The following is a 144,179-nucleotide window of genomic DNA, read 5'->3' as shown; positions in this document are numbered from 1 at the left end:
ATGTGTATTTTCCCTGCTGAAGATGGCCTTTATGTTCAAAACCTACTGTATATCCAATGAAATAGCCAGGAATCCATAATACAGGGAATGAAAAAGGCAGAGTACTATAACCTTTTTTTCGAAGGTCAAGTCAAACCATGTGCACAAAAAGTTTATTTCAACAAAGAAAACTCAAACAAGCCAAACATGGTACATTGCATTGGAATTGGATAAATAACAAAGTTATTTATTGCATGTGTAGCACGGGACCGTTTTGGGTGGGGGAGGATCTTTTACTTATACAATAACAGAACAGTGCAGCGGAAGGGTTTTTAAACGAAGAGTCCCCACCCTGTCCGTCTACAGAGGTAGAACTTAAATAAAACACTATTAGGTTGTAATTATTATTAATATGTAATAATCACACATCACATAATCAAACACCATCAATCAACAACATTCACACTATGCTATTAATTAATGTAAATCATAATACTCGATAAAATAAACTAACATACTCATTATATAAAGGATATATGTTCCTTTAATTCTAAGCTAAATTAACATTATATACATGATATTTACAGTTATAAAAATGGTGTAACTCCTAGTTACATAATTACTTGAACAAGTATGAACATATAGTTCAAATTATACTTCATAACTTAATTTACTGGACATAACTTTAAAACAGTTGTCAAACAACTACTGATGGATTAAGACTAACATAATGACATTGAGGGTCTCAGTGCAGAAATACATAGAATGTAGAAGCTGTTCATGGTCAGACGACCAGTGACCTGAGAATCAGGAAAATACGGAAATTATTGAAAAGTGATGTCTGGAGGAAGATGCTCTCTCTCCATCTCAAAAGTTGTGTATGATTTAATCAAAACTTGATTAAATATTTCTAATATTAAATATCAAACTTCATCTCAAACATTTTTATATCAACTAGGATTAGTAAATGGTTTTACAATAACATAATATCAAAACAATAAAATAGAATGGTTTAGCACAATGATATTCAGGAAAGTCTTTAATCAGATACATTAGAGTCCGCACGGTATTAACGCGGCAAGATAGGGAACTCAGCCTATCCGCTTGACCAGAATAATACCGTTTAGTTGTTTTGGATTCGCGACTTGCTTAAAATTTCTAATTCGCAAAGTTCAAAAGGCTCAACTATAAAACTCGCACCATGCTCGTGCTGCTAGACAATCATAAATAACAAGTGCTTTACCATGAACAATAATCATAGATGGTTAGTAACAATTATAAGAAATTCAAACATTCAATAAGATGTAGATCATAGAATAGTATCTATCATCACATATGTCAAACTAAACTTTAAAATATTATTCAATCGAAGATTGATAATAAGCCAAATGTGTAGAAGACCATTTTGGAAAAGTAACATTCAAAAATAAATCTATAAGATCAGTTATTAAATAATCTTATAAACTGAGATATGGAAGGATGACTTCGGATCTTACCTGAGAATCAGGAAAAAAGAGAAGTTACATGATAGTAACTTTATGGTGGATGTTTCCTCTCCATCTCGAAAGTTGTGAAGAGGATGTCTCCAGAACTTCTATATAAAGGTATTTTCGATGATACCATTATTTTGGGGAAGGGGTGTGTATATTTATGACTGATAATACTTTTTGATCCTAAGTCATCTCTTTTAACACAAAAAAAACAGTAAACAATAATTGCTGACCCCTTTAGGGTAGCAGAGATGGAACAGCCCATCAACTTTTCCCCAAAATACTACTACGTCATTCATGACATTCACGTCATTATTTTCTGGGAATAAGGACCACCTGACCCTTACTCACGCTAGCCAGAACTGACCATTGGCTCTCTCTTTCGCTCACTCTCTCCCAGTATGTACAAAAGGTCATGCAAGTCATCTCACTCTCTCCTCTCTCACTCTGACCATCTCGTTCAATATCCCTACCATGCCTACAAAAAGGGGGGGGGGGTATTACAAGGGTTTTATCCTTTTCACTACATATAATATATGTAGCACCAAAAGGGTGCTACAACTCTTCCCTACTTAAAAAAAATGTTCTTCCACAAAAGAACATAAACAAATCATTCCATAGATCATATACAAAAGATAAACAAGATCATTCAATATTAGTTTGCTCAAAAAATAAAGGATCCAATTCCGACCGACGACCACTTGCAACTGAAGAGTACGGATTCCCAGAATCCAGTTGTTGCAGAAAAGTTATGTGTGGCATCTTGCCTGATGCACTCGGTGAATTACGATGCTGTAGTTCATGCAAAGGGTCCTGACATAGCAGTGTAGACCAACTCGAAGCATTTGAAGAATTGTCCTTGGGCTCCGGACCATTGTCCTTACAGTCACAAAGTATATCATCGTATGCTAAGTGTTTCAGCTCACCAATCTCAATATTGATAGCGTCTCTGTATTACCCATGACGATAATCAATGTTCAAGTTCAAAAGATGCATTCTCTAACAGCAGCTAACCGAAAACTGTCTTGTAGTGGTGTCTTCTTGACTTGTCCCTGAGTTCAAAACGAGGAACTGTATCTCAATGGGGTAGGCCTCTGACAGGATCCAGGTCTCATCCAGGATGCTAGCAGATGGACTTCTACCTCTCAACTCCTCTGAGAACCCTCATGCCCTAACTTAAAATTCTTAGATTAAGTTATGACAATTCTAACAAACTATAACTTAAACAATGATAAGATCATTAACTAAATGCCTAACAAAACAGAATAAGAACTAAAAAACAATGCAATGAAATAACAAACATCCTACCAAGTGACCTAATCTGTCAACAGAACTTACAACTCAAACACAGTATGCATATTGATTAAATAAAACTTAAAAGTCATTCTCAAACACAAATACACACACATACCAGTGCCTGTTCAACTCATGACAGGTCTTTTCCTAAACAGACTTGCATTTCAAGTACAAGTATGATTTAAAAAGATTCACCAGGGTGGGTGAAAAATTATCTATTCATACTTAATCAATTATACTGACTTTCTGAATCTTACTTCAATTTCTGAGGTTGCATTCAATGCTAAATCCTCATGCTCTATAACCTGGAATAGTATTGGTAAGTCTGGAATTTATTTAATTCAATCTTTCAAAATCATCACTGTTTCCAACAACTTTGCTGTTCATCCTATCTTACTCCCTATACCAATTTTCTCAGTAGCAAACTTATTTTCGCTAATCCCAAATGAAATACCTCAATCAAAAGGGTTATTCTTTAGACGATACAAGTTATATCCCCTACTGAATGGCTCGAATGGAAAACAATTCGATATATCACTCATACCGACAATGTTTAACTTCAGGAGAAGAATTTACTAGATCGGAACAAACAAAAGTTCATCAGCGTAACTCTCAACAATTAATTGACATTTGTGCATATCCAGTAGGTGAATCGTACCATTCGCCTCTATTCTGATATAATTGTTTCATTCCAATTGACAACAATAATTTATGATGGAGGACCTTTTGCGCAACATCTCTTGATTTGCAATGCAGGGAAGGTCATTTTCAATCTTTTCACTAAGATGAGTCTTCCATCTTCACAGAATTTAATACACATTATCATCATAAAATTGCGTCCTGAGTCAATATATGAACTCTCAAAAACAAAGACCAAATCAAAAGACTAAAAAATGTTCACCAGACCATACCATTACTAATTCCATTTAAAAAAGGTTAACTTACAGAATTACAACTAACAACGACATAGCCACAATCATGTGAATAACAAGAAGTGGAATCAAAACAAATGTTCTATCAAACTTTTTAGATGAGTGATTGATAGTACCAGGATCTGAACAGGAATAGTCTCGAACCTAGACCCTATAATGAATGAACCATAAGTGAGCGCACATATGCTGCAAAAGTATAATGCAAAAGATTTTCCAAATAACCTCTTATGCATCCTCCTATCCATGTAATATCTTCTTACTCAAACAACAGAGCTAAATGGTGTAGAGATAGGATTTTCAAAACAAACAATATAATGGAACAAAATGAACTTCAGTCATATACAAGTTCCTAAAGGTATTTTCACATAATACCTATACTTACACCTTCTCTCCCTTAATACCATTTATTCAAAAGATAAACAAAAGGAATATACTAACACTTTGGTCATACAAATCAGAAACCTAACAAGTACAAAGACATATCAATGCTATCTTCTACCAACAAAAATATAAACCTCGCTCTGCTACCAATTGTAGCACGGGACCGTTTTGGGTGGGGGAGGATCTTTTACTTATACAATAACAGAACAGTGCAGCGGAAGGGTTTTTAAACGAAAGAATCCCCACCCTGTCCGTCTACAGAGGTAGAACTTAAATAAAACACTATTAGGTTGTAATTATTATTAATATGTAATAATCACACATCACATAATCAAACACCATCAATCAACAACATTCACACTATGCTATTAATTAATGTAAATCATAATACTCGATAAAATAAACTAACATACTCATTATATAAAGGATATATGTTCCTTTAATTCTAAACTAAATTAACATTATATACATGATATTTACAATTATAAAAATGTTGTAACTCCTAGTTACATAATTACTTGAACAAGTATGAACATATAGTTCAAATTATACTTCATAACTTAATTTACTGGACATAACTTTAAAACAGTTGTCAAACAACTACTGATAGATTAAGACTAACATAATGACATTGAGGGTCTCAGTGCAGAAATAAATAGAATGTAGAAGCTGTTCATGGTCAGACGACCAGTGACCTGAGAATCAGGAAAATACGGAAATTATTGAAAAGTGATGTCTGGAGGAAGATGCTCTCTCTCCATCTCAAAAGTTGTGTATGATTTAATCAAAACTTGATTAAATATTTCTAATACTAAATATCAAACTTCATCTCAATTATTTTATATCAACTAGGATTAGTAAATGGTTTTACAGTAACATGATATAAAAACAATAAAATAGAATGGTTTAGCACAATGATATTCAGGAAAGTCTTTAATCAGATACATTAGAGTCCGCACGGTATTAACGCGGCAAGATAGGGAACTCAGCCTATCCGCTTGACCAGAATAATACCATTCAGTGGTTTTGGATTTGCGACTTGCTTAATATTTCTAATTCGCAAAGTTCAAAAGGCTCAACTATAAAACTCGCACCATGCTCGTGCTGCTAGACAATCATAAATAACAAGTGCTCCACCATGAACAATAATCATAGATGGTTAGTAACAATTATAAGAAATTCAAACATTCAATAAGATGTAGATCATAGAATAGTATCTATCATCACATATGTCAAACTAAACTTTAAAATATTATTCAATCGAAGATTGATAATAAGCCAAATGTGTAGAAGACCATTTTGGAAAAGTAACATTCAAAAATAAATCTATAAGATCAGTTATTAAATAATCTTATAAACTGAGATATGGAAGGATGACTTCGGATCTTACCTGAGAATCAGGAAAAAAAAAGAGAAGTTACATGATAGTAACTTTATGGTGGATGTTTCCTCTCCATCTCGAAAGTTGTGAAGAGGATGTCTCCAGAACTTCTATATAAAGGTATTTTCGATGATACCATTATTTTGGGGAAGGGGTGTGTATATTTATGACTGATAATACTTTTTGATCCTAAGTCATCTCTTTTAACACAAAAAAACCAGTAAACAATAATTGCTGACCCCTTTAGGGTAGCAGAGATGGAACAGCCCATCAACTTTTCCCCAAAATACTACTACGTCATTCATGACATTCACGTCATTATTTTCTGGGAATAAGGACCACCTGACCCTTACTCACGCTAGCCAGAACTGACCATTGGCTCTCTCTTTCGCTCACTCTCTCCCAGTATGTACAAAAGGTCATGCAAGTCATCTCACTCTCTCCTCTCTCACTCTGACCATCTCGTTCAATATCCCTACCATGCCTACAAAAGGGGGGGGGGGGTATTACAAGGGTTTTATCCTTTTCACTACATATAATATATGTAGCACCAAAAGGGTGCTACACATGGTAAAGGCAATACACAAATGAGATAGCCAATGAAGAGTGAACATGTATCTCAAATTCACTATTTCTTTTGTAGTTCATGGTATGAATTGTTTAATTTTTCATGGAAAATGTAAATCATTTAATCAAATTGTGACTGTAATTATGATTTGATCAGGATTTTCTCTATCAACAAATTAATAAAATTTAAAAGGTAGGCCTATACTTTTTTACATATTCTATATGATAAAATCTAGAACTCAGAAACAGTGACTGTATGACATCCCTCATCCGCATACTGACCTGGATAGTTGTCTATTTATTGGAAATAAAAAAAATTAGGAATGCCTCAATTTTTTTCTTTTAAATCTGATTTCGATGAAATTTTCAGCGCTGGGATTGTCTGAATTTGCTCTTTTTTTTTTTAAATCACCTTGTTATTGGGATGGTGTTGGCATTTGTAGAACAGGTCAGCTACAGTCCTTAACTTACAACATTCTCAGGGGGTGTGGATGGGAATGGAGGGGGGGCAAATGTCTCATCCATCCTCAGCTAAGCCACTGCCTCCCGCCCTATCCATTGAAGAGATAGCGTGCGATTGTTCCGTACCAAAACAAGATAGTGTATCAAACAACCAGTGCAATGTTCGTCAAAACAGGACTTGAATGGGACACTGTACTGAGAAAGGGGCGTGACCACACAGTTGCTTCAATAGTAGATTACAGTTACATGTACAACAATAACACCAGACAAATAGATGCCTCTGAGGTTCAATGACCTTCAGACCTGTTCACACTGAAGGGTTTTGGGAGTGAGTCACAATGTAGTAGTCCATGCTACAGTATCTTGGGTGCAAACAGGGCCGTATTTGGAATATGAGTTCTGGTGTTGGAATTTGGGGGACTCCATATCTGACTCACTGGAGACAGAGAGGTGTACGAAAACCATAAAAATAAACTAAAAATGTTTGTTTTTGTTTATTGTTCTACTCATAAAGATATGATACATGATGACAGAAACTAACAAGGTTGCATGAATTGACTATTGGGCTACCCACATTCATTCAATAATAATTTGTTTTATAAATATACATATTTACATAAAGCGTGCCTCATTTTTTTCTCTCTCCTGCTCTCTCTTATACACGAGTCATAGTTCAATAGTATACTGAAAGGCAGCTAATTTTTTACTTCAATTAAAAACTCACAGAGTAAGAACAATAATTATATAATATTGGATGGCCTTGAGGTTAATACAAGGAAATATTGGACGAGCTTTGCATAAATATTGGACGAGTCGAAGACGAGTCCAATATTTTGCAAAGCGAGTCCTATATTTCCTTGTATTGACCGAAAAATGGGACATCCAGTATTATGATTATTATTCATACAGAGAATTTTAGCAAATAATTTTTAACTTACCCTCCCGCCCTGAGACTCTGACTCTGCTGTATGATGGGGGGACCTAAAGCTACGCACTTTGTTTTCAAACAATAAAAACTGTCCCAATTTTAATATTTCAACAAATTATATTTCACTAATTTGTGGCAAACATTCTAAAGATCATTAACCAAGTAGAAAATATCACAAAACTCACTAATACGAAAATCCCGTCGTGTTTTTCGAAAACCTCTTAATTTCGCCGCCCGATGTAGAAGGGGTCCTAAAGCTACGCACTCGATTTATCATGCAAAAAATAGTATTTCCTGTGCCTCAATTTCTAAAATATATTCAAATTATTATAGGATAAAATGAAATTAAAGCGAATATAACTCCAAACTTCCTAACAGTTGTTGGTTTTCTCTGCATTTAGAGATTTACTGCAGCCTCTGTAGAAAAAATTTAATAGGAATTGTTCATCACTGCACTCTGCAGTCACAGTTCCACACACAGTGCGCATTTGCCATTGAAAACTGCATGCGCGCGCGATGAGTGGTGCGTACACTTCGGGAATTCCCCTTCTAGTCGTCCAATATTTTCAATATTGTGTCACCTCGGAAAAAATATTAGGCGAGTTCAACAAACTTTTTAAGTGGGTCGAGTGCACCAACAAAATATCACTTGTATTTGGGCTCTAAAATTGTCTGTATGAATAATAATAAAAAAGAACGATATCCCTCTGCTTTTTATGGAGGAGAGGGTTTGCAATTCCACCTTGTTTTCTTTGAGACTCTAGAAATTATTGTGATAAATACTCCCAAACAGACTTATTCATGTGATGTCACATTCAAACATGTTTTTTTCAACCTCTATTTGAGTCTTTCTGAGAATCAAGTTTCTTTTGAATATTTACTTGAGCAAAGAGCAAGGTGAAGTTGTTTCATTGTTCGGTTTAATATTTCACTTTAAAATGCATTTATTATTTATCTATCTCACCTCCAATGAAGATGATTAAAAAACATGACAAAGACAATAGAAGAAAATCAGAAAATAGCATAGAATTGAGAACCAGACAATGCCTGGGGGTCACATAAACAAATTGAAAATTCTGTCCAGAAGTTCTCCACATTGGCTGGTGTCTAAAGAGAAATAAACAGCAACGTAAACATGAAATTATAAATCAAACTTAGATTACAAACCTTCATTGTAACACAAGACAAACAATGGGTTTCAAATTGAAAACAAGATAGTATGCAAATTGAATAAAACCAGCAATTTCTTTATCAAATTTGAAAAAGAGTGGAAAGTCAGTTGAATTTTGAGAGTGTGAAGGGGAATTGTAATAGTATGCAGGTTTAACAGAAAAATGACCGTATAATAAGAAAATCATATAATCAAGATTCATGCGAAAAGTATATTCTGTGAAAAGGCTTCTTAGATATGGATTGAATTCTAACTAAGCTTCTGCATGGAATTGGGGATGGTAATTAGTTACATTTATGTAGATGTAACAGACATGAATAACAACAAAAGACAGGAGTAATTAAGAATGAAACAGCATAGACCTCTCTTCTTTGTGTTTTCTATTCTTTTTTTCCTTATTTCCCCTTTTTCCTTCTTGAAAAATCACAGAAAGCAGTGGGCAACACCTTCCCACCTCCCCTCCCCCTTCACCCATTGAAGCCCCTCCCCCATTCAATCCCCTCCCCCCCCCTAATCACCCCTATGTTAAAATAATTTCTCTGAGAACCATGAGCAGTCTTCAGAGGTTCAAGTTTACCCCGGATGACAATGAGAAATAAAATCATGAAAGGGGGGATCGACATACCAGGTTAATAACATTTCGAGGTTCTTCACATCCAATGCACCCACCATGTGCAACATTCAGTCCAGGTCCCAGGTACCCCAGCGGGCCAGCCACTTCTCTATTTTTATCCCAATTCACTTGCTTGAAAGCCGCAAGTGCAACTCATGTGTTAGTGATTGATACTGATATTCTTGTTTGCCTGGCTGAAGTAGCAGTCAATGTAGCATTTAACATCAGCCAGCGTGATTGGTTAGGCTTGTAACTCTTATCCGATGGTTAACCAATTCCGGTTATCAGTTTACTTTACCGCTCATCATCCTATTTTGCCTTGGTTATATAAAAACAGCATAAAGTGCGAACTAGGGACTTCATTCATATTGGTATTTTCAACCAGTCCTGTACTATTTAAAGAGCTCACAGACGTCTCATTAGCCCGACAACTGATAGAACTGCATAGACAGTCCTCCACAAACTTCCTGTAAATCCTGCCGGCCCTCGACTTATTTTTGCAAGTCTAGCCCTGCCAATAGTTATATGAGCTGGCCCTGCAAAATAGCAGGGCTATAGATCCTCATTATTCTCATGCTCAGCCCAAAAGAATCCAGCTAGTTAGAAGTTTAAATAAAGCGATATAGTCTTGGATTAAGGATAGTCAAGGTGTAGTGTAAAGAGCGTACTAGATTAGCTCCCGCAAAACAAAATGTAAAATTACTTCCAAATGAAGCGCCAAGTAGGTCCATCTCCGGAAAATTTGATCCAGATGACTGAATCAACCAATCCTCAAATGACAGCCTCTACAGTGCAAGGGGGGGATTGGGCAACTGAAGAGTTACTCTGTCCATGGACCTACTCTGCTCTGTCTGAGCTGTGCTTCTTCTACAAATGTGCCTTTGAAATATTACCTCTTTAAAGAGAAATTCCAGTAGTTGCAGTAAACACTGATTTCATGAGAAAGTCTGTAAAACCAGGCTTAATTGTCAGTATATCACCGAGGATCTAGATCTCGTACAGTTACATAAACTGAACTTTGTGAAATCTTGAAATCTATGCTGAAAAATGTTCACACTGAAGATCACCAACACAGATAGGCACACGTGGGACAATGTATTATTCTTGCTGGAATAAAGACCCGACGGAAGTGACCGAATCCGCACTTATTTTGCTGATTTCTCAGCAATTACACAATTTCTTCCAGAATCCTTTGGTACATATTTTTTTATTCATACAAACAGACACTTGGGTGGTCATTATATTAGATTCTGTAAAAAGTCATTTTGAGATCGTTACCAAAACTGGAATTTATCTTTAAGACCATTAAAACATCTCAGAACCAGCAACAAGATAAATGTTGCTATTGCAGTTAACAAAGCATGGTTCTTAGAAAATCATTCAACTGTCCAAACACTGTGCAACAGCCAAAGTAATAAAATACATTCAAGTATACACACCTGTCATTCAGTTTGCTTTCCCCCCCCATCTACAGTTTTTCATCTTGCCCCCCACCCCTCCCCAGAGATGCCAAGTTAAAAAAAATGTTATGCGTGAGATTTTCACGACTCGACGTCTCTGTGCGCGCGCGGCCAGTACTTACATTCGTACGTTGCGAAAAAGCGAGCGCACATTGCGCGCACGCATGAGATATGGGCTTCAAAACCATGCAATGCACGCACGCGATTCATCGTATCACGTACTAGCTGTGCGCTGACTGCACTCTCGATTCGTCTCGCATGCCGGGCTAGACGCAAAGGCGGTCGGCCAGTCGTATAATCTGGCGAATAATGCTACTTTTTCTCTTTTTTTTCTGTCGGGTCCCGATGCGTGAGAAAAATGGGTGCCATGCGTGAGATCGTGAGACGGACCCTGAATGCGTGAGTCTCACGCACAATGCGTGAGACTTGGTAGCTCTGCCTCCCTGCATGTCAGTGTGGCACTGTCCATCTTTCACCATCCATCCTGAACATTAATGTCTGCTCTCTTCATCAAGGTCATAATGAATGTTTGCTTAACATTAATACATCATTCCATCCAACTGTCACGTGCTGATATATTTTCAATGTGTTCACATGTGTCCTTTGCATCATGTGGGGGGTCACAGAGTGTATATAACCACATGAACTTGTCTGGAATAGATCAAACTCCATTAGGTTTTAATGTGAAGCTACATGAATGGCACTTTTGTTCGTCTCTAAAAGAATTTAATCTTGACCTTTGACGAATGAAGTGTTCAAAGAAACTTGCAATCACAAATCAATTTGGGGGAAAAAACATCAATTATAAGTCTTTCAATTAATTTAAAATTTGCGTTATATGGCTGATCTGCTTCCTACCACAAATATCTATTGGTTATTGTTTGAATTGACAAATGTAAATTGGCATCAGAAATGGGCAATTTTTGCACAATTTTCTTCCAACACCCCCTAAGCCTGAACAGTCAGATAGATTTCTGGTTCCATGTTAACAATTCCAACCCCCCCCCCCCCTCCGCCTGCATTAAGCCCGCACACTAGTGATAAAGACCACACAAATCTCCACTTGATTTTTGTATTTCTTGCATCTCTAGAAAGCAAACTTGTTCATTAAACTTTTGCAAGCTTTTTTCCAAACCCCTTCCCATCATGAACAATATTTTGACAATGCACTTTGTGGTTTTCATAAAAGGATCAATTCTTCACATAAACATCATATGATTAGCTCATATAGGGCACTTCACACTTTTATTGTCACCACACCAACACAATAAATAAGCGATGAAATTTTTATCATCTACCCACTCCTGTCTCAACTCTGGTGCCAAGATATTACTCAATGAACATAAGTGAAGTTCACACAGGATTGTGCAACATGTCCAAGTGGAGCGTTGTGGCCCAGTGGATTAGTCTTCGGACTTTGAAACAGAGAGTCGTGGGTTCGAATCCCAGCCATTGCATAATTTCCTTCAGCAAGAAACTGATCCACACTGTGCTGCACTCAACCCAGGTGAGGTAAATGGGTACCGGTAGGAAGTAATTCCTTAAAAGCTGTGTGCGCTATGAATGCCTAGCTTAGCCGGGTAATATAGGAGTGCCTTGAGCACCTAACAAGGTGGATATGTGCGCAATATAAATACTCTACATTATTATGTCAGTTTCCAAGAGAATAAAAAGCTATTTTGAATAAAAAATTGTCTACTAATTATCAGTGATAAACACACATGTAAAATTGAGAAGACCCCCATTTTATCAATGATTACACATTCAAAGATATATGCATTGGGATCACACATTACATAAACTTTTACTCAAACCATCCCCCCCCCTAGAATGATATGTGCTTAAAAGTCAGTAAAATCAATTCTGTTACAAACCCACTTTAGTTTGGAGTTCAAACCACAACTTAAACTTAATCTGACATGGTTGTCATGTGAACATGACTATAATATATCTTTATAACCACTGAGGGGTCTCCTCTGACAAGAAATTCTGGGAAATCTTGTGAATATGGCACCCATCCACAGGAAATTCACTTCCATAACTATTTGCTTACTTTGACGTTGGATTATTCAGACAATGTAGTTGTAGTCTGGGAAAACAGACATTTTGATAATTTACAAGCTAAAGAAGCATTGAAGCAAGATTAAATCATGGAGCTACTTAAATTCTGGTAAAGTTTATGACCATGAAGAAGAATCCTAAAAAAAAGTTTTCCTTCAGCAGATATTGGAAAACTCATATAGCTACTGAAAGACATAACCATGTAAAGTAATTACCAATATTTCCAAGACTGGTTCATTTCATTGTATGGGGTAGGTAATGCCTGTAGAATATCTGCTTTGTTTCATATTATTTTGAGACCATTTCACGTCATCTCACAATGACAGAACTACAGGCACTCCTTTTGATGATATTCAAACGTTTTAGACTTAGTTCTGGGCTCCCTCCATTCTGTGTTTTATGCTACTACATATATCATACTTCCATGGTTTCATAATTTCTTATTCACATAAAGACATTCCTGGGCCCGTCTAACAAAGAGTTGCGATTGATCCAATCAATCACAACTATGGAAAGCCAGCAAAGTCATCATATAAAATGCATGCTAATTTTTTTTTAATCTAGATATGTATGTATATCCATATATTCAGTGATTTCTTGACAATTTGGTGTGATCTCCTTTGTTTACAAAGGACATTTTGCAAACTTCCTGTAGAAAAAAATCTGACACTGGTGGATTTCCATAGAGTTAACTGATTGGATCAATCGTAACTCCTTGTAAGACGGGGCCCTGGCTTTACAGATTTGCAGATGAATCAACACCTGAATAAGAAAGACTAATAATTCACCCATTAACACCATACAGACTTTTGATTGGTCAGTTCTCCGTTGCAACAAACAGAAGTCACATACTTTTTGCAGTTCTGTGGAAAAGTTTGTTGAACTTGAAACTGCCGGGACAGCAAACCTCTAAAAAAAAGAAATTGCAGAATGCACAAAAGGGGACAAAACTATGTTTAGGAATGATGATAAAGAGAAAATATTTGTTTTCCTGTTAAAAGTGTGATTTTTCTATTACCTTGGAGGTCTTTCTTGCTTCCAAAGACAATTGTGACTCATCTACAGAGGACTTTTTTTCTTGATCAAGATTTGTTTAAACAATAGAATTAATTGGGAGGTGTGATGGGACATTAAATAGGTCATCCTGCATGCATCTACACATAACTGATACCCTTTTCATAAACCTATCCTCCAATTAGCCGCCTAAGAGTAATGCGGATAATTCAATAAAAATTGCGTTCACAAACTCCGAAAATAAGCCGCATTATTTTTACGAGCGTCCGTCCTGAAAAAGGCGGATAATCGTCATGACAACTGGACACGCCCCCTCCGATGCGGTTGTGTTGGAAAAGGGTGACCTTGTGACCGCACCATGGCAATTATCCGCATTATTTGGAAATGCGTTCATAAACTCAAAATCTTGTCCCGATGCTGCTATTATGCGGATAATAGCAGCATCAAAATAATGCGGATAACTCTGGTCCTCTTCCAATTTTACGACAAATTATGCTGCTATTAGCCGCATAATTGGGTTTATGAAAGGGGTATTAGAATTTATAGGTACATACAAGCCTACATATTGTAACTATATATATGTGCTACACTCAACCCAGGTGAGGTAAATGGGTACCTGGCAGGAATTTATTCCTTGAAACGCAGTGCCCGTAACAGCTGCACTGCTAAAGCCAGGGTTATTATGCTGCATGTACTGTAGAGCGCTTAGAGAATTCCGCAAGTATAATTTTTAGTATAGTTATATATGTACCATAAAGTGCATTGAGTATTAACATGATAACTTGGACATGACACTCAAGTTGAAAAATTCAAGTAGGCATGACAACATGAATGACAATCTACATTGTGTACATATTAATACACACACACACACAATACTAATTTGCCTGACCTAGCAACCAATATTCGTGTAAAATTTGCACACATCTGCTTGTGACAGGTAAAAGCACACAAATGCCATTTTTGCAAACGGGTGCTCGAGAAAGTGAAGCACTCCAGCATTTAACTGTTATACTCAAGAACTTGTGAAAAAACACTCTTGATCATCTCGAGTTTTTTTTTTTATTGGTATTCAAAATCACATATAATCACAATATTTACAGGTGATTGGAAATGATTTGAAACAGTTCAAAAGCAGTAAAATCACAAAACAAAGATGAAATAAAAAAATAAGTGGAAAAAAAAATAAAAAGGGTGACATAAATCAAAATAAGACATTGGACGATACAGGTTTTAAAAGATGAGGTAACTTATCATCTACAGGTTCTTGACCTTGACGAAGATTTGTTTAAACAATAGAATTAATTGGGAGGTGTGAAGGAACATTAAATAGGTCATCCTGCATGCATCTTCATCAGGTATAAGCGTTTAGGCCAAGGGCTAAAGTCACGCTCAGAGACAAACAAATATAGAGGTCCTGTGGATTGGTTCCCAGACAATGAACAATCAGGTCTGGGGTTCAATCTCCCATTGCGCTAATGTCATTTGGCAAGACATGAATCGACAATTGCCACTTTCAATCCAAAGTGTACATGGGTACTTTCAGGAAGATATTCTATGTTGAATGCTGTGACCACTTAAATGCCCATCTTGATTTATTATTAGTACCTGAGAATATGCAGAGATAGTACTGGAGTGGTGCAAGCAACTTGTTCGGTGGATCTTGTAACTACCTGTACACAAGGACATGGAAAATTATTAATTTCAACAATTATATCAACTTGTATCCCAGAAGAACCCTTTGGCATTAAAAAAAAGCCATACAGAAGATCAAGAAGAAACACCGGGCAAACATACAGGTTGGAAAAGGTTAATCAAAAGTCAAATACACCAGGAAGCTGTATTCAGGTGGATGCAATGCAGAGGCACATCTGCATGATCATACATGTAGAAATAGAAAAAATTCTGATTATTTAAAACTTAAGAGAAAACAAAAAAAGGCCAGAAAGTACAACATCAAAGGTGACACATGGATCTATTACCCTGTCACCTGTCCTATTAACACAAAGAAATTCCTTTTATTTGAGACATCAAAGTAGCTCCAAAATAGCTTGATGACTCACCTGAGCTCTCTACATGTGTCTTCATGCACCTACTAATGTAGGACAGATGACCCATTGTGCCTGGAAGAACCGAGCTCTGGGGGACAGTTATACTTCACAGTTATGCTGCTAATCACATTTGTTAATCCTATATCCAGTCTTGTCCTTTGGGTGACCATTATAATCCCCTTGTTCCACTGATAATCACTTCTGTTAATCCAATTGGGAGGGGTTGTTTGTAGCTCTTCAAGGGTTGGTGTTTTAGCAAGGGGAACAGTGATCTCAACGATGTAAAGCAAGCAACCACTTAGCAGTCATTACTCACAGATTATTTTAAAATACTACTAGTTTATTTTTTTTGCATCCACAAAATGGGCTTTGTCTTAAAGAGAGACAGTCATTTAAAAGTTCAGAATTATGTGTTCGTAAGTCTCTATAGAGCAAGAAAATAAGAAGTTTGCTGTATTACTTTTAGCAAAGCAAAAAATTACCAAAATGTCAACTATACAAAAAATCAGTCAAAATTAAGTTAAAAGCAGGAGTCTGACCAGTAAAGGATGCTGAGCCAACCGGATAACTTTTCTTTCTTTTTAGCCGAAAGCAAAATTTTGCTGTGACTTTTGAAAATAAGCCTCAATGATTGTAATAGGATATTAAAATAAGTAATATAATACAGTGGTTTATTTTCAGTTGGTCTAATGTCAATTTGTCCAATTACCAACACGTCAGTCTACTATCATTTGGTCTACCATCGGTTTGTCCACTATCCACATAGTCTAATTGCAATTTCGTCCACTCACCATTTCATCTAATAACCAGTTGGTCCAATAGCCATTTAATAGTCCATATACCAATTGATCTAATTGGTCTAAGTGTTAGTTGGGCGAAGAGAATAAAATGGAAAGGATAATAAACCAACTGTTAATGAGACGAAACGGTCATAGACCAACTGGTGATTAATCGAAGTGAAGATTGGACCAAATGGTTGTTAGACAAAACATTGATAAACGGAATGGCATTAGACTAAATGAAGGTAGACCATGTGATGAGTAGACAAGTTGGCAATAGACCAATTGGCAATTTACGAATACAGTACAATGTCATGCAATATTGCTTTCATGATTCATCAAATTTTAAAATACATTTTTTTCTTTAAAATGCACAAATCTTATTGGACCTGGACATGAATATTAATGTTTATGGAATTGAAACTGTAAAGTTTTCACACTGTCTATTTATTCTGATTTTCAAAAATCTCACTCGATGGTGGAATCCTTCACAATAAAAAGATAAGAGAATTCTCTGAACAACCAAGGTTTGGGCAACATTCCATACATGAATCAAGGACAACGAATGCTATGCTCTGCATTTAAAGAATTTCAATCAATTTTCTTTTTTCTCCTTGTGTGTTTAAATGGGCTAATTCATTAACCCCCTTTTGGACAGATCAATACAAAAGAATGTCAAGATTTATGATCCATTAAACTGTGAAAAGTAAATGGCATTCCATAGCAAGTGTCCTTGACCATGGCATTCCATACCATTCTTTCTCATTTCTTTTCATTGCATGAATAGTTAGTTCTGAATCTGAATCATTTCAAGGATTAAAGAAGTAGAGCACAGCCTACACAGTCCCCATTACCATGTTACCTAGCATAGAACACTATCATTGGATAAAATATACAATATGTCCGACAGGTATGCTTGACGACACATGTTTACCCAACAGCGACCCTACATGATACAATCGACAGGTTTTGAAAGTCATGTCAGGGAAAATCTTTTTAAAAAACCCACTATCAATATATTCATGTAATTTCACAAAATGCATTTAGTTTTTTCATGGGGGTGGAACAAAGAAACTAATCATTACATAGGTACATACAAGCCTACATATTGTAACTATATATCTACAATAAAGTGCATTGAGCAACATGAAAACTTGGACATCACACTGAAGTTGAAAATTCAATTAAGCATAACTACACGTATGATAATCTACACTATCATCACCATGGAGCTGATCATCACTTTGTACACAATTTAGTTTGCCTGACCTAGCAACCAATATTGGTATAAAATTTGCACACACCTGTTAGTGGCAGGTAAAAACACACAAATGCCATTTTTACACATGGGTGCTCGAGAAAGTGAAGCACTAGAGCATATAACTGTTATTCTCAAGAAGTAGTGAAAAAACACTCTTTGATCTTCTCTAAAGATTTACAGATGAGGTAACTCATCATCTACAGGTTCTTGACCTTAAGTTCCGAACCATTAACCTCCCTAACCCCGGCTTTACACACATTGTGTCAATAAGTTGCTATTTAGGGGACTCTTTATACCACCCCGGTGTAAATCCTACCCCTATTCAAGTATTGATTCTTCTAAACCACAGTCCAACGTTCTGAGAATCTGTGCGATTATCTTCACATTCGATTGTGAGGAAGTTTACGGGAGGAAGGACCTGTCTACACCAATTCAATCAGTAATCTTCGGCAAAAGATCATTTTGATCGGGCGGCGGCACGTTCCCAAAGGATATTTAGAGTAAAAGGAAATAAGGGGCTTTTGACATGAAAATCAACAATTGCATTAGTAGCATTCCAATGCCACTAATATTCACTTCTTAGAAACTGTCATTACATTGTTGAATGTAAAGAGAAATAGAGACAAGGAGAGTGGTGCTAATTTGGTAAGAATGGACTCTCTTTCTCCCCAAACAACAATTGAATTATGATTGTTTCCCTTCAAGGCATATACTTCTCACGGAACATCTATTCATCTTAACTATGGTGCCAAATATGTCATTGATATTACCCCCCACAAGGACTTACAAAGGAAGTTGTTTATTCATTGTAATGAATTAGTTACAATATGAAAATGAAAACAAATCTCTCATAACTTCATAATTATTTCACTCTTGATATAATTACATATACAGTCCAGGTGGGTGTTTCATAAAGCTGTTCGTAAGTTAAGAGTGACTTTAAGAACGACTGGTGATCCTTTCTTGTGGTGAATGGTATTACATTGGCGATGGTTGAGCGTGTAAGAAAGGTTCACCAGTCGTTTTTAAAGTCGCTCTTATCTTACGAACAGCTTTATGAAACGGCCCCCAGACGTGTTCCAGAAGGGAGTACAAGTAATTTAAATTTACATTCATAAATACAATAAAATAGGTAAATATCAATTATATTGGAACTGATAATGGCAAAGTCAAATATATTCCTACAGCCTAGCCAACAAGACTTAGACAACTTGTTGTGGGACTTGTAACGTTTTCATTATCTTGGGGAATGACAGACCAACTTTAATTTCCTGCTAAATATACATGTAATACGTAGCATCCATATTCAGAATTTGAATTCCACCTGATATGTGTAACTTGTAGTCTTGTACAAAAAATTCTCAAACCATAATGAAACAAGGTACAAGTGCATGTATTAGAACTAATAAACACTGAAAACAACCATTATTGAGAATGAAAAGCTAAAACTACAAGGCAAACCCTGATTTTGGTTATAGGCGTCTTAGTACACATAAGTGTATGGGATGAAATTAAGATGGTGTTTCCGGTCACTTTATATTTCAATTTTTGAAGCACTAAATAATTATTTTCGAACACAATTTTTTCTGGGCTTCATTTTTGTAACATACATGTATGACACAGGTGACAAGTGTGACCTGCTAGCTCAGATTTTTTAAAAGTCAAACCAATGTTAACCAATCACTTTAACAGATAAAAAGCAAAAATGGATAGTTCATACCTTCAGTATGACAAATGCATACAAGTCACATAAAACTTGTAAAGCAAAATACAAAATGTACAGTATCAGCCTGTGATTAAACAAAGATATATTTTCACAAATCAACATTGATACAGATTTAATATACATGTACATTTTACAGGTGTCTCAATAGAGTACATGATATAATTCAGATACTGAAGACATTAAAGTATTAACTCAATGGGATTTTTTTTCTTTTCTCTTCTTTTTTTTTCTTTTTTTCTCTTTTTTTCTTTTTTTCTTCTTTTTTTTCTTTTTTTCCTTTTTTTTGTTTTCGTTTTTCTCTTTTCTTTTCTTTATTTTTTCTCCTCTTTCTTTTCTCTTTTCTTCGATTTCGTTTTTTTCCTCTCACTTTTTTTTTCATTTTTTGTTTTTTTCTTTTTTTTCTCCTTTTCTCCTTTTTTTCTTTATATTTTTTTTCTCATATCAATTGTTTCTCTTTCATCTTCTTTTTTTTCATGTTCTTTTCTTTTTTTACCCATTGTTTATCATTGATCTTCCATTTAACAATGCATTTGATACAATGTAAATTCTAGAATGCACATACATGTATCTACTTTGATCACTAACATCAAGGGCAGAGATATCCAATGCTCGTCTGTTAATGGGCCACGGTCTGTCTCAATCCTCAATTGGAGTAGGCTTCTCGGCAAAGAATATACTGTTACAGCTGCTGAATCATTGGAGCTATACCTGCAGACCAATTCGTTTAACAGTTAATCTAGGAGAGTGTTACATTAGCATTTCATTGTCCACCATGTTGTCAAACCTGACGATTTTCCTTGATGTTGAGATTTTGCTTTGCTGAGAAGAATAGTTCCTCATATCTGACAAGTCCATCAAGAAATGTTCCCCTGCAGAAGAATATCCTCATGCAGCCTTCGTCTCGGATGGAACAGCATCCGCTCTTGTCGTATCCTAACCACGCAATGTTCCTTTTTTTCATCAGATACACCACCAACTGGTCGGTGTACGTACGTACCTTTGCCAGGTCTTTTTTTACATTAAAGAGCTGCAATTTATGTGTATTTGCTTTCAAGAATCTGATGCTGTTTCACCAAACATACAGTAAGCGATAGGTCTGATGCGGCAACACTACAAACGGTCGTTGTGGAGAGAACAACTAGCAAGAGGGTAGGCGGTGGTTGTTTAGCACTCACTGTAGTTCTGCTGTATCAGACAGATCACTGCTCAGCATAGATAAAGCTGGAGCCTCAACCTAGACTATAGCCAGGGCTCGACATTCGCAGAGGCCGGTGACCCAGAGCAACAAAAAATGGAAGTCAGGCCACCAATATTCTGTAAAAGCCCACACTTGGTAGCCCAGTAGGGCTACCTAACTACCTAAGTTCGATATCATGTATGCAAAATAAAATACAGATAACTGATTAAAAATCAATTTGTGGTGATAAAAAAAGAATCATCAGAATTCTACAATCACTGATCACTGGGATCAACTCATATTTTTAAGAGAAACAAATGGAATACTAGATCGAGGCATCAATTTGCCTTCTTTTACTCGAACTTGGGCATAGATCTATTTTTAATTCCATTTATTTGAGCTAAAAATAACAAATCACTCAATTATGATCACTGATTTGATTTTCTGGTATTTCATTTAAATCACCACAAAACAATTTGTCATCAGTTATTAGTAATTAAAACAAAACAAGAAGATAAATATGCCCTAATGTAAAATAAAGGAAAACATTACTTACAAAATGGCATAGAAAAGGGCAGAGAAAATGACAATGTACAAGCACAGTCCATTCAAGAACCTGGCTGCATGTAGTGCAACACTGATATCATATACAGTAGAATACAAATAATTGATTAAAAATCATTCTGTGGTGATAAAAAAGAAGCATCAGAATTCTACAATCACTGATCACTGGGGGAAACTCATATTTTTAAGAGAAACAAATGGAAAACTAGATCAAGGTATTGATTTGTCGTCTTATACTCGAACTTGGGCATAGATAGATCTAATTTACATTCCATTTATTTGACCTAAAAATGACAAATCACTCAATTATGATCATTGATTTGATTTTCTGGTATTTCTTTAAAATCACCACAAAACAATTTGTCATCAGTTATTTGCATTAAAAAGGATAAATTGGCCCTGAATTAAAACAAAACTTTATTCAATAATACTATCTAGATGTCAATTATACCATAAACCTAATTAAATATTTAATCATTCCAAATACACCATACTATAGGTGGGTCAAAGAGACTGCATTCTACATGTACTTCTTCAATTCACAACACTACAATAATACAATGTACATACTGTACAAACAATGATGTACTGGTTTTATTCTGAGAAGTCCAAAAGAGTGAACAGACTATATTGTTTCATCAATTATTTGTAATTCGGTAAGAAACCTTAGAAATGTACTCCAAATATTCTCATTTCCGACAGGGAAATTGCACATGGACAACAGCTGAAAACAAAATGAGTAAAACAAACACTGGCGGATTTCTGAAAACGAGCACAAACCACAATCACATAGTGATCATCTACATTTTAACACAATTGATCGGGTATAAAAAGATGAACATGAAATTTAATCCCGTAGTACGTTGACTGCTGCATACTGCATAGCCACTGTCTACTCGTAGCATGACGTTAGCCTCATTCAAGCCAATATTTGTATTACTTTAAATAGTAATTATATGAAACCGCACACACAACACATCTAAATAATGACTTGTACATACCTGTATATTCAAACCAATCTTACAATAAAATCTTCATTTCTTAAATGGCAATATCAAGTCATCTTTAATGACATCAAACATAAGATTTGTTGTTCTTGTTTCACATATTAGTTATTTATGCAGTAACATATTTCAATTACTGTGATTCTTAATCTTTACAAAGAAATTATTTATTGCCAGTTTTGCTTTTCTTTATTTCTTTTCTTTTTAGGAGTGTATAATCTCTGATTCATTGAACCAAGTAGTAAGGCCCAGAGAGCTTCTTGTCAGACAGGCACTGAATGTTGCGCACTCTGTCGATTTAGCCAATAATTTTACCGAGACAACACTGGTATCAGATAAACCAGTTTACTAGAGGGGTGAATCTGGAGACTCTCCACCATTCAGGTAAGCTATCATATAGAAAAAAAATTAATGAAAAGGCAACATTTATGAGCAAATTCTAACATGCAGTGCAAAAAAGTGTCTGAGAAGCTAGACTATTTGAATGAAAGTGAATGTCAATGCCCATTAGGTCATTCACCTCATTTCTTGAGTAGCTTGACTCTGACTGTGATGCATGATTAATGAAAGAAGGCGGCTGTATTACATGGTTCTTCTAAGAGATGATAAGCTATCTTCTCATCCCTTATGAATGACCAGCTCAGGGGGTAACTACAAGGTGCCTCAAAAAAAGTTGTGCTTGACCACTAAAACACAACTTTCACTTGTGTGCACAGGGGAGCGTTTCCTATAAAAAAGGATTACAAAGGTGGTTTCAAACTGCCTCAATTGCAAGAATCCCTGTTAAATAGCAAAAACTTTTTCAGTCTAAGAAATACCTGTTAATTATTTTTTCTGCATTCATATTGCCCCGAAAATTTGCTTTCACACTGCCAAAATACCTGCGACCTTGGAAAAAACATCTCGCGAAAGTTCTCATAATTTTGACAAGTACCTCCATTTAGCGGGTATTTTCTTAACAGGGGAGATTATGAGTAATTTGCTTGCACACTACCAAACTACCTTGAACTGACGAACTTCGAGGCGGTCTGATTTTATCCTACAGACCAACTTTAACCATATAGTAATAGTCAAAAGTCATACAGATCTATTTTCATCCAATTAAAATCAAGGAGAGTATGATCTGAAAACTTTTCACATAATTTTTTTTTATGAAACCCTCTCTGGGGCAACCATGAATTTTAGCAAAAAGGGATGAATGTAAATGACTTTAATCAAATCATTCCTTATTACTTTGTCAATATTAATGATTTTGTATGCAGGTGCATTGCATAGTTGGCCTTCATGTACAAAGCCTAATGAATATATAGGGATATCCTACAGCTGTACATGTACTGTATGAATACCTCAAGGATCACTCTTATAATAAAAAAAAGTACATATCCACGTATGGGAAATTATTCCTAAAAATTCCTAAATCTCCCTATTAATGATTTTTTATTGTTAAAGCAATTATAAATAATTTTTAGTCATTTTGGCCATGACTGTATAAACAAGCAGATAGATTTATCAATTGACATATTATGACTTCTGAGCAAATAACATAAAAACTGCACGTATTAATAATTGAAACTTGTTTTGACCGATAAGACTTTAGGGAAGTACCCTGTGAAGAAAATGACGTCAACAATAATGACATCATCTCTCTCTCAAATAAACAAAACACATACTTGTACATTTGTATAAACTGCACATAAAGACTCGTACAAGGTTTTCCATAAAAAAAACTATGCAATTCAACATGTTCAACCAATTTGGCACTGTCATTACAACAAACAAAATGGCATAATCAAAATGTCTAAATCTTGATTTCTTCTAAAGCATCCTTTAATACAGAAAACCATCCCTTGTCAGATGGCTTGTTCAAAAGACATTGACAAAAATATTCTTCTAATACATGTATTTCAATATAAAAACTTGACAATTGCTGTCACCTTCATATCTGTACAGGTAAGAGTAGAATACTTGAAATTCATTTTTCTTGTGTTTCTACATCATGACCTTGATAGTGACCTTGATGTGCTGCTATGAAGTGCTTAATTCATCTTCTGGTTCTAATGAAAAAAAAAACTTATTATCAAGTGCAATTTCGCATTGTGATATAGATTCCTTCAACGAAAATCTAGGCCTATATTTAAAGAGTGTAATTCTACCAATGGTTCATAAATTTCTTTCTAAATGTAACAGACCAGACCAATGGCTGTTTCTGTTTTACTATACCGGTACTAAAAAAAAAATAATACTTTCGTATTGGGACACTGTGTAGTGAAGACATTATTGAATGCAGACCCAAGTTCATACTCGTAATCATTAGTATAAATCAGTCTAGACAAGATGGAGGGGTTTCTCTGATCACTATCCTTTGAGACTGATACACATTTCATGAAGCATCTTATCAGTGGTTTTCACTGGAAACTGTTAAGAAGCTACTGAAATACTTGCATTGGATTGGCTGAGATGGGATTGTCTGTGAAAAATCACTGACGATGACATTTTGTGAAACTGTCCACTTGAGACGTTCTCGTCCTCCCATCTACCTATTCTCCAGGCAACTATGATTGTCATCCAACCAAAACGTAATACCACATTCATAATGAAGGTTTCATGTGTGGGTCGGGTTGTACATCCTGACTGGGAACAAGTCAGAGAGATGCCCAGGTTCTAAAAACTGGTACAATGAACCTGTGTTTAAAGACCACTCAAGGAGATGAGGAAAGTGGTCTTTAAGTTGGTGACCTCATTCATAATGAATACTTCATGTGGGTCATGTCATCTATTCTGATTGGGGATGAGTCTGACAGATAGTCAGGTTCAAGACCAAGACCAATCAAGGGGATGAGTGGTCTTTGAGCTAGTGGCCTCATATATAATGAAGGTGTTGTGTTGGTCTGGTTGAAGATGTACATTCTAACTGGGATAGAGTCTGAGAGACAGAAAGGTTCTAAAAATGGGTACATGTACAATGATCCTGTCTTCAAAAGGCCAGTCAAGGTCATGAGGAAAGTGATCTTTGAGCTGATGACATCATTCTTCAGGTTTCATATATAGGCCTTGTGACAGAGAGCAGGTCTGAAAGACAGTCAGGCTCTAAAACTGGTACTAGGGGATGGGGAAAGGGGTATTTGAGCTGGTTGCATCATTCATACACATCGGCGGTTTCATATGAGTCAGGTTATAAAAATGTACATTCTGAGGCTGTTCTCATTAAGCTTTCTAAAACTAGTTTACTGGAAACCAATTCAGGAAACCAGTTTGGAAGATCGATTTGCTAGCATTCCCACTTGATCACACGAAAGTGGTTTTCAAAATCACTTCACGTAAAGCGATCTTGTTGCTATGGAAACGCTCTCAGTAGGGTGACACATTTCACATGAAATTCAAAACCACAGCATAGGCATTCTACACCTGTCGTGTGGAGTAGTGTGCTCAACATGTGCGAAGATCGCTTCACGAAGAACGGTTGTGTCCTCACCTGCGCTAAAACCAGTTTACCGAGGAGAAGCGATCTTGAAAACTACATCGAGAGGTGGTTTGGAAGATCGCTTCCAAGACCGTTTCGACCGTTCTCACTACGTATTAAACTAGTTTCCAGTAAACTAGTTTTAGGAATGTAGTGAGAACGGTGTCTCTGACTAGGAGATTCTAGTCTGACAGACAGATAGGTTACAAAGAACCTGTCTTTAGAGATAATTCAAGGGGATGATGCATAGTGGTCTTTGAGCCAGTAGCTTTCAGGTCGGTCAGGTTGTACATACATATTCTAACAAGCAGAAAGTCTGGGAGGTAGCTAAGTTCTGAATACATAGTTACAATGTTCCTGTGTTTAAAGGCCAATCAAGAAAAGGCCATGGGTAAATGGGCTTCGAGCCTACGTCATGCTTACTTCAAAATGGTTTCTTTTAGAAGGTGCTCCAAATGAGAACCACGTTCCAAGAAATCAGACAACTGTGATTCTACATATGTTGGGTTATTAAAGGAGAATGAAACTTTTGGAACAAGATAGCTTGTTTGAAAACAGAAATATCAAAGAAACAGTTCAACAAAAGTTTTAGAAAAATCGGACAAATAATGAGAAAGTTATGAGCATTTGAATATTGCAATCACTAATGCTATGGAGATCCTCAAATTGGCAATGCGACAAAGATGTGTGATGTCACTTGTGAACAACTCTCCCCATTACTTTAGTATACATTTCACTTAAATTGCCTCTTTTATCACATCTTTCAGTAGACCATACATGCATTCTTAAGGCATGTAATACCAATTTTTTAAAGAATACATCATGGATAGAGAGTTTGTATCACCAAAAGAAAAAGCAGAAAGAGACATTTTGAGGGTATTTCATAGTCCATCAAAGGGAAAGTTGTTTATTTATATATTTATTTCTGCATGTCATGATAATGTACACATGTGACATCACACAACCTTGTCGCATTGCCAATGGGATGATCTCCATAATAGTGATTGCAATATTTAAATGCTCATAACTTTCTCATTATTTTTCTGATTTTTCTCAAACTTTCTTTATTCTTATTCTTTGATTTTTATGTTTTGACACAAGCCTACTTATTCCAAAGGTTTCATTTCCCTTTAAAAGCAGCTCAGAATGGAATCTGAAGAACATTCATGGTTTGAATATATGTAAGAAGAAACATGAAAACCTGCTTGATTTGAATACTGGAGCAAAAGAACGTCAGCATGAAACTACTAGTAGGAATCTTCAACCCTCGTAAATATATAAATGCTAAAACATTCACTCAGGCAAAGGGCAATTTCTGAAAAGAATGTCTGAAACAGTCATGTATAACTGCTATGGTCACAAATACCTTTACGAACAGGGATCGTAAAGCTATTTGTTTCCATAGCACGGACGGACAATAGTCTTATAAATTGCCCCTAGATCAAGTGATACAGAATGTCCATTGGCACAAATAAAGGGAACTGGTTATTCAGAAAGTAGTGCAGCAAACAATTATTTCATGGGGAAAGTCTTTTAAATAAAGGTTAATTATCACCATAAACCTACACCTGGTATGTACATAAATGTTAACTTTATCTTTGTGAAATCATGAAATCTTGGCTCAAAACCGATAAATCTGATGATCACTATTACACGCAGAAAAGCGTTAGACAATGTACTGTTTCAACATTCTTTGGGAAAATTCTTCCAAAGCCATTTGACAGTGACACATGTTTTTTTATCTATTCATGTACATTGGTTCTAATTTCATTCATGGATTCTGTTTGAACTCATTTTGAGATCATTACCACAACTGGTATATTTCTTTAAGAAAATATTACCCCCCCCTCACATGACCAGTTACATCAATGCTTTTGTATATAAATTTGGACAATAAACTTGAGGTTATATACAAAACATACATTGTACCTAAATCCTAAAAGTTAATTATGCAGACAATATAAAGTAGACTTGAGTATGGCACTTGTGAAATTCTTAGAAAATGTTTTATTGACCATAAATGTGTTAATGATAATAATAATATCAATGTATTTTGAGCCAGATTCTAAAAGAGCCATGACTTTTACTGGTACTACTAAGATAAGGGAAAAGGATGAGTCTTTTCTCCAAGTAGTTATATCCTGAAATTGTATACAGGTGTATATTATGTTTAATGAATGCTTCATATTAATTTTAAGAAAACCATGCGTGTAGCTTGATAGGGAATAAAAAAATAAAATAAAACATGACAGAAATTGGTTTGAAACCCAAACTAATTGAAGCTTTGTTTTCCATCCTCAATTAAGATAAAAAAAATATTAAAATTTTGAATTCGTATTGTTTTATTGACCAACATATTGTAAATCATTAGAATTTGAAATTATTTTGAATTTATTCTATCATGACTTCATGTTGAAGCAAAAAGAACCGCTCATTTAGAAGTCACTTTAATGTTACTAATACGTGTAACTATCAACCTCGGTATCATCCACCTACAATTTGGGTCTGATTTTATTAGATTTCTTTATCGACAGGAAGCTAATTCCCAAGCATAGCAGCACACGTATCAACTAGATTCAATGTTTCTCCATTCATATACCAATGGAACAGTTGCCATGACAACCAAACAAGTTTGTTGCACACACATGATACATCACATCACTGGCAGACAAGATTACAGCTTTCTGAGGAAGATGTAACACATGTGAAATGAGTGTGTCTAAAGTCTCCCTAAACTGTAATAGTAACTCATCAAACATACTTTGTGTAAATGTTGTGCAGTGAATCCGCAGTGCGATGTCTATAAAAAAAATAGGTCTTAACATGTAGCAATTCCAGCTACAAACTGCAACAGTTGGTCCTGTTTTTAGAAAACTTGTTATCATAACAAAATTACAATCACAGAAAGCGACTGAAACTATGTCATTTGATCGGCTGATGATAAATTCGTCATCGAAATTTGGTATTTGTTACTATGAAATTCTTTATGAAATGGGGCCAAGTGTTTGCTGAGGAAGGTATCAGAGGACTCCATTAAAGATACCTCAGAGGCGAACAAACTTTGAAAGCAAACAAAAACACAAAATATTACCAAGTCATAGAAAGTTCACTTCTGAATGAAAGGTGAAAACTTCTCAGCACACAAATATTTCCTCCCATTTGTCATCGAGCGACACACAGGGTGACTCAAGGGTCTGACTATGTCACGAACTCCAGTGTAGATTTCTTAGAATTGTTCTGTATTTTCTTCTTTATCTCCATTCGTTTGCTTTCGCACAAACAGAGCACCTATGTTATTGAAAATGAATTGCATATTTGTGAGACGCAAAGGTAGTAAATTGTTGTCTGACCGCAAGGAGCTTTGGGATCAGCCTGGGTAAAGGTTACGGGATGGAGAGAGCTTTAGGACCTGGAGGAGCCAATGGTGGCTCCGAATCCCTCCACCTTCCCCCCCCCAAAGAAAAAAAAGAAGGGCTGACCGAACGGGGATAAAGTAAGCCACTCCAGTGCTCCCTCCTTCAAAAGCCCCAGTGCCCCCTCAAAGAATCAAATATATGAAATATAAAAGGGATCATCATCGTGGAAGTTGAAGAGATGTAGCCTACATGTACATTGTAGGATGGTTGACTGCAGTAAGGCTATCAATGAACTACCCTATCCCTGAAAAGCACTACTCCACCCCCCAACCAGAAGAAAATGAAAAAAAGGAAGGGATCATGGATATTTCAATTAAAAGGATGGAGAATTGATTACAGCAGGGCTATTAAAAGCAAACTGCTCCCTCCAATAAAAACCTTACCCCCCCCCCTCAAAAAAAATTAATAAAAAATTGAAAGAAAAATGAATAAGAATGAAAAGGAAACAATCATGGACGGTAGCTCCAGTTGAAGGGATGAGGGATAATTGACTGCAGAAAGGCTGTGTTAGCCACTATCCCTTTCAACAACCCCCCCCCCCCCACGAAAAAACATAAATCTTGTACATGTAGGCCTCAATATATGAACATGGACATTACAGTGTATAAAATATGGTTATACTGCTAGCTAGCACTAGCTCTGAGAGTGAATTGCTTGAATGAGTTCATCGTGAAACTACGTGTATGTCTAATGTGCAGCCTCTACCCTTTGGAATCAATATTAACATGAACAACTTGTTTAACAACTTGTTTCTGCTAGTTACTAGTAGACTATGACTTGGTTCGCCATACATGTACTTCACACAACTCCAGCATCTCATCATAGCTACAGGTATTAATGGTTTTCTACTTCACATTCAATAAAAATTCTGCATTCACCTCTCAACAAGAAGCCATGAAAAGTCAGAAGAAAATGAAGTGACAATAAATTTGTATAAGAGTAAATGGCAATGATAATATAGATAAAGGGGCATAGAATCATTAAGAAAGAAGGAACAGACAGATAGAAATTGAAAATATGTACAGATATTTGTACTTTGTTTAACAATACAAAATAACTGCATTCAGACTTAACTTTTGACGATGATGTCTTATCTCACAATTTAAGAAAGGTGTTACTGTTTCAAGCTAGCCATACAGACAATGTGACTTTATCAAAAAGAAATGATTTACAGAGAACCTGTAAATGTTATGGTACAAATGAAAGAGAGAGAGGTGCAAAAGATTTATTTTTTTAAATGACGTTCTGACTACAATTTACATCCTACAAGTTATGATTAGCTTAAAGATACTTCTGGACTCTTTATTTTTACAGATAAGATTACAGACTTGCAGGAAAACATGAGAAAAGCCTCAAACACCCTTGAACTTGAAATGACAAATTTAGATCCAGGCAGCGACAAACCAATATCAAAGATATTAGATACAATACCAGGTAAACCACACTACAACACCATACCACCACAATCTCAGATCAGACACATAATACCCCTATCTTGCTGACCACGACTATGACAACATTCCACTTGCCACACATACCACAAGTCCACTCATGAATACTAAAGAGATTTGCTCTTTGTGGATACCTTCTGGACAAACGAAGAAGAAAAAGAACCGTCTGGTATAGTTGATCATCAGTCATCACACTTCAACTTCAAGACGGGATAAAACATGCTGTCTGACAGAGCAAAATTTGTAAATTTTATACTTTGAAGAACTGCTCTGGTGAGTCTAACTTCGAACATGATGTGCATTTAAATAGATTCTTTTATCAAAAATAACAATTGCTTCTACATATTAAAGGTTACTGTACAAAAAAAAGCTTCATAATGTAGTTTAACAGCAATCTTCATGAAACTGCTACAAACCTTCTAAATCTTATGTCCTCTGTCCTTTTTTCTATTCCCATTTTAATTTCATTTTTATCTTCTCCTCTATACTGTATATCTCCCCCTCCTCATCCTCATCCCCCTACTCCCCCCCCCCCATCCCCTCCTTTTCCCCTCCCCTTCTCATCCTTCCCCCTCTCTTTCTCTCTCTATCTTCTACCATCTAAGAAGCGTTGTGACCCAGTGGATTAGTCTTCGAACTTTGAAACAGAGGGTCGTGGGTTCGAATCCCAGCCATGGCGCAATTTCCTTCAGCAAGAAATTTATCCACATTGTGCTGCACTAAACCCAGGTGAGTAGAATGGGTACCCGGTAGGAAGAAATTCCTCGAATGCTCGAGCGCCAAATCAAGGTAGCCGTGCTAAAGCCTGGGTAATAATAGCAGGGCCCGCTGGGAGAACAGTTTTCGGAACTGAAGTGGCTACCCTAGGTAAATATGCCGCTATTATTATTATCATTATTACTATCTCACTTCCATCCTTACAGGACATGTAAGTTTGGTATTTCTCTTTCCTTATGAGTTGTAAACGACCTTTTTAACATTTTTTCTTTTTGTACCAGCTACATATGGGTGGTTTTAATAGAATGAAATAAAACGGCTGTATTCAATATGACTGCAGAATAAAGGACAGTTTGTCTGTTTGCTTTTTCTGCACAATGTAATTGTAAATTGTCTTAATATTACACACACACATACACAAAAAAAACACCAGCTGAAAAAAAAAAACTTAAGAAAGTGAAACTTGTACAATAAACTTCATAACTTACATCATGCTCTGTATTTCTGGAATGAAGCTGACTCTATTGGCTGCTTTAGCTGGATGAGCTGGGGGAGACATGGTGTTGGAATCAGCAGGGCTCATCACCTGCGATGAAGTACTCTGTAAAGAACAAAGAGACAACATTTTTCTTCACAGGAGAGCTATGTGCAAAGTAATATACCCCTTTCATAAACCCAATTATGCGGATATTATCCGCATAATTTGGTCGTAAAATCGGAGCAGGACCAGAGTTATCCGCATTATTTTGATGCTGCAATTATCCACATAAAAGCAGCATCAGGACCAGATTTTGACTTTATGAACGCATTTCGAAAGTAATGCGGATAATTGCCAAGGTGCGGTCACAAGGTCACCCTTTTCCAATGCAACCTTGCTCTCTGTTACTCCTCAGTCCTCCCTGTGTCGTGAAATAAGGTTGGCAATGTTTGGCTTATTTTCTCTTTTTCTATGTGACAAATGTTAGATATTCTTACACTTTCAGTTTTCATTACAGCTATTCATCATATAACTTGGCTCTTATGTAAATTTGATTCTTTAAATTATTTTTTCTTAATTGAAAATAGAGATTGAATAACGAAAATTTTCTTGCCATATTACCTTCCACCAATAGAAGGCGTACACAAATATGTGCCCAAAATTCAAGTTTTTGAGCGCTCTGGTGTATACAAAAATTATTCCAAAGTTACTAATGAAAAATAAAATTCAATTGTATGGAAATTAGTAATTTGGGTCACAAAAGTGATATTTTAATGATTTTTTAAGGTGTGTGCTATGTACAGCATTGGCATACCATAGACATAGTCCTACCCACTCAAGGGTTCATTTCTATTCTGCCTGTGGGGAATGTACAGGTAGGACTATGGTATGCCAATGATGTACACAGCACACAATTTAAAAAATCATTAAAATATCACTTTTGTGAACAAAAATACTAATTTCCGTACAGTTGCAATTTATTTTTCATTAGTAACTTGGGAATAATTTTTGTATTCACCAGAGCGCTCAAAAACTTGAATTTTGGGCATATTTTTGTGTATGCCCTCTATTGGTGGAAAGTAATATGGCAAGAAAATTTTCTTTTTTTGATCTCTGTTTTTAATTAAGAAAAAAATGATTTAAAGAATCAAATTTAAATAAGAGTCAAGTTGTATCAATAATAAGTGTATTGGGAACTGACAGTGTCAAAAAATTAAGCATTTGTCCCAAAGAAAAAGAGAAAATAAGTCAAACATTGCCAACCTTATTTCACCACACAGGGAGGACTGGAGGAGTAACAGAGAACAAGGTTATATCATAACCTTGTTCATAGAATGAGTGAGTCCTACCTGTAGATTCACCACAGGCAGGGTGGTAGCAGTGAATAAGTGGGTTGCGGAGTGACACAAAAATTGACATATTTGAGGAGAAAACATATTGCTCAAACTCTGCGAATTTTGAATTGCTCTAATAATTTTGATTTATTGATTGGATTCTATGTTGTTCTAGCTTTAATATGCTGCATTACATTAAAAAATTGGTGTATTATTTCATTAATTTCGATTAAAAACGTAAACCCTTACCCAGTTACGGAGTGACATCTGAAATATCAACTCCCTGGCAAAGTAAAATTAACTTATCTTTTAAATTTTTTGTTTAATATGATGTAAAATGATGACCTTCAGATTATCCAAAAGAAAAATTTAAAAAACAAGCAATAGTTTTTTGTTAATTTGAAATTAAGTAAAAAAAGCAATAATATGTATACCCATGTATAGAGTTTCTTGTATGGTTTGGATTCACCTATAAGGAGATGCGTAACTAAGAAAAAAAAATGTGGCTAATTATGTTCCCCCTTTTGTATTAATGAAATTCCATATGAGTTTTATGAGAAAAATTTGATCAAGATTTGAAATAGAGCCAATACAAATTTTTGGAAAATGTCCACTTTTGCTTGGAATTGCCCAACTTTAAAATCTCACAACTTTCTTATTTTACATCTGATTTTGATAAAATTCTCAGCATTAACCTTGTTTGCTATTTCTTTATTGATTCAAATCAATAATTTTCTGGGAGGACTTGGCCTTTAAATCTGATAAAGAAATTAAAACTTCAGAAAATATTACTAGGGAATTAGGGTCATTTTCAGAAAAATGCACCAATTGATGGGGAAAAATCGTAAAAATGAAGTCTACAGAATGGGTTGAAAGATGCATATTGTGAAGGTACCATGTATGAGAAAGTGGCAACAGAAAAGGGGCAAGTCATTGTTGCGTCAATTTGAAGTACTGACCGGATTAACCCAAGCACTGTATATCAATGTTACAGAGGTTAATCATTAGCATTGCCCACTTATGTTACTCAATTAAATCACTTTTGAAATGATTGGAATTGAAATGCACACAATTTAGTTTAAGTGTGGTACTAACAATTTTATTTCTGAAGCCAAAATATTTGCAAGATGGAAAAATATTCAATATTGTTTTTCAGAAGCAGGATTTTACCAAATAACATATAACAAAAAGTACCATAAAGATCATTGCACATCTTTCGTTCAGTATAATGTTCATAATTTGAATGCTCAAGGCAACCTTAAAATAAGTTTCATCCATAACCTGAGATCTTGAGCAATGCATGATCAATGTTGGGAATCCAAAGATAGTCTAACATTAAATCCTCTCGATGGCATTTAACTTTGTCAATCTTCGTTACGGAAGTTAAAATTAAGTTACAAGTTGCAGTACTTAGTTTTGTTAGCTTAGGAACATCCATATCAAGGTATTCGTATAACATTTTTTTAAAGATTAATGTAGTTCTAACGCATTTTAATTCCCCCCCAAAAAAAATAAAAAATGTTAAAAACAGAACAGGAAACGGACAAGTGTCATTTTTGTTGTCGTTCTTGTTCACAGTTGGAATGAGAAAACCGAATAACAGGGCCACAGAATTGCAGTTCATCTTAAAAAGTTTCTGGCAATAAACAAAATATAACAATCGTAGTCCCGTAACCAGGATGAGTTGTTTGGGTTATGAGGAATCCCGCTGCTTGCCAATAGCCAAAAAAGACAGAGAGAGAAAAAGAAAAAAAACATCTAAAAAGGACATGGGGAATCGAATAATAATAAAGCGAGGTGAATGAAACAAGAGGCTAAAAAATCACAAATACATAAATTATTAATGGAATCTATATAATCTAATCGCGATTTTTATTTCATTATTTTGTTTCATCGAGATACACAATTACGCATCCTGTTCATGATTTACAAAAATGATGAAAAGCCAAAGTGTTTGATTATCGAAATACATATTTCGTAAATAAATTCCAACAAACCTTGAGTGTTTGAATGCCCCTTTCTACGTTTTCATGTCAAATATTTCAGTGCTTTTCATGCGCATTAAAGGGGTCATTCAGGCTGAAAAAATATGTTCTGGATAATAATCTGACAAACAAAATACTGCACATATGATCAAAATCAAACAAGGAATAACAAAGTTATGCCAATTTAAAGATTTGCATTATTTTAGTGAAACAGTTTTTGGTCTATATCTTCATGAATATTAAAAGAGTTGATTGATGTTGTACGTATATGTAACCCCCACTTGTTCTTTTGTATTCTATTACATGAAATTATTTTTTATTCAATTTATATCCTGTTTATTTGAAAGCATGCTTAAAATGTCTGGTTTTTATATTGGAATGACACATATTTTCAGCTCGCGCTTTGCACTCGCTGCACATCAGTTCCTTAGCAAGACATCCATCCTTTTTATGATTACAAAAAGTTAATAGAATGTCCCGTTTTGGGTTCTGAACCTCAAAAAGTGCATGTTTTACCTTTTCAATAATTGTTTATTGGAAATATATCTTGTTCTCAAATTAAAAAGTTCAAAAATGATTTTTTTCAGATCAAAACACAACAAATTTACAGTCGCATCAATTAAGATACCAATCCTTGTAATTGGTACAAAAACTGTTTAGAATGTAAAGGTTTCAGTCAGAATACTAAAAAAAATCAGCTAGCACTTTGTACTCGTATTAATACTTAATTCAGATATCATCCTGATCATTTTTACAAAAAAAAATGCTGAGAATCTCAAGTTTTTAGGTTAGACTATACACAAGTTTTAGCTCACGCTTTGCCCTCACATTTTTGATCGGTGAAATAACCCTCCTCATGAGTCATTGCAAATAGTTTTCCTTTCTCTTTCCTTGTCCATGAAAGCTTAATTGTTTCTCCTTCCCTTTCTTTCCACCATTTCTGCCGACTTCAGCATTAGACAAAGCCATGTCACCTGTTCTGGAACTAGAATCGTACTATCAGTTCCGGCAAAGTACAGCAAAGAAGTGTATTAACTTCCGTAACAGTAACTGTTACAGAAGTAAATGCACTCTATATAGCAAAGGCAATTAGAAATGTTAAGTTCTAAAGAAGATGCCAATATTCCACATTTGTAGTATGAATAATTTAAAATTCCAAAAGCATTAAATATCGTATATAATTCCCGGGAAATTGTTTTCGCTGGCAATTTTCCCTCTTTACAAAGTGATGTTGAAAATAAGGTGTGTAATAATAATTTTACAAGGATGAATAGCTATCATTTTTATGGTAAGTAGGTGGAGGGTACCTTATATTTCTATGATTTATATCTGTATGATCCGGAGTGATTCAATATAGCACAAATTTGTAGCATATTCAAGAAAAAATGTTACGGAAGTTAATGCGTTACGGAAGTTAATGTCTTCATGATTTAAGGTCCAACGTGGTCCTTATTTAGCAGCCCTAACTTTGAAAACTGTATTTATTATGAAAGGTGTCTCTTATTCTATATAATACTGAATTCTCAACAGAACTGCAAAAGTGCATATTTTCTTAGGGTGCGTTCCGGATGTTAAAGCTAAAGCTGTTTAGTCATACATTTCATTTTTTAAGAATAGTCCTTTATTTTCGTGTAAAACAGGAAACACATATGATAATTCCCTATCAATTATTTATTATTGATTATCACTCTACTTGCAGACACATTATCATATAATATAATTCAGTTTGAAAGGGAGAAAAAACCTGTGGAAGTATTCTTTATGGAGGTTAAAATAAATTTGGGACAAAGTTAAAAGTGAAATTAATCACAAAGTGATCATCAAATACTAGGATAAGCGCAGTATGTCAGACGTTTACACCATGCTGCCCTCACCATACATTAATGTAGGTAAGATACAGATTACTTATAAAAGAGAATGATAGTAAAATCTAGACAGTGTCAAGAAACAAAAAGCAAAAATAAAAGGCTTTTGTAATAAAATTAGAGCTTTACAAATCACTGGTCGCATTAGACAGGAATAACCGTCGTTTCTGGGGATTTATTCAACAATTTCTGACATTTTACTGTAATCCCCATTCACCGACGGTAAAGTGTCCATGTGGGCTCGCATTTGTTATAACACCCGCACTTTTGTCAATCCAGAGTCCAAACTTTGGTGTCATATTTCACATCGAAGTTACACTCTAAGGATATATAAACTACAAACTAAAAATATTTAATTATTCAATTTTAAAATACTTTAAACGATATAGATGAAAATGCATGAAAATTATACTTTACCGATGTTTAGTTGGGAAGAACACAGCAAAAACGATCAAAATGGCAGCCAAACTATGAAATATTTACAAACGAACGGAGAGGGCGTCAAAAATTTACGAATGTGATATCGATATTGATTCCACCAGCACACCTACAAGGCAATATACGAATACAATAATACGATACGATACACTACACGGAGACAAACGATACTAGTTATAATCCCGGGGGGGCACTCAGTATATAATGCATAGTGGGTATGTGCCGCGGAGGGGACCCCCATTTTTACACCCAAATTTCCGTTCCAAGGCATAGCATTTTTCTCTTTTTGAGAAAAAAATCAAAGAAAGCCGCTCCAAAACTTCGCATATTTTTCGTTACGCCGTTCCGGGCGCATTGATCTGCTGCAGTTTTGGTGAAAAGCGGCCGCCGAAATCTGCCCTAGCACACCCGGCGGAGGCCGCGTTAGCTGCATCATGCACGCATGCCCGTTCCATAGGGGTGCATACGCACGTACTCACACGCTGGTGATCCGTTCCAAGTACCCCCGTTTTCACAAAATTGTAGTTCCGAAGCCCGTTCCGAGGACCCTCCTTTTTACAATAAGTCCACTCCAAGGCCCACGTTTTTTGTCTCGCCCGCGGCACACCCCTACCACTTTTTTGGTCGAGTGCCCCCCCCCCGGGTTATAATTGTGATATATCGAGACATTAATTATAATAACAATAATGACGTCATTCAAGATGGCAACTTGCAAGAAAAACTGTCAGGTCAGGAGAAAATGTCTTCGATGACAGATTTCTCAATCATCCAGTGAATTTTTTTCAATAATGCCGGTCCAAGGCACTTGTTCACTGCTACCATCTGGCCTGTGGAGAATCTACAGGTAGGACTATGGTATGCCAATGCTGTATAGAGCACACACTTTAAAAAATCATTAAAATATCACTTTTGTGACCAAAATTACTAATTTCCATATAGTTTCAATTTATTTATCATTAGTAATGTGGGAATAATTTTTGTATTCACCAGAGCGCTCAAAAACTTGAATTTTGGGCATATTTTTGTGTACGCCCTCTATTGGTGGAAAGTAATATGGCAAGAAAATTTTCTTTTTTTTATCTCTGTTTTTAATTAAGAAAAAAATGATTTAAAGAATCAAATTTAAATAAGAGTCAAGTTGTATCAATAATAAGTGTATTGGGAACTGTCAGTGTAAAAAAATCAGGCATTTGCCCCAAAGAAAAAGAGAAAATAAGCCAAACATTGCCACCTTTATTTTGTCACACATGGAGATATAACTGAGAACAAGGTTATATTATAACCTTGTTCATTGAATGAGTGGTCCAAGGTATGCAATTACTTAAGTTATTTATATTTCCCTGATAATGGAAACCATGAAACTGTAAATTTCGCTCAAAAAAAGTTTTAAATCGCGATCTATAAAACGCTAGTTCACTATACGTTGTCTGTAGCCACGGGCCCCTAAGCTCTTCAGTCTATGTATGGTGAGTGGAGCCAATGTAGTTCAGCGGAACAACCAAAATACAGAGACTGAAGCTTTTGGTCTATGGTCGCATATGCTTTGTGACGCTAGTCTATTATTTGTCATTATCTTGATACAAAAAATTATAGAAAATGTTCAGGGTTGTGAAGCTAGCGACCATAAGATAGTCGAGACACGTTTTTTGTGAATTGTATCATTTTTTTGAGAATGACCCAATAGCTCCTGAGCAATCCAAATTACTCTAACACAAGATCGTGATATCCCCTAGAGCATTACCATGTCCATGTGTCACTCACACACACATATGCACTTACCATGGCCATGCCCCCCCAAAAAATAAAAATACAGAAAAAAAAATAGCTCCTATGCGACTTGAATTTATGTATCGAGAATTGTGATGCGTTTTTCGTGTAATGTATTCAATGCCACGAATAGCCGTAAGAATAGCCGTAAATTTGAAAACCACTAGGGCCTAGGCCTAACTTGTTAGTCATTTTTGTCAACGGTACACACAATCGAATACACGGGACTACAACTAAAGCATGAACCAAAATAACCTCTCAGAAAATATGCAACCTAGAAACTTACCTTACTGTCATGGCTACTACTTCCAGTCGATGAATCTTTAGATTTATCAGATTTCTTTGATTTCACCTTTTGCTTTGTCATTTCCCTTTCTAGCTTGATTTCCACAGTATAATAATTCTGACTCGTCTTTTTCGCTTTTCAAGTCAGTCTCACGAATAAATGGCGCATGCGCAGCCGGCTCAAAAAGATAAACTGTGAGCAGACGACGCGACCAAAATATTAAATATTGGAAGGCTCTTGTAAAATATAGATGGGCCTTTTTTAAATCATTTTCATTGAAAACTTCGGAACAATGGTAACAACAACGTGGCATGAGAATCGATTTGATTTTAAAAAGAGGAACTCGGAGTTTGCATCTTCCTCGCATAAATCAAAGTGATATCCGTGGATAAACCATTTTAAAGCTCAGTATTAGTAAATGGGATCACATAGTGTATTTGACAATGATTTTCAGAATCATAACAAAGTCTTCATAACCAATTATCAATTCTATATAAGGCTCATTCTCTTTTGTAATGTACACTACTGTTTTTTTTTATGTTTAGCAGCATTTTTTTCACTCACCAAAATTCAGTTAGTACATCTTGAAATATGTTACTATTTTTCGAAAAGTCCATATATCATTATTCTACATGTAAATAGGGAAGTTTCAAAGATATTGGATATTAATACTGGTGTGTTCAAACAATTACAAAACGAAATATTAACAAGATGTAATAAATGACAAGAGAGAAAAAATGATAATTTTTTTTCTTTTTAAACATGTGCACACCTAGTTACCAATAATGCATATAGCATTTCCATTTATTTGAAAGCAGGATAAAAGAGCATTGTAGATTAAACGCCTTGCTCACGGGCATAGGTGCCACGGCCGGGGATCGAACCCCGGACTTTCAATGTATAGCCAGGCGCCTTAGACCACTCGGCCACGCCACCTCCACTTCAATGCAATTTTTTTTATTTTTTTTTTAAGGATGTTTTATTATATTCTCTCAAATCAAAATACACAGATTCTATAAACAATTTGTACAAACTATTTGAAACATAATTATAAATTATACAATAAATCCATTACAATATAATTATACAACTTATACATCAAACTTAAAAAATACTAGAAATTAATACTAGTGCGTTTCAGCAATTACAAAATGAAATATTAACAAAATATATGACATGATCAGAGAGAAAAAAAGATTTTAAAAAATGTTGTTCCACCTCCCACCCCCCCCCCCTCCCCTCCGTCCCCAGGTTAGGAGCATTCTCCCCTTTATTCCTATACTCTACATGAAAGGGACTGCAATTCTCCGTATTATTTTTTTTTCTGTGTTTTTATTTATTTTGTTTTGTGGCTTTGTCTCTCGTATGTATACCTTTGCCTCACTCTCCCTATTTATTCTTTTAATTAAGATTTTCCCATTTCCTTAAATGAAGAGACATCTTGCCTCTACCTAGCGCCAGCCTTCTTTCTTCCCATTCTTCTTCTTTAAATTTCCTTTTAATTTCATCCATGGTTATAAGAGCACCCTTTTCACTCCCTTTGAAGATTAAAAATTTAACAAAGATTAAAAAGTGATTGATTAAGCGTTCTTTTCCTTCGTCCTTTAATTCTACCCCTACAAGAATTTCCTCCCAGCTTAAATTACCCGTAGAAACCAAACCAAACATCTCCTTACAATTAGCCCAAACCAGACAAGCAAATTCACATTCCAAAAAAAGATGGCGATATGTTTCCTCCTCTTTTTTACAATAACAACAAAGGTTATTTTGTGAGATTTTAAAAACGGAACAAGTGATGATTTGTGTAAGCAATACCATGTAACATTTTAAACTGAAATTCAAACGAGAATCGATGACGTCATCCACTGAAGGTGTGGGCCTATTGTCAAAACTGCAAAAATTGGATATCTTACATTTGATAAGAATGAATAGACATAACAGTGGCTCACAAGGGATTTTTTTTAGGGGGTTAAGCTGAAATGAATGTTAGTAATCAAAAAAGGGTCAGTCTTCACCATAAATTTTAGGTCGTTTCGTACCCAGCACAAATTTAACAAGCAAAAAAAAAAAGGGTCTTCAACATTTTTTGAGGGGGATTGGGTATCACAAAAATTTAAGGGTGTTGAACACCTATGACCCCCCCCCCTTTGGTACGCCATTGAGATAAAATGAATATTGTGTGGCATCATCGATTCTCATTTGCATATCACACGTGTTGTTCATTTTAAGCCTCGTTGTTTTGCGATATTTTGAGATTTTTTAATTTTGATGACTTTCTTAATGTAATTTTGAATTTTTATTTTTTTAAGTATTAGGCCTATGCTTGTTTGATTTTTCTTCATTTGAATATTTAAATTATCTTTCTCTTCGGATGGACTTGGCCTAAAACAGCCACCTCTCCAAAGTTAAATTGTCTATTGGCAGCTCGTCAACTCATCACATGGTCTACCGTCATTTAGTCTATTGCCATTTTGTCCATCAACATTTCGTCTAACAACATTTGGTCCAATTATCACTTCGTCTAATCACCAGTTCGTCTTTGTCCATTTTGTCTCATAACCAGTTGGTCTATTCATTTCGCCAATTAGACCAAATGGTATATGGACTAGATGGCTATTGGACCAACTGGTTATTAGACTAAATGGTGAGTGTAAGAAATGGCAATGAGACAGTGTGGATAGTGGATGAACTGATGGTAGACCAAATGGAAGTAGATGAGTTGGTAATTAGACTAATTGGTTATAGAACAATTGAAAATAAACTTTCTCCTCGTATGCACAAGATATTCAATGTTTCATCCAGAAAGGTGAAACTGACAATCACTTCGTGTTATTTGTGTATGTATTTGAGTTTTGTCAGACATGTATCAATCAGATATGATTATTTACGTCTTGGACCGACCTTTAACGTCACCATCCGAAAGACGTGACCAGGGGCCCGTTGCAGAAAGAGTTGCAATCGATCGCAACTCTAAAAATCATGCGCAACTTGATTTTCAACCAATCTACAGCGCGCACTTGGGACTTGCGTTTGATTTTTTGACTTGCGTTTAAACGCAACTCTTTCTGCAACAGGCCCCAGGGCTCGAACCTCTGCATCAATTTGTAACTTCCCCACAGCTTGGATAACAGGCGCACGCCACAACGCCCAGTTGTAATTTGTTTTAAGATGTAAACTTTATTATTTAGATAAGATTTAATGTATTAGTTATTAAATATATTTTGTAAAGCGCATAGACAGTCTTTTGGCTATTATGCGCTATATAAATTTCAAATATTATTATTATTATTATAGTTAGAGAAGGCCTATTGATAGAAGTTACGAATCTGCTTTCTTCATCGATAAACCCTACAAATCTGCCTCTTTCACTTCTAAAGATTCTTGCAATTCAATAAAAGGTATAAATCACGTGATTTGTGTACATATCACATGATAAAGATCATGTTGGGGTCACGTGTGTAATGAAGAATGAGGGAAATGGAAATCATCTCCATGGTAGCGTGAAGCTTGTTTTCATCAATGCATCCATGCGTTGGTTTCCACGTAGGTTCTGACGCCACAGATCTTGCTTATGTTCACGTGCCTTGTGTTGTCACGGTTGCTTTTTGTGTTATTACTTTACAAAGCACCGGCGGAATTCCCACTTTTGGAGAGGGGTGGCCTGAACAATCAGTCCCTCGTTTTTCACGATAGCAGTTATTAAGCTCTATTTCATATCACTAAATTTATTTTTGTATGATATGATAGGGCCTTCATAAATAATTATGACACACAGCAAAATCTGTGGTGTTAACCGGTGTACATAGAGGACCACACCAGTTATTTTACACCGGTGTTAAATTGGTGGTGTTAGTTTTACACTTAGGTGTTATTTCAACATCTTTGCTGTTACATTTACACTCTTTGGTGTTATGTTCAATCTGTAGGGTGTAATTTTAACACCTCAGGGTGTGGTCCTCTATTAACACCAATTGGTGTCAGTTTTAACACCACAGCATGGATTCCCTTTTGAATCCTATTTAAATGCTTTAAATTATTGATTAACTGCTATTAGGCGATCTAAAAACACAAAAGTTCTCGTACGATCGCTCTGCTTTCTTTTCCTACATGATTATTATGGCCTTTCCAACAAGAAATTAGAAGGTTTCAAATACTACACTAATCATGAATTTATTATCTTGATTCAATGATATTATCAAGGATATTTGAAATTTAATCAAGATCATAGTAATTTTCACAAAATTATATTAAAACGTCTACTATCAAACAGTGGCGTACAGATGGGGGGTTTGGGGCGCTTGACCACCTCTCTCCTCCCCCCCCCCCAGAAAAAAAATCACGACCAAGAAAAAAAAGAGAAAGGGAAAGAAAAGGAAAGAGAAAAGGGTGAAATATGATCTTATTTTCTGAATATTATATCAAACTCTATCACAAAATGGCATTTTTTAAATAAATGTCAAAAATGTTCCTCGCTCACTTCATTAGCTCGCAACCTTTTAATAAACTTTGCCCGATGTGTGTGTGTGTGTGTATTATAATACTGATAAAATAATATAATAAGATTTAGCCAAAAAAATGAAAGGTTTTCGCTCAAAAATAAAGGTGATTTTTGTTCAAAATTCTATATTTCAGCATTACGATCTGATTTCCAGGGGGCGCTGCCTATATGGTTTATCACATATATTTCATTTCATTTTCATTCATTTCACCTTCATGAGTAAACAAGTGGAATGCCTCTGGCCGTCTCACCTGCATCACGCGATTCAAAATAGCAGCAGTGCTGACTTTGAAAACTACTATAACTCGCACAAGATGTTCAGTGATACTTGGTTACTCTTATTTCCACAATTTATGAACTAGACCAATACACTTACAGAGATAGGATGGTAATTCAACAAATACCCTAAATGTGGCCAAAATTCATTGACCTCACATGACCTTTGACCTTGGTCATGTGACCTAAAATGCGCACAGGGTGTTCAGTGATACTTGATTACTCTTATGTCCAAGTTTTATGAACTAAACCAACATACTTTTAAAGTTATGATGGTAATTCAACAAATACCCCCAATTCGGCCAAAGTTCATTGACCCTAAATGACCTTTGACCTTGACCATGTGACCTGAAACTTGCACAGGATGTTCAGTGGTATTTGATTACTATCATGTCCAAGTTTCATGAATCAGATCCAAAAACTTTTCAAGTTTTTATTGTAATTCAACAGATACCCCCATATCGGCCAAAGTTCATTGACCCTAAATGACCTTTGACCTTGGTCATGTGACGTGAAACTCAGGCAGGATCTTTGATGATACTTGGTTAACCTTATATCCAAGTTTCATGAATCAGATCCAAAAACTTTTCAAGTTTTTATTGTAATTCAACAGATACCCCCATATCGGCCAAAGTTCATTGACCCTAAATGACCTTTGACCTTGGTCATGTGACGTGAAACTCAGGCAGGATCTTTGATGATACTTGGTTAACCTTATATCCAAGTTTAATGAACTAGGTCCATATATTTTCTAAGTTATGATGACATTTCAAAAACTTAACCTCAGGTTAAGATTTTGATGTTGATTCCTCCAACATGGTCTAAGTTCATTGACCCTAAATGACCTTTGACCTTGGTCATGTGACATGAAACTGTAATACTTGATTAATCTTATGGCCAAGTTTCATGAACTAGGTCCATATACTTTCTAAGTTGTGATGTCATTTCAAAAACTTAACCTCAGGTTAAGATTTGATGTTGACGCCGCCGCCGTCGGAAAAGCGGCGCCTATAGTCTCACTGCTTCGCAGGTGAGACAAAAAAACAACAACACATATTTACAATTATTTAATGTGTACAATAAAATTAGGAATTGGTTATCTGCAGAGGCCCAGAACAAGCGTATTATACAACAGAAAATAATTAAAAATTAAAACAGGAAAGCAATGGTATATATATAATTATGTACAACTTCAACAATAAGTGTTACATGTACGCAGCACCCCCGAGAAAAAGATCCGCTCTTCCCAGGACCATGGATGAAACTATCTATTACAGCAATCGCATCCTAATTATATTTGAATATCACTCATGACGTATGTAGCATAACATTATTCAATTTGAGTGAGTTTTGGAATGAAAAGTCCCATTTTTATTCTTGGAACGATTGAAGAGGTTGGAAAGGATTTGCTATCCTGGATGGAGATCACATCCTGGAGTTTATCTCGAAACTCGTTCATAATTATCATTATTCCTGTTCCCAGATTTCGGTATTAGGCCTACTTCCAGTCCCTTTCTTAAATCAAATACACTTCCCATATACCATCTCTGTCATATCTAGGTCCATTATCTATCTATCTATATATCTGTCTGTTTGTCTGTCTGTCTGTCTGTCTATCTATCTATCTACATATCTGATCTATCTATCTATGGTATCTATCTATATATTTATCTATCCATCTATCTATCTATGGTATCTATCTATAGCTATCTATTTATCTACCTATGGTATCTTTCTATCTATCTATCTATCATTTTTCTATCTATGGTATCTATCTATCTACCTACCTATCTATCTATCTATCTATTTATCTATCCATCTATCTATCTATCTATGGTATCTATCTAGCTATCTATTTATCTATATTATCTACCTATGGTATCTTTTTATCTTTTTATCTATCTACCATCTATCTATCTATGGTATCTATCTATCTACCTATCTATCTAACTACCTATCTATCTATCTACCTATCTATCGATCTATCTATCTATCTATGGTATCTATCTATATACCTATCTATCTATCTATCTATTTATCAATCTATCTATGGTATCTATCTATCTATCTATCTATGGTATCTATCTATCTATCTACCTAACTTACTATCTTTTCTTTTTTCTTTCTTTCTCTTTTTCTTTCTATTTATATATACATGTATATATATATATATATAACTATATATCTACCCGTCGATCCATATCTCTTTCTTTCACAGTCCTACTTCCCTTTATTCTCTTTTTTTATAATCGTATATAATGGTTATACTTTATTCAAGTGCTAATTTTTACGCCAATAAAATATCTTCATCAACCAATGATTCAAGTAGACCATATATCACGTAAGACTATATAGTTATCCATTTTCTAAGTTTTCTCGAAGTTTTTCTTATTCTTCCATTGCCATTGTAATATGATCGTAATTTCAGATTGCTTAAATTCATATAATATTGTCATTATATAGTTACACATAGTTTATCACTACACATGGGGTAGGTGATGCCTCCTACGTCTTTATTTTCAAATAGGGAGAAAGCAAGATGAAAATGTAAATAATAGAAGATCCTACCTTGTTTATGTAACTCTATATTACCCCTATTATTTTATCAACGAAAATAGATATCATCTATAGCTCCGTCGCCCCCCCCCCCCCCCCCCCCCTCCATCAAAATCCTTACTGCCGCCTCTCATTACACGCCAAGCAAGTGAAGCGTTAATGGAATAAAGAAAAAAAATATTCATAAACCCGGATAGTAAAAAAGGGACCCTTGAACTTCACGCAGAGTTGATTAGATTTTTCTAAGTAAACGCTTTTATACCCATAAATAAGCTTTCCGTTTCATTTATACTTGAAAATATCAATATATCCGCATCATCAGATAGTACGAGATCCCGCCCACATAATCTCGAAAATATCGAGGCATACAAAAAATATCTCCAGATGAAGTGGTTGATGGTTCGACTCTCAGTTGGGGACTCGTATTCTAGATTCACCGCGAACATGATCTTGAAGATATTATTTAACGGGCTCGGGCTATTTAGATGAAGGAGTTGAAGTATATATATTGTCTGTGGCTGCATGCAGAGTAACTCCACATAAACATGACCCCAAAAATACAGTATAAAAACGTCACCCACAGTCAGTAAAAATTCATCAGAAATTCAATTTCCTCTCCTGAAATCTGAAGTCTCACAGATATATGTATACACTCTTAAAAATGTTGGGAAACATACATGTCCACACGACAATTGGTTGAAACTTTATCCTTTTCTTGGTAGTTTTAAATAAATAAATAATTTATGCTTCGGGTGAAAACTGAACAGTATTGGCTGAAAACTACCTAGAGTTGGATAAAAGATTTAACCAATTGTTTTGTGGACAGGATGCTGCCCAACAGTTTAAGAGTGTATGTTGGCTTGTTGATAACAAGATAATGCTGAAAATTAATGACGAAGTGTAGGATGTCGAAAATTTGAGTATTTTCTTACAGTATACAGTTGATTTATGTCTTCTAGTTTTTTAGAAAACTTCTGTCTCAAAGTCTTACATGAAGTAGATCATAATGTAAAAAATAAAAATAAACTTCACTCTAAAAAAAATATTTGGTAAAAGTGCCCCATGAGGGTAATTATGTGTCCAACCAACATTGGACATTTCTTTTGGGCATTTTCATTTATCCAGTGTGATGAAAATTCTAAAGTAATTTCTGCTTATTTTTTATCCTTAAAGGGCAATATGCCTCCCGCATTGGGTAAAATACTGCCCAAAATTGGTTGGACACATAATTACCCTCGTGGTGGTTAAAACTTTACGCAATATTTTTTACAGTGTAAATATATACGAAATTGTATATTGTATGCCATTTTGGATTCATTAAAAAAATCGTTGTTGGTTGAATAACGATACATAGGACAAATGTTTATTTTGCAGTAGCGTAATGAGCACCAAAAATATGAGGGGCCGAGATGTGGCGCATCGGGCAAAATTTGTTTTTAAAAAAATCGCAATATTTTGTTGCAAAATTCAAGTTTATAATACAACATCAATGTAATTACAGTTGCACATGGGACTTAGTTTCTTGTCTTAAAAAAGAAAGAGAGATAGGGGGAGAGATTACTCATTAAAATATCTGTATATTGAGCATGATAAAGTGAAAGTAATAATAATAATATAATGATAAATATAAGAATAATCAGAAGAAGAAGAAGAAGTAGAAAAAATAAGAAGAAGAACACAGCTATCTTGAGCACAACCAGACTGATAAGAAAAACTTTGGGACATTAGTATAATATAAAGTTCTTAGTTCTATTCTAAAACACTTGGTGCCTGTTGTTAGAGCAAAGTGACTCAAGGATACTCTGCCTATATCTGATCAGAGGAGTAATAATTATAATGAATAATGATGATAATAACAATAATAAGAAGAATAACAATTATAATAATAATTATAATAATAACAAATATAATAATAATTATAATTATAATAATGATAATAATAACAGTAATGATAACAGTTATACATTTACCAGGAACTCCCAACTCCCTGCATTAACATAACTCTTCATATATCAAAATGTATCTATTCATATTTTGATAGATTGCTTCTAGAGAGCAGAAGTGCTAGTCAAAGCATGTTCCCCGTCATTATCAAGTCTAAAATAAAAAGAATTAAATACGTAGGCCGATATATTCTTGAAGAGATCAATGATATCATTTCAATTATTGTTCAATAAAAAATTGCTAATATCTGGGCCATAGTACATGGCGGTTTGTAATGAAATCCTGAGTAATGCAGAATTTTGTCGTTTCACTGACAGTGTGTCGGTGAATCACTTGGAATGACGAGTGTGAAAATGAACATCAATGACAAAATAAATGAATTAACAATAATCATCTAAAAGAAAGGATAAACTTTCTGTATATTTTATAAATGCAGGGATTCGAGTTTTATACGTTACATCCATTTTCCTTACTTCTTAATGTATAATCCATTGATATGCTCTGGCGCGGATCCAGAGTTGGAATTTTACGGGCGGCTGATTATGCGCCAAAGTTATGCGCGCTCCCTATAGGGGAGGGTGCAGGGAGGGGAGATTCCCCCACCCCCTCCCGCGCGGAGCGAGAAGTTTTTGATATCTCCTCAAATTCAAATCAAAAGAAGACGTCTCTTGCGTCTCTAGAAGAAAACTGAAACTAGGCGAATTATTAAATAAAGAGTGATGAGAGATCTGAGGACAAAGAAAAATAGAGAGAGAGATAAAAGATAGACAATGCAACATACACAAGTAATTTTCAAAATAAAATCACTCAATATGATTATCTAATGTTTTGTGTCCTTTTGATACTGTTATGTATCCTCTCAAATTTCTCGATTATTATTGTCTATATATTGAACATCTGAAATTCATGGAAAGCGATATCAAAGGACTTCAATATTTCCTTGCATTATTTTGAGTTTTCAACACAAATAACCTTTGCTTACATGTAGAAAACAAATACATTTTACATGTATCACCTATGACCTACTTTCCAAGAACTGAACTTGCCATGACACTTCACATCCTCTATCGTGAAAGTAATTGACCTTCTGTGTTATTTCACACATTGTTTTTACTCACTGTATCAATCATTTTCTTGCTTTGATACTTGCATTAAATAATTTTATTCAATAATTGTCCTGATGGAATTTTAACGTATCAGCTTTTTCAAGTTATAATAATTTTGAAATTGATAAAATATAATTTTTGTTAATGAAAGTTTCAATCTCCAAGTTTCCAGCATTTACAGGACCTAGCAATTACATTAAAATTGAACTTTCTCAATTAATGAAACAACAATGCTTATGCATGGAATTTGCCTGAATGTAAATTCACCTAAATTTACAAATTACCTTCCTCTTTTAATATAGATAAACATGAGCGGATCCAGCTTTCATCAATAGGGGGCGGGGCGAAAAAAAGATTCAACCATGATATTCCCGATCGGCCGCTCAAAGATGATTTTTTTTATTTTCTTTGAAGGGGTGGTCCTATATATAGCAGTCACTTTTTACCTATATTCTTATAAAACATCATAAATGTATCATAATTTCATAAGACCTATTTTAAAAAGTGTGAGCAAAGAAGCGCGAGCTGAAATTTGCGAAAATTTCATGTTTTTTGTTCCTAATATTGAACATTCTGAGTAATGTTTTTGATCCTGAACAAGATGCGTATGTAATTATAGGGCTATAATTACTGCGAGAGCGAAGCGCGAGCAGAAATCTTTAACATATAGGTTCTGGCCTGATCGAAAAGACGTATTTGACGACCAATCAAATAATGCGAGCGCGAATCTCGAACTGAAATGTTTTGACATTCCGACCTAAAAATGGACGTTCGAAGCACGTTTTGTAATCATGAACAGGATAGGTACATAACTAAATAATGCGAGCGCAAAGCGCGAGCGGAAAATTTGAGATTTAACGGGACACACTATTCATGCTTTGTAAAGCATAAAAAAGCAGGGTAATTGGGTATCTTCCTACATTTATAATGCGAGCGAGTACCGCGATCAGAAAATTTTTGATATTCTGATCTGAAACTGGATAATTTAAGCATGTCTTAAATAAAGAACCAGCAGCATATCTCAGTAAACATGCGTGCGTGCGCGTGTTTTAGATTTAGACTTAAAAATCTGTGTATTCTAAATACATATTTTATCATGAAAATCAACCATGTGAGCGCGAAGCGCAAGCTGAAAATATTTGATAATCCGATTTGAAAAAGATCCATTTAAGCACAATTTCAAGCACTGTAGTAAAAAAATCTGAAGTGGATATGGAATGCACTTAATAAATGATGCGAGCGCGAAGCGCGAGCTGATATTTTCATATATAATCATCAATTTGACCGAGAAACGGGACAATCTTACGATATTTGTTCTTTATATATCTTCCCATTCCTCTTCCTAAGCGCGAGATAAAACTTGCCGATATTCCTTTCTGAAAAAAAATGATAATTTGATTATTTAAAATTCATGAAAATATTGTTATATCATTCATTAATCTAATAACCCTAAATGAGTGCCCGATTTTTTTTCATATCAAGGCCTGAAAACTGGACATTTTAAGCACATTTGTAATTTTGAATAGGATGCATTGGGTAATATATTTTTAACATTTAAGCAAAAATCGCCAGCCGAAATGTTTTATAAAACGTCAGGAAAATGGGATTTTAAGTTATTTGTATAGACGTATACACTACTCACCAATTAAAATGCAAGAGCGCACCGCTAGCTGATTGGTTTTGACAATCAGACATGAAAAGGGATATTTTGAGAACTTTATGGAACACACAAAGAGTGAAGGTACTTGAGAAATCAAATATGCGAGCGCGCAGCCCGGGCTGAAAATTTTCAATTTGTTCTGTTTTCATTTTCAACAGAATAATGTAAAGTGGTCGAAATAATTGCAATGATACATGCAAATGAAACTTATTCAAACGATATAAATTGAGGTGTGAACAATATATATTTTTAAACAAGTTGTTTAAAAAGTTAAACAATTACAACAAAAAGTTTAAACAACTTGTTGTTAGAGTGTCGGGCTTAAACAACGTGCATTTTTTTTTTACTGTGCCCTGTATTTTCTTTCAAACATTCTTATTTGCACCTATATTCAGTAGTACAAAAAATTGGACAGATATTTATTTGGAAAAGTTTTGTTATTGAGTGAGTCCCTGTTATTTTTATGTTTTTATTACAAAAAAGGGGCTTCTAATTAAAAGTTGACATGTGCATTGAATCAAGGCTGGTCTAGGATTTAATTAATGGGGGAGGGATGGGGTCACAAAAATGTTTATTTTTGTGTGTTTCTGTTTGACGATTTTTATTTCATGCAACACATACCGACTTGCAAGGCAACGGACCCCCCCCCCCCGCCCCCATCCGCCATGAAATGATTATGACATAACATGCAAATCATTGAATTAAAAAAAACCGCACCTCTCCTTATGGTGTTACCATGCATGGTGTATAGGTGGCACAATGGCAGCCTCAAATTTATTCGAAACAAGCCTACTTTTCTTACCATTTTACCGGAACCACATTGCCCAATATTATATGCCTCCTTTAACATCTGAAGTCATTTTTACACAAGTGTTTTTTTTTCTCGAAAAAGGGCCTACATCGAACATACTGGAAATGTGAGTAATAGACTCTATAATTTTGTCCAGAGACTTTGCACCCATTTCCACCCCCATCCTACGCCCTTTCATCACGCAGCATCCGCCTCTCTTCCGTCTTTTAACTGAGATCATAACACGACAAAAGCAGAGGTGTGGAATATCACCAGAGATTCGGCGCCTTTACCGGAAGTAATCGGAAAACACACACAGCGGGTGAGGTCCCCTAATCACTTTCATTTGTGACGTAATCGTTCAAAGGGAAAAGCGTCGATATTGACTTTGGAAAAGGACGATGAAAGTTCCTCTGTGCGTGGAAATTTTTTTTGAATATATACAAACTACAGAAAGAAGGTTTGAACTTATACGTCATATTTGTTTTAACCGTTTATTTGGCATCGTACAAAAGGGTGAACCTCATAGATTAAAAAAAAATGAACAAATCAATCACCTGATCTTTCAATCAATTATTCATCCATCCTTCAATCAATCGATCTGTCAATCCATCCAGCGATCCCTCAATCAATCAATCCACCCATTTATCAAGTAATCAATGAGCCATTATAGAAAGAAAGAAAGAAAGAAAGAAAGAAAGGGACAAAGATTAGTTAGATAATTAAATGAAAAAAAATAGATAAATAAATAATACATTGATAAATGAATACAAACTGAGTAAATACGTACATAATCTCACTTAAAAACCCCCAAACAATTATGCAAGTCTGAAAATATGTCAATACAGGGACGGCCCCATGGTAATTTCAGAAGGTTCAATTGGATGACGTAGGTCAGGAGTGTTCTTTCTCCCCTTTTTCTTGTTATTCTCCTTGTTTTTGTTTTCTTCAGATTTCAGTTTTCACTAATTGAAAATTTACAGGGGAGTTTTTGCCCCTATCACCTCTGCCCATTCCCCACGTAGCGTCACCCTTTCAGTTAAGATTTTTTTTAAAGGATGTTTTATTGTATACTCTCAAATCAAAATACACATTCACATTCCATAAGCAAGTTGTACAAACTATTTGAAACATGATTATAAACTATACGATAAATCCATAACAAATATAATTATACAAATTATACACCAAACTTCAAAGATACTAGAAATTAATACTAATGCGTTTCAGCAATTACAAAATGAAATATTAACAAGATGACTGTATGAAATGATGAGAGAGAGAGAGAGAGAGAAAAAAAAGGATGCGAGTTGCAATCGATTAAATATTACTTAACCCTATGTTTGGTAATTCATTTGAATTCCTTTCTTTCTTGATATGCTACAAAAACAGATTTTACAGAAAGAAATAAGCATATTCTGTAAATTGTTATAACAGGAGAGATTTTTTTTACAATATTTCCACAATTTTACAGAACAGGTCTCTTTAAAAGAACGGGGGGGGGGGTATTACAATAAATTTGTAAGGTTACATACACCAAATACAAATTTTCTGTAATTTTACACAAATGCAAGTAAGATTACACAGTGCAGTAAGGTGTTCTCGAGACTCTGCTGCGGGAAATTTTGTTGTTGTTTTTTAAGTGGAAATTGTCTAACAGTGTATATAACGTTTATGGACCATTCGCTTATTAATTTTACTATTATCATTATTATTTTATTTCATTTTTTTTCTATTTTTGAGGGGCGGGGGGGGTCAAGGGAGATTCGAGACACTCTCCCAAACTCTGAAAGGGCTTCTGAAAGGTGCGCACCATAGCTTGTCGCGCGATTCATTGAAATCGCTATTTCTCCGCAATCTCGAAAATCTATGACTTAAATTGGATATAAAACTGTAAACTTGAGGAAATAGGGCTTCCTTTGTCTTTTTTTGGCTGTATGGTTATCTCATTTTTTGTTGTATATTTATTTCTTGAAAGAAAACCTTTTGCAGTCTCTATTTATTTCCGGTTCCTTTCCGCCTCTTTCTCCTCTGTCGCAGGTGGCTCTTGGAATATTTGGAAGGATTTCGAGGAAGTAACCATGGTAATAATGCGAAACAATCATATTAGGTCCATGTGTTGCTTGATTGTATTGACAGATTAAGAAATTGGGATCTCCTTATCAAATGTTTTGCTTTGTATGCATTCAAGCAATTAGTGTGAAAAGAGAGACTACAATATATATATATATACATTGGCGGCGGAAGCCAAAAAAAAATAGGGGGGAGTCTTCCTGAAATTTTGTGATGGACACATGTAAAAAAATTTGACAAGCAAAAAAATAAAAATAAAAAAAGGTCATCAACCTAAATTTTAGGGGGGAACAAAAAACATTTTAAGAAGGATCCACCAGAATTTAGGGGGGACGCAGGAAACAAAATTGACAAGCAAAAAAAAAAAGAAAAAAAAGGTTATCAGCTAAAAATTTAGGGGGGACCTGCCCCCCCCGCTTCCGCCACCTATGTATATATATATATATCATCATCAAACATAATGTGCCTTATTTTATATACCCATTTGAAAAAAAAATCTTGTAGTGTTAAGATTGAGTATCTTCAAAATGAAAAGATCAATTTTTTTAATATTTCGATTAGAGGCCGCTGAACGGTTTTGAAAGGGGGCTGAGCCGAAGGTGAGGGGGGGGGGGCTGACCATGCAGAAAACAAATCACAATCAGATGTTTCTTTCTACGTTTTTGTACACATTTATTGGAAAGTGTGGGATCTAAAGCCCCCCCCCCCCGAGTGCCAGGTTTAGCGGCCCTTGTCAAAGATGTTTTATTCTTTTATTATACCTTTCAATAAACTCAAAGCAGGTTTAAAATATTCTACGGGTACATTCATATTTTTTTTTATAAAGAAATGTATACGAAATCATTGTTATTTGAAAATACCTTTAAGTTGGAAGGGTGGCTTTTAATGTTTATAGAGATCATATGAGTAAGCCTAAAATACACCTTTTTTCCATAATGGGCACACCCTATATATTGCGAAAAGAAAAAAAAACTTGTCACAGAACCAATCTCCAAAATAGTTGTTATCATGAAATTGCAGATGGCAGAGGGATCTGCAAATAAACCAAAATGCCAACAAAAATCGCTCTAGGGATTCCATTTTCAATCAAATTTTAGGAAAAAATGATAAAATTAACTTGCACAAAGAGAGCGAGAAGAGCAGAATGTCAATGAATGACATATGCATCCTTTGAGATATAAAGGAAGACTTAATAGTTCATGACGTCATCTAGACCACCATAAATTTGGCAAGTTTGAAGCCCCCACTTCCCCCCTCCCTTCCCCCGAGTCAGTAGCCCCCTCGCCAATCATGCAAATCGACACAGTGTCTTTGTTTGGTGTGCGCAAGTCTGTATGGTGGGCGTTTTAAATAGCAAGTATAGGAAATTGGAAATATTGCACAATTTCCAAAGAATTAATACATTTTTGTATTCCTGGCTGATTGTTTTGCCCAACATGGATGTGGCATTTCGTGTAGTTGTGCCCAACAAAATCCGGTAATATTGCTTATCTGAGCTCTTTGAAATTTCTTTCTTTAAATAAGGTCTCATAGAGGCCTAGCCGTTTTGGCTTCAAGGATGAGGAAATGAATACACACAGATTATTATGAAATGGGATCCGCTTTACACCTCGTAAGAATTGAATAAATATTGAGTTACTAAATATTTTTCATGGAAACTCTGGCAACAAATATGACCAAGTAAAACAGATAGGTCTTCTTGTTGATTTTTTTTCTCCGTTTTTGTCTCAGTAAATCACAGATTACCATAAATAAACAATTATTCATACAGTGAGTTGATGACTCCAGCTACAGCTTTACATGTTACTCTTTTTTATATGTTCAGAGCATATTTATATTTTAGAAAATTATCAATTTTATCAATTTGAAATTGTTATAATTCATTTTGTTGGGTGTTTGTATGAAAGTTTCAGTAGTGTATGTAATATAAAGTTATGAAACGATAATCTCATTAATTTGTATGCATCAGCATTAAAAATCATTTGTGTATTGTTTTAATTGTGATTTTTTGTTGCTCACAGGTATATCCATTCTTTTCTTAATTAATTAATTCACTTTAATTGAAGTAGTTTTCAATTTCAATGAATTAATTGATAAGTGTTAACATGTAGGGCCGAGTATAGTAATTGCTTGGCTGAATTGTGAATATGATCATGGGAAACAAAGTGGAGAAAGGAAAAGTGCAAATTATACTATCCACCGAATGATATAACACAAAATATCAAAATGAAAAGTAAGTTCCCCCAGTGGAAGTATGATTTATGTTTCAAGATTTCGTCCACATCAATACAGGTTGTTCGTTGGTGTTGTTTTGTTCTCATGCTGCTGTCTGATTTTATGGCATCTCGGTCATAATTTTAGTAACATGATACATATCTTAACGGAGCAATTTTTGCATGACGAACACGTGACATTCTAACACAGAAAATGGTGTATGTCTAGTTTGTTCAAGGTAACGATTAAAAATACCTAAGACATTTTCTTTATTAGTACTGAAATATACCGAATGACAAGTTAAAAGACGAAGTCGTTTCACGATGACAGACATCTCAATAATTGAATTCTCTGAGACCTTGGAACAGGTGGAAGATGATGATGACGATGACACTGCATAAAACAAGCACAGAACAAAGAGACAAATACACACACATCATCATCAGAGTCGAAGTCGAAGAGAAGTGGGTAATTATATAATGAGGATACTTGTTATTTCGGTATAAGAAGATTGATTGAAGAGAGAGATAAGAATTAGTTTTAGCGTATAGCATAATTTTATGTCATGACGCAAACACCGAATGAAAGCTAATTCCCTCTACGATTTCTGTCTTATGATCGTCATTCCTTTCAACTGAGATCACCGTTTAGAGAATCAGTGAAGTCTTTGTTTCACAAGAGATTTATCGGGAGTAATGAAGTGTTTATTGTGAAAGAGTGTTAAGGATTTAAATAAAATCAACCTAGGGAAAACAATACGACGCAATTAAAAGGTGTTAACAATACCAATTTTATTTTTTAATAAGTAAAACATACAAGATAACAATCAAGAATAAATTTATACAAGAATTTGTGTAATTGCAATTAAATATAAGCTAAATAAGTTCAAGTAAGTACAAAAAGAAAGTGAGAAATAAGGGTTAATGTAAAGATGAAAGGAATGAGTCGTCACCTAATACTGATGGAAAATCTCTTGGAAGATTGAAAGATTATTAATGCATTATGATGGAATGATAGACACAGAGATATAAAGATGAGAATTGAAAGGTAAGTAAAAACAAGGCATAGTTAATTAATTAATTTTAAGTAGGTAAGTAAGTAAGTGAGTGAGTGAGTAAGTAGGTAAGTAAATAAACATTCTCACAAAGAGAAAGACTCTAAAACAGATTATTTCAAACATGTGGATTTTTCAGACGAGACAGAATCTATCTAAACCGCGGGTCATTTTCCTATATGCATGCAGTCTGTCTTTATTTGCGCTCTATTCTAAGCTTGAAAAGGGGTATCTTCAGGAATTCTCTGAAACCTCTGACTCACTCAATAACCTGTACTATTTTTGAAACCCCAAAGAAGCCAAACTAAATACTTCACGCTGGAACGCTCATACTCTAAGCGTGACTATCACCATGCGGTTAGGTCCTGGATCGTTCCACGTCAGATGGACCAAACGTTGAACCACGCCTAAACAGGTGATAGACTTACAACAGGTAGAACCTAGACTTAGATGGGATCTTCTTTTAAGTCCCCATGTCAATTATCGCAGTGTGAGTAATTCTGATCGGTTTCAGATACCTAAAAAGAAAACGTTCAACACCTTTACAGCTTGGGTGGACAGGTTTTTGTTTAGAATCGATATTGGGATCGTTCTGTGACCTGGCAAAAATACTTATCCACATTTTATTGAAATTTCTTTTGGAAAGTTATACCAACCTGTAACATTCCATAGACAGCCAAGAACCTGCTGCTACTAAAAATTCAAATTATTGTGGTAAAAATAAAACTGTATCCTTATTTTCTACCGAGTTACGATTGTTCAGAAGTACGAATGCATCATTAAAACAATTGTGACACCTTGCTTCGTTTACAGATTGGAAGTGATGGAAGGGGGTAATGGATGGGGGGGGGGGTAAGGTACCGCTGCCCCATATCCGTCCCCATGGCATCCCCATTGTGGCGACATCATACGCATCAATTCAATATTCATGGAGATGTTTCTCTTTTAAAAATTATGTAAAATTTGATATTCGTTTCAGATTTTGCCATGAATACATAGGCCTTTAGCATCGACACAAAACAAACGATTAATACAAATTATATTTTACTTTGCTGTTGACTATTTCATGTATTCATTGCTAAAAACTGTTTTTTAAGAGATACACGAAGTTCCCCCGCTTTTAAGGTAATTTTTCACGTCCCATGAAATTCTGAGAAATTAATTTAAAAAAGAAATACACGATAACTTAAATCATAAAAATTCAGTATGAATAAATGAAATACGACTACAGACAAATATGAAGAGTTCATCAATATCCTTTGGTGATTAGCTTATAAGTTTATGGTATGTAAACAATGTGACATTTTGTTCAAGGTCACATGACTCGTCACGTGACGTAATTCCGGAATTCCACCATTGATCAGATCGGTGGATCCCACCGACTTTAAGCTATGTCAAGTTCGCGATGTTTTTTGGTGGCGTAATATTACACAAGTTCCGTTTGACTTTTCGTTTATTGACGTCAGCAACCCACCTTGCATGGAAATAACATTACCCTTGCATCCATCTCCTCGTTACATATTTTAATTATACATGTAGGTGTAAACATATAATTAAAACAACAAAGCGTCTCTTACATTACCGAGAGAAAATAAACAAACATGTACATTTAGCAGATAATGCACAGAATTTGTAAGCAGCATCAAAATCTTTGCTCTTTCAGTTTGAGGGAGATATGCATTATTTGTTTTACAACACACAGCCGATTTTTTTTTTCAGAGCTGTGAAATATATACACTCAGAATATCTGATAAAAGATCTTTTTCACAATTTGTTAAAAATTACAATAGTTATCCTACAATACATTAACAGTTTGTCTTCATTCAAGAGTATACTTAATAAAATATTATATACTTTCAGTGGAACAAAATTGAGTCACGGCCCATAATAATAGTACCTTCCCCTAGATTCCGAATGACGATATAATTTGAAAAAAGAATTATCATCGCAGTTCTTGCAAAAAAATTTTTTTGGACTTTCCCTTTAAGGATAATATCCCTCAATTGATACATTTTCGTTTTCTTCTGGAACAATAGTATAGAAGGCCTATTTCAATTTTGTTTCAATTCTCATGATGATAGTGAAACAGAGACAGGAGACAAACCCTTCGACTTGCACGTAACGAGGCCAAAGTACTTATTGTATTCCTGTACGCATGAAAAGTAGGGGCAGATGATTATTTCAAAATTCTCTATGAAGAGCAGCAAGCTTAATAAATGCTTGGTAATCTTTATACTTGTACATCAGTGGGCAACTTTGAATCAGCTACCGATCACGAGACCGTGTTTTTTATTTGCTCATTTTTTAAAAGACTTCCTCCGTAACGTCTTAATTACATTATGTCCTGAAAAAAATATCAGTTTCGTCATCGTTCTTATCAGCAAATTTTAACGACATTCGGTTCAAGGACATTATTCACATGATACAATTAAAAAAAAAGGAAAATTGCAGTGATACAGATAATAGCAACAGCTACAAACATAAAATTAAACACTTAATGCATAAATTCGTATTTCACCCTTCAAAGTGATTATTTTTAGTATAGGGCCTTGGCCACGTGCTGAAGTAAATAGCGTGCATGCCCCTCCGGAGATGTAAAGTTTGAGCAAAATGTAACATGACGTCATTATTCAATGATTTCTCGAATGACGTCATCATCATCACGTGTGTCTCTTCTTTGTTTTAGACGGCTAGACTGACTGGGGGATTTACTTTGAATTATATTAATGACTGAAAATGTATTCTTGATGCTTTGCAAGTTGGTTTGTGTGTGTTCATATCATCATTCAAACTATGGAGGTTGCTGCGAGCAAAGTTTGAATGAAAATGAAAACGAATTTAAAGGACAAGTCCACCCCAAGAAAAAGTTGATTTGAAAAAAAGAGAGAAAAATCCAACAAGCACAACACTGAAAATTTCATCAAAATTTGATGTAAAATAAGAAAGTTATGACATTTTAAAGTTTTGCTTAATTTCACAAAACAGTTATATGTACATCTTGGTGGGCATGCAAATGAGAAGACTGATGACGTCATCCACTCACTATTTCTTTTGTATTTCAATATATGAAATAGGGAATATTCTAATTTTTCCTCATTGTCAAGTGAAACAACCATTAATTCCTCCTTGAACATGTGGAATGAGCATTGTTTAATACTATAGGATTCATTCAAGTTGATCCTTTTTGTCAAATTCATTAAAAATAAAATATTGTATAATTCACAACATGAAAAACAAATGAAATAGTGAGTGATGGACATCATCGAATTTCTCATTTGAATTGTGCATATCACTGTTTTGTGAAAAATAAGCAAAACTTTAAAGTGTCATAACTTTCTTATTTTACATCCGATTTTGATGACATTTTTAGCATTTTGCTAGTTTGATTTTTCTATATTTATTCAAATCAACAATTCTCTGGGGTGGACTTGACCTTTAAAAAACACATGTCATGATGTCGGTAAGCTCAGTTTGCTGATTCGAATCAGTAATAAATGGTATTCGATTTGGGGCTTCTTGAGATTCCATTAACCCTATTCACCATTAGAATGTCTATTAATGGAAATCAAAACATATCATTGTTCTGCTGTCCTGATTCTTTTGCACGCAGTTTAAACTAAAATGTGCCCCCCACCCGTAAAATTGAACTAAGTTAACATTTGAACATTCAGTAATTTTAAGGGAAAATGATTAACCTTTTCAAATTGCCAATCTTAAAAAAAAAATCTTTTTAAAGGGAAACATTTGACTTTTTTTTAAAGAAATGTAATGTATATTGCCGATCGTATGGCAATTAAACCGTTGTTCCGGACAAAACTTGGTTTGGAACTTTCGATCCCGTTCCTCATATAGAATTTTTGTAAGGGACAATTATTATAGAAACTAAAACTAACAGTCAATCAGAATCAATCTTTTCATGGTGAATGTCATGATGACAAAGTTGATTATAAGCCATATTATAAGCCATTATTTAACAGACATTGGTGCATTAAATTTATGAAAACTACATGATTTAATTCGTCCTCCTGTATCAATACACATCTTCATCATGTTCATGTGAATGGTTGGTCATTATGGTACAGTTTCCACGTTTTTAATTATTTGACCCTTCCACATTGTACATTATTCATATTACATCCTATATAATAATAATATAGGATATTTATATTGCGCACATATCCACCTTTACCCGGCTAAGCTAAGCGTTCACAGCGCACACAGCTTCTTAAGGAATTACTTCCTACCGGTACCCATTTACCTCACCTGGGTTGAGTGCAGCACATTGTGGATCAGTTTCTTGCTGAAGGAAATTACGCCATGGCTGGGATTCGAACCCACGACCCTCTGTTTCAAAGTCCGAAGACTAATCCACTGGGCCACAACGCTCCAACAAATATACGAAGCACCATTTGGTGCTTGTTGTATGTCATAATACAAAGTATTATTTTCGTGGCCTGAAGATTAGAGTTTATCTAAAATAAAAGAGGAAATTTTAAGGGATTCATTTTGACATTTTAAACAATAATGAATACTATATAGTATCACGTGCACGGCACGTTGTTCCTGCTTCAGACATTTCATATGAGATGCGCGAAGCGTTTCCGCCCTCTTTTTTTATACGCATCGGGGTAAAGCAAATTACTCTTTCAATAAATCTTAATATTCCTGATGTGAAAGAAAAGTAAAAAAAAATCTTAACCTGAATTGTCTTGTCCATCTCCCTTTCCCCCTTTATATCCATAAACATGTGCATCTCCCTATATTCTCTATCCCTCTCTCTCCATTTATTTCCCCTTCATCATCCTCTTCTCTTTCTCTCCCTCCCTCCCTCTTATCATTTCCTCTCCCCCTCTCTCTCTCTCCTTTCACTTAGTTTGTCTCGCCATCTCCCTACTCTCTATTTTCTGACTCCCTTCCCTCTTTTCATTCATTCCTCCCGGTCTCTCTCCCTCTCTCTCTTCCTCTCTTCTTCTATACATCTCATTTGATGCAACACTTTAATTCACTTCTATCCACCCTTTTGAATTTCTTTTATAGTGTTTCTGTATTCATACATGATCGCATATAACTTAGAATATGTCATCTCACTTTGCCTTTTTTTTCTCTCCTTCTAAAGAGTGCATTGACTTTGAAATTTCTTTGAGTATTGATAATATGAAATCACTGGCTGTTCCGTGCAAGTTCCATTATGGTTGATTGGTGGTATAATAAACGCTGTTCAATTACCTCACGCTGGCGTCATTGTTATTATCATCAACGAATATTACTTTCACCTGATTTCCCCTTATAAGTTTAATCCCTATTTCAAATTATTATCTTGAACGTTCTATCGAATTGAAATATAAAAAAACATATGCCTCAATTCGAACTGTGTTTCAAAAATATAGAGCGTGAAACAGAACTTGAATAATATAATTTCAAGGTTGTCTTTGTCATATCAAGTAAATGATCCCGACAAAAAGTCAGGAAGTTTTCATCGCCAAATACAACATGTGGGCGGGGCTCATGGGAGATGACGTCATCGTGATTGACATGCCCTCTGGCGAGATGTCGATCAAAGCTGGACGAGCGAGCAACGCGACAGCAAATCGTTGATAATCGCATCAAGAAAAAAACGCGCGAATAGAATTTCACGCATGAATTGCAAAAGACGAATCTTGCGAGGCGTTAAAGAAAAAGTGTGAAGTAAGATGAAGGAGTTAGTATTTTCTTTCCTCTTTTTTTCTTCTTCTCTGATGATCGTTGAATATGGAAAGAAGCAGCTGAGAATACACCAGCATCAAGATCGCGGAAAAGAAAATAGCAACAAAGCTACAATATCGGTGGACCAGAGTACATTTACTGCAGTATCGAGGAGGGAGAAGCCGAAGTAAAAGGAAGGGGTAATAAGATGAAATTATTTGAATATTCAAACAAAGAAAATGTAGCGACAGAGTAAGAAATATAAGACTTCGGTATAAAGACTGCGATTAAAAATCCTAATCAACAGTAAATAATTTGATAGAGTGAGATGAATTCTTTCTCAATGTTGTTGATTGAAAGTCAATCTAATAGATAGTGGTCATCAGGGACCAATCCAAAATTGGATTGAAAGATTCAATCGAATAAGATTTAATACTTTCCACAGCGTCATGGAACTTTCGTTCTGTTGCTGTGTACCCGTGATGATGATGATAATACTTAATCTATTGGATTGAAAAAAAAAATCAATTTAAATTTGAATTAGTCCCTGAACGCAATCCATTTCAATCTAAGGAATTAAGAAAGTATAAGTCACAAAAATAACTTTGGAGAGCATGTTGAAAAGCTTCAGTATGCCCGTTTTTAATAATAATGTTATTTTCAGAAAAAAAAAATACTTTTCAATGGAGAAGGGTTGAAGGGATTTTGATAAGAGACGAAATAATTTGATTACAAACCAATCTATATCGTGCCAGTCCATACATCATCATCATCAAAAAATGTATACAATCCAGTAGTTTGAAACAATATTTTTTTCGCACCTTTTTCCAAATACCAAAATGAATAACGGAAGCCATTGTAGAATAAATTAGATATTGGCTGATCAAGAATTTGAAAAGACGGAGATGCAATGGAAAGCAAGATCAGAAGGGGATACACCACTATACTTTTTTTCCGGGTCCGTTTCTGTCCCTCTTTCCGCATGCTATTTTGATGCCCAACTCATGAGACGCCCCCACATAGCATAGACCAGTTTGTCAAAGGGTCATGTTACTACATGCTTGCCCCCCCCCCGGTCAAAATACCCCGTTGTCGCCCTTGGAAGATATCTTATGCGGAGATTGTATCCTTAAATTTTCGCACCATTCCACGCTTGAAAAGTGGTTTGTATAACGACAAAAAAAATAGTCACAACCTCTTTTTTTTGGGGGGGGGGAGCACTAGCGTATCCAGCATTTATAATGACAAAGAAGGGTATGGGTCCATGCACAAGCGTAACAGAGTCTCTATTGCCCCCAGGCAATAATTGGGGCCCCCTGAAATGCTTTGTAGGATCTGATGCTGGATACGCACGGGGAGGGTGTGGTTTGGGACCCTACTTTTTAAATCCAGGCATTTTCTGCACTTTTCACCCATCAATATTTGATTTCATACGGCATCTTTCACACGACACGTTTTTTATTTTATGATATTTTTATTTTCTAACGACGAATGCAAATTTTTTTAAATGAAGAATATTTATTTTTAAAAAAATGAAGCCAATGGTAAGCACATAAGTCGTTTCCACCGTCCTGCAATCTTTTACGAACGCCACGACAGATCTCACATCATTTACCACCTTTTCAACAGTGACTTGAATCATGACAACTAAGTAACATTGGGAGAAAAAATGAAAGAAAAGAAGACATATGTCTGGATCGTGCCACTCCATAATAACTCGATAGTATTTGATTTAAAGAATATTTTCGTTACATTAAGCCCCCCCCCCCCCTCTGGCCCTCTTTAAAAAAATCCTTGGGCCATCTCTGCACTGAAACAAAGCGTTGACATAAGCTACATACAAAATTTCCGACTGAACAATATTGGTTGGAGTGAAATACTGTATGGCACGTATACCTGACTTTGGTTTCGATTCGTTGTCTTATTTGAATTTGTCCAATCAGATACAGTTTCTGATTTCGAAGTAACATGAAGACCTTTGAAAAGTATTCATTAACGATTCATGCTATTGGTTCATTAATGAACCAATGAATGAATCTTGTATGACAAATGGGAAATGTGATCTATAATAATATATATAACCAAATCCGTTTCCATAAAAACCTTGTAAAGTGTGATACCATATACCTAAACGTTGTTTCACTGGTAAATTACTTTAGATTCGAACCCAAGGACGAAGTTTTGGTGGTTCACCACTTCACCATGTGTACCAGGATACGGATGTTAGGAAGATTTTGTTTCCAACAAACGGACCAAAACTCTTCAAAAAGAGGGGCATCGTATGCACCCTATATGTAATTTACAATTGGTCCGATTCGTTACTCACTATTAATCACTATTGATATTTTTGTTTAAATACTGGAAGTGAGATCAGGTAGAGAGGAAATATATCTCCATCATTTTCTAGGTAATGCGGAACTTACACCTCAAAAATAATGGTGTCCGTTCGTCTAAATCATGGATAGCAAAATAGTCACCGGAGAAATTCTTTTACAATAAATCACTTTTTTTGTAAAATCAATTCTTTGCGCCTTATCGCCGGAAGTTTCAATGAATATAATCTTTAATCAAAATAAGCTTTTCTCATATGAAATGCTCATATGAATATATATATACGTGTGTGTGTGTGTAAAGCTTTACATGTACAACAGCTTTTTGGCAACTCTTTTTTATTTAAATATTGTAAAGAAATGGATGAAGAGAACAATGGTAGGCGTAGCTTATATATATATATATATATATATATATATATATTTATTCGATTTCATTTGTAAACAAATATCACTTTAGATGGAAATCAAAGCGCATTTTGATACAAAAAATACAACCCCCATTCGATCTTATTAGCATGAATAATTTGAACCACATTTCAATTTTTTTATATTCTTGGCGAATACGTGCGTTCATTTTTTAAAGTTATGTATAAACAGGGAATCTTATCTACAATCATTCTGCTTCTAAGGTTTCATTAACATTTCCGTTTTATGTACTTAATTAATGTAGGATGATAATTATATCATATTTTATAATACGTATGTAACAAAGGTTGTTCAGCATCATTATATAATAACATGTATAATGAAAGTTTTGAAACGTGACGAATTTGTTGACATAAAACCTAAATAAAAACGAAGTTTGTGGTACCGATACTATAACGAATGTGATTTATCATTTTAATGATATATGGGTATGTTTTATAAGACTACATGATGAGAATGTTGCATCATGGGAAAGGATTCGATAAGGCACTCTAGTTTATCCAGTGATGTTTAAAATGACTGTGACATATATTCGCTTTAAATGAAGTAATTAATATAATTTTTCTTGAATCTTTTAGAAGTATTTTGTACTATATTCTTTATAATGCTAGCATGTAAAACAACATGAATATGAAAATCAATTTAAAAATATAGGACAGTAATTGGTTTCTATATTCCAATATTCAACAAAATTTGAGGCGTTGATGTCAGAGCGGATTCGGTCGATGTTTAATACTTTCATTATTTTATGAAGAAATTATTTTTCTAAATGTAATTGGACTCCCATGTGTAGAAAAGTCATCATGAGAATGGGGGAAAAATCTCATACAAGTGCAAATTAGCCTAAAATTCTTCTCTGCTTCCCCAATATAGTATACCGATTTATATTGTTGCAATAACGTGATGGAAAATATCAATATCGTTGGTATATGAATTTAAAATGCGTGTATTGTATAATGATTGCAATTACGCTAAAGTAGCCCCAACCACATTTCCAAACCACACCACCATCCACGTTCGTGATAACACGAGAAGGGCTGAATAACTCAATAATATATAATAAAAATGAAACAACAACAGCAGCGAAAAGAACAGCAACCTCGGTTCCTATGACGTAATTACCGAGGGGGTAAATGGTGTAATCGTGCCCCCCCCCCCCCCCGGCTCCCATGGTTAATGGAGAAACGTAGACGGGGGAGGGGTGAATTTGGGATTTACCAGATGGGGTATATATTAAACAAAATAAATAACAAGAAGCAAAAATTACACACGCGGGAGTATTTTCCTGTCCATTTTTTTTTTTTTTTTGGGGGGGGGGCGGGGTAATGGTCTAGGGGCCGAGGCCTGCTCGGATCCTATGTTAGGTGGGATGAAAATGGGGAAGTTATGAGTAAAAAAAAATATTTATGGGTGATGGGTATGTCCGTATGATTGTTTTTCGATCTACTCCTTAAAGGACAAGTCCACCCCAACAAAAACTTGATTTGAATAAAAAGAGAAAAAATCAACAAGCATAACACTGAAAATTTCATCAAAATCGGATGTAAAATAAGAAAGTTAAGGCATTTTTATGTTTTGCTTATTTTCAACAAAATAGTTATATGAACGAGCCAGTTACGTCCAAATGAGAGAGTTGATGACATCACTCACTCACTATTTCTTTTGTATTTTATTATTAGAAATATGAAATATTTTTATTTTCTCATCATTGTCATGTGAAATGAAGTTTCATTCCTCCCTGAACACGTGGAATTCCATTATTTTAACATTTTGTGCTTCAGGCAAGGAGGTCCTAATCGTCAAATTCGTAAAAATTGAAATATTGTATAATTCAAACAATAAAAAACAAAAGAAATAGTGAGTGAGTGACATCATCGACTCTCTCATTTGGATGTAACTGGCTCGTTCATATAACTATTTTGTTGAAAATAAGCGAAACTTTGAAATGTCATAACTTTCTTATTTTACATCCGATTTTGATGAAATTTTCAGGATTGTGCTTGTCTGATTTTTCTCTATTGATTCAAATCAACATTTTTTTGAGGTGGACTTGACCTTTAAAAATAATCGAAGGGCATGTGAAGAATTTTACAGAGCGACGCACCCTCTTTCTCCCCTCCTCTCCCCTCCTCTCTCTTTCTTTTTGTTTTTCTCACACACTCTCCCCTCCCCCTCTCTCTGTCTTCCTCCCGCTGAATACTTCATAATACCAATTTGCTTATTGTTTCCCTCCATTTTAATTTTCTCTCTATTTTCTTAGTAAAGTACTTTAATCTGCATCAACAAAATCCTTATTTTGTTCTATGTTAATTAAGGAAATGAAATTTGACTATACACGTATATCCCAATACATCCAAAGCGCATTCCTTTCCCGTTTCATAAAAGCATTAGACAATATTTATCTAAACAACTTTCAGTGGGGTATGAAATACAAGATGAAATTGTTGAAGCAACAACAATCGCCTATTGTTCTCATATAAGAGACAAGCTATAATATAACAATATAAACATTTATATATACTTGATTATAGACTCCTCTTTCAATACAATTTTGCCAAATATCTAATTTCATGGATATACATTATACAGTCCGTAAACATGGTAAAGCCCTTTTAAAAGGGTTCGGATGGGAGGGGGATGTCTGTCTAAAATATGGATACGAATTTGGATGAATTATTGTTATTAAATCAAATCGCTATCAATAAGAGAAATGGCCATAACCATGTCATGGAAACAGAAATGGTCATTAAACGAATAAAAAAAATGCAACATCTGAAACGTAATAAAAAATCAAATATATTTTTAAGTGATATACCCTAATAATCTAGATCACACATAGTATCATTTTATAAGTACACTGCAAAAACTCCGGTGTTGATTTAACACCAGCTCGTAATCTATATATGTCCACATCAGAGAAGTGTTAAACAACATCAGTTTTGTTTTGGTCTGACACCAGATAGGTGTTTATTAACACAAACTAAAACAGCATCGGTTTGATTCCAAACTGGTGTTGTTTCAATACTTCTCTGGTGTGGACATATATAGATTCTGGGCTGGTGTTAAATCAACACCAGAGTGTTTGCAGTGTATGAAAAAACCGTAATTATATCAGTCTGTTTCCCGGGTGTGTTTATAGAATATTTTTAAATGATAATTCGACAGTGGCGGATCCAGGAATCAATGAAAGGACATGAGGATCTTTGCTATGGACGATAAACAAGATGCGCAAAAGGGGAACTTTATTTGTTCGGAAAAAATGCAGAGGGTATCCCCCCTTCCGCCCACCTCCCTCTGCATCTAGCTGCGCGAATCAAAGAGATGCAGAACGTTGCAAAAATCGTTCGACATTGTGAAAGGGCAACTGTGAGCACCCCGACAATGTGAGCACCTAGTAGTATTTAGCTTGAAAGCTTTGTTTTCTTAAAGGTAAGCAGGAAATATTATAACTAAGAATAAAACTCCTAATATATATATTTGTATATATATAATATGTATAATATTATGAATGTTCTAATATTTTTGTCAGGTAGGAAATAAGTGATGTGATCACAATGTTTATGGTGAAAATTCGTTGTCTTAACGTAGGCAGAAAATTGTAATCTAAGAATGAAAATTTATTTTATAATGAGCTTCATAGTTTGCATGTTCAAATTTTGGTCTCGCCTGCATAGCAGAGCGAGACTATCGCGCCGCTTTTCTGACGGCGGCGGCGTATTCAACATTGAAATCTTAACCGAAGTTAAAGTTTTTGAAATGTCATCATAACTTCGAAAGTATATGGACCTACAGTTTATTTAGAGTCAATGAACCTAGATTATGTTGAGGGAATCAAAACGAGATCTTAACCAAGGTTATTTTTTTAATGTTAGAACTAAGAAAATGAAGAAAGTATAACGGATTTTGTTCATGAAATTTAGACATAAGAATACTCAAGTATCACTGATCACCTTGCAAAAGTCTCAGTTCACATGATCAAGGTCAAATGTCAATGGACATAGTATTTTATTATCATATGAATGGTGTTTTTGTGAATAATTATACATGTAGCCATCTTCAATTCAGTTCTGCAGCCATATAAAATCGCGCAATAAAGGCGAAACTGCCAGAGGCGCTCCACTTGTTGGGTTAAGGCATGAAGGAAGTGATCATCTTAAATCAATAAAAATGTTTTATGGAGATCGGATTGACCCCCAAAATAAATAAGTAAATAAATAAATTCATAAGTAACTTTTATTTTTGCTTTGTTTGCGGGGTGAAAAGTTACATTCGTGTCGTCACAAAAATTGTAGGCCTATTGTATGAAATTACAAATTATTTTAATCAAATTTGTACTTCGTGAATATGAAACAATATTTTCTCCTCATTCCAAGCTCATCGTGGATATTGTTTTTGGTACATGGAAGATAGTTTCATTCATGTATGAAAAACGAAAAAAAAAATCATGTCAATAAAAAAAGTGACCGACACCATCAGCCTAAATACTGATTGCATTACTACAATGCCACTACTATAGGATATACCTACCAGTATTCCCTGGTTCCATCAAAATAATCATTATATATAAAACAAAAATGAATCACCTAACTTCGTTGTTTTTATGCGTTTGTTTGATGTTTTGCATGTTTGATTTCACTGTATTTATTCTCATATATCCTTGCCAGGCTGGAATACTTCTTTGAAATCCCTTTATGCCATTGAAATAGTTTTGGTCATGGTTTAGCCAAATTCATGTTCGACACATAACACATTTTTTGTGTAATCGAATTCGTCCCACAGCTCTGCATGTCATCAAAAGATATTATTGTTTATCAGTAAAGTTACCCCCTGAATGTCCTGATGTATATGCCATCTACATTGATTTTTTGCTTGCTCTCTTCGCTCGCATTTTACAGATATTCATAATTTTTTCACGTAGTGCCCTATGCTGTGTCGTTTCGTGATTCTAGCCCTTTGTCCGTCTTAAAGATGAAAAAGGTCCTTAAAAAAGGGTGACCTGGGGCGAAAATTAAAAATTTTGTGAAATTGGTTTTATTTGCATTTAGGTGATTTCATTCGGCTTCGACTCGGCAATCCGATCCAGAGAGATGGGAAGTTAACCTTAATTGACAAAATAAGACTGTTCCGAAAAATAAACCTATACATTTCAATGTACAAACGAACAAAAAATACATATTACAAACTTCTTCAATATTGTCCATTTTAGAAAGAGCCGTCCTTATTAGACGTGAGAGGTGCACTTGAGAAATCCGTTTCGCATCCTGTCATTTTCAGTGTTTATGATTGTTCTTAATTAAGTAGTTAATTGTTAAGTTTCGTTTGATCACGAACGTTATTCCAAGGTGTTGTCACGGTAAAATGCGAATTCGTCTACTGCCAACTCGTCTACTTACCACATGGTCTACCTCCATTTAGTCTAATGCCGTTCCGTCTAACAACCCTTTGATCCAATAACCATTTGGTCCAATAATCACTTCGTCTAATCACCAGTTCGTCTATGACCATTTCGTCTAATAACCAGTTGGTCTAATACCCATCTTCTTTTCATTCATTTTGTTTACAATACAACACTTACTAGTATATATATATATAGTCCAATGTCTAACGCTTGTCACAGAGGGTCGTGAATTCGAATCCGCCATTGCCTATATAACGTCTTGACAAGGCGTTAATCCACACATTGCCACTCTCCATCCAGGGGGTTAAATGGGGGCTCGGTAGGATGTGAAAGCCTATGTAGTACCTCTGTTATGCCTAGCAAATCTAGTCTTAAAACTATAGGGAGTGGAGAAAGTGCATACATTGTGTGCAGGCATGCCAGGATTCCATGACGGGGGTAATCTGTGGTTCCGATATATAAGCGGATCATTATTATAATCCATAATGATATAAATACAACACTCTCATTTTGTGTTATAGGGTGTGTGTATTGGGGGTTGTAGTAGTGACTTATCAAAATGAGTAACCATGGTTATTCACTATTATCATTTGAATATCAGATTTGGACACACAATCTTAAAAAGTGAAATATTTTTTCTCACATAATTAATTATATGTTAGGCCTAAGTGAATATTTCCCTAGTCACTTTGTCACATGACTTCTACTCGAAATAATATTGTCTGAAAAAACTTGAAGCACTTTGGGGAAGGTCGTCCAAATTCTCCCATATCCTCATTAACGTTTTTATGACGCAGGGGCCATGGGACGGTTGTGAAAATGGGGGTGGGGGCGGCTTGGTCGAAAGTTGGGTGTGGGGGGGAGGGAGGGAGAAACGATCCCCTGACCACGGTTCCACGCACTCTGTGATATGATCGAGGGGATTTCTTGTCAAGGAAGGTGCGGGGGTGGGGGACATATTCCAATATTTATCCGTTTTTCAAAACATCATTTCACGAACTGCTGTATAGTCCTGGGGCCGTTTCATACAGCTGTTTGTAAGTTAAGAGTGACTTAAATTAAGAACGACTATAGCGATCCTTTCTTGTGGAAAGCAATATTTCCACCATTAGGTGTTAATAATTATTTAGCGCGTAAGAAAAGTTCATCAGTCGTTCTTATAAAGTCGCTATGAACTTACGAACATCTTGAGAGAAAAAAAAAACAGAGGCAATTCCTTGCAGGAATGTAGAATTGCCCTATAAAAAGTAACCAATGCGTGGAACATGGAATAGAAGTAAAGAATTGTTCACGAGTGACTTGTAAAGCTGCAATCTGCAGCTACTAACTCATTTCGCTTGTCATATTTTTTTGGTTTTATCATGTAGGCCTATATACCTCCTTCACGTATATCCTGTATCCCATTATTTATTGTTTCATCAGATTCAATGTTGAAGAATAATGATGATCTGGACTCATGTGCAATAATGAATCAGCTTTATTTCTTTCGTTGAAACGTGCATGGTATGATCCATTGTTAGAATATGAATAATACCGTATTCTATATATTTATCCGACTGTTATATATGATCAGGGAATTTTTTTTGCCTAAGTATAATCATACCTCTTTAAACATTCCGTATGTTGCAATGGAGGCTGTATAGCCTGTCCAACGAGTTCAGAAATGATAACGTATTGCATCATTATAAAGTCAAATTAAATTGCACGCAGTGGCGGCACCATGCACAGTAAAAACGCTGTTTAAGATTTTATACAACGCTTTTTACTATGATTATGAACCTTACAGTATTTGTTTAACCATTTAAACAATCATGTTTGATTTATTGAAGATTAGATATTGAAAATAAAACTTTGTTGCTTAAGATTCAAACACTTGTTTAAACTGTTTAAACAATTACTGTAAGGTTCGTATAATAAACAGCGTTGTATTTTTTTTTACTATGTGAGTTTTAAAATGGAGAGCAAAAGAAAATGAAACGATGAGAGGGCAAGAGCGGATACTCTACAATTTGGGTGTTAATTTTGTTTTAATTTATGGGTGGGGGCAACTGGGGAGCCCCCATGCTCGATCCCTTACTGCATAATTATACAAACGACTTACAAAGCGCCAAGCCCACTCTGCATACAGCTCTGTAACATTATCTTCATTTTTATAGGCCGACATATAAAAATATTCGTTCCAAACAGTCTAAATGAAGTGCAGATATAATACTGTTTGTATATTCAATTTCTTTTATCATGTTTATTTACAAGGAACGAATTCTCGTCACTCTCCTCAATAATATTGAAAGAAGTAAATGAACATCACATTTCGGTTAATTTAGTGATTTAAGACCGTTATGCTTAGTCCGGGATGATCAAGTAGGCCTATACTTGACATGGTTTCATATTTTTCTTAAAGAAAACATATAGGACAAAAATAACATTTAAGGATATAGAACATAAAAGCAGGAACGAGGAAAGCAAAGCGAAGGATCACATAGGCCTTGTTAGAAAAACAAATTTTTGTGTAACATATCTCAATGGTATTCTTATTTTATACAGGCGGCGGGGTCGCCTTACGATTTATAATTCTAGACTCGTATTGTGGTATTTCTTTTCACACTAAATGGGGGCTTCAAGTATGTCTTAAAACAAAAATGATATTTTAAATATGTACCGACATAGCAACGCACTTTGCTAATCAATTGACAACGATTGTGTCCTTATTTTGGAAACCCCTCCCGGGCCCCCTATGGCTGCCAGTAGTGCTCTAAAGTTGGCTTCATGGTATAGGTCCATGATTTGTACATGTAATTTTCTATTTCTATATATTCTGAATATAGTCAGAGGGTTATATCGAGATCAATGTTACATTTTTAGATCAATTTTCTCTACAACTTGCATTGTCTGACCCTTGCATTTATAATGTTCGATAAAGACTCGTACAAATCAATGGAAAACAAAATGGATACCTATTCAATAAACAAACCCAACATTGCGACAAATATAATGCTGGATGGTATTCATACACACAATGTTGGTAAAAATGAAAGTCTGTAATCCACCATTCTGTTTGTAATTTGGTTTATGATTGCTTATGATTGCCTGTTTATTTTTGTGGCCTGGGAAATTTATTTTTTGAAGAACTTGATGGCTCAAAATGTGCCGTCTATATGCACACTATATACACAGCTGCGAGGGACAGGATTCTCCTTTATATCCTTTATCTTGCGCTTCATAATATAACCTAACAGGATTCGAGCTCAGATTCTATTTCAAATTAAGTATGGACATTCATCCGACCAATGAAAAGGCGTCATTGTATATCATGCCATATTGTTCTTATAGTGTTTTTGTATAATTTGAATTTGTGATCCGGTATAAAAACGCTTATAGGCCTGCATTCAATTATTGAAGTATAACTGTTTGGGGCTCTGTTTCACCATCACATCTCTGTGGTCGTGTAAAAAGCAAACAATATAATAACTTCTGAACAATATTGGCCCTATCATGGGTGTCTTAATTGGGTGTATGGTAACACATACTTCACGAGCGTACATTATACATTATGGGAGGGAGGGGGGGGGGGGCTTGGGGCATTCCAAAGTTTCATGAAGAGCATACAGTAAAAGAAGAAGAAAAAGAAATATAATGAAAGGAAAAGGGTGAAATGCAAAATCATAAAATTGCATTTTTAATTTGAAACGGTCAAAATTATTGTTCGCTCGCTTCGCTTACTCGGGATTCAGAAAATTTGACAGAGAACACATGCCATGCCACCACCAATATTCGTCACTTCTCGGCTGTAGTACAAAGTCAGAAAATTGTGATTGAATAAACTGATATTATCCAAGTGATGTAATGCAAATCGCATTGAATGTTAATTCATAAATGCACTGTATAAATGCAAACTTATTTTTTTTCTCATTTATATAGTGTATTTTTTGGGTTGTGAAAATTAATTTCTGATTTCATCATTTCGATGAGTAATATGTATCATTCATCTCATTTTGAGAAGAAGGTCTCCTCGATTTATGAAAAGTCACGTCACAACTTTGCATAATTCACACTGACGTTGGTCCACCTTTCACGAAATTAGGAAAATGTATATTCTTGATCGGGCAACATGCTACTTCATTTATTTTCTATTCGTCGTGTCGTACTATACATGACACGCAAATTCAGATTGATTCGATAACGTAGATATAGAACCGCAGAGCCATGTGCTACTTGGCCTTTGTCGCTGTATACTACTACGAGTATATACTTTCTGTTGTTGATTCTCACACAACAGTCATTCATAAATTTGTCTGCTTGGTATTGTAGTGTGACGTCATGGGTTCGTGGAACTAGAAGAGGCGGAGCTTGCGACAACCCCGCCCACTATAGAGCGTGCGTTCCGTGCACGTTGTATTTCATATCGCATGCATGCAACGAGCCGAGTGAACTCACCGCTGCGATGATACAGAGTTCGTTCACATCAGGATCGCTCGCTCTGATGTGAGTCATTTATTGATAACAAGGATCTTGCACATATCCACATGCACGTACGTGGATACTCGCACTTCGATTTACTATCACAATTTCGACACTCGAGCTACTTGCTACTGATACGCAAATTTACTGTTCGGGGACGTTTATAAACCCCCTACACTTTTTTTCTCGCGTACATTTGACTTTAATTTCTAAACGCTTATGAAGTCTTAACCACAATCGACGTTTCATTTGCCTGTAATGTCACTGAGCGATTCGGTTCCAAATATTATATTTTCGTTCTGATAATATACTCGCCCAGATCAGGTCTTGCTGGCCCTGATCAACTTTTTTTTTATCTCTCGGTGTTTTTACCAGAACTTGTGTGGAACATTTACGAACGCTTTGTGGTTAGAGGTGTGGTTTGAGTATCTATTCAACATCGCCTGGCCCAGTCAGGGTTTCCGACAAGAAATCTGAAATCATTTTTTTCCCGCCCTTTCATCTCGACAAAACCACTCGCGTGGTAGAAAACCCCACTCCGCATCAATGCATATTACTGACGTTGAACATCTCCTGTCATCCACAGCTCCTTTGGCTAACCAGCCCAGCAAAGACCCGGTACGGAGGAACAACATTCATAACAATTATAAGATGGCCGAAGGGGGCCAGAGGAATAAGGCCTCATCCGTCTTCAAAGGAGGGGAACGGTCTCTTGTGGACGCTTTATCGGAGTATCCTGGGGAGTTGGTGAAGACGGAGAGCCCTAACTTTGCCTGCTCCGTGCTTCCATCTCACTGGAGGTGCAATAAGAGTTTGCCCGTGGCTTTCAAAGTTGTTTCGTTGGGGGAAACCAAGGATGGAACGATGGTGACGATCGCAGCGGGAAATGATGAAAACTACTGCGCCGAATTGAAAAACAACACAGCAGTGATGAAGAACCAAGTGGCTCGTTTTAATGACCTGCGTTTCGTTGGACGATCTGGCCGTGGTAAGTTGGGAAAATTAATTTGATATTAATATTATTCGGACCATATGTACACCGTTGTGTAGCTTGATGACGAGGAGCGCTGAAAATCTGAGGCGAGCTTTTTCGCTTGGTGTCCCCCCGAATCTTTGCGAGCGCAATTGTTTGCTTGATATGGCTTCATCATACCAATGCATGAATCATGCACTTGTCGAAAATTCTTTCATCGTGAATTTTCGGTAGCAATAAGAGAATATAACCTTGAAATTCCTTTTAGTCATTTTCATGATATTGTCAAGTTATTGTTTAACATCACCGGAAATAATTACGCGTGTATGCGTAACTATTTGATCAACAAAGTAAATTCATTGACTGAGTTTTTACTTTGACTAAAGCGTGGGTAGATTGGTGAGCAATGCGATGCAGCTTTTGTATGTACACCGCTCCGCGATATATCCCCTGTGCGAATTGTATACAACTGGGGCCTACTTCGAATTTTCGCCCACGCGTCATAACTTCTTTGAAAATCCTTACTTTCCACCCAATGACATAATGAAAGATCCATGAAAATCTGTGCTTTGAGTTGATAACACCTTCGGAAGTGATTAAAGTGACTTATATTTCGAGAAATCTTGCGAACTGTCAAGAAACGGAATGAGATTTGATCTGGTTAATAATACCCGTCTCTTCGTGATCTGTATCAATGAGACCGCCCGGAGTTCCGGGGTTGCAGACTGTGGGCGATCCGCTTCCACCGCCGGTCTATATGATTTATTCTCTTATAAATATAAGTCAAACTTTCGGAAAAGCATGAAGTATTTTGGTAGTAAAATGGATAAGGAGTAAATTGGAAATCAATACTCACCCTTTTCTTCTAGATAGCTGACTGATATCAGTTTTGATCTCTATTTAAATTTCAGACTTTGCCTTTGGCCTCATTTTAATAAAAACTTTTTGGTGTCTTACAGTATCATGGTCATATATTCAATGTTGCCAACTTCTACATTCAGCTATATATTTTGTGGATTATAATTTATGTTGTAATAGTTAAACTAAGGTATTTTAATGTTTGTATTTTATGATAATATTTGTCAAAATATATTTTGTAGTGTAATTACGCCCAAGAATGTTAGTTTCAATAATCCAGGAATTCAAGGTTTATCTATGTAAAGTAAGAAAATAATGAAAAGGAAAGCCCTTTATATTTTAACTGTTTAAAATATCGATATTTTTTCAAAGAATGTGAATTTTGAAATTAGTATTATGAAAGTACAACTCATTCACTCTTTGTATATTCTATTTTGACTATTAGATGCATCATTTGAAAAATATTAAAGATAATTATTTGTTAAAATAAATTGTGTAAACACTTTGTTATATTTTGAAATGTTTAACAAGATATTGCAGGCTCATATATTTTCTCACTAATTTCATGATCAGTGCTTGTTAGGAATAAATGGAAGAAATAAGTAGTTAAAAGATTTAAACAAGCTTATGAATGTTTACAATAGGCTATTCATTCATTTATTTGTTATACAGCGTTCTTATATAGATAACAAATATTCCCTTTATTGTAAACTAAGTGATTTTTAAAAAACATACCAATATGAGGAATGAAAAATGCATATTGAGTGACATTGTACTGAATTATAAAAATGTGTTTGAGTAATCTGCATAGGCTTATAAGGAGATATACTCCGACACATACATTTTTACTTTGTAAATGGATTAGTCAAAATAACCATTGTGGTGCTGAATATGACTCTGCCCCCCCCCCCATGGTCAAAGTTAAATCCAAATCATTAACTAGAATAGAATCTACACAAATGTTTGTTAATTCTGACCGGCGTTATTGGTTAGACACTTTTCCACCAACAGCGTGCATATTTTTACCATTTTTTAAGAGTGCTTATGAGCAGAGTGAAAGTTATTAGGAAAGTCAATAGTTCCTCTTTTTGTTTGTTTTTTTAATTTTCGATTTCCATTGAATTCATACAAGGGATAACCCCCCTTTTAAAAGCTCCAGGGACTAATTGTCCAATGTTAATGCCATTGAATAGCTCTCACCTTCTCATTGCCCATAAAGGCTATGCTATATGGAGGAAGGACATTCAGAACATGAACCAACTGAATACATTATTGAATGTAGAGATCGAATAATAGTGGACAAATGAATGATCCATTCCATGTAAGTGGAATAGGAAGAGAAACCAAATTCTTGGAATGAAAAATTAAGGTTGAATTTTCAGAAATGAAATAAAGATTTTGTATTAAGTAGGAAGGATAGAAGTGAGAAATTCCACTTTTTTTGGATAATTAAGTTTTCAAGGAAATGGAGAGGGTTTTTTATCGCAAAATTTCAAAAGATTTGTGACAAAAGGAAGTTCTATGGATTTTTTTTCTTATAAAAAAAACACAGCGTATGCCCATTCACCTCCTTATTTAGTTATCAAGGCTTAAATGGAAATGTGCAGCAAATACAATTAACCCTCCTAGATAACTACAGTCTGTCGTTACATTGATCAATGAAAAAATAGAAAAGAAAAGTGATGTGTTATAAACATGCTTCACTTTTAGGATCAGCTAAGAATATCTGCATAGAAGGTGATTGATTAATAATAACAATGGTTTGATAGATAAATATCCTCTTGAAATATATTAAAATTTAGTTTGAAATAGATAGTTTAATGACTCCATGGCCCATATTTAGTGAATATTTCATTTGGGAGTGAAAACTGAAAGAATTAATGATGTTGATATTAATTGTCGTATCAACCCCTCTGAAAATTTTGTTACTTGCTCATGTTAAAAATCAAAATACTTTGAGAATTTGTACACTACAATGAATGTGCATACCATTGACACAAACAACGCTCAGACTGCATTATTCATCAGCAACATGTTTCACATTTCATCCTTGCATCTCTGTTGGCACTAATTAACCCCCATGTGAACTCTCTCTCTCTCTCTCTATACCTGAGCTTTTTATCTTCATTGGGTATGTTCACACTCCACCAAGAAACACACAAAAAAAAATTTAATGCTACAGAAACATGTAAAATACATTTTATTTTGGTTTGATATAATTTATTGCAGAGTCTACATGTAGTCTAAATGTTGTACATTAAAACCAAACTGTGTCAAGGAAACATATGAAATATGTTATTTTAACATTTTGCATGAATTTGCACTGAAAAATAAGTAAGTAAAAACAACTATTCAATGTTACAGAATTATACAGAATTATAAATTGTTAGAAATTATTTCTAGACCAATCAATGTATAAAACCGAAATATGTAATGTGATAATGTGAAAGAAACATACAAAATAGGCTTTTGTATCTGTTGGAGAATTTTGCATATTTTTCAAGGAATTTGAAATTAAAAAGAAAATTATGAAAGTGTACATTATTTTAAGTGTTATCTCCTTGAGTAAATTCAAATCACTTCAAATTCTTGATATGATGTGAAGGAATGTCATGATTTTCTTTCTTCTTTAATATGAAATATTCATGGTGTTCAAGAAACATCAGCTACAAGTGGTGAAACTAAGTTTTCCATTATTATTGTTTAACAGAAACTAAAACAAAACTTGCATGTAGCACTGTATTCTGTATTATATTACTAAATAATATCGGGTAATTCCAACCCTCAATAGTATTCTATATAAAGCAGAGATTGAAGGGACAAATATATTCGTTAATTTCCCAAATCCTTTTAGACAGAAAAGTGTAGCAAATTATCATACTGTGATGTATTTGATTATTGTGAATAATATATGCAGTTTATTATAATTGTTGGTTTGCTGAAGAATTATACCACATATCATCATCATCATCATAGTTTTGCCAATAGCCACTTCCTTACAAATAATTTCCAGTGCTGTAATATTTGTCAATGTTTGAATGAATACACTTTGTATTTATATACCAATTGTTCTTAAATAAACATGGTAATTAATCGAATTATCTAATCATTCCTATTTTAAAGAAATTCCAAACAAGCATCAATTTTTGTACATTAATTAAGTAGACCAGACAATTTTTTTGTCATACAGCTTACGACTTACTTCACAATGCCAAACTTCAGACAGAATTCAGGCAGTTGCAACTTGCAAAGGGGGGTTTTAAATCCTGACAATTTCACTTTTGGCTGACGACTGTGCTATTCATTGCCTGCATATATTGAGGATGACAGGTTTGCTATCTTATGAAGGATGAGCACATTATACTGTGGGACTGGTAAAGGGACTGACAATTTGTGAAAGTGATATACAGCATGTCAGTATATGGATGGAAACACTTAATGTCGTGGAATGTATTTCACGTGAAAGAGAGAGAGATTAGGTTTAGGGGTGGGGTCTCTTTGATAATAATTTCACAATAAGATTTGATGAAATGAATATTTTAAAAAGAATTCTTTAAAACCTGAAAAGTGGAAATTTTTTAATGCAGAGTAGTCTTAACATTAAAATTTGGTAGGCAAATTGTTCATTTGATCAATTACATGTAGTGTACCACCAGTATTGCCGGAATCAGTAGGCCGACTTATTAAAGGTACAAAACAAGTCCAACACCTTAATTTTTTTGGTTGAATATTGTTAAATCATACTTGGGAGTCGGGAGCACCGAGCCCCAACTCAGTACGAAAAAAAAAGGTAGGAAACGTTTATGATCTTGAAGGATAAGTGATGTGAGTGAAAGGGGCTTTTTTTGTTATCACGTTCTTGTTCTGTATCCTATTTAATGTTCTTCACTTTTTGCATGTCCTGTTTATTTCTTAAAGAAGTATCACAAGTTTTTAATAACATGTACATGAATGTTGGAAATATTTCCCATCTTCATTACGGATCTCTTTTATCCGTTGACTATTGAAATCTGTCGTTCTCTTCAGCTCTGTGACAGGATCACTCCATTCCATAAGACATCAAGTTAACTGCTGTATAAGTTTGTAGGCCTACATGTATATTATAGGCCTATTGTGATGCTCAAAAGTTAGTGTTACCATGGACCTTTGCTAGTAGGTCCATGGTGATACTGGACCAGGGTGATACCCACTTGATAATGAACATAATGTTCTATGGTAGCTTCTACCATGTATTAGATATATTTAAGTTTGAGGTTAGGTGATAAAATATTACATTCAATAAAGTTTGTGTCTCTGGGCTTGCCCAACATTGCAATATTGTTTTCAGCATTTAGCATGAAGGAGTGCATTTTGTGGCGGAGTTCACTAACTTTTGAGGCTTTTGATCACAACCATTCATGCTCTGTAGTGACAGTATCCTACATGTGCTTTACTACACCCTGCATCCTTCATTTATTGCGCAAACTTTGAATCAGAATTTGTCATTATTCAGCGTTTGTCTTTGTTCCCACTCCTCTTCATGTATTTATAAAGCAACCCATGTGATCCATGGAGACACAGTAACACTGTAGGACATCGGAGCCTGTGATATAAAGCAAGATGTTTGAATAAGCTTCATCAAAAGATTGTTGAATTAGTTAACCGGACACGATATTCAAAGGGCTCATCCGGCGTGCACAAAAGACTTTGAAATGCTTGTAGAGTGCAGTGCACCGTTAGGCACTGCCTTCGCTTTCTAATGAAATTTCTGGAAGAGATATGTTGCGTATTCAATAACTTGGGAGAATGAACAAAGTCCTTTGTTAAGAGGAAAATATGGATGAATAGGACGATTTATTGGGTCACAGAGAGCAGTGATACCGGTGGGTGTTTCATTGAGGGGGGGTCAATGACATGGGTTCAGTGTAGAAATGACGCAGAATTTTTCTTTGATCTTTGACGTATTCAATAAATGAAATTTATCCGTTTGTGCAGGAGCCAAGGACCTGGCAAGGTTAGTGTGTGTCATTGTTTATGAGCGCTCATTTCAATAAGTATATATATATCATTCAACCTTCCCCTCTTTCCACATATAGTCTTATATTGTAGATACATGTACACCTTGACTATATACAATTCTTGTATTTCACAAGTTGATTTCATGGACTTCTAATCTTATCAAGAAATTGCCATCGGTTATACTTGCGGATAAATTTTATTGTATCCTGATAATAATATTGAAATGTCTTTTGATCAAATCTTCATTGCCTGCCATTGCACTCTTTGATTCTTCCATCCTTGGATCGATGTATGTGTAGTATATTGGTATGTGCACTATTGAACTATATGTGGTACATGGAAAGACTTGGGCGCTACTGTGGCTGACATTCACATACATGCTAATGGGCTACATCCTGATGGGTGTCAAATGAATGAGCTCATTTAAGGAATTGACATGTCCAAAGCAGGTGACGCAATGTAACTGTTAACGGTTGAAAGAAAAACATGAAAGCCAGACAAAATCATTGCTAGTAAATGCTGCAGTCGCTTCCCCCCCTACGGTCGCTGAACGGTGAGTCGAAAACAGCCGAGTTTATTTTTTTGTACCAGCTATATACATATGGGTGGTTTGCATTAAAGGACAAGTCTACCCCAACAAAAACTTGATTTGAATAAAAAGAGAAAAATTCAACAAGCATAACACTGAAAATTTCATCAAAATCGGATGTAAAATAAGAAAGTTATGGCATTTTAAGGTTTCGCTTATTTTCAACAAAATAGTTATATGAACGAGCCAGTTACATCCAAATGAGAGAGTTGATGACATCACTCACTATTTCTTTTGTATTTTATTATATGAAATATGAAATATTTTTATTTCTCGTCATTGTCATGTGAAATGAAGTTTCATTCCTCCCTGAACACGTGGAATTCCATTATTTTAACATTTTGTGCTTCAGGCAAGGAGGTCCTAATCATCAAATTCGTAAAAATTGAAATATTGTATAATTCAAACAATAAAAAACAAAAGAAATAGTGAGTGAGTGACATCATCGACTCTCTCATTTGGATGTAACTGGCTCGTTCATATAACTATTTTGTTGAAAATAGGCGAAACTTTGAAATGTCATAACTTTCTTATTTTACATCCGATTTTGATGAAATTTTCAGCATTGTGCTTGTCTGATTTTTCTCTATTGATTCAAATCAACATTTTTTTGAGGTGGACTTAACTTTTAAATAAGGTCAAACGGCTGTTTTAAACTCGCCGTGTGGCGGCTGGAGGGAAAATGTGACTGCGGCATAAGCAATACGCTATAACTGTTCACAGTATTGGAGTGGCACTTAAACCCCTTTCATAAACCCCATTAAAATGAATTAGGCGGCTAATAGCAGCATAATTTGGTCGTAAAATTGGAGGAGGACAAGAGTTATCCGCATTACTCTGATGCTGCTATTATCCGCATAATAGCAGCATCGGGACAAGATTTTGAGTTTATGAACGCATTTCCAAATAATGCGGATAATTGCCATGGTGCGGTCACAAGGTCACCCTTTTCCAACACAACCGCATCGGAGGGGGCGTGTCCAGTTGTCATGGCGATTATCCGCCTTTTTCAGGACGGGCGCTCGTAAAAATAATGCGGCTTATTTTCGGAGTTTATGAACGCAATTTTTATTGAATTATCCGCATTACTCTTAGGTGGCTAATTGGAGGATAGGTTTATGAAAAGGGTATTACTTGCCCAAACTACCTGCTTACAGTGAAAACAAAACAAGAAATAGAACTGACAAAATTATTGCTGGTACATTTGTAAGGAACACATTGACCCATGGTCTTGCAAAGGAACTTGGCCAAAATAAACAGTTGACATTTAAAAAAAAATGAAACCATGCAGACACATCATTGCCACAGTAGTAAGGAACACACTAGCCATGGTGTTAAAAGGAAAGGCATACATGTATTTAAAGAGTAAATTTTAATTCAATTTTGAATAGAGTTTGATTTATAATAATCGCTGATGCCATTAAAAAATACTTTAATCATTGATCAAATCAAATATTTGAGTGCATTTGAGTATAAAAAAGATGAAATATTCAACCAAATTATGAAAATATTTCTAGCAAGGTCATGGATAGCAATAAACATTGACATTTCATCATCCTGATTCCTGATCAATATTTGCTTATCCACAGACTCTTGAAAAAATGAGAGAGTCTGTAATATCAATCTTTGGGAATTTCAAACACACAAGGGAAGCATTTCACGAAACAAAAAGTGAGTGATTTTCACTAACTACTTGTTGTAAGCTAATGAAATTCTGGTATCTGATTGGCTCAGAACAAGTAAGTGGTTGAAAAGCACTGACAAGATGACCCCCCCACCCTCTGTTCCTGTACACAATTTGTTTATTACCAGGAGTTAATAACAAGATGAGAATTTATTGGGAGGAACTATTGAATAATTAAAAAGAGAATACACCCACAGAGAGCAAGTTACAGTGCACACGTACAATTGCTAAATTGCTCAGGGATTGTTGTGGGGTTGGGGTGAATAGGGTGAAAATTTGCCAGGAAGGGTGTTCCGAAGAAGAAATACATTTATTTTCACATCCTTGAATCAATAATGATGCTGTGTTAGGGTTCTTTGGAATCAGAATGAGTTTCCCTGGAATATACAGGTGCCTCCAGCATTGAATCAGCACAAAAAAGAATAGATTATTGATTACGTCTCAGGGCATGACCTCTTTCTTGCATTGTGTCTTTGTTTACAGAGACTACTTCGGAGTTCATTTTTCTTGCTTTCAATGTCTCATATTGTCTGTCTCAAATCTCACAGACTCTTCGGTGTTTGCTTAGAAGGGGGGTAGAGGGGTGGAAGGATAAAACACAAGCTTTATGAAATTCTGGAATCTGAACTTTTTTGTATGTCATAAAGTGATCCTGCATGTTCTTTGGTGTATTATCTCTTACTCAGGGTATTTCCCCCTAACATCCGCAAAAGCTCTTCTTGTTATTAATTGTCGGTTTCTGTTTATTATCACTCACAAGTTTATGACATATAGGCCTAAACAAGAGTTTGCCTATTGCATGAATTGAGGTCACATTTAATTGGAGTCATAGAGCGTGGGGGGAAATCTGTTATAATCTATATTACAGATTTATTGCTTATGGATCATTGGTATTATTTTCAAGGACAAGGCTTATGTTTATTTATGTATCTCGTTCAATATTGACAGTCTAGCACCACTGGCTTCCAATGGGACAGAAGAGATGCTGTCAAGGTTTAAAACATCCTATCAGTTTATCATGTGTGGTTTGTTGATTATTTCCATCACTAGTAGCCAAGCATGGTTTTTGTAAACACCCACCAATCAAAGCCACCACCACCACTAACACCACTGATACCACCAAACACCTCTTATTGTATCGCCATAGCAACCAGGTAAACCATCGCCCTCCCTGAAACCTCAGACCTATGATTATGACCATTCATAAATTTTCACCTAAAATCGTGTCTCGATTGACCAATATACTCATCAAAGACAGTCCGATTGTTCGTGCAGATTACCTCCAATATAAATTAAACATGGTGCTTTTCCACTCTTTGTTGTCATAGCAACAATATTTATCAGTTTTTCTCACAACACAAAACTCGAACTGCAAACAATTCAGTCGCCTTCCTATTATCTTATTGAAGCAAACCATATCTTATATAGAAAGAACGACCTTCCTTTCTTCATGGTTTCTTGATCAGTCATAGTCAATGACTTTGTGCAAAGTGTGTGCATTGCCTTTATTAAAAAAAAAGAAACTCACAGGTGGAAATAGGTACAATGGAAAGCTGGAATGCTTAAAAAGATTTTAGGAGACCTTTTTGGCGGACCATGAAGCGAAAAAAGCCAAAAATGCAGCAACCATTTATACATTTGTATTGCCACTTTTCAACAATGTGTTTAGAGTGGAAGTAGAACTCTCTCAGTTCAAAGTCGGGTGTTAGTTACATTTGATCCTGACATGGACATTTTTGGTTGGTACAGCTTAAATCAAGAGAAAAGAGAACAGCGAAGAGCTTACAATATCCAATCTATTTTATGAACAAAGTTATCAAGCAAGTAGAAAAGTTCCAAAATCGTACAGCACAGCAAATTCTTTGGTGCTTTATGATTAACATTTCACAATCAGTCAGAAAGTTTCTTATTAAGTATGAGTCTCAAGTTGTATCTTCATGTATAAGACACAGTTCTCACTACCTTCCTAAAACTACTTTAGTGGAAACTAGTTTAACATGTAGTGAGAACGGTCGAAGCGATCTTCCAAACCGGTTCAGAAAACCACCTCGCGAAGTAGTTTTCAAGATCGGTTTGTCTTGTTAAACTGGTTTTAGCATAAGTGAGGACACAACTCTTCTTCCGGAAGCGATTTTCACACATTTTGAGCGTGCTACTCCACACAACAAATGTAGAATGCCTATGCTGTGGTTTTGAATTTCGTGCGAAACGTTTCACCCCACTGAGAAGGTTTCCATAGCAACAAGATTGCTTTATGTGAAGTGATTTTGAGAACCGTTTTCGTGTGATGAAGTGGGAACGCTTGCAAAGCGATCTTCCAAACTGGTCTCCTGAATGGGTTTCCAGTAAACTAGTTTTAGAAAGCGTAATGAGAACGGCCTCATAGTTGAAGCAGGGAAGTGGGAGTTTGAAGCAAGCCGAATGTATTGACGATATGTCTCCTTGAAGCAAGAGAGGGATACGGGAACGGCATGGTTGAAGTACCTGCCAGACACATGCTGCACGGGGTGTCATTGCGGTACACCATACCTGTCCCGCTTTGAACTCAATCTATACAAGATTATCATGTGTTTAGTTTGAAGTACACTTATTCACATCTTGATGAATTGGGGCAGGGTTCAGTACCTGTTAACCACTAATCACTCAGTCTTTCGTTAGGACTGTAAGCGTCCTCCTGTCTTTCGCCCCCCAGCAAAATTCTCGGGATAATTTGGACTATGCTTTCTAAAAAGAAAAAGTTCCATTTTAAACCATGTCTTAGACAAGATAGTGTATAACCCTTTGGAGGTTGCGATTCCTCAAAAATTGGAAGAAATTGTGATTTTGAAATTATTCTAATTTTTTACCAACATACAACCAACTTGTCATAATGTAAAGTAGTAAATGCTATTTAAATACTTTTGTGTTAGTCTGGTTGAAAAAAAACTGTGAAATTGTGAATTGTAATGTATTAATATTGTATTGAGCAGATAAATGGCAAGTTTATGACAGACTACATGTATCACATAAACTATCCATGAACATTCCTTCTTTTAGTTTCATTTAATTTGTATTGTAATGCATGAAACAATCAAGTATTTTTTGTGTAATAATTTCTTATGAACACTTTTTGTAAGGATAAACTGTGGTGCATTAAAAGGGTTAAACAAAGTCTGGTATATCTTTGTAAGAGATAGCATGGGGAGGTAATGATTGTTTTATAAGAGTTTGATAAAAAAAAGTACCTGCAGATTAGATTTCATAATCATGTAGAAGCCTTTGTGGTTAACTTATGATGTGGTTTGATAAAACTATACAAAGGCTCGAACAATGAGAAACATAGCAACAGCAGATGGAAAATTGATAACACAATGTATAGCAGTTCAGACGTGGAAAAATATAATTGTATTATTTTCCAAACCTGGCTGTTTTTTCAGACACATCCTATGTTTGCCTTTTCTTATTGTTATATGTAAGTGTCAATAAATAACTCCAGGCTTAAGCATCCCACATCTTTCTTTAATAACACTCTCCCCGACAGTTTCATAAGTATTGATTTCCACGAGTAGTCTTGTGCATTTAGCAGCATGGTTTTCTAGCGCCTCTAGGGAGTGCGCACAGTTTGAACATAGCACCGCAGGAGAATTCTCCATTTCAGTTTTTTTCATGCGAGCCTCTCAAGCTTGTGAAATCAGACTTGATTCGTCTCTTTGGGGAGGAATTACTCAGGGAAACTGTCTAAATTGGAAATTATTTTTTATGGGACATTTCCACTCAAGACATATTTTGCTCTTTTTGGAATGACTGAAGTTCCATGTTTATGAAACATTACATACATGTACTTCTGAATCTTTGACAACAGAAAACATTGTATTTTCAAATTTTCAGGTTTAACACAATCATAAATTTATGAAAAAGTAGGTCAAATAATATTTATTTGAATAATGTTAAATTGTTGAGTCTAGATCAACTATATTACTATTTAATAGGTCAGTTAGATATACTGTAGAATGTTTTTTCAAAGTAAACAATAGCCCATTCACAAAAATAAATTGAAATGAATACTTAGAATAAAAAATGTTTGTTATGAAGAAAAAATCCAAATCATGATTTTGAATTCAAAGCCTTTCCTTATATTTTCACTTATTCTTCTTTGCTTATTAAATTTTCCCTCTGCTCCATCTCTTGTTTTCTCCCATCTTCTAGATTTAAATGTTTTCATCTGCTTTTAAATCAATTTTTATCAGTCTCTATAAAGAAAGACCATATGATTTCAGTTAAAAACACTTCAGCCAACTTTCCATTTGCTTAACTTAATGTTGTTCATGTTCAGTAATTAGTTTTTTTTTCTTTTTGTCTTCTGTAGGCAAGAGCTTCACACTGTCCATCTTCATCTACACCAACCCTCCTCAGATCGCTACATACAACCGTGCAATAAAGGTCACCGTAGATGGGCCCAGAGAACCTCGAAGTAAGCCTAGTTTTATTTCTTTTAAGCATTGCGCAATCCAAAACAACACCTTTCGTGAACGAATGGTGTTTTCCATAAAATGTGAATATTCCGAAATTGTCAAAATTATTTTTCAGATTATTTTATTTGAAGATTAGCATGATGCTAGGAATAGTAATGATATAATAATAGGCATTTATATAGCGCCATCTATCTAGAAATATTCTATTCCGAGGTGCAATGTTATTATTATTATTACCACGGCTTTAGCTCGCGCTACCTTTCAGAACTCATGTATACAAGGAATTAATCTTGCCGGTACCCATTCACCTCACCTGGGTCGAGTGCAGCACAATGTGGATAAATTTCTTGCTGAAGGACATTACGCCATGGCTGGGATTCGAACCCACGACCCTCTGTTTCAAAGTCAGAAGACTAATCCACTGGGCCGCAACGCTCCACTCAAATCAGAAATCTGCTTTGCTGCAAGCCCTGTGGTCAGAGTACAAGGAAAGTCCAAAATCGGCTTCAAGATCTAGCTGATGATGATGCAATGTGGACCTCAATTTGGTTCTTTTCCTACAGGGAGGCTTGAAGAAGACTTGAATTTCCAATTTTTATATTCATTCATGCACATCATTCAGAATTCTGATATTGAAATTTTTAAAGGTTGGAATGTCGATATCAAATGCTTTAACAATTTCCTTTGAAAGTCGGATGGCAACAGATTTTGTAGTTTGTGCCACGCTTTAGACTTCATACATTTCCTAGCTCTACAGTCTGCCAGTTGTTCCAAATTGATTGCATTTCATACGCTTTAGACTGTTTTTAACTAAACTTATGTAAATCAGTCCTCATTAAGAATAAAAGGTTGTTTTTCAAAATAAAAACATCCTTGTCTTCTTTCAGTTGAAATAACTTTCATCTTGGCATGGTGCCTAGAACCGTAATTTTGTTTATTTTATTTGAACAATATTGTGGGATATCATTTGGTGTTAGGGCAATTAACATGTATCAGGCAAATTACTTGGCCATAAGATATGTATGAAGCTGATTACCATTGGATATGATTTTTAAATTCTAATTGGAATTTCTGACTTTCCTGATATTCAACAGAGTTCTTTTCAATACTCCGTAACTACAGTCCCTTTTTAGCAGTCTTTTTAGCAGTTGGACTTGAAAGAAAGTGGCAGGGGATGTCCGAGTTCTTCTTGATTGATCTGAAACTTTGATCTCCATGATCTGAATATAGAAGCAAGTCTGTAGATTTTGCCCCCTACTTATCTTAACAAAGCCTTTAACTGGACTGAAAAATTCAGAATTCGTAGAACTAGGTTAAAGGGAGATCACTTTCACTTTCGCTCATGTGTCAGTGCGTTGTTATCAATAAAATGCCTTTATAGCTTGCTGAAGACCCCCTCATTGTACGAACATTGTTGAAAGCCGACTTTCACTTTCTGGTCTTGGGCTGCATGGTAAAATATGATAAGGAGGGAAGCATTGCATTGCGATTTTGAACACTGTGTTTACGACTTTGGATAGCAGAATATTGAAACCACTGGAATGACTTTCATCTTCTGTCAGCTCCTTGAAAGAAAAAAAAAATACTATCAATATTTCTGCATCACAGTACTATTAAGCATACGCAGTTTTTCATATGAGCTGCGTATTCTTTAATTCCAGGTGAAAGGATCAAAGCTGAGCTCCATGTACATGTATAATAGTGCTTCTGCTTTTAATACTAGAGCTTTTGCAATTTAATATTTCCTGACTGGTTTGATAATCTGAATTCACTTCCAGTTCCGGGGTGTTAGCAGCTAGCATTTTACTTTGAATGTTGAAAGGAAATATTGTATGGAAATCTATAATTTTGTTCATTGAAAAATTACTTATAGCTGATAGTAAAAAGAATGCATTTTGCAAGAAAACAATGTTCAAGCATTTTCTTGTGTGGCTATCATTGAGTATACTATTCAATGATGAAATAGTTTGACTGATTGATTTTCTCTTTATTCTAACCAAAACTTAACTTATAAAAAAAACAGATTATACCTGTCTCTAATAGAACTACTGAGAGATAATGGCTTTATTGACACTCATTATCTCTTTGTAGCAATATTTAATTTCTTTGTCGTCCTCCAATTTGTTCATGCAGCTAGTAGTATGACTCACTTACAGGCCATATAGATCTGTTTGGATTTCAGATTTTATTATATCAAGGTATTGGTCATCAGATACGGACTAGGATTGATTAGCCAGGTCCCTGTATCACAAGGCTTTGTGATTGATCATCTGGCTGTTTTTACTATTGATTGCATTCATGATTGTGTACGATCGATCCTAAGAAACAGTTCTATGATTGATCGTTAAGCTTTGTGTTAAAGGGACCCTGGACCTGACGCTACTGCCCCTATGAATGGGTCATCTTTATTATTAGGTGTTCTTGTCCTATTCGGAATCCATTGATCAAACAAAGATAGGAATACTTACAATTCGTAAGATTAATCGACAAAAGCAATCCAGGAATAGCACACATTCCGGGCATAGTTGTGGATCTCTTTTATCAGGTTTAGTGTAAACTGCTGCTTTAAGGACACTCTTTTGTTGAGTGCGATTTTGAAGAGAGAAAAAAAAGTTCAAATTTTAACCTGATTACTACATGTAGGGGATCCCCAATATGCTAATGTCTTCAATTCTCAATCATGAAGGCCGATAGGAAAATGGAAAAACGATGTGTCATGATAATAATGATGAGAAAGGATATAGTAAATTTCTCTTTATACATGTATGTAATACTTATTAGAATTATGATTATAAACCGCTTTTTATTCCTATGAATATTTTTTCACTCCAAAGATTAAAGAGTATTTTTGTTACTCCTCAGATTTGTTTCACCGAAAGATTATTTTTTTCATCCCATAGATAGAGTATTTTTCACTCCTCAAGAATATTTTTTCACTCCTTAGCTTTTTTTACTGCAACACCTAGGGCTCTTCGAATTTGAAATAGTCCTTGTAATTTTAGCTGGACTTGTCACTTCATCATTCAATGAAGCATCTGGGAATCTAAAAAAAAAATCTCATGATTCCTAGGGAGCTGGGAAGGTAGGGTCCTGTCCCATATTACTTTTCCTTGCATCAATCCATAACAGTGGGGATTTTACCGATTTTATTCTAGAGTCGATCTTAATCCATCCATGGAATTGACAGAATTAGAGGACTCGCCGATAACATGTTCAGCGTTACAAGAGAAATGTCGCACTTCCAGCGAGGGAGGGCTTTTTTTCTGTAATGTTTTCCCTTTTTTCTTGCAAACCAACCCACTGCTTATTTTGTTCTCTAAAATAACACCCCATAAATGAATACAAGACGATGGTGGTCAGGCATTGTGGTTTTCATCAGAGCTATGGAGGGGGTGGATGTATGGCACAGAAGGTGTTGAGTTTGTCTCTGCATAAAGCAATATTATCAGCAGGACTGAAGGGACTGATCAGAAGTGTATAAAATCAAATATCACCCTCCATGGTCGATATCCCAAGTTTTTATCATCATGTTACAAAAGCATAGTGTTGTGTTTTGATGGTGATCTGTTAATGTTCAGCTAGATGCATGAACCTTTATTTTCATTCTCCCATACAATGAAAATTTATTGTCCCCCCCCCCCTAAAAAAAGGAAAGGTAATGATAATGATAATAGGCCTATAAGAAAAAAAGAGAAAATCATTGAACAAATAATTTTTGATAAGGAACCTTCATTTTTCATACCATGCTAATTTCTATGCTATTTTGTATAGGTTTTAGTTTGTGAAAACCTGAAGAAAAGCTCGAAATTCATCCTTAAAATCTTAAAAGTGAGACTGTAGATTTGAAAAAAATAATATCTCATTGACTTCAAACAAAGTGAGGATGAATCAGAATCAATTTGAATATTGTATATTCTTTATTCTTTAGATCAGGGTTCCATTTCATAGATACCTGTTATAATAACAAATACAAAATTGATATAAGCAAATTACCATTAGCCAATCAGAAAGGAGGATTTCACTAGCTTTCTACTGTTATTCCAAACTTGTTAAATGAAACGGGCCCCAGAATATATTCTTGGATCAGTAAGAGCCATCATTGAGTGTGAAATTAAGTAATGGTGAATGACTTTGTAATCTATCACATCAAAAATTAGTGTTAAAATGGGAGGATGAAAGGGTGGGGGAGAGAATGGTAATGGAGTTATAAGATCTCGGAACAAGATAGACAGGTAATGGTTAGACAGAATAGCATTACCGACAAGTTCAATTGAATTTAGATGCTGCGATCAATACAGCGGTTTGCAAGCTTCACGATTCCCCAAGTTGCGATTACGACAGCCCGCGACCCCCTCGGGCGCGATATGGTTGCCGATCGTTTTGCTTGGCTTTTCATCGAGATGGATCGGTTGCCGAGGTCCTGGGACAAATTATCGGGGGCTAACTTCGCTGGCTTGACCTCGCTCAAGGGGGTGGGGATTTGTGCACCCTGTCGGGCAGCCAGCCTCGTGTTAGCTTAGCTGTAGCTGCCCCACGAAAAAACATTTCCCCATCATGTATATGGCCAGGCGTTATTTTCTTTCCTTGAACAAGTCTTTTGGTTAACTTTTCATGAATTGCTCTTGGAAGAAAGAAGAGGTGGAATAACTACCCCATGAAAGGAGGGCTTTGTCAATAATCGGATAGGGTCCAGTACGCCCGCCTGCCCGCCAGCCAGTCCGGCTGGCCCACTTGCTGCCGGGAGGAGGGTGTAGACATTTTGTCCTGTGATTGTTCTTTATTTGTCAAGAACTTGTAGAAGCACCAAAAAAACTAGCCCCTGTGTCTATTGTTTACCCTCTGAAATTTGAAACGTACTTTAATGAAAGGAAAAGGGCACTGAGTGGATGAATATTCCAAGAGTTGTTGGATTTATGATCTTTGAATGGAGCTGTTTATTCGGTGCACCAAGGTTATGATTCTTGAGGGACTTTATTAGAGCAAGATATAGCAATATGAAATGGCAGAGAGTGGCTTTTGTAGTACTAAATTCTCATTTTGATTGGCACTTGACTTGCACTTAAACAGGACTTCAATTTAAGAAAAGGACCATCGTGATCACAATGAATTAGTCATTTAGTATTTTGACCGGAATTATTGTTGCTCTTCAGTTACACATTCAAAGCAGAGCTCAAATTACTTTTGTATGAGAAGGCAATTCCTATTCATTAATAGAAACCATTTTCACAGAATTCTGACATAATCGGAGAAGCAAAACTACCCTTTGTTAAAAAGGAGAGGAGAAAGAAAGTATTAAAAGCCAATTAGCTCATTCTAAGCAAGCAGCAAAGCACTTATAAATACAAATCAATCTTTCATCAAAACTTTGTGAGCATATACATGTATGTATGCCATTCAATTCAATTGCCATAGAAAACAAGCCATAAAATGCAATTTATGTCCCTCGCAATTTCCCCAATAAAATGATCAAGAGCTAGAAAACAGAAGAACTTTCTATCAATGCACTACTACAAAAAATATACATAGTCCTAGCTTGTTTCCAGTTTCATTTTTATATCTAAATTTAGTCGCTTTAATATTCCAATCAGTGGCCAAATCTTCTGTCTAGAGTCCAATTGCTATTAAAATAGAATGTCCCTAATCATATCTTATTTCACAATACATTGGTCATTTCAAATAATTTCTGATTAAAAGAAGAAAATGGCAACAAAAAAACTACTAGCCTACATGCGAGGCTATAGGAAGCTTGGCTCGCTATCCATATAACCTTGTTGAAGTCTGTTATCATATCCTTCTAAAGGATTATCAAGAATAAAAATCACTAAATACCGGGATTTGGGAATGATATACAAGCAGAGACCTCAGAAAGTGCAACGTTACAGTCACAGACACAGAGATATCCAATGATATTCTTTTGATTATAAATGTCATATATTCCCATACTATCCGTTATTTCCCTGAAATTTGTGTAATGATTACATAATCATTTAAAAAGTAGTATTAAAAAGAAAACATATTGTTATAAATGATTTTTTCCTGTAGGATGCTCTTGGGTTTTGGTCATGATTGAAAAGATAACTTAAGATCATTCTATATCATGGTTTATATGAAAGTAGTTTAGCCTCTATTTCTCTAATCATAAATTTATTCTTTATGTAAATAGAAAGTAGCTAATGGTCAAGCAGACACTGTAAAACATGACACAAAATGCAATCTTTGGAATTATTATTGAGAGCAGCATTTGGTCGTCATCAAACACCACAATGTTTGTATTTATTTGCATTTACTCACTGCACAGTAGTTTTGCTCACTGTAGATTATCCAAATCAAGTTCCTGTGCCGAGACCAAGACCTTGTATCAGGCCAAGGCTTCTGTGTTTTATTGAGGGTCATTGATTGGTCCTCTCAGGACTAAATGACAGATTTCAAGGGGAATAGGACCATTTCAATTCAGAGCGGAATTTGACATGATCAGTTAAGAAGAAAATCATGACATTAAATACTTGGCTTTTGAAGGCAGAGGGGTGTATTCTTACTCAATGTTTTGGACCAGAATACTAGTAGTCATTTTGAAATAAATTCAGTTTCAAAATTTGCACCCTTTCTCATTTACTCCTATGTGCGTTCAAATTCAATTATGAATTCTGACTGTAATAACATAAATCTGATAGGCCTAGTGTATGATTTCACTATGAAACGTCTTGTCACTGATCAAATTGCTCTTGACCAATCAGCTACAAGTGTTTCAGTAGCTTATAAATATGTAACCCATGTCAGTGAAATCGTTGAAGAAAGCATAATTTGTGAAATAAGTTACTCAGGAAAATTATATTTCTATTTGGGAGCGTGAAGTGAACTAGTCAAATTGGACCTCAGTGATAATTTCACTTTGCTTTACATGATATGACTTTATTGTCTAATTTGAAATTCACCAAGTGAAATATGATTTTTGTGCCTCATCATGGGGCAAAAAATGTGCGTAGAATTACTTATTACAATATAATGTGAATCAATACTCGGCCATATTCCTAGTCCTATTTAACGATATAAAGAGAAGTCTAGTTCCACCTGCGCAAAGTTTCACAGTCTTGCGACAATAACTAGAACAAGTGGAACATTACGCTTTCAAGGGTGTTTTCTATGCTTGGTCAGCGAAGAGTCAATTTTGTTCAGAATTTCATGGACATTTTGTAAGGAGACCATTGTCAATGTCCAATCTTGCATTGCAGCAATCTCTCCATTGTTTAGGATTCAACTATTTGAAGGTGGCATTCAGCGAAAATGTCAAATTCTTACCGAGAATAAAGAAATCAATTCTAGAATAAATAGGTGAAAATGTGAAAGCGTTTTGTGATACTATCTGGAATTTGTCAGTGTTATGGGAATAATTTGAGGGTAACAAGCAGATGTTAAGGTTTTTATTTCATGAATAAAAACATGGATTATACTTGTTTCTTTGTATTTGCTTTCTTCTACACATCGGTAGATGCAATCATATAAAAGTATATTCCAAGAAATTGATGATTTGAATTCCCCGAAGTAGCTTTTTAAATAACATATGAACCCATAGGCCATTTCCCACTGGAACATGGTGGTTGGTGTCCCAAACAGTATAGAAATTGCTGAATTCAGTAGTCAGTGGGTTAACTTTTTAATCAAATAATAGGGGTAATGTTAAAGGACAAGTCCACCCCAACAAAAAACTTGATTTGAATAAAAAGAGAAAAATTCAACAAGCATAACACTGAAAATTTCATCAAAATCGGATGTAAAATAAGAAAGTTATGGCATTTTAAAGTTTCGCTTATTTTCATCAAAATAGTTGTATGAACGAGCCAGTTACATCCAAATGAGAGAGTTGATGACATCACTCACTCACTATTTCTTTTGTATTTTATTATATGAAATATGAAATATTTTTATTTTCTCGTCATTTTCATGTGAAATTAAGTTTCATTCCTCCCTGAACACGTGGAATTCCATTATTTTAACATTTTTTGCTTCAGGCATTGAGGTCCTAATCATCAAATTCGTAAAAATTGAAATATTGTAGAATTCAAACAATAAAAAACAAAAGAAATAGTGAGTGATGTCATCGACTCTCTCATTTGGATGTAACTGGCTCGTTCATATAACTATTTTGTTGAAAATAAGGGAAACTTTGAAATGTCATAACTTTCTTATTTTACATCCGATTTTGATGAAATTTTCAGCATTGTGCTTGTCTGATTTTTCTCTATTGATTTAAATCAACATTTTTCTGAGGTGGACTTGACCTTTAAAACTAGGCTGAGTAAAAACTGCAATTCCGTATAATTATCACTGTTATGGTTGTGTGATTGAATATTTTCGCTGAGACACAAGTAAACAAAATATTTACTCATAAAGTTAGCACAATGTCTTGTAAGATACATGTATTTGGTTATTGAACATACATGTATTGGAATGTTTTAAAGGATATCCTTTTTAACCAGAAGTAATTCATGAAATCCAAGTCCTTTATTTCCTTCCTCGTTATCTCTTAAAACTTCCTTATCCTCTTCACATCATTTCCTCTTCAAGCAATATTTTTATTGATAAAGCATCGCTTTCATTGACTTTCTTTTTGAATATTAATTACAGGAAGTTGTTTGCAGTCGTATTAGGGGAAAACATAAAGAAAAATCAAGGGCAGACACTATTAGGGGAAAGTTTAGAAATTTATCATTAATAATAATCACTTTCAAGAACATTAGCAATATTTTTTGTTTATGTAATGAAAAATATTTGTCAACACTCCAAAGTGAGCATTAGAAGCTGTACTAACTCTCCCTTTGAATAAAACGATCTTGAGAAGGTATAATTTTCAGATTCACTAATAATACTTGGCATTCTTAATGATGAATATTTGGCTCAAAACTTGTATGATGTGTACAAGTGTCCATAATTATATGCATATTCGCATCGCCACAAAGGAGAGGGTTTGAAATGCTATTTTACTTAAGAAAACATTTACGTATTGCAAAATCTACAATCTATTTGGTATTTTTATAAACTCATAATACTTAACCTACAAATCATCATGATTTTCACAGTATTTTTGTAAATTTATTTGCTATTGAGAAACCAACATTGATTTTTTTTCTGAAAATATTAAACTGTATTGGCCATGTGTGTAATGTCACAAGAAATGACTCCTTACTGATCTTACTCCATTACTTAGCTATGTATCCATAGATAGATATGTTCAATCATGTACTTTTTGTAGCCACAAAAAAGTGAAACTTTAAATGCATTTATGGTTTCTGTCCATGGAAATCCCCATAGAACTTCAACTTAATGAAAACAATCAGTAGATTTTATATCGCACAAAGATGACAATAGTAAGACTTAAGTTGGCTAACCTTTAAAGGTAAAAAAAAAAGTAATTGCAGCAAACCATTTTTCATGAGAAAGTCTTTAAAATCAAGATTAATTACCACCATATTATCATAGATCTAGATAAGGTACATTGAAATCAACTCAACTTTGTGTAATCTTAAATGAAAACCTATTATTCTGATGATCACTAATACAAAAAGGCATATGTGGGACAATGTATTGATATTGATTGGAAAAATACCCAACATTTTATGAAATTCTGTGCTTATTTTGCTCATTTCTCAGCAATTACATATATTTTCCAGAGCCAATTGTCATGCAGTTTTTTATTTATACATACAAACACTTGGGTAGTCATTTTATTGGATTCTGTTCAAACTCATTTTGAGATCGTGACCACAACTGGTATTTATCTTTAATTCTACATTTTTTTGTAATTTCTTTCATTCATTACTCATGAAAGTGAGGTTTTTGACCCCGTTTTGAGGGGAAGCATCTACTTCCTTTGGTGTGAATGCATTCTGATTTGATCTGAGTGTATACTACTCCTTTCTTAGAAATGTGGATTTTGGATCAGGATATTGAAACTTGCAGCATATATTCAATCCCATTCAGTATTATTCATTCAGCCAAAGTAATGTTATGTTATTGGAGACAAATTAAGGGTTTACTTTGTAGGGTAGGAAAGATAACTTTTTTTTTACAAAAGAAAATTTGATCATATTTTACCCTCTGATAATTGCATTATTGGCAGAGGTCTTTTTCATATAGATGGCATGGATTTTTAATATTGCTGTGAATTATGTTTTGGCTACATGTTTGACTTTGTTTGCGTGACAAATTGAATAATGTAGAATTGAAGTATTAAGATGTGATCATGAATCAATTAGCAATTAAGTGGTGGACTATGAAATGTGATAAATGATGACATCTTCTGTTTGTAGACCAGTGTTAAACATGTAGCCCTTTTTCACAGAACCCATCCCTAGTCAATCTTCTCTGATTACTATGCAAATCGTTGTTATCGAATCATGCATTTACACTTAAAATGTTCCAGTGAAATGACCCAGGATGACAGAATAATTCACAACCAATACATGACTTCAGACTTCCTGTATGGTGCCACTATTTCTCTCATGGGCTTCGACCATTGCCTGAGATGAGGTCACGGCTCAATGTCATGATTGGCCCCCCTCAAAGTGCCAAACTAGCAGCCGATTTCCATGAAATTCTTGGAAATCGGTCTTAAAGGGAAAGTAGAGTAATGGTCTGGAGAACTGTGAAAGCGATTGAGTTGAAGTAATTGAATTTGTTGATTTTTTTCCCCAATAAAACGTTTGTGTTTTGTAATTGCCTCACACTTATGCACTTTATTCAAAATCAGACTAGGCAAACTTAAAATGACAAAACTGGAATTTGAAAAAGGTAGGCATTCATGATAAAGAGAAATGACCATTTCCCCATTATGTGTTATACCCCCATAATCAATGTGCTGGTGATTCTGAATGCCCAAGTTCCTATTGGAAACACGTCAAACAATCCTTCCGAAAGATTTTTAGAGATTGCCTTGTTCATTTTGCCAAAGAATATTTATTTATTTACGATGACACAAAACTGAAACATTTGCCCAAGTGGCAATTTATGAGATTTGTATACATTCTCTGTATCAAATTCCTATTTATATTGATTAATAGTGTTGGACAAGGGTGTATCGTGAAAATTAGTGAGATGATTATGGGTTAATTTTTAGTTTCAATCATCTTTTGTTATTAAGAGGGTTGCCATTGTAGTAAGAAGTCTGATCATGAAGCCATTAGTTTTAGCTGTCAGAAGTGATTTCCTCCCCCTGTGTTGAGGTGTCTAGGCTACAGCTCGAAGTAGGCTTACTTTGGGAAATTAAGCAGGGCAAGGCACAATACTTGTATTTCAAGTATACCTCTTTCATTTCAGAAGCGATAATGGGGTTTTTCCCTTCATATTTTTGAGATCTGACTTACTTAATTTAGACCAATTTTGCTTCTTTTAGGTTTATTTGACCCAATGTGAGAATCAGATGAAGAACAGATGCATTCTAACAAAATAATTTGTATCAATTTTAACTACCTGCTAGTATGCTACGTATGACTGTTTATAAAGTGCATATTCCAAATAAGGCATGATTGGTTCATGAAAGGCCATATGATCAGCATATTTTCTTGGAGGTTTGGACCAGTTGCTTTCGTCTTGAAACTTTGTTCTCTGCAAAAGTGAAAACTTTCTTCAACAAGATTCAAGCAAACAAAGTAAGTACATAATACCATCAATATCAAAGTCCCTTGTTTGTCGCCTTCCCAAGAGGCATGGTGATTTGCGGAGGAAGCGATGCCTTTTCAAGAAGGTGATTCCCCCCTCCTCCTCCAACAAAATGGCTGCTTGAGAATGTCCGACCCCAAATACAACTTGAATGAAGGAATTAATGTAAACACACCAGTTGGACCAATAAAGCTGTTGTTGATTTTCTCAAAAATCGTTTGGGCCTGGACCCTCTTAGAAGGCTTCTTGAAAAGCTTAATCAAGCAAGTGTAGAAATACAAAGGACCAGAATTTCTGAAGTAAGTCTTATTGTCTGCATCGTGCGCCCTATAAAGCACTCCCCTCTCCCCCTCATCCACATGGACTATTATCCCTTTTCGTTGAATGTCTCTCATTAAATGCCTTTTTGTTGAATGTCTCAATAGCCTCCTACTCAGGGACGTTAGTCAGGTGTGTGCGTATGCGCGACCGATTGGCCACCTTAAGTGGATCTGCCGTGGCAGGGAGAGGTCATTGGCGGTCAGCGGAACGCCGCTGTTTGATTCCCCGGCCGAGGTGATCCCGGGACCCCATGAATAACCATGGTTGGGAGCGTGTTGTCAGTTTGTGCAAGCCCGACTCCCATTTGTCGGATTGTTTGTACGGCTGTTAGGAATTTGAATCTCTTATTTCTCTCTTTACCCTCCTCCGTCCCTCTACCTCTCCTCTTTTTTCTGCTTGTGAAGCATTTGAGAGAAAAAAAACTGAAGTTATTCTGATAGCATGAGGCACTGGCTTGGGATATTATCTGAATTTCATCTCTGTAAATCTATTTCGTATAGTAATCATCCCTTTTTTCTGCTTTGTGGCATGAGAAGTAATGTTTAAATTATCATTACTTTCAGTTCTAAGTGAAGTATGGAATTCGCAATCAATGTCAATTTACCAATTAGGATTTAACCAATTAAGAATCATTATTCTTAAAAATGTTGTTTGAAGTTCATCTCTATAACCAAGGAGCTTGAAGCTCCTTGCTATAACTCCATTTCATATCTGCCAAGTGGTTGTACTATTAATAGGAATATATACCTATATAAGGGGGGGAAGAAATTTTTCATTTTAACCTGTGTGTTCCTTTACATTTCAGTGAAATTCCAGGGAAATTTTTGAATAATTTGTTCCTATTTCTTGGCTGTCAGGCTTTGACCATTATGTATCATAATTATAAATAGTTCCCTTTTCTGTTGCGTAGCAGAGAAAGTAGTGTTTAAATTATCATTACTTTAATTTATTTTTAGCTAAGTATGGAATTAGCAGTTATTTTCACTCTGCCAATGAAGAATATAACAATTAAGAATTGATTTCCCATTTTTGGTTATAGTGGTGTAAGAATGACTGAAGACATTTGTTAATATTTTATTTTCTTACAAATTTTCCCCCACTTCATAATTTATTGCAAGGTCAAGACATGTTAAAATGACTCCCCTTATTAGCTTGTAAACTGCATGCTTTATGGAAGCCCTTGAAATAGGATTCAATTCAAATCAAGATTGGGTCTATTTATTACACCCGATTATGTTTAAGTCCTCTCTATATATTTGCAAATCAAATTAAAGTATATTGCTCTGCATTCAATTTCTTGGTATTGATTTTGCATTTGATCATGTTTTCTCCATGCAATAACATCTCAATCTCAACCACTGAGCCCGAACTAGAACACAGAAGTGATATCGTCCTGTCAATTTTATTGTTATTTCAAATCTCCATGAATTCAATATTCCCAATCGATATCGGCAGTAAATTTGGCACCGTCCTCGCTCCTGTCTCTCGGCGCGAACATGCAAACAAAGATGCACCTAAGATTTGTTGATACCTGTTGGACAGGGGTTTTGTTCTCCCCAATCAATACCTCACACAAAACCCGTAAGTTCAAAGTGGTCCCTACACTGTCAACAGGTTTGCAGGCATTGGAGCGTTTCTAAAGAAGATTGAAGATGAGTTTCCATTGTTTCTTCTTGACTCAAGGTGATTACTGAAGTCTATCCCTCACACCTGCGTGGTTTCCCAGCCGACACAATGGCATGCCCTAAGATAGATCTCCAATCCTTCGGGTCCAGGAGACCCAACAATAGACTTCTCATTAATATTGGCTTAATGCTTTGGTCTGATCAGGAAGGTTGTGTAACTAAATTATAATCATGTACACTACTTAATAGTTTTTGGTAGAAGTGCTTGAAGAACTAGTTGGATCTTCAGTATGATGCAGGAAATTTAAACTAATCATTGGAGTTTGTTTTATTTTGTTTTATTCATTTCTATTTATACATGTAGTAGGCCTACTGAATTGAATAATTGGAACTTTTGTACCTACCATACTTATGCAAGACTGAGAAATTCCAAGTCAGATATTCTGGCTGGAATTTATATTTTTTCTTTGTAAAATGCATCAATGCATTGTACTTCACAAAGTAAGAATGTTTTCTTAGTATTTCCATGAATAGGGCCTGTATGTAAATTTTATAAAAATATTTTTCATGATGCGTAACTATCTCTAAATATAAAGTAAGTGGTATATATGACTTATACCATGAAGATATTAATTTAGAAAAGGCTTGCGGTTTATATAGATAATGCTGTCTTAATGTATAATCTCATATTCCAAAGCCTAAACCATGAATGTGAGACTTATTTTCTATCTTCTCTACTTGAAGTATTGCAACAATCTACATGTCGGTCTCTGATAACATGACTTTCGTATGCTTTTCTTTCTGAGCACATATTGGTCCTTTCCTAGATGCTTGGGACATGCCAAGAAATACTAGCAACATGTGTTTCTAGGGATTGCCTGAGGTAGGCTTGGGAAGGAATAGATAGAAGTGTGCCAACATTTTGGTCAAAGAGGTCACGGTATAATTTATATACCGGAGACTGATATTGGAACATACCATATCATTCAACATCCTTAATCCTGAATTATGCAGCATGTGAGGGCTGTTCTGTTTCAGTCGTATGATTTCACCGGTTAACCCTTGATTTCCCTGTTCATGCATCAAAACTTGTACCTTTTTCTAGTTGTGACACCCCACAGGTGGAAGGGTGAAAGTGTCTGCAGTTGTCTCTGCTACATTTGTTCTTCCTAATCTGTCCCTGGAGTAGCCTTCAAACCATTTTTCTTCAGACCATGTTTGATCCAGTAACAGCTTGCTGGCTGTCTCTGTGCGAGCCGTGGCCGGTGTATCTGCTGCGTGGTTGCCAGGGGTAACGAGATCTACTGGCGCTGGGAAAATCCCCTGACTCATGAAGAGGAACAAAGGCAACGTGCCTGAACCCTTCTTAACTTGTCATATCTTTTTAAACCAAATGATCTTCTTTTGGTGTTTGTTTAAGGGAAATGCTTTTGAGATTTGTTGAGAAAGCTGACAAACCAGTTCCTTTAAACCCCATTGTGGTTTGGTTACTAGAGCAATTATTGTCAGTGTCAATTGCTCTTGATTGGGATCTGTGGAGAGACCTGTTTACAGGGATCATGACTTTTCATACCATATCTACAATGTTCACTTTAGATCATGGCACCGTGCCATACCATATAGTTGCAGAAGACATCATTTATCACATGTGTGAATACTTCTTCAAATGGATATACTTAATTATTTCTTCAAATACGATTATGAATAGATTTTGAAAAAACAAAACAAGGGGAGATAGTGGTAAAAGTAATGGATCACAGTAGAATATTCAAAGAAAGTGTTGTATGCATTGTGCTAAAAGAGAAATCAAGTAGATGCTTAGAGCAAAATCAGAGGATACAGATTATACTTGTAAAGGAAACTCCAATAAGAAATATTACTTGTGTCCAGGCATGTTCCATTTGTGCAGAGTGGAACCCGGGCTCATGCCAAATAGAATGTAATCAATCGTCAAGGAAGATGTCACCAATCTCTCCCTCGCCCTGCCAAAACGGATCTCTTTTCCTGCCAGATGAACTTGCCAGCACAGTCTTATTGATTTTCCTTTAAGTCCACTCGGTAGAGCGAGCATTTGGACACCCACAAAATGCCGATAATGGTCAGATCATTGAGAGGCAAGGTGCCGCAAAGCTAGATTTGTGGTCAGTCCGCTCAGGTAGTTTGCTCCACGTGCCACCACCACGACAGGAGTTGTTTAGACATATATAGAAGACCACATTGTTGGTATTTGAGGGATAGGTGGTGAAAGTGGGAGGGGACGTTTCTGCCTATACGCTAACTCTCTCCAGAGTGTGGCGTAGACACAGCAAGGACAGACACACTGCAGAGATATCATCTCTGGTTGAGCAAGGTAGCAAACCTCAAGTTCAGTACAACTAGCTACTTGTGTTGTAGGCCTACCAGTTGAATACCGGGAGATTGGTTCTTCTGGCACCAAACTCCTAAAAAGACATGATAATGCCACCATTCTAGGCATTGCTGATATCACAAAGCAGTCATTAGTTTATCTGAAATATAGACATAATGACCATCAAATGCAGTAAATTGTTATTGGTAATAGAGCTGAAAGGGTCAGAAGTTCTCATGGATAAGTCCCTTTTCCCTCTGGTCTGATCATGGATCCCTCTAGTAGGATCCATGGTCTGGAGAGTGTTTCATGAAAGGACTTGTCAGACGTTTTATCCGACAAGTCCCATTTTATCCGATAGTTACCATAGGAACAGTGCCTCTAAGCCAATCAAAATCATGGAAAGATGTCAGATCTGACAACTTGTCAGATGAAAATATTGATGAAATGCTATCGAGCCCAGCCTGAGGGAAGGTGTGAAACCAGTATACAGGTGTTTGATATAAAGCAATCATTCTTAATCATCATGGAACATGATCGCTTTGGAAGACGATGGAAGACAAATAGAAATTGGTCAGTGGTTCATTCAACTAGTCCCACACTCTGCTGTAAGTGCTACCAGTAGGCATGTATTATTCATATGTCATCCAGCTACCACTGCTGGTGTAAGTTGCCAGGAAATCTAATAGATACATAGTACCTTAATCCCTCTGCACTTCTTAGGCAAGATTAGCCTAATCTCCTGTGGTATCTAATGGATTCTTTGGCAAGGATAAGGAGGCTTAGAGGATTAGCCTAGCGTGCCAATGAGGATTTTCAAGTTAAATTTGATATTTTTGTACTACTTCATATTGTATTTGAGAGTATTGAGCGAATTGTATATGATCCGGTTGGTTTGGGGTGGGATATTGAGAACTAGTGGAAGTCTGGTACTGTGTCAGTATCTTAGGTCAGAAGCGCTGTATCATTGGCATTGGTTTCATGTGTAGGCCTACCACAGCTTCATCAACAATGAACTTCAGAAGAACGAACAGGAGAGCAAACTTTATGAAGTTTTATATAGGAAGGAGCCATTGATTTTTTTAAAAATGCATGAATGGGAAAACAGAATGCTTCTTAATTGTTCAGAAAATAAAGTTTTTAGGTTTAAAGCATTATTCTTGATTATATATTATGTTTTACCATACAGAAAAAATAATTTTAGTGTCAATGTATTGTGACAATACATTGATACTATTCATCTTTTCTGAAGAGAGAAGGTAATAATTTAAACGCTCTCATGTATCTCAGAGGACATGCAGGCTGAATTGTAGTATTACTAATGTCATTTATATCTAGGAATTCACCTTCTAAAAGTATATATTCCAGAAATCAACATGGTCAAACAGAATGGTTTGTGGTTCATGCATTTTCTTTCTTAATTTTGGAAATTTGAATCCTTATGCATAGGAATGATTGACATACTCAGTGATCAATAAGGGATTACTCTCTATCATGAAGAGAGAGGGGGGGGGGGCTAGGGTAAGAGAAGGGGGAGGGATATGAAGAGGGGTAAAATGAAGAAATCTGTACTCCCCATTAGCAAGTTGTTGCACTAGATGGCAAAGCACTAATCTCCTTGCCAAATATTTTCTCTGCTCGAAATAACCCCCCTTGTTGGCTCAATTTGGCTTGGACATTCTGTCAGCAATCACAGATATCTATCACCCATTCAAAAAGATCAAGTTTGTAGAGCTTAATATGGTGATAGCAGACAAATCAGAACTTTTATTGTTGTAGTTGCTTTGTTTGAACTCGACAAGGAGTAGCAGTCCTCTATTCAACAATGATTTGAATCGCAGATGAGGGATAGATGTGAGTTATAACACGTATTCAGGAACTATTTCCACCCCTCTGCATATCCGCTTGAGATTGGTGTTGTATGATGTAGAAGAAATGACCATCAAACATTTTAAATACTGGCTGGAGTCCAAATGACACCTTACCTATGTCATGATGTTTATCTCTATCGGAATTTCCATGTTATGTTGTTTACCATGGAGACACATGTATATTTCTTGAACAGAAGCATGCAATCTTTCATGTGTAAAACCAATACAAGTTGGAGGAAAGATTGTAAAGTAAACAGTGGTATATCTTGGATTGCTGCCAATATTATGAGGATGTTTAGATTTCTTTTCAATCTGTTTCATTTCATCAACTGCATTTTGTGCAGTCGAAGTTATTGCGAAACTATCATACAGTTGCTGTGTTTATGAACTAAATGTTCCATCATCTCTATCTCTCTATATATATATCTTATCTTTAAAACTTGTTTCCAAATTGTCTCACCAATCCTACATCTTCCAATTACTTAAGGTATTTCAGGTTTCATTACACTCTGTTGTAATTCACGTGGGGCGTACTGTTGTAACCTCCGTGGCATGTACTATATATAACCCCATAGTCTTACTACGCACCCATACACTACGGAGTACCTACCCTTACAGAGTGCAGAATTCTTTGAAAAGGGAAGTTTGCTTTAGAGTTTCAATCACAAATCCAAACACCAAGGTCCATCTCAGAATCAACAGAAGCCAAAGGTGGGCTGCAGTTTTAGAGCAGCCACCCTTCAACCTACTTCAAGAAATAGATTACTTTGTAGATTGATTGGTGAGATAAGATTGGGGATGGGATATTGATGAGGAGTCTTACTTTGTTTGAACTTTGTTGGAAGGATAACAGAAGGTGGTTTCAGACCGCCTCGAAGTTCGCCAGTTCCAGGTATTCTCTGATCGGGAAATTTACCCCGATCAGAAAATACCAGGTATTTTGGTAATGTGAAAGCAAACTACGCGTAATCTCCCCGAAAGAAAATACCCGCTAAATAGTGGGTACTTGGCGAAATTACGAGAACTTTCGTGGGGATTTTTCCAAGGTCGCAGGTATTTTGGCGATGTGAAAGCAAATTACGGGAACTTTTATCCCAGCGTGTCGTTGGGCGCGGCGGCGTGGGTGGCTGCTGGGCTAGAGATTTTGAATCTCCCGCCTTGCCTGCTTATCAGACCACACTGCGCATGCTCGTAACTTCGGGAACTTATCCCGAAGGATGTGTTTCGGGGCGGTGTGAATGCAGGAATAATTAACGGGTATTTTTTAGCCTTAAAAAGTTCTCGTAATTTAACGGGGATTCTTGTGATCGAGGCGGTTTGAAACCGCCTATTGGGTGTAAACAATCCCTTTGATGCATTTTTTTATGAATGGGGTTGACTTAAAGTTAAACTGATAATCTTGTAGCCTATTCAAGGTGTATGGATTTTCAGAATGAGACCTTATTTAAATCATTTGAGGCTTCACCCTAGCTTCACCTTACCGCCCCCCCCCCCCTTTCCGATATCCCTACAATTTGCATCCCTTCAGAATTTGCTGCTAAAAATTTTTTTTGCAAAACAGAAAGCATTCAAGATTTTCGGTTACATTTCTGAAACTACTATTTACCAGCAATTAATCCTCTACATGTGAATGAAAATTGCTGGATAATACTGGAGGACCTAATTTCTTTTTTGGCTCACAGAAGCAACAAAACATTGACTACATTGCAAAAACATTTAGTGAACAAGTAAAAATGCAATAGTCGATGATACATTTTCTTCATGATATATATTGTTTAAAATAATGAACAGGTAAAAAATATATGAGTTAATGGTATATTTTACTTAATGATATGTATATATATGTTTAATGTTATATGATAATTTGTTATGAATCTTTACAGGACCGAAACCCAAGGACCAGGAGTCCCGTTTGATGCCCCCTCCCATCATCAACACCGGCCACACCCATCCCTTTGGTGAGATCAGCCCCCATCATCCAAACCACCATATTGGAAGACAGCAGTCCTTCCAGAACCAGAGCCGTATGCCTAGGTCTTACCCTCTTAGTCCAACTTCGGGATCGTATGGTAGGTTATCAAGTTTCCTAGGGTTATCTTTAAGGGAGATGTACATTGCAGTCAAGGTCGGCCTCAAGACCACATTTTTGCCAGCATTGACTGTGGCTGCAGGACATGTACAAACTGTATAGGAGGGGGTTTCCAACACTTCTATAATACAGCGCAAAATGGAGATATATATAAGGGCACAAGTCATATGCAATGCCAATGAGAGGGACGTAAAAGGGCACCCACGGCCATGACCCACGCTATTCTTGGATTAACTGAAGGACTACTGAACCCATGCCTTATGCAGACTTTGTAGATGAAGTGTGTACCAAATTTTTTTCCTAACGTTGAGAAATTATTAATAATAATGAATGCAAGCATGTTCACACTGTAAAAACTGTGGTGTTAAAACTGATACCAATTGGTGTTAATAGAGGACCACACCCTGAGGTGTTGAAGTAACACCCTAGCGATTGAACATAACACCAAAGAGTGTAAATGTAACAACCATAGGTGTTGTAATAACACCTATAGGTGTAAAACTAACACCACCAATTTAACACCAGTGTAAAAGAACTGGTGTGGTCCTCTATGTACACCGGTTAACACCACAGTTTTTGCTGTGCATAATTGAACCTTTTTAATTTTACATCTGCATAATTATGTCTATTTAATACATAAAAAAACCCTGCATAAATCATTATTTCAGATTGGTCAATTCTGAGTAGAATCTAGAAGATGTATAGTCTGCTGGCTCATACCTACACTGTATAAACAGTTGGGTTTTGAAACTGACGCCATGCTATTGGTTTTCATAGAGGACCATGGGTGTTAAACTTACACCCTAGAAATTGAAAATAACACCAGTGTTAAAGAGTGTTGAAGTAGCAACCAAAGGTGTTGTAAGAACATGCATAGATGTTGAACTTAACACCAATATGTAACACTGGTGTAAAATGTTGGGTGCTGTCCTCAATGTCAGCACCCAAGTTTTTGCTGTGTATATAAACTATTCATCATATGCAACGGGTTAAAATATTCATCCATTCCGAGCTGGAGGCTTTTAACTGCTTTTAACCCTTGACTACTGAATTTTCACATTCTAATAGGTTCGGTATAGAGTCCACCATGTTGCCAATGACTTGAAACTCTTTCCTATCTTCGCACAGTTAAAATTCCCCTTGTGGATACCTTCATTTCAGTTTAGAATAGAACTGATTTATTAACTCTCAGATAATTTCATAAATCAAAAATAGTTCAGAACTAAATATTTTGGTCTTGGGGCAGTATAAGATAATTTTTTTTTTATTATGATGGAATCCATCAACACATCATTTGAAAATATCTGGGGGGAAACACCCCTGAACAAAATAATGTAATGTTTTCAAAGAGAATTTTATTTTCATTTTTCTAGTTATCATTGACAGACATAAGTAAAATAATGATAATAATGCCATGGGTCATGTTAATTATTAGTCTTGTGATGTTCTGTATGAACGGAACTGGACACATGATCTGTAAAGCGATCATCAATGTTGGAAACTGAAAAACATTTAAAATATTAATCTACTGTATTCATTATCTCCATATGCAAATTGTGGATACTGGATGATCTACTTGATGTGGATTCATTATATATGTTTTATAGTAGGGTGTTGGAAAAGAGATTTAACAGAGGAATGGGGGAAAATGTGAACACCAACTGAAAGTGAGGGTATACCATGGGAGTGCTTAGCTTGGAGCACTTTTTAGGAGGAGGACGAAGAGGATGAGAGAGAGAGAGATGAAAAGAGAGAAAGAGGGAGACAGAGGAAGAGATAGATGGAAAGAGAAGGAAAGAGGGGGAGAGAGATGGAGGATATGGAAGGGGGGAAATGTTAGTGCACTAACATGAGTCCGCACTCATGTGCTGATTATGCAGAGGAAGGTCCCGGCAAAGATGAACGCACGGTCATTGACACTCGAGGGGGGGAATGCACACGGATTGCGATGCGTTTGCTTCGATTTTTTTTTTTTTAACAAGAAAAATCTTATTTTTGGCTCATGTTTTCTGGAGAAAGGAGAAGTGAAGGACCAGTGACCATGTCTTGCAGGATGGAAGTATGATTTTTTTTGTAATGGATCCTTTGTTTTTGTTTTGATATGATGATGAAGGAATATGTAATAAAGACTAGGTGGGTGCGAAGTAACGCTCAGATGCTCGGATTGGGGACACTCGCGCTTGAGTTTCACTCGCATAAAAAGTGCAGACAAAATCAAAGAAGTTGAAGTTGGAGATTGGTATGATGTTATGAAGAGGGATACATTAATGTGATTAGATAAGGGGGGGAGATAAAGAGGATAGATTGCGAGGATACATGATGCTCACTAGATCTATACACAGGGATGGTTTATGTGATGAAGGCAGCTTTAGAAGGGCAGTAAAAAAGAATGGGAACTGGTGAGTCATTTTCGGAGCTCTTCATGATGTATTTCTTGAAACTAGAAAATAATGTTTAAGTACTTGTAGTTTTCATTAGTTATTTCCTCCGATGATCAAGAGAGGTACTTGAGGCTTCTGTTTTGAGATCAAGTAAAGTTTATTGCAAGTAAGTAGGCCGTTTGCTTTGGGTGGCTTTATCACAGTACACCTGGTGGTTTTCACGATATCTAAGAAAATAACATTTGAGACACCTTGGTCTTTTAAGTTGTGGTCTTTCTTAAACTAAAGGTAGATGCAAGAATATCACTCTGAAAACACAACAACAATGAGACGAAATATGATTAAGAATGGATTTCACATTGATGGAGATGGACGGAGTATAGCAAGACATTGCGAAGCCATTGTTTCTCTTGTCTATTGCCGAAAGCAAAAATCAATTTGACTGTGGAACATAAGCGCTGAAGCCAGGCACAGTCCTGCCTTTGATTAGTCCCCGAGAATCTACTGTCTGTGGTCGCCAAATTTCATTTTGTTTTGATTTTTCCACACCACCATCCTTTCTTCGATCAATCGTTGGACTTTGAACCAATTACACAAGACAATGCCGAGCTGTTGTCTCCACGGTTTCCAATGACAATGTTTCCATTTCATCTGTTTTTCTTTTCCGGCTCTTTTCTTTCCCGATCGAGCCGGTATTCGTTTCGTTTCCGCTCAAACATCCTATCGGCTGGGTGTTTTTCTTCGCTGGAACAGATGCAGAAATTGAGAAGAACATGAGACTCGTTCGACGCAGTGGCGGTGGCTTTAATGCAACTAAATGTCAACGCTGTCTGCTACACGTGTGGAGGTGGTGCTGATATCGTTACAAAGCTGCGACCCACTTCTTTCTCAATTCCCTTCTGGAGTACATATCCCCTGGATCCTTTAGTATTTAGTTTTAAGGGGTTTCACAGGAAAGAGATTTTGTTAAGATATTTCTACTGATGCCATACTAACACCCTTAATGTAAATATAATATCAAAGAATAGTATTTTTAAATAATAAGCTGGGCTTTGATACTCAATTCCTGGAACTAGATTATTTTTACTGTTAACAGTGCACATATCTCTTACCCTTAATAGATTTTACTTTTGATGCAATATTTCACTTCAATCACCCCATTCCAAGTTCCATTAGTAGTGCATATTTTTTTCCGGAAATATTTCCTATTTGAAATCTTACTTCAAAGGTTATAGAAAGAAAATAAAATGGAAAATTAATTTTCTGACATTTAAGGATACTCCACAATGGTTCTAGGAGATTTTAATTAATCCATTCCCTGTATAAACTTTAAAATACCTTCTAGTGAATATGAAGGAATGGAAAAATCAAGTGGTCAGTCAGTCAATACTAGAGGCACTATATTGCTCATTTTCAAAGTAATTTATAAAGACATAATTTTCATGAGGTGGGTTAAGGGTTGAGGATGAGTTTAAACAGCTTTGCATAAATAACATCTTAGGAGATGACAAAACAAACTAGGTTACTCATCCTTGAAATGATCAGGGGAATATCATTTCTTAGCTATATTCCTTGGCCACGCCCATTGTGAAACCTATTTTTGCACCTGATAATTTTGGCACCCTTCCTCATAAGAAAGCATAAAAAGTGGGTTAGGAGCTGTCAGGGAGAGTTAAGTCTTTTTGGTTCAAGATAAGGTTACATATGTCGGGTATGTAACCACACTATGACTGGTCACTAGGCGGAGGCAGAGGGGATCGTAAAGGCAGGAGTTCAGACCGTTTAATTGATTGGCAAATGTCCAGGAAATTCAAGTAGTAGTATGTGCTCGCTACTGTTTTTGAACTTGGCATGTTTTCAGGATAGAGTATTTATAATAAAGACTTAACAGGTTCATGTCCTTTCAGCTCTGCCCCTTTAAATTGCTTTTTAAGATTTTTCTTTTTGTTGGTTGAATAATGTATGATAATGCATCTCTGAAGTCTTAAGGAAGATTGCGGTGGAGGAATACCCTGAAACTTATTTATTTTCATCGAAAGTCAGTCAGAGGGGATGCAATCACTTTCATGTGTGTTATCAAGTGACATTTCTGTGAGACATCCGTTGAAAGATGACACCTTCCTTTCCGATGTGAATTTGAGCCCTGATTAGCATCCTCCATGATAAACGACATGTCCAACTCAAGGAACCCATCGCATGGGGACTGAGAAAAAATATGGCCATGTCCACCCCCTCCATCGCATCTACATTTTCATGAGTCCCCTGCTTCTCCTTCTAATGGCCGAAGCTGTATCCCATGACGCTCTTGGCATAAATCACTCGAGGTTGCTGTGTACCCCCCTCTCCCTCCATCCAGTCACCGATATGAATCCCCCAGTTGTACAAAAGCCGCCCCTGTCCATTTAGGCATTGAGGACCGGGTTCACATGATCACATGAGAGCCGTACATCTTCCAGTGAGTGCGAGGGCACCGGAGCGTACCGTCTCCGCAGGCCAATTTGCCGGGCGCTTGCCTACCCTTTGCCCCTACCCTCGGAGTGGCAACAAGCGGGTAATTTCTTGTTCTTTTGTTGGTCCGCGTGGCTCCCGTTCGTCGCGGCTGAGGAGGCAGAGAGGAGATTGGCCCCAAACCCTCTCGTTTTCCAGCGAGCACCCTCCGCTGTTTCTTTCGCCTCATTGCACAGTAACATACACCCCAGTATTACCCCTCCACCTTCCCTCGCACCCTCACCTCTCTCCCCATACAAAGCAACCGGAAATCGGCCTCTGTAGGTCCCTTCTTTCACACAAAATTTTCATAATTAATGAAGCTTCCAGGGACATTCTCATTGTAAGTGTTTGCCGTTTGGTGCGAATAGAGGTCCTTTTTTTTTCCTAATTCATAATTGTGATTATTTTCATTGATACCATTTCACTGCCAGACTCTTTTTTTCACCTCTCAGACATCTGGAGCACAATTTCTATCACTATTAGAGGGGGGAGGGGAGGGGGACAAATATAATTGCTCACATGGCAGGATGCATTTTACAATTACGGACAGGATATATTCATCATTCTTAGACCAGTGTAAAGAATGGCAGGTCGGAATGGTTATTGAATGAACTTTTTTTTTTTACTTCTGATTAATAGACTCAATCACCTATTGTGTCATTATTGAAGTGCACTTTTTGTGTCATTTCCTGTTTATGGATTTTAAACCCTTTTTACCCACATAAAACTATTGTGCTCTGAATATCAAAATGTCTTGGAAACATGATAGATTGCCATTTTTAAAGACTGTTTTTGCTTCATTTTCAGATCAATAACATTACAATAAGCGGTCACATCCAGCCCGTAACCTATTTCCTTTGTTTTTGACTTGCAGACTTCCTCTCTTCCAAGATTTCAATGAACATGTCGTGACAGAACTCCGAAATAGATTTACCATATAAATGCTTGTTTTGGGTACAAATCCAACATGAAAACATTTCAATATGCAAAGAAAACATATTAATCTGGGTCTTCATCATCCTCTGCATCTTCCTGTTTGTTATTGCATTGATTTATCATTTGTATAGTCAAATGTTGAAGGTCTGGGCTTTGAAAATCAGCCAGGCTCACAGGAAAGGGAGTTAACATTATTTGTCGAAGAAAGGATGACAAATTCAATTCATTAGTATGATAATCATGATGATTATATGATGAGGTATGATTGCAGGAGAGGATGCTGTCCTTTCAATGGTAGAAGGGTGCTATATCAATATTTTAATGCAGGGTTAATGTCCTTATAGAATTTGAAAGTGATAATGTTGCGATATTGAGAAAAGAACCAGGGCCCTGTGACCTGCAACATAGTGATTGAGCATTAGAGCTGATTCTGTGATTGATAGCATTGCTTACTGTGTATGATTGATCACAAAAATCAACCCCAACATCATTCACTAATTTTCATGTAACCGGTATCAGCTCAGCCTTCTTTCGATCTCAATTAAAACAAAATCATCGCCGGCTTCAGACTTCAAACGTATCTCCAGAAAGTGCATTCTATATATTTCCATGCAAAATCTTAACTGTTTCAAGCACTTTCTCATGTTATCTGATGATTGCACTTTTTTTAAAGTGCAAAATACTTTGATTTCATCTTTCTCTGATTCCTTCTCTCGATGCAAGTACATGCTTGGTATTATTATAGTACATTGACTCGACTCCTGCCTTTTTACTTTCTAGAAGCAAGCAGCAATTAAAGAACGTTCACCATGGAAAGGCAATGAAGCGTGGTGCTAAAGCCAGTGATATGCTCAGTTCAACTCTATATCATATAATCATCTGTTCAGAAGCACAAGGCCGTTAATTGTCTGTTAGAGTATATGATTTAATGCCTTTCTTGCTCCGAAAGAGACGATATGATTAATGGCACTTCTTTCATTGATTATAAGCAACACTTTACATTAGTGTTCTATGTGTATGCCTTTGGTGTGTAGTTGACTTGTTGAGGAGGAACACATCATTTCACCATGTTATATCATTATGAGTATTTAAGTCACATGTACTTTTATCGGTAGCCTTGTTTAACCTCTCTGTAAGTTATCACATTTCATTAGCCTAATTATAAAGAAATGCCATTAAATTTAACGACGGTTATGTCTGTTTTGTTGACAATTCTTAGGAAGTATTAAAATGATTATGTAACACAAGTAGATTTTCAACTTGTGGTTGATTAATTGTAAGTTTTGCTCTTTATTTTGGTTAATTTTACTTCGGAAATGCACTTGAATTCACGGGATGTTATAAAGGTGATATAACTGTTTACATATTTTTAATTATTATGCAAAATGCATGATCTTTGAAGCGCATTTTTATTTAACTGGGGTGATAGTAACGTGATATTTGATTTGTGAAGTCAGCCATGGATGTGTTTTGTTTCGAAATGTTTAATCATTATAACATGCAACTTTCAATTGAATGATGTAATGAGAGCTGATTGATGATAAGTAGGGAGTAAAAAATAAAAAATAAATACTTTAGTGAGCTGGTCGTTATACCATAGAGCTATGGTTATACCAGTCCTAGGCCTATGGGAGCCTCCATGTGTGGCAATAATCAAAATTCATATTGCCAAGTGTTTTTGTGGTTCATAATATGAAGATTGTGAACATGCAATTTTCTACCTGATTTTACTCTCAAATATAGTTGCTCTACAGATTTTTATTTATTGTTCATTTATCATTGTTATGCTACATCAAGATTGACATTGCTATTTGTTTGTGCAATACAGGCTATAATTGGTGGGCAAGGAAAGGATGTTGTTTTCTATACTTCGCCAAACAAACTTTAACAAGAAAATGTTTAGTTGCTTTACATTATAAGTTGCAAGAGTTTACCCCAAATACAATTTGGTTGATTATCGGTAGTTTAACCTTTATGGTTTCTCTAGATTAGATTTGTTAGGTTTTTTTTGCTGTTGTTGTATATTTTGCATCAATTGGCTTATAGGAAGTAAATGGCTTCAATGTTTATCGTTTCCCAGATCATTGGCAGTTTTGAATAATTAAGCCATTTTTATTTGATTCTTGCACACTTTCAATTGTTTCAGGTGTGTACTTTAATATTTCACATTAAAATGTTTGAAAACCAAAACTTTAATTTCAACAGGCTCTGCATCGAAATAATATGGTTCCAGTATCTACCAGGTCACCAAATATTTGACAAAATAAGTCGTTAATTCATATGAATTACCTTAAAGATGACTAATTACTATTTTCAAAGGCGTGATTAACTCCTGTCCTGTGCCATCTTTTATGATGTTGTTCAGTAAAGTGCCGGAGGACCTTTCCGTTGGTTCTTGGTCATCCCACACGCAGCTTAGGTAGTATTGTTCATGTGAACTTCAGTATAATCCCTTGAAATCCAGGGCCAAGGTTGTTGCTTGTTGGTGGGCAAATGTATATGTCTTGATCAGTGAGTACTGTTGAAGTCTGACAAGAAGATGCTGCCATCTCAGAGTTGTTCTGGTTTAAATTTATGCACAAGCTTGAGATATTTGAGTCACCATTTGGGTATCCTCACCTAACAACTTGTGTGAATCGCGAGTGTGTGGACATGAGCCTTGGGACATATAGAGTAAGCCATGTTTATTTATTTTTTTTAAAATTTAGTAGTAGTATCAAGTTTGCACCTGCTTGTTTTGTTTTATGATTAAGGAGAATGAGATGGGGTATGCATAGTTATGTTTAATCCTTTGACAAGCCTCATTCTATATGAAACCTTGATACGTTTGGGTTCGAGCCATGGTATGCTCGGATCAGTTATGCCTTCGAAGCCTGAAAGAATGCTGACTTGCTGCTTCCATAAAACCCTTGTTGGTCATGACCCCATGGATGGATGTGAATCTATGGAGTGTGAAATGATAGGTGATTAGAACAACCCTTGGATTTGTCACCTTGATAATGGTGTATTAAATGAGAGGTGTTCCTTTGGGAATGCTTGATGATTGTCTTTGACTGCTGTAGGTCAAGATCAGGGGACGGTGACGATGACAGAAATGCTTTCACAAGAAGGGCTGTTGCCATCATAAAAGGGTTCTGTGACCTTCAACTCATACTACCATCCCTGGTTAATAGATTAACCTTGCATTGGAAGGCAACCTTGGCAGAGGGTGGGCTGGGAGAAAGGAAAAAGAAGTGCTGGAAGTCAGACTCAATTGCTTGCCCATCATTGTGATAGCCCTTTGCTAATGAACCATTTGCGTCATTTCATTTGCAATAATGTGCCCGTTGACTGATGTTTTGTTAGACTGGATGAACCCATTTGGACCCAATCCGGTTAGTTCTCGGGGTTGATAGGCGAATGGGTGGCTGGCAGGATGATCAGGTGTACCGATTCAGTTCTCACCTTGGGTGAATTAACAGAAGGATAGTATGGGTTTCCAGCTTGTCAATAGAAAATATTGAAGGGAAGAGAGAGAAAGGGAAATAGACAGAGAAAGAGAGTACAAAACAGAGCAAGACATGAATATAGTAAGAGACAAACATACATATAGAAAGAGACAGGATGGGGAGGGGTGGAGCCAGAGACAGAAGTAAATATGAAGATATAAAGAGAAACAGAGATAACAGAGATAGACAAAGAAATACTGCAAAATCACATTAAAGAATCTGTTTTGTTGTTGGAGTATCGGTTCGTATTCTATGTAACTGATTATAGAGATGACTGTAACTCTGTAAGTACAGAAAGACACTGTTGGTTGAAAGAAAAATGTTTTTTTTTTAAATAATTGTTATCTTTGCAATCTCATCATCATATCTCTGGTGTGATATGGTACTGAGGTGCTCAATTACTTGTGGCACGCAATCAGACAAAAATAACATCACCACCACAGACTCCTTCGAATATGCAGGTACATGGAAGCGCATGTGTGCATTGTTGTTTTAGTGCCTGTAAATGATATTATATAGAACTGAATTGTACAGCTGCTGGGCCTAACTTTTGTTTTGTTGCATGATTTATGGGCATTTTATGGTAAGCCCCTTCCAGCCAATTACAAGTTTAGCTTCTCTCAATTATACATCTCACCGTGCTGATGATATTAAAAATCCCTCTCTTTTATTTGAATTGTTAAGTTTTGATATTATTTGAATAGCATTTTGTTGCTTCTCAGCATGCCACAAAACCACTTCCAAATTGATTCATTTCTTTTCAGGGTTGTGGCGTTCGAAAGAGTGTACGAAGTGCTCAATTACCTTCTTAACAATTTGCCCATTTAAAAGGCTTTTATGAAGAATATTGTTGATTTGTAGATTTTACTTAAAACTGTGATAGGAACGTGAAATAAAACCCAGCAAAGTATTGCAGATTACCAATTTTAGCTTACAGACCCAGCCAAAAAATAAGCATCAAGCAAATAAAGATATGAACATAGTTTTTTTTGTGTGTGTTATTCCAGATGAACAATAAAAATTGAATTATCTAGATAATCAGAATGAGATGATAACCATTTCGCATCCAGTCACTAAGTTTCATGAGTTGCCACATCATTTTTTTGTGGCTCAATAGCCAAACAAAATTGATTTGTACTCGGCTCTAAATGTTATTTTCTTCAAGTGCTGGTATAAGGAAAGATTTTGTGTAGAGAATTGCATTACAACTTGTCTATGAGTATACGAGTTTGCATCCCGGTAGCTTCAAACCGGTGATATGTCAGGCATGCAAATTTAGTGATTATAATATTTGATGATATATCAACCTCAAAACCCCCCCTCCCCCTGACAGGAGAGATGCTCGTTTGTGTAGAGGATTTAGGGAGGGGTATTTAAGTGAAATAAGAGAGACAAGCTCTATCTTCTTTTGGTATTAGGTATCAGTGCTCTTATTTTCTTTCTTTTCCCACAAGTGCTGTTTACCTGTCTCCCAACTAGACATCGGCTATCGGATATCTCCCCAACTTTAATGAGTGATTCAATCCAATGCATAATGGAAAGTAATTGGAACCCGCCGTCCACCATTACAAAAATGCTCCAGAAGTAAAGGGAAGAATAGAAAAGAAGAGGCTTGCATAATGTCTTCTTATGTGACTCAAGTTTCATCTCAGTCCTAGAGAGGGACCGTATAGGCCTTCAGAGTGCATTCCCACTTTCTCTTTACCTTTGAATAGTAGGTTCATACCAGGAGATATGCCTCCTGTTGTTTGGTTCTCTTGTTTCTCTTTCTGTGGTGTTGGTGCGGTGTAATTCGACACGTTTCTAAACGTATCTTCTGGAGAGTACAAACATGGCTGCAGCCACAATATACCCTCCTTGAATGTTTTCAACAGCGTTTCCCCCAATTTTCTGTTTGGAGTGCCTTTGCGTCTCAAATTTAGCATTTCGTACTAATTAGTTTGTTGTGAAGTCATGTCCAAACTTCCCGATGGTTGGACTTAAGATTGAAAAAGACTTTTTTGGCTGTCGTTGCATATATAGATGTTCAGTTTGGATATATATATAAAACACCCCTACAATACTGTTACTAAATGAAATGTGAAGTTCAGATTTGATTGATGGCATTAAGACATGCATTCTCTATAAGTAGGTGTTTGTACTTTGATTTGAGAAATCATATAGTTGATGACAAACAGAAATTTTTTGTTGTCTTAGAGAAGTATCATACTTTATATGAATATATAAAGCTGGTAATTGTTGAATTCTAGAGTTTATTTTCAAATAATGGTCAACAGGTTTGTGAAAACTCCTCTTTTAGCTCCCAAATAAAAAAAAATATGAGGTTATGGTGGTCTAACCATTAGTCTATATTAAGGAATACATTTTGTTCGTACATGAATTTATAATCTGATAATAAACATTTGAATTACCTTAATTGCAAATACAGACATTTTGATGACATACAAGACTCGGTTTGTAGGTTCATACGTGGCTGTTATTGTTCTTCCAGATTTTAATGTTAGTGTGATTTTATTTTTTGATGACATACAAGACTCAGTTTGTAGGTTCGTACATGGCTGTTATTGATTTTGATGTTAGTGTGATTTTATTTGGTGAAATAACAAACTAAAATTTGCTGTTCAAAGGGATCATTAAAGAAAGTTAATGTCTTTATTTTCCTAGTTGTTAAAACAACCTCATACGTGGAAAAAAAATTACTGTATGGAAATGTTAAAATACAATGTATACCTTCATGAATTGCTTTTTTTAGATATCCATTGAGCTTTTTTCTTCTTCTACTTCAAAGAACCAATATTCTCTGATCGATCGTCCAGAGCAAAACCATGAAATTGCCAAAATATATCGCTCGTTCAGACAGACCAAATCATGATGGAATTAGGATGTTTGGGGAAATCTGTCGGTAAAATGAGAAAGGCATATGAGTGTGTGTACTAAACGGCTAATCAATATTACTTGAAGATTGCGGTGGGATTTCATTGATTTTAGCCGGTCAGTGACACACAATTAAAGAAATACATTTCTCTCTCTCTCATAGAGCGATTCTTTTACCGTCCCGACAAATGTGCAAGTCCAATTTCATCACAGCATTATCCAGGCCTAGTATTAGCAAATAATTTCATTTTTGTCTTTTTTTATTGCATCAGTTCTTCTGTTTTACAGTAGTCTAATATTTAGTCATGAAAAATCTTATATTGATTTCAGAGTTGCAAATGTGATGGATTTATTTCAAAATCAACAGTTTCTTATTTTTCCGATACAAATTTTTTTTTCTTCCAAAGTCTAGTTCTCAATCATCAAGTGATTTATTTGTTGCAAGGAAAATAAACTTTTGAATTTTATTCTTCATTTGCTTCTTGACACCCATTAATGCCAATATTTAGTGGGGATAGGTTGTGATTTTGTGCAATGGGAGGGTTGGTAACTTGGTAGTCTGCAGGCACAGACCCTGATTGAAACATTGATCAACAAGTGGGTATTCATACAAAAGACTAGCACATTTAAAACTTGTTGTTTCATTTATCAGGCCAGAGCAAAGGACCTTCATTACACAAGTCTTAGTAAACCTTTATCTCGAGTGAGGGGTTTTGCACAACAGACTAGTAACTTGGTACAACCATGGATGTAGACTAGTCTGCAGGCACAGACCCCGATCGAATCTTTGATCAATAAGTGTGTCACCACGCAAAGACCAGCACATGCAGAACTTGCTGTTTCAGAGCAAGAGGGCCTTCAGTACGCAAGGCCTGATTAGGCTGCAATTCAGACCCTTTACTCGAGTGAAGGGTTAGCAAAGCAGACTAGATGTAGACTAGGAGTATGTCCATGGTGTGACCTTGTCCTGGCTGAGGACAAGTAGTGGGTGTCCCCTGGCTGTGTTGATTGTGTGGGCCATCCAGACAGGATCTGTGACCCTCAAGGCTGGGGGAAGGGATGTGTCTGGTGGTTGGTCCCAAGAGAAGGATCATCATCAGGGGTGATGGTATATTTATAGGGGTGGTGTGTGGAGAGGTGACCGTCTGACCATGGACCTATCATGAACTGACCTACTTATTAGATTCTTGGGGCTGGATGAAGTAGGAAATTAAAGATGACACTTCGGTCTTACTTTCCCACCACAATTGTTTGTGAAGTCTTTTGTGGCAATTACTAGGCTACTCACACCCAATGGAACCTAAATGCTGTTAATGATGAATAGGTTCATCACTCCTTAATGGATTCAATTAAAAGGATTGTATGTAAACTGATAAATGCCAATGTTACATCAAGCTCTTTGATCAGGGAATTGTTACTAATACCCTTTTCATAAACCTATCCTCCAATTAGCCGCCTAAGAGTAATGCGGATAATTCAATAAAAATTGCGTTCATAAACTCCGAAAATTAGCCGCATTATTTTTACGAGCGCCCGTCCTGAAAAAGGCGGATAATCGCCATGACAACTGGACACGCCCCCTCCGATGCAGTTGTGTTGGAAAAGGGTGACCTTGTGACCGCACCATGGCAATTATCCGCATTATTTGGAAATGCGTTCATAAACTCAAAATCTTATCCCGATGCCGCTATTATGCGGATAATAGCAGCATCAGAGTAATGCGGATAACTCTTGTCCTCCTCCAATTTTACGACCAAATTATGCTGCTATTAGCCGCCTAATTCATAGTAATTGGGTTTATGAAAGGGGTATGAGAGGCCGCTTTGATCATGATCAAGAGCAGGGCGTACTGATAACTGTATATTTACATTAATATATCACTGATAAACCAATATGTCCACATTGACTTGGATCCTCTTTATAGTGAAGCAATTTGCTGCAAGATCTGGTAATGTATTCACATTCCCTGTATAAGCATGTTTAAACTATTAAGAAATACAGTAGAATAAGAGCTATAAGCATGGTAAGTGACTGCTGTTATGTGTTTATTGGTGGTAGATGTTCTATGTTTATATTTTCTTCCAGGGGGGGTGTTGAGTTGGGACACGCTTTTACAGCGTTAACAACATGAAACAATGTTCGACTTGAACAATTCAATTAAATGTTTGATGCAGATGACATGAGTAGCGATTCTAGCACCTTGGAAATTAAAACGGTTCCTTCTACCAGCATGTTGCCACTGCACTGGTATCAAAGCTTCATAGTGCAGTGCACTGTTCCCACACAATGCACTTCCAGCTGGTAGCAGTTCTGTCACTCACGCACCTCATGAATAATTCATGAAGACCCTCATTTACATGCTGATTGACAGTTGGGTCCTACCACTTCCACGTTCGTGGGTGGAAGCCGAGTTGATGGGACTTCCATGTGACTAGATATGGGGTATAATAGGAAGTGTTTTTGTCGAGATTTTCTAATTGTATCATCAGCATCAACACTTCAAGGTCATCAGACAATCAATTTGGATACAGACAGTTTTATCTTGGAAAGAAGTCCCGTGACTTTTTTAAATACCTTGTTTTTTCGTTCCTACCTGGTCTGCTTCCTTCCGCTCCCCTCCGGATGTGAGTGATAATGGAGCAATCCACGCATGACTGGCTGTCACATGCAGCAGTTGTCCTTATACACACACAGGGTGACTGTATACACACTGGGTCCTATTGTAATTGAATACTAAGGATTTCGGTGTTTCAGTGAGTGTGTGAGAGGGCGATGAGGCAATCCATAAGTTTTCCAAGAAACCGTGCAGTCATGACACTGGTATGCTAGGGTCAATAGCACACAGGAAGGAAAATGGGTAGGATAATAGACACTTGAGTCCTTTCCTTTTGAAAGGAGTGAAGACATTGTAGTGAAAGAGGTAAGTCAGGAAAACTGCTTCCCTTTAATTCCATAAAGGTTGATGGGTCATTGATTTCCTGAACTGAGGGTGACATGAATGCATCTGATTAGATCATCACTGATCATGTTAACCCAATGACTTCTGGATTGTCCATTCCCATTTGCCTTAAGAATATATAGATATTGATTTGATTCACACAGCCAAAGGGTTCATCATCCATTCATTCTTCAAGTTCCAAGAGAATATAATCAGACCCAAATAAATGTTTCCATCATGTGTATTATATAAAAAAAGCAATTACTACTAATATGATAGACCATAAGTAATTTAATGGACTGCATAAATTTACAAAGAAAAATCATCCTTGTCACAAAACTGCATGTAAGTGATGTCGAAAAAATTCCAATTTGAATTCAATTTGAATTCATTTTCCAACTGGAAATACCAATTGGAAATCAATTGACATACACAAGTCCTCCAGAATTACACTCTCAAACAAGTTTCCTTTTTTTTTAATTCTGTGAAAAGTGAGGATTTTCATTGGCGGTCAATATAAGTAGGATGACGGTAATGAGGAAATCATTTCCAGTTGACATGCTCTTGTGAAAGTGACAGAAAACCATTTCGTCCATTCTTGTTTGGGAAATTCCAAATGAAGAAAAAACTTCACTTTCATATAGATAAAAAATTGACCTTCATAAAGTTAAAATCTCATTTAGTGACAGCTTTTAACATGATATTCAGAAATTCATAGTATATTCCCTTTCAATTCCCCTATTTCCTTCATTTTTTGTTTGTTGTGGAACTTATTTGGGGGATTCTATTGGCATACAGATTTGGGGAGGGGCTTGCAGGTACTTGCCCCCCCCCCCCATACAAGGTTGATTACTGTGTTCATTCATCTTAGAGTTAGACTACATTATTGAACATAAGCACTGTATTACCTAAAATAAACAAACCAATTAAAATAAATTCTTCTACATATAATATTAGAATTGATCCATATAACCTTATTACATTGTAATACACAAACCAATTAACAAAATGAATTCTTCTACAAAATAGGCCTATATTAAATTGATCCATATAACCTTTGTTCATGTAAGGATTAGGAAATGTATTAATTTCATCTTTATCCTTACCCTAAACTCAATTACTCTCATGTATATCATAAATGATAACAGAGTGGAGTTTGTGTAGGCCTTTGTCTTCTCTCAACTAAATGTCTAAAACAGGAAGGCAATGGTTTTGAATGATTTTTGTTTTATTTCAACAAGGAACTTTAGATTGGGGAAACCCCGTCACTGCTTTGGTGTAGGCTTATAGTGTGACCTTTCCTCTTTTCTTTCACTCTTCGGTGATTGCAAAATCAATAAAGGAAGCTTTAAAATAAAGCAATCCAGGATAAGATTGGTACCATGTGCTGACATCCCTGCAGTATTATGAAATATTTCCAAAAAGTTGCATATTTCTGCTGAGAAGGTACGACGCCTACATCCTTGCCATGCTGTGCGAGTATAGAGGGTTGTGGAGTAATTACAAGTATTTGGTGTATTTAAGAATTAATCCATAATCCTTGTATATAATTAATATCTTTTGATGATGAATGCAATATGTGGAGTTACAAGAAAATACATGCGTTTTCATGATGATTAATACATACAAGTATTTGTCCAATTGCATGTGAAACTCAACTTGATGAAAAGCACTTGATAAGTATAATGCAGGATTAATACCTTTCAAATGAACTCACAAACCCTATCTTGTTTCCATTTGCCTACAAAGGGGACATTGTGTAGGAGATTGCATAGCAACTCATACTGCAAGCTATGATTCATTTGCTTTGGCAGTGGGGAATATGGGCAGAGGAGAATAGGAGAGAGAGAAGGAATAAGAGAGAAAGGGGGAAAGGCTGAAAAGAGAGGGGTAGATAGAGAGTAAATAGAGAGAGGGGGTAGAAAGAATCACAGACAGGAGGGGGGGGGGAGGGGTGTGACTGAGTCTTGGGGGTAGAAAGAGTGAAACACAGAGAGAAGGGTGAAGGGGAAGACAGGGTCTCAGAGAGGGGGGGGGGTAGAAAGAGAGAACACAGAGGGGGAGAGAAAGAAAAGAGAAAGACAGAGAGAGAGAGACACACACACACATACACACACGAAGAAGGAGATAGTGAAAGAGTGACAGAGGGGGGGGGGGTAAAAAGAGAGAAAGATAGAGGGGGTTCACAGTGATAGACAGATGGGTAGAAAGGTAATGAGAAAGAAAGACAGAGAGACAGGTAGAGACAGAGAAAAAGACAGATGGAGAGAGGGAGGGGGAGAGAGAGAGTGACAGAGTCATGGAGAGAAGGGGAGGATAAGAGTTGAACTTTTGGCTGACCTCTCTAATGACTCATGTTGGGTATGAGACATGGACCATGAAATATCAGCTGTTAACATGACTATGTTCTTTGAGCTTCATCCCAACTATTAGTGTCATTAACATGACTCTCTGATACCTCAGGAAAATAGTTTCAGGTTCTGAAGTGCATTTCTAATGAGCATTTAATTACAATTAATTAGTATATTAATAGACGTTTAAGTATGCTTTATTAATTGAAGGAGTGTTTGAAGCATTAGGGCCAAGATATATATTTGGTAGCTTAATGTGGCATTTATAGTAGTTTTATTCAGTGAGATGCTGAAAAATAGTTAATCGACATTCAAGTATGTTTTATTGGATTAAGAAATGTGTTAAGCATTAGGGCAAACATATTTATTTTGGTACCTTAATGTGGCTTTTATAAGTATGATTTCTTCGGTTAGACACTGAGAAAAAGTGTACAGTTGTAGTCGATGCATACAGTTTATTTCAAGTAGTGTGTAATTGAGTTAATTCTGCAGAACATAAATTCATGATAAATTGATAGGCAATCATGCTTACTCTTTGTTAGTTCTTATTGATCAGTGATATTAACCAACCTCTGTTTCTTGTCTTTTTATATTTCTTACAACAGATAACATCCAGCACCAAGGACAAGCTTCAAAGCCATGGTCCTACTACAACCCTTACCCAACAACAGTAGCGCAACCGTCAGATTCCTCAATACTAACGCCCCAGATCAAGACTGAACCGACAGACCTTGCGTTGCTAGGTCAGCAGAACTCGACTCTCCAACAATACCCCAAGCCTGACAGCATCTACCCCACCTCGATAACAAGGGCCAGCGAGGTCCAGGATTCCCGGTTTGTTTACCCATCCGCTCAAGCCGTCAGCTCCACCTCCTACACACCTTCGTCCATGTCCGTGCTGTCATCCGGAGGTGATTCACCCCGCACCATCTTGCCAATGACACCCAATCCGTTTCCTCTATCCTCTCAGGATATCTTCTCCAGCTCCACCACCACGCCCGTCACGCTGACATCGCCACCCTACCTGCCAAACTCTCCCCCGTATCACCTGTACCCCCACCTGTACATGTCGTCGCCGTCGTCGCAAACCTACTACGACGGCTCCCACATACCCATGCTGCCGTCGACGAGACCGGACGAGAAGCAGGAGATCAAACAAGACAACAGACCGCGGGACGTCGGAGGAGAAACCATCTCGCAAATTCCCCACCCGTCGGCTGAAATGTCGCTGACGGTGGCTCTGAACTACGGCAGCCACCCTCAAAGTCAGATTGAACTGAACACGGCCAGGACAATGGGACAGAGTATGGGTATGCAGAATAGTGGGGTCGCTCTGATGCAGCAGCATCGAAACAACAGTCCTGTTACTAACATATCACCAATGCAACAAGGCATGGGACAGATGAATATTAACACCACCGTCGGACACTTACCTACTGTTGATGATTCAAGAAAAGAGGACGTCTGGCGGCCATACTGATTCCTTGGCGGTCATGGATATATTTTTCAGACTATTTGAAGGACTCTATCGAGTCTATTTGATAGACCGTTTAGATTGGCGTATTCCCAGCGACACTGCTACCTATGTATTGATGAACAGGCAAAAACGATGCAAAGTGGATTCGCGGTGATGTTCGTAATTGATACGAAGTATAAGCCTGCGGTTTCCAATTGTGTCGTATGATATTATCTTTGACTGACTGGAACGACAACCACCCTCCTTAAAAGTTTTATATTCGTGATTCATTATTTCAATTCCATTCCATGTAGTCCCATGCACTTGTTTTTGTGTGTGTGAGTGAGCTGTAACATAATCGCTTCACATCATCATCATTCACAGATAAAACAGAGGATATATAAGAGTGTACATATTGAATTTTATGTACCATATAGTCAAAAAGTGTGAGACAAGGGCATGGTTAATTGCAAGATTCATGTAAGATAACAATCATCAGTCTGCAATGCAATTTATTCAACCTCTTTTAAAAAGTATATTAAATGTGTTCAGTGGTGCAGATGCTGTCGTTTTAGAGCTTTAATGATCACCCTTTTAAATGGAAGGTTCCATCGAAAAGAAGAATACTCATTGTAAATTTTTTGTCACAGATATTATGAATGAACCTCACCTTCGTGTAAATACAGATACAAAGTTTTCTTTTTGTCTTAAACCTGTAAAAAGAGATGATATGTGTGGGTTTTTTTATGATTGTCATATGTTACAGCAATGTTATCAAATACTTTGTGCAATGAGTGATGTTGAGAATGGTTCTCAACCCTTCATAGAGTTGATAATGTATTTTTAAAAAGGAAATGGAAACATATTTTGAATTTGTAAAAAATAATGTGAATAAATCAATGATGAATCTCCTGAAAGTTTTATGCTAATCAGCATTGGTAGTAAATGAACTATGTCCCTGGATATTTGAAGTACATTTGGAGTTGAATGAAGTGAAAATAACAGGCTTTCCTAGAGTTGATGAGAACATTGAAATTTAGATAATTTCTTTTGAAGCAGAAGGACGTTAAATCACATGCTTGAACACATAAGTAATGCCTTTATGTCTCTAAAGGAATAAAATGTTTAGTTGATGGTTTGTGGGGGAGTGGTGCATCGATGATTTTGAGAGCATGGTTTGATTATTGCAGTATGTTTGAAGTTCCAACTCAAGTTTTATTTTTTGGTTATTTCCTTCCTTTTAATTGAGGGGATTTTAAGGGTTTTCATCTCAAAAAAGACTCTGCATGAGACAACTGAATGACGTTTTTAACTCAAAATGTGTGGCTGTCAGATTGAATGGTGTTTAAAGAGAAAGTACTGGCATAAGGTTGTTGAAGTGTTCATTAAAAGTTCTGCAGTTTCTTGGTCTATAATCTGGGCAGACAATAAAAAAAATCCATAAAATTCATGTCAAAATATCTGTAGTATTGTTGATTAATTTTATATGCCAATATACAAATGTGACAAACATTTTCTTTTGAAATAGAAATCGGCCTTTTGCATTGTGTTAATGTCAGCCTTAAATACGTTTAAATTATAAGTAATGCCTTTTCAGTTTATTTCATAATTCAATGTAGTTGACCAGTGACCGAGTTACAAACTCGCATGTTTGCTTTTGCCATTTTTTCATGTGGAAAAGTTGTTTCTTGTAAGTTCTTCATAATCTTTCATCTCGTGGTTGTTTTCTGAAAATTTAGGTTGTAATTTGTAAAGACGTTGCCCTTTCTGATCTGTAATATTGTTAAGTGCTTTGTAATTTGAAATAGCTTGTCTTATCTATACACATTGTTTGTCTTGCAAATACGTGTGTAAAGTAAACTCTTTCATAGCCTATGTGATTCAGTAAACAAAATCATGATGACTGAATATTCATTTATTGGAATCCATATGATAACGGGACATAAAACTCGTCTTTTATTTATTCAAACATGAATTCCATCTTCAGTCTTTGGCAAGTATTTAGATATGTAATATATTCAAAACCATATTCTCTTCCATGAGGCAATATATATTTATTGGTAGCAAACATTAATTTATACGATGTATTAACCATGCCACCTTCGCCTTTTATGAAATATATATAGATTCATCTGATACTGGGTTTTTTTATGATACCATCCCAACATTCCAAAAGTAAGGTTTCTTTTATCCCTATTTCTTAAGTGCCATTTTAGGATGGATAAATAATCCCCCTTAATACCTGTTCATGAAAGTATATCAGGATGTGGCATTGATAAGAAAAGAAAAAATAAATGTGTTTTTCTTAACGTAATTTAAAAGTGGTGTGTGGGTTGTAGAAACCTATACCCATTGGATATGTGATGATTTCCTTTTGTCTTTATTTATTGAAACTTTTCTTGAAAGGTTGTGCAACTTAATTATGCGGTCCACTGTGATGTTGTATTCCATGTTTAAATAATTGAGCTTTGTTTTGTTCATGTTTGTGATTTTTACAGGGAATAAAACAATCTGTTCACTTTAATTATTATTTTGCCCTTTTCGTCATTTTTAGTGTCTTAATTTTCTTGACTGAATGAGAGTGCTACAATTTATTTTGAATAACATTTTTGAAAAAAAAAATGATATTCTTATTTTTCGAATAATGAGATGGAAGTCTAGATATCGAGATGTATGAATACTAGTAATTGATGACACCTGTGGTCATCATCTGATTAGAGTGGGGATAATGATTATGATGATGATGATGTGGTGGTGATGATGATGATGATTGTGGTTGTGATGGTGATGATGATGAAAAATAGAAAGGTACTTAGCACTGACAATGGAGGTCAGGTGATGTTGATTATGATGATGATGATACAGATTATGATGGTGATGATGATGATTGTGATGATGATGATGACAACGATGATTATGATTGTGGTGGTGGTGGTGGTGGTTATGATGATGATGGTGGTGGTGGTGGTGGTGGTTATGATGATGATGGTGGTGGTGGTGGTATGATGATGTTGATGATGATGGTGGTAGTTGGTTTGGTGATGATGGTGATATAGTGGTGGCGATGATAATGATGAAATAAAACAACATTTCTATTGCACCCTTTTTTAGATAGGTACAAAGCGCAAATGATGATGATGATGATGGTGGTGGTGATGATGATGATGGTGGTGGTGGTATGATGATGATGATGATGATGGTGGTGGTGGTGATGATGTTGATGATGATGGTGGTAGTTGGTTTGGTGATGATGGTGATAGTGGTGGCGATGATAATGATGATGAAATAAAACAATAGCATTTTTATTGCACCCTTTTTTTAGATAGGTACAAAGCGCAAATGATGATGATGATGATGGTGGTGATGATGATGATGATTGTGGTGGTGGTGGTGGTGGTGTAGAAGGTGATGATTATGATGATAATATAATCATGACCATGATGGTGATTTTGGTGGCTGTAGTGATGATGATGATAATCAACATTATCATTATAACATGATGATGATGATGATGATGATAGTGGTGTTTGTGGTGGTAATGGTGACGATGGGTGGTGGTGATGATGTTGATTATAGTGATAGTGATGATGGTGGTGATGATGATGATAATGGCGGTGTAGGTGACGATGATGCTGACAATGGTGTTGGTGATGACGATGATGATAATTATGGTTGTGGTGATGATAATGGTGGTAAATGTGCTGGTGACAGTATAGTGAAAATGGTAATGATGATTATAGTGGTGATGTTGGTGATGATATTAACATTAATGATGGTGGTGATGAGTTTGATAATAGTTTCAATACTGATGACGCTGGCGGTTGCTATGGTAATGAAGATGATGCTGATAAATGGTGATAATATTTGAGATAATATGTGGTGATAATCGTTCACGAATATAGGAATATTTAAGTCAGAAAGTGTCCATTACGTCTGAATCAGATCTAAGGGGGAAAAGAGAAAGAATAATCAAACCTCCCGTCAAATGTACAGAAGTTCTATATTCATTTTTTAAATACATTAAAGAACATCAGGTGACTCATGATTTCCCAAACGATTTGGATCATGAATCCCCCAAAACAAGAGCGCAAATATTTCTCTTGAAAATTCAAGAAAGTGCATTTGTCATCATTTTCATCGAAACTATTTGCAATGGGGAAGATGCACTCAAAATTAATGTGCGTTCAAGAATTATTAATAAACTTTATATATTTCAACTTAAGCCCATTCTGTTGAAAAAGAATGAGGAAGAAAGTGAAAATTGCAATAACATGAATACATATTATATAATCAGAGAAAACCCGTCTATTTTGAGGAGCTTTCAAATATGTTTTAAATTTTTCTTTTAAGTACATTCCTCCAACATGTCGAGGACGGAGGTGGCCTAGCCTGCAAACACAGACCCTGAAACTTTGATCAAAAGGTGTGTCTCTATGCAAAGACTAGCTCATACAATACTTGCTGTTTCAATTCAGGTATACACAAGGCATGCGTAGGCTGCAAATGCAGACCCTTAACTCGAGTGAAGGGTTTGCACAGCAGATAGAGGTGGCCAGTGACTTCATAGTCTAACAAGTGATGTAAAAATAATGAAATCGATTGGTCTCGTACAGACAAGGATGTATAGGCCCCAATTTGCAAGAGACAATATTTAACTGTAAGAAAATTTATCCTTAAAGAAGTTCTTGCAGCAGAGTCTCGAGAACACATGTAATCTTACCAGATTGCGTAACCTTACAGGAAATTGGTATTTGGTGTATGGAATCTTACAAATTTCCTTAAATAAAACACCCTTTCCCCTTTTTAAACAGACCTGTTCTGTTAAATTGCAGAAAAATTCCTGTTTTATGAATTTACAGAATGATTCTGTTATTGTTTTCTGCAAAATCTTCTTTTTTCCACTGTAAAATCACGTTTTTTCAACAGTGTAGGCCTACATAAATGCAGGAACTGTGTGCCTATTGTGGCACAATGGATTATCAATATATATATATTTTTTTTTTATTCAACCATGATTTATATTGATTGCGGTTTGGAAGTTAGCATCGCATTTATGAGTAATAAATACTGAAAACTCAGTGCAGGATTGTTGGATTATCAAATACGCAATAATCATGCACACGATTCTTCAGAAAACGCCATGTTTGCATTTATACTGATATCATCGATTTGACAATTCTTATAATTCCTCATTTTCAAATTTTGAATTATTAGTTGAAAATGAAAGAGGCTATATATCGAGATATCTGATTATATATACGGGTATTATGTATACGCAAATTTGTGAAGACAAAATCGGGTCCCTCAAAATAATTCATTAATTATCAAGCTACAATTGATTAAGTAAATGATAATTGTTCGAAGTGCCTTTATCAAGAAAAAATGAAACATTATAAAGAAAATCTAATCGATACCATACTGTTACTACATAATCCAATGTTAAATGTTTTGGACCCCACGGAAGACCAGCGTCACTCTGCCATTCACGCTGAATGTGGGCTATCCACCGTATTTTATTGTATATGTGCTTTTAATACGGAAATAAATGCTACTACTACTATACTACTACTACTACTGCTACTATACATGCACTAAAGAAACAATGAAAAAAGGTTAATTGAAACGCTTACTATAGTTTTGAATGTCAGAATAACATTTCGACAAAAAGTTCACAAGTCATTATCTTTAATCCAGTTGAAGGCTTTTTATTTGGCCACTATAATCAAATGCAAAATGACAGCAAGGCCTTTTTTCCCTTAGATAAACGCGCATTAGTATAACACTTTATTTAATTTCACGAAAGAGATTTATATTGATGTACTGATTTGAAAAAGAAAAATCTATGATTTACTTCATATTTTAGGTCCTATACAGGTAAATTAAAGAAAACAAGATAATGTTATTAACAAAATTCGGTTTGCTACAGTACTCGAACATGCTTCTATCTTTTCGCCGGATGTCATCGTGAATAGCTACCGGCATCTTGGGTAGATGGTAAAACAGTTTTTATTCATGTACAAAAGCATATGGTTCCTCCTGCATATATATATATCCATGTCGCGCGAATCTCCTCCGGCGTTTAAACATTTCAGCTTGTGTTTCCTCCGTCATCGGTAACGATTGCAAAAAATGTAAATGATTTGATTATTGTCCCAATAAAATTCGATACACCTACTTTCGGAGACAAGGTAAACCAATATTCAAATGATTATGTCCGAAATTTGCAAACGCCGCGGGCTTCTCGATCCCCGGGTTACGTGTTTCGGCTCACACGATTTGACAGGTTTTCATCTCTTTTTTTCCCGCGCTATTCTTCTGGGGCCATCATCCAAGGGAGAGGGGCTGCCGGTAGAGACCCGCAAACGCACTGAATACTTGATGATCGCGGTGTAATGTTACTCCCACATCCCCCGCCTGCTTTCTAACCGTCATCTTCGCCGGCGTGTTCGGCGGGATGATTGGCCGTGAAGTGGACGGGTCCCCGAGGTGTTGCACAGCTTATGAAAATACATGAAGTTGGGTAATGTTTTGGCCGTTTTGTGTCCTTTTGTTTGAATGTTAGAGGTAGGGAAAAGGGGTCGAGATTTAGGTGGAAGATATTTATTTTCTTTTTCCATCTACTTACAAGATGTTATTCTCATCATACATATTCAATTTCCACTTTCAATTTTTCCTATTTGCAATAATGATATTCGATATCAGCTTAGATTTAAGCAATATTTTTCCAGGACCACGACTATTGCTAATTTTTATTCAAAGAATTTCCCTTAAACCTATATAACATAATATCGGAAACCATTATGATATCAGTTAACCTGGATTCAGATGTTGTCTCGAGCATGATTTTTGTTCATTAATTTGAATATCTTCAAAGCGTAGTACAATCATGATAATGAAAATTTTACATTGCCTACTCCACAATCTGATCATTTTTTTACACAATAATGATCTTCTTCATGGTCTTAAGATAATTATATACAACCTACATCATTTGCATTTACAAACATTAAAGATCAGGGGCACGTTTCATAAAATGTAACTTTACCACTATGACAACTACCACGGCAACCGTTATTCTGATTGGTTGCTGAGCCCTGTTACCATGGTAGTTGCCATTGTGGTAAAGTTGCAACAGTTGCAAGTCCTTTATGAAACGGTCCCCAGTTCCGTTTGATACTAATAACCATCTTTAAAGCCAAGAGAAATATTGCATGTTTGTTCAACCCGAGGCGATAAATTTGTCATTCTTCGATTTGAATAATATTGCAACACATCCATAGTCATAGAGCAGCGGAAAGGTAAAGTACCTGACTGTATGAATAAATTTATTTCGAAATTCCACTTCTTGGTAAAAACCTTGTCCATTCTCGATTATGATGGAATAACAGGAGATGTGAGCAGTGGAAGTTTAGGGGTGGAGGAGTGGGGGAGGGGAAGGGGGGTTGGAGGTAAGCGATGGAATAGTTTTCAAATGTGCATTAATTTATATTTCCATGCATCTCATATACACTCTTTCACATTGTGCTAACTTTATCAATTTCATTTATTTACTCATTTATCTTATTAATTGGTTTATTTGATTGATTGATTGATTTATTTTTTTATTTTATTTTATTATTATTTGTTATATATTTTATTTTATTTATTTATTAATTCATCTATCTATCTATCTATCCATCCATCCATCCATCCATCCATCCATCCACCCATCCATCCATCCATCTATCTATCTATCTATCTATCCATCCATCCATCCATCCATCCATCCATCTATCTATCTATCTATCTAACTTTATTTATACATTTATTTATTTATCTAAAAATCTATTCATTCATTAACTTAATGAGTAATTAATTGATTAATGATTATTTATTTATTTATTAGTTTTCATTTACTTATTTATCTATTGTTTCATTATTCATTCAATTTCCACACGAAAATCACATCATTGATAATACATAATCCAGATTTAATATATTAACATTGAGGAGGGGGGGGGTCATCAAACGCAATAAAGGTAAAACTCCCTATGTAGATGTACCTCACTCAACCTCGGTCTCCCAACCCCACCCCCTTGTCTCCCGACTCTTCCTCTGCCCCCCCCCCCCCCCCTCCCTTTCTCTCTGTCTTCCCTCATTCTTGTTTATTGCCATTTTTCTATATCACTGTTTTGTACCCCCCCTGTGCATCCCTTATCCCACCTTTTAATCCCCATATTCATGCCCTCACAGACTATTGATATCTCCATATGCTCTGGGGATCGTTGCAGAAAGAGTTGCGTTTAAACGCAAGTCAAAAATCAATCGCAAGTCCCAAATGCGCGCTGTTGATTGGCTAAAAATCAAGTTGCGCATGATTTTTAGAGTTGCGATTGATTGCAACTCTTTCTGGTGTTAGCCATTACTCTTGATTACTAAGTTTCCTTTGTTTTATATTAAAACGAAACAAAATGAAAATCCCCATCTCTTCTTAGGAAACTCAACCGGTTTACTTTCACTGATAACCATCTACTATATCGAAAGTAAACGCCATTTTAGCATAAATTAGTTGTGCAATAAGAGTAGAAGTTATTGAAAAAAAAACTGTCTCTCACTCTTTATAGTCATATGTCTATATTTTAGATCCAACACCCTCCATAATTAGCTAAATCCGTGAACACAAAAATCTTAATGCTGTTTACGTTTCACATGTAGGCGTTTACAAAAGCTTTACAAAGTGACGGAGAATAAATAATTACGGCCTTTATTATCGCAATGAAAATGCATCGCATTCAAAATCATCCACCGTGTGCCATATAGATACATGGTCTCACAGGCCTAATTCATTCCCCATAGACTCATGTGTTAAATTGGCACTTTAAAATATTCATAAAAAATAAGGATGAAATTCGGGGGTCGAATGTTTACTACCAGTGGATAGGATTTATATCTGGCAATCCATATCTGACCAGAAAAGGGTCCCTCGTGTTTGAAGACACCGTCGGGGGGAGCAGATTCATCAACTCAAACAGCAAAATAGCCGTAATCCTTCCGCCAGTCAAAATATAGTCCAAAATTGGTGATATTTCTTCCCAATTAGGGAAAAGGAAGTTCAATAATTACCAAAAATAGAATCAGTGTTAGATGGACAATCATATGCATACACTTTGTCAATCAGCCATATCAAAATAAAAAAAATAGCAATGGGTTGGCTCGAATGAATATCTAGGGCCTGCCACTAGTGATTAGGCCCGTGAGACCACATGTATATACTAATAACATCTCTATGCCGTGTGCATGCATTCAGTGATAGTGCGCCCTCTATAAACGGAATCACGTCTTAAATCGACACAAAACAGACGAACGGACGCAACGCGTCTTTAAACGGAACCAGAGTTTGGCAATCGAGGGTACGGGCCGGTGGAGGGGGGGGGGGCTAGAAGTGACCCTTAGGACATCGACCGACTGTACCCCTTTAACAAACAACACGAATAAGGAGACACTCGCGCCTGCAAGATCCCCAATTTTATGTCCTCATTTCCCATTTCGGTTTTACACTATAGTTTTTATTCGTTCAAAGGCATCCTTCTCAACTGATCCTTTTCGAGGCCGTGTCCCCGCAAGCGCTTAATTGATTTGTCAACTTACAATTTCCTTTTCTTCAACCTCTCTCTATTCATCTCTCTCACTGAACCGGCAACTTTCTCGATCTTGATTAAGAACCGTGATCTTAAATCAAAGCTAATTCCCAATTCCTCACGAGCCTCGTAAAAATGTTGGAGGTGTCTGATATCTCATTACTTCTTTAACCTTTGATAATTCTTTTCTTAGTGGCAGTTTGGGTCATTTTGGTTAGTCTAGGAGATCGGGTTTCATCAGAGACTGAAACAAGGGAGGAAGGGAAACTCCAGATTGTCGAAAATTGAATGATCCGTTTTTTCCTGTCATAAAAATCAGCGTTAAAAATGAAATGCCGGTGAGATTAGTTTGCGAAATGATTATAGGTGGTACAAAGCCAATTTGTAATATTTTCTGAAAACAATTTTTCTAGCAACTTCTGGCATTTCAATAATCATTAGCCTTGCATTGGCCCTTTTGAAGATATCTATTGATTGGTATATTAGTGTTTGGTATCATTTGAATTTCTGATGGATTTACGAACATTCAATACAGGTCTGAATTTTAGTTGTTGTCAAGTTTCTCACTCTTCTCGGCACCTGAAACAGACCACATTTTCTGAAAACAATTTTTTCTAGCAACTTCTGGCATTTCAATCATCATTAGCCTTGCATTGGCCCTGTTGAAGATATCTATTGATTGGTATATTAGTGTTTGGTATCATTTGAATTTTTGATGGATTTACCAACATTCAATACAGGTTTGCAGTTAATTTTGAAATTCTCAAGATGGGAAGGGTCGTTGCTCGGAACATAGCCCTCTTACATACAAAATGATTGGTGATTGGTGTTTTTTTTTTTACCTGATTGCTAAGAAATCATGAATGCTTGTTAGCAAGCAACCAGAGGACCGACGGCTTAAGGTCCCCTCCGAAGGACCTGGTACTGAGGATTAAAGCCTCACCAAAGGGCACTAGCGCACCAAGTGGGAATCGAACCCGGGTCACCAGAATACGAATCCCCCGCTCTACCGACTGAGCTATCGCGCCTGTGCACATGTCTATGTTCCTCTTTTCATTTTCAGTTTTACTTGCACCACCCTTCTCTCCATCTTTCTTTCCGTTGCCTCTTTTTCTCCTTATAATTTTATACTTGGTGTAGTGGTTCTGACTCTCGCCTTGTAAACAGAGGGTCGTGTGTTCGAATCCCACCGCGGTCTAGCGTCCTTTTGCAAGGCGTTAATCCACACTTTGCCACTCTCGACCCAGGTGCTAAATGGGTACCCGGTAGGATGCGAAAGATATTGTATGTTTGATTTTGCCAGCGCCATAATGAGGCTGCGATGAATGCAAGGAATGCTCCCCAGGGAGTGGAAATTGTGCACTTTTCGTGCGGGATTGAAATGAATCCAATGACCGGGGTAATAATATGCTGTAACGCGCTTTGGGCCATTCTGGGAAAAGCGCTTTATAAAAATTGGGTATTATTATTATTATTATTATGCTTGAATTTATCACTATTATTATTGCTATCATTTAAATCACTTTCTTTTATCTTTGTAGTCGCGTATTCGCTTTATTTTTATTTTTTTAAGATTACTTGTTTTTAGCCCCTCCCCGGCTCCATTATTGTATAGCTTTGTTAATTAGTATTGAAACTAAGTTTAGGGACTTGCCTGTTGTGCAATTGGCATTGCTTTCCTTTTTTAAGTCACTCCGTTCAGTTAATTTATCTTTTATGTTTGTTCTGAAATATCATTGAACTGTCTATATTGTTTTGGATATGTACTATTACTTCGATTATATTTTTTGCTTCGTTGAACAGAAATAAAATAAATCTAAATCCAAATAAAATATTCATCCTACGTTGATAAAAATTTAATCATTATGCATATTATTTCAAACCTGTAAAACAAGATGAGCGTCTTAATAAAAAACTATTAAAATTATTTGCTAACAGTAAGTGCCATTAGATTTTTTTTTTTTGAAATTTAAAGACTCGGTCCAAGAATGGTAATGGTCTGCGTTGTATCATTGTCTATTTGTTTTCATTGGACTTGACATGTCGAACCGCCCTCTCATGTTCCATATCCATTATGCATAATTTCCTTTTTTAAAATAGTGTTGATGAGTAGCGAAAATATTGTGATGTCAGGGACAATTATGATAAAACGTAAATCATCGCTTTCACCTTGTTTTCGAATTTTAGTTGGTGTCAAGTTTCTCACTCTTCTCGGCACCTGAAACAGACCACATGCTATCAGATCCATTGATAAAATGAAGAAGAAAAATAGATAAAATGAACTTAAAGAAAAGAAAGCGAAAGTGACTTCATTAGTTTAAAATGAGGAGCTATTCTTATTCATTTATTTTGGAAGGACACAAAAGAGGAAAGCGACAGAGTGTAAAACTCAATATTTGTTAATATCAATTATTCATGTCTCATAGATTCGGTATGTAAAAATCGATTAAATTCAAATAAAACGCCATGTTGAAATATTCTGCATATTTTTCTATAATTAAACACGAATTGACCTTCAAATGTATACACAATTATAAATAAAAAAAATTACTTTCGGTAGCGTAAATAAGACGTGCTCGTTTTCAAAGCATATTTACAAACGGACATACCAATGAATTATTGTCCTTGCCCTTATTGAGTTTATTAGTTGATGTGGTTTATAAGTTGACAACGTAGAATAATAAATATAAATTTATTATTGAACACAACCGTCTTTTGTTTCACATTTTAAACAAACATTGACACGTAAGCATACAATACATGTTAATGACACATTAATGGCAATGTCAAATATCTAAGAGAAAGAGAAACCTCCAAAACAAAGATATGAAATAGATTTTCAGGGACATCAGTAGACAGTGACGAAGGACCGACCCAATGAATTCGTCATCAGATAGCCAGTGAAATAAAAACAAATATGTGCCTACACATCTCGTTAATTTCCTCTAAACTCATCAATTCTTAAAGTTCAACCATTTAATAACGAAATCTCAATATAGAACTTTTGACAGGTAAAATATCTGGTTACAATTCGTAATTCCGAAGGTTCGTAATTCCGAAAAACGTAAATTGCCTATACCTCGATGTTCGTACCGAAAACGTAAAAGGGTTCGTTAATCCGAACATTTGTGGCGTTATTCCGAAGGTTCGATAATCCAAAAACGAAGTAAGGTTCGTTGTTCCGAAGGTTCGTTAGTCCAAAAATGAAATTAGGTTCGTTAATCGTTTCGTTTTCGGACTAACGAACCTTAAGAATTACGAACGTTCGGAATATCCGAACCTTCGGAATAACGAAGCTTGGGAATTACGAATATATGCGAAAATGGTTGAGGGCATTTGATATAAACAGGATGCTCTCTGGACTGATGATTTTAATTTGGATACATAAATAAGTGGTCAAAAGGAGGAAATTATCCACTATTACCATATCAAGTAATAATTCTCAACGAAAACAATAATAAACAGGCTACAGAAATCCGATATGATGCAAATGTTATAAATATTATAAGGGATCTTTAATGATGTGAGGCCCCCAACAAAATATTGGTTTTCGGTGTAAAAAAAATTGCTAGGAATAGAAAATTACTGCATCGTAGTCTATATTTGAAAAAAATGTTCCTTTTGAACTATATTGAATGGATAGAGATTTACAATTTTCAATCGTATATGAAACATTATGAATGATTGGTAAGAATAGAATGGATAGAGCTTGAAAAATGGAATGGATTGAGTTTTAAGGAATGGATAGAACTTGAAAGAATGGAATGGATATAGATTTAAAGGGGAATGAAAGCTTTGGAACAAGTACGCTTGTGTCGAAACAGAAAAATCAAAGAATAAGAACAAAGAAAATTTGAGAAAAATCGGACAAATAATGAGAAAGTTATGAGCATTTGAATATTGCAATCGCAAATGCTATGGAGATCCTCCCATTGGCAATGCGACAAGGATATGTGATGTCACATGTGAACAACTTTCCCTTTGATGGACTATAAAATACTCCCAAAATGTCTCTTTTTGCCTTTTCTTTTGGTGATACAAACTCTTTATCCATGATGTATTCTTTAAAAATCTGTATTACATGCCCTCGTATAGAAAGAACGCATTATCTACTGATAGATGTGATAAACGAGGCAGTTTAAGTGAAATATATACTAAAGTAATGGAGAGAGAGTTGTTCATAAGTGACATCACACATCTTTGTAGCATTCAGAAGCGTAAATCTCTCCCAAAAGGTAGGGGGACACAGGGGCGGATCCAGCCTTCGCCAATTATAGGGGGGCGGAAATTTGTTTCAGCCATATTTTCCCCGATCGGCAGCTCGAAGATAATTTTTGTTTGTTTCTTTGAAGGGGTAGTCCTCATTAGTTACTTCTTAGCTTTATTCTTATAAATTAATATGTAATATCATAATCCTCATTTATATGATGCGAGCGCGAAGCGCGAGCTAATTTTTTGGGAAATTTCATGTATTTTTCCTAAAATTTGAACTGATTCTGTGCAATGTTTGTTATCCTGAAAAATACATGTATGCAACTTAATGATTACTACGAACGCAAAGCGCGAGCGGAAATAAAGTAGCATTTAACGAGCTGAATCTTTTTGACATTTTCACCTAAAGAAAGGAAATTCTAAGCACTTTTTGTAACTCAAGCAGAATAGGTATATGAGTAAACAATTAAAGCGAGCGCGAAGCGCGAGAGGAAAATTTCTAGATCTAGTCCTATAATATTTACTGAACGAGACACTCTATTAATGATTTGTAATCCTGAAAAAGTTGAGTATTAATAATGCGAGCGCAAAGCGCGAGCCAAAAAAAATTACGTACGTTTTGAACTGGTACCTGTTGAAAAGGTACCTGTTAAGGACTGCTTGCACTTAGCCATGGAGGCGTCACATATTTTAACAATAAAAAAATGCGAGCGCGAGCTGAACATTTTTGAACTTTTTTAAAGAAAGAATGGAAAATTTCAATCAGTTTTTGTAATCGTGAACAGGATAGCTATATAATTTAACGATTGATGCGAGCGCGAAGCGCGAGCAGAAAAAAAAATCGAGATTTAGACCTAAAAGTGGGCCACTCTGTTCATGTTTTGTAAATCATCAAAATGATGAGTAATATGGGGTCTTCCTACTTTAATAATGCGAGCACAAAGCGCGAGCATGAAATTTTTGATATTGTGATCTGAAACTGGATGATTTAAATTAGAGAACAAGTTGAGTATCTGAATAAACATGCGCGAGCGTGTTTCATATTTAGAATCTAGGCATTCTAAATACAACTTTAATCATGAAAATCATGAAACTTTGAAATTCCGATCTGAAAAAAGAGTCAATTTCAGCTTTATATTTCAAGCACTTTGTAGAAAAATTGTAAGGTGGATATGGATCGCATTTAAAAAGAGCTGATATTATTATTACTTTGAGTTTTGACACAGGACCCGGACATCCTTACGACATGTCATCATATGAAAATGATGACTATCTTCCTATTCCTCTTGCTAAGTGCGAGATGAAGCAAAAGGGACAATTTAATCATTAAATTGATATCATATTTATTAATGCCCAATGAGGGCGCGAAATCTGACGATATGATGGCATAAAAACTGGACATTTCACTTTTGTGATTATGATTATGAATAGGATGCATCAGTTAATATATTTTTAACCATTAATGCGAGCGCAAATCGCAGGCTATAATTTTTGATAAACTGTCATGAAAAGGGGATTTTAAGTAGTTTGTTGTATAATCAATATTGAAACATTTATATAACTCGCCAATCAAAATGCGAGCGTGCAGCGCGGTAGCTGCGTCTTAACAATCAGACCTGAAAAGGGATATTTTGAAAACTCTATGGAATACACGAAAATAATAGGTACCTGATAAATCAAAATTTGCGAGCGCGCAGCGCACGCAGCAAATAATAACATTCAAACCATAAAACTGACATTTTTACAGAGCACTTTTTAAAAACCAATTTGTAAATTACACAAAATAATGAAAGTTCGATTTCCGAGGTGACATATGTGTTGTATATTGACTTCCAAACTTGATATTCGAACTCCATATTGAACAAGATATGTAAATCACCTAACGGGCAATGCGAGCGCGAAGCGCGAGCGAAAATTTTATATGGTGGCACGAAAGATTCTTTTTATTTTCCAAGTCTTCCCCTCATCTTATTTTATGCACTCGTCGTCCTTCTCTTCTTTTCTCCTCTCTTTTTC

The 144,179-nt window shown here is 35.8% G+C and overlaps 1 protein-coding gene across 1 annotated transcript; it reads left to right on the top strand.

Annotated features, from left to right (window-relative positions):
• Window positions 1-75,930: 75,930 nt before the first annotated feature.
• LOC121413870 (runt-related transcription factor 1-like) lies at window positions 75,931-130,854 on the top strand. Its single transcript, XM_041606847.1, has 4 exons — window positions 75,931-76,950; window positions 89,410-89,514; window positions 109,215-109,400; window positions 127,484-130,854. The coding sequence occupies exons 1-4, from the start codon at window positions 76,509-76,511 to the stop codon at window positions 128,356-128,358; spliced, it is 1,608 nt and encodes a 535-aa protein (XP_041462781.1). The 5' UTR covers window positions 75,931-76,508; the 3' UTR covers window positions 128,359-130,854.
• Window positions 130,855-144,179: the final 13,325 nt, after the last annotated feature.

The sequence above is a fragment of the Lytechinus variegatus genome, chromosome 4 (assembly GCF_018143015.1).
Source record: "Lytechinus variegatus isolate NC3 chromosome 4, Lvar_3.0, whole genome shotgun sequence".
In the NCBI taxonomy this organism is placed as follows: domain Eukaryota; kingdom Metazoa; phylum Echinodermata; class Echinoidea; order Temnopleuroida; family Toxopneustidae; genus Lytechinus; species Lytechinus variegatus.
The sequence above is the reverse complement of the archived record's forward strand: the minus strand, read 5'-3'. Positions and strand labels throughout refer to the sequence as shown.

Excerpts from the sequence above, each read along its gene's own strand:
- LOC121413870 (XM_041606847.1), top strand. The coding sequence starts at position 76,509 with ATGCATATTACTGACGTTGAACATCTCCTGTCATCCACAGCTCCTTTG. Across the intron at positions 89,515-109,214 it reads TGGGCCCAGAGAACCTCGAA|GACCGAAACCCAAGGACCAG; the intron begins GTAAGCCTAGTT and ends GAATCTTTACAG. Across the intron at positions 109,401-127,483 it reads TCCAACTTCGGGATCGTATG|ATAACATCCAGCACCAAGGA; the intron begins GTAGGTTATCAA and ends TTCTTACAACAG.